General features: G+C 41.8%; 1 protein-coding gene across 1 annotated transcript; it reads left to right on the top strand.

The window, feature by feature from the left end:
• Nucleotides 1-51,610: 51,610 nt before the first annotated feature.
• Nucleotides 51,611-112,490, top strand: CD36 (CD36 molecule (CD36 blood group); the record flags this gene model as incomplete). The annotated part of the gene is made up of 13 exons (XM_082256603.1): nucleotides 51,611-51,730; nucleotides 60,022-60,179; nucleotides 66,634-66,778; nucleotides 69,383-69,556; nucleotides 73,242-73,333; nucleotides 74,573-74,622; nucleotides 76,761-76,830; nucleotides 102,690-102,877; nucleotides 104,412-104,530; nucleotides 108,248-108,321; nucleotides 109,764-109,818; nucleotides 110,656-110,810; nucleotides 112,402-112,490. 13 exons carry the CDS (start codon nucleotides 51,611-51,613, stop codon nucleotides 112,406-112,408), a joined length of 1,407 nt encoding a protein of 468 aa, XP_082112729.1. The 3' UTR covers nucleotides 112,409-112,490.
• Nucleotides 112,491-144,179: the final 31,689 nt, after the last annotated feature.

Raw genomic sequence — 144,179 nt, 5'->3', positions numbered from 1 at the left:
GCATCCGCCTATAAGGCTGGGGAACCAGCAACTGCTCGACAGTTTCCCCTCGGCTTTCAGCCACTCGATAAACCAAGTTATCTTTCAATGCAAAATGAGGAAACCTCTGGTCTGCACCTGGTATTTGTGGGATCCCATCAATAACAGAAACCTGCTCTCTAGCATTGACCAAGGTAAGATCCTGCAATTGAGCGGTGCCAAACGCACCCCTGGATACGTCCAGGTCTGGATGCACTGGCCTTGAGGAGGTTTCCCCTTCACTCTCCTCAACCTGGGACTGTGGTGGGGAGAGTTCCTCATCATCCTCTCCCAGCATAACCTGTAACGGGGAGACTTCCCCCCCCTCAGAGGTCAGCTCGGTCTTGCGACCTGAAACAGAAACAATATCGTCCACTTTAACATTTTCTGCAATGTCATTGTTAGTGACAGGTACCTCCCCATCAGGGGTTGTGTTGTGGGGATTTCAGGCCCGGACCCCTCAGACTCTGTTCCTTCGAGGCCGAGGGTCCCCAGTCCCCTTGGTTGTCCAGGCTGTTCACACTGTACCTGGTTCCATAGTTCAAAAAACAGTGGGCAGTCCCGCCCCACTATGACATCATGTATCAAATTTCTTACCACCCCGACTTCTTGTGTCACAGAGGTACCACCATAGGCAACAGTCACTGGCACCAGGGGGTACTCTCTGGTGTCCCCATGGATACATACTACCCGTAGAGTCTTACTTACTGGGCCGAGTCTTCCGATCACTATGGTATGTACCAGCGTTACCATGCTACCAGAGTCCAGCAGAGCCTTGGCAGGAAGGTGGTTCACCCATAGTTCACATTCAAACTGTCCGGTCGCTATATCAAGATGGGTGACACATGCTCTTTGCACATAAAAAGAGCTTCTCCGAACAGTCCCACACTCCATAGGCTCCTCCTGAAGTGGGCATTGTGCCCGGGTATGCCCCCAGGACCGACATCGCCAGCACTGTATGTCTCCCATCCTTGGGACAGGAACCAACCTCCGTGGTTCTGCTGTAGAAGATACCGGTTTGTGGGTGACAACGTCTGGCGGAGCTTCTCTCCTAGGTGCTGTGGCTGGCCTGGTTGCCCTATGTGTGGGTTCCCGATGCTTGGCAGGCCCGAGCAGGTCTTCCACCACAGTGTATCTTTCGACCAACTCTACCAGCTGGTCAGCGGTTGCAGGGTCACCATGGCTTACCCAGCGCTGTAGGTCATCTGGTAGGGACCGCAGGTACCAGTCCATCACTACCCGTTCCACCATTTGCGGGCCTGTCAGCTTCTCTGGTTGCAGCCATTTTTTCACCAGCTGTACCAGTTCGTGCATCTGGGACCTGGGTGGCCGATTAGGTTTGTACCTCCAGCGGTGCACCCTCTGAGCCCGGACAGCTGTGGTCACCCCCAGGCGGGCCAAGATCTCTGCCTTCAGACGCTCATAGTCGCTGATGTGCTCAGTTGGAAGGTCAAAGTAGGCTTTTTGCGGGTCACCAGTAAGGAAAGGGGAGATAATGCCAGCCCATTGGTCACGGGGCCACCCCTCTCTCTCCGCTATCCTCTCAAAAGTTGTGAGAAAAGCCTCCACATCATCACTGGGGGTCAGTTTTTGCAAGTAATGACTGGCTCTCACAGATACTGGGTTGCCATCGGCAATGACTGCTTGCTCTCGTCCCTGAGCCAAACGCTGTACTGCCTCCTGCAAGGCAGCCACCTGTGCTTGAGTGGACTCCTGCTGGGCAGTAAACTGAGCAGCTAGCAACCGTGTGCTTTCCTGTTGTGCCTTTACAGCCTGTGCCAGGGCTTGCTGCTGCTGAGCCATTGCTTCCTCATGGCGACGGTTTGCCTCTACTGAGGCTTGCTGCTGGGTCACAGTGGCTTGCACCAGTGCTTTAATAACTTCCTCCATGCCTGCTGTTTGCAGTGTCTGAGCTGTTTTCACCCAAGACATGCCATAGGTATACTGTCTCTTTAAATGTCAATTTTTGGTTTTAAACGGCTTTTGCGGCTGCAAAATGCACTCTGCCCGCATCCGAGACACCAGTTGTAAAGTTTGGGGGTTCTAGCTCCACCGGATTGAGTGCACAACCGTTTAAAACATAAACAAAATGGCTTTATTTCAGCAAACTTAAACAGGCTTCTAGCAGTGCATAAATCAAACACAAAATAAAGTCCGCTTTTCTTCAGCACAAAGGAATAAAGCAAGAAAAAGGCACATACGGTTTTGTGGATGGGTCTTCACCCCAAGGTTTGAAACAGTCCTTAATAGACCTCTCAGCAGCTTCCAGCAAACTTGCAGCTCCTTCAGACAGGTGCAACCACCAAACTACTCCTCCCCCCCCCTCACCTATTGCTGCTTCCTGTCTCTTAAGGACTGCTTCTCATGGGTCTTAACCCTGTATGTGCTGGAATCCCTTATGGTCAGGGGTGGGGGCTCTTTCCCACCCGAATATCACTACAGAGCCCCCCAAATTCCGGGTCCCAAATATCGCTCTATTCAACACAGAGAGCACTGCGATTCAGTCCTCCTGATTTTAGCTATTTCCAGGAATTTCTCACCCGTCTTGGGTGACCCCCTGAACATTTCCCAACTTCCCTTAAAGAGACCACAACCCAAACACAGGAGATATATAGCGATTGTCCAGGACCCAACCTTGGCGTCCTGTACAATATATATATATATAATGATATCAGTGTATGGTCTATACTGAACTGACCGATAGATACTGAATGGCCTAGAGATGTCACAGCTCACGAGGTGGATTATTCTCATTAGAATACACGGTGTTGGAGATGTTGGAGACATGCACTTGGAATTACCACTCTGCATTAATTTACATTATAGTATATTATATTTTTATTCATTTATGTCTTAGGGTTTTACATATCGATTTGATTTCACTCAATATTTTGCTGAGTATATCCCCTATGTGTTTCAATTTTTTATGACACAATATTTTTTGTTTTAAGTGCATCCCACTTAGGAATTGTCTGAGCACTTCAGTTAGTACTTGTACTGTTTCATTATCACAATATTGATCAATTGTTGGAGCACTAGTACCAGCGCTTACTTATTATTTTTTTCTATGTATATATATATCAATGTATGGTCTATACTGAACTGACGGATAAATACTGAATGGCCTAATATATACTCAAGTGCCATATATAATATATATATATATATATATATATATATATACATATATATATATATATATATATATATATATATATATATATATATCAATGTATGGTCTATACTGAACTGACTGATAGATTCTGAATGGCCTAATATATACTCAAGTGCCATATGTGTGTATATATAAACATACATATATATCAATGTATGGTCTATACTGAACTGACCGATAGATACTGAATGGCTTGATATATGCTCAAGTGGCCTATATATATATGTAGATATCAATATACGTCTATACTGAAACGACTGATAGATACTGAATGGCCTAATATATACTCAAATTCCATATATATATATATATATATATCTCAATCAATGTATGGTCTATACTGAACTGACCAATAGATACTGAATGGCCTAATATTTATTCAAGTAATATATATATAGATAGATAGATAGATAGATAGATAGATAGATAGATAGATAGATAGATAGATAGATAGATAGATAGATAGATAGATAGATAGATAGATAGATAGATAGATAGATAGATAGATAGATAGATAGATAGATAGATAGATAGATAGATAGATAGATAGATAGATAGATAGATAGATAGATATCAATGTATGGTCTATACTGAACTGACCGATAGATACTGAATGGCCGAATATATACTCGAGTTTCGGTTCGCACAGTGACTGACGCCGCTTTCATGACATTGTTGAAAAGGGGCAGAGCATGGGGGACCTTAAAATAATGCCCCCCTGAAAAAAGTTCTGTGGACGCCCATGCCACCATCGCTGATTGTTTTTTTACTAGTGACTTGTGTTATGAATGGAACTAAGCTTCTCTGCTATGCTGAAGGATAGCGTCTGTCTCCAGCATGTGCCTGCTGGTAGAGATAAGCATTGTCAAACAGCCTTGTGGTCAGACAGCAGTGTGTGTGGAGGGGGGGGGGCAGTTTAGCTGTAAACCATGATAGCTTGAGAACACCTATTATACATGTTTGCAATTTTTTAATAAAATACCTCTGAATATTAATCCAATAAAGTAGGGTCCTTGTGCCTGCTTTCAAAAGGTAAAGACAGTTATTTTTTTGGATTAATAAATAATGCTAATTTTTTTTCTGTTGTTCTCCTTAAAGTGGTTGTGAACCTCATGAAATCTGAACAAAGCACATATACTGTATTTGTAGTGTTTACTTGTCTATCTCCAAAGCTCTAAGTGTTGTTTCTCTCTGGTGCTTCGTTCCTCTGTTATCAGCATGAATCAGCATGAAGTTTTCCCAGCACATGAGATATATTTGTGACGGGGAAGCAACTCGGCACACACGATTTTTCTATTCAGAACACAGCTCTGTATCCTTCCTTTGTTCCTGTGCAGTATGTGGATGGGGAGGGGGTATCCCTTTCTTCTAATCAGCTATCACACACTGGAACTTCAGCTCTCCACCCTCTCCTCTCTATTCCTTACAGATGCAGAGGTATTTTATCACATATCTGCACTTTTGAAGGGATGTAGGGAAGAGAAGACTGCTCATAAACAAGTAAAACTTATGTTGGAGGATTTGTTGAATCTCTGTGTATAACTGGAAGCCCTTCACTTCACTGGGTATATGAGAAGGTTTACAACCACATTAAAGTATTTACTCATGTGGTCCGAGCGTATTGACTTAGAGTTTGTTTCTTTGTTTTTTTTTCTATGGTGTTTTTTTTTTTTTGGCTTTTGTTTCCTGTTTTGTGTATGAACCTGGGTATGCCCAATAAGCTCTGTTCTGTATTTCACTTTGAAAAACAACAATAAAAACAATTTAAAAAAAAAAGTATTAACAAAATATTCTTTGTAAGAAAATACATACCAGACATGGACCATGAGTTTTGGTAGGAATGGCCTATCAATCTCCCAAACATTTGGTGCCCAGATGAACTTACTGAGTGTCCTTTCTCCAGCAGGAGGGCCTTTTTTCATTTATTTTTTTTTTCAGTTTTCTGTTTTTTTTTTTTTTTATGCAGTACGCAAGAGCTATACTTGGACAAAATACATATTTGGTTTGTTAGATTTATTCATGCTTAATAATTCTTCTCAACCCATTATCTCCCCATTATGTCTAGTATAGCAACCCTATATTTGGGGAAGCAAAAGACTGTCTTGTATGTTATATTTGGAATAGTAAACTGGTAAAATCTTCTGAGGCAGCTCCAAGCAGATAGTGGGAAACTCCATGCTCCAAAAGAAAATGGACAGATGCACTTCTATGAGCATCACTCAAATCATACTAAAGATGTAAGCAAACACTATGGACTCATTTCCTCTAGTGGCTGGGGACACACAATCTGTACACCACAGCAAACGCATCTGTATCAGGATAAATTTCCCAGTGAGAATGGGCAACTCTCAGTTGGCTCTAGACAGAGGTTCTATTGCCGGGAGAGAGGAAGGAATGACAGCTCACTCACAAGGAAAGGCTCATCTTATAGTAATGCCACAGCAATTAGTGCACAAAACACATGCAGAGAGAGGGCTCTTCTAAGGAATTCCAAAATTCTAAAGAGATTATTTAAAAAGTAGGCACAGTGGGCACAGTGGTTTTGTTTACATTTTCTTTATTTTGTTAAGATTAAGGCAAGTAATACATAATTCAATTAGTCAGTTAAATACAGTATATAGTCAGCTAAATATGAAATATTACATATTTAAAACATATTTTCTTTTGCTACCAGGCTGCACCCTGTGCACATTTTCATATGTCTAGATGTAAGCTCAGTGTTAGAAATAAAGCCAGTTTGCAGAGATCAGTAGCTCAAGCTGCTATTTTACAGTACTGAACAAGGCATCACAATGAGTTATTCCTTACCAGATAGCTCAGTCCGAGGTTTCAGTTAACCAAAAGCTACATCAAGGCAGGCTGCTACTGTTGTGGTCTCACTTTGGCTATTCATACTACCCTGACATTCCATTGTTATGTATTAACCACTTCTGGACCGGAAGGATTTACCCTTAATGACCAGGCCATTTTTCATGATTTGGTACTGCGGTACTTCAACAGACACTCTGTGATCATTCCAGAGAGAAGAACGGTCAGCTGTGTTTACAACAGCTGACCGTTCTTCTCTCTCAGTGGAGAACAATTGCGGGTGTCAGGCGGCAATCGGAGCCGCCTGCCCCATGCATCCAAGTCCCCGCCCCCTAGCTGCAGGGATGTGGCCGACGTATACCTATGTCGGTTCACGCAGGAGGGGCTGCCTGCCGCAGTATAACTGTGGCAGGCGGTCCTTAAGTGGTTAAATATCTATCTATACTATATATAATATTGTACATCTAAGGTTTCTTTAACCTTAGATGGAGGTAGCTGATAAGCCACTCTGTATGAGACAAAACCCTATGATGTACCCTCATCAGTGCAGAATTGTGTGACAAAGCTATGGCTGATCGGTGACAGTATCTGACAGATTCACAGAGAACATGTTAGTGAAGTCCTGAGAGTGTGTTCTGCTGTCAGCATCAGCTAAAGATAATGAAATTGTGTTTGTTAAAAAATGGGTCCACAACTATTCTTTTACATAAAGATTTGAATGCATAGTTATATCTCTTTGTGAACATAATTTTTAAAATGTATTAATACTACTTTCACAGAACGCCAGGGATGGGTCCTGGAAGGAAGATTCTTGTCCTCATTATTTGGGCTGTGGTCCATTTAAGGTGGACGTCTTGAATGCAGTTTGGAGTACTCAGGGGTTCTTACCCATGCAGGGTTGGAGAGGGGTAAACTGACTTTTGGTTTGCCCAGGAATTATAGGTCCATTTATGGGACCCAGAATTCGAAAGTTTGGAGAGACTTTGGGTGGGAATGAGCCTCCAAAATTGAGTACAGGGACTTTGGTCCTCAAAGGGTTAACATACCTGCAGGAAAGACCTGAAAAGGAGCAAGAGGAAGACAAGTCACAGCTGCAAGAGAGAGTGGACTGCCTGGCAACTTAGACAGTGTTTGCTGAGCTCCTGTGGTCTTTGCACCACCCTGAAGCAGATGGGGACCCTAAACCTTGGTTTGGGATAGGCATATTGGTGGTGAGCCATTGTGCTGTTTTTCATGATGCCAGAATTATGGACTGTTTATTTTTACTGTTGCTGAAGAAAGCTGTTCGTTTGCTAAATTTTTGAAAAACAATAAAGACTGTTTTTACTTTTATAAGCAGCTAGCTGATGATCCCGGGCTCCCCACTTTACATATTAGTCTAAAGCATAGTAAGCATAGTGGCACCACTTTGATGGTATTTGTTGTGTATTTGTTAAACTTTAAAAAACAACAATGTACCTTCTGATCTCAAATTCAGTAATACACTATCCTTGTATCTAACCATGCCCCGGTTACCTTGATTTTGACACCATTTTACTCTAAACCACCCTCATGGAAACTCAGTGAGTCTTTATTACAAGATCCTATAGTCATGGCTGATGTCTCTTCTGCACTTGATTTTTTCTTCTCCTGAAACTTTGGAAAAGTAACAGCTCCTCTCACCATATGGGAGACTAATAAATGTTTGTGTTTTTTTAAGACTCGCTCTGATGATGCTTCTCTCCACTAATGCAAAGGAGGCCTTTGATAGGGTGGATATAAATTCTTGTGATCCACCTTATCTCATACATGTCTTAGACAGAATATGCTTTTGTGGCTCAATGCCCTATAACTATTACCAGTAGCAGTAGTTTATGTCAATGAGATGCACTCAGCTTATTACCCAAAATCTATTGCTAACGTTGACCACTCTCCCCATTAATCTTTTCCTCACATTAGAACCCCTGCTATATTTGTTTCAAACAAATAAAAAAATAAAGGGCTTGCATAAACTGTCTGTCCATCTCAATAGCTGCCTACACAGGCTACTTATTGATCGATTGATCTACATAACTGACCTAGAGAAATCCCTTCTAGCACCAACAACAACTCAACATAGGTTGAACTGGATGGACTTGTGTCTTTTTTCAGCCTCACTAACTATGTAACTATGTAACTCTTAATGTGTATGGTTCCTTATCCAGTTTTAAAATAAACTATACTAAAACTGAGGCTCTTAATATTTCTAAACCCTACTAACCTTCTTAAACCTGACTTTGCTTTCCATTGGGCTTCAGACCACATCAAATTCAGTATTTAGGAGGTAAAATGACTATTGTATGTATGGGTTTACAAACCCCATGTATAAGAAATGTTGTCCTTACTTTACCTAAGAATTAGGGAGATGTGAGCCTTCCCAACATCTTACCATTTTTGTCTCAAACAACCCAGACAAAAGGTTTTGTATGAAGCAAGATAACATGGCTATCCTATTGCAAAGCTTACCTTGGACATCCTCCCAACAAGTATCATCTCTCAAAATTCACCCAACTATTGACGCAACTCTTAATATTGTAAAACAAATCTTCCCTTCTAATATTTTTCCCTGATTGGTGACCCAGACTTTTCAACTGGTTTAGAAAACAAACATTTTAACATTCTTCTTTATCTCAGTACATTTATACTAGCATCCTTTCATTTCTCAATGGGTTAACTCTCTCAATCAGAAATCCAAAACATAATAACCCCCCCCCTTAGAAAACTGAATCTCTCTCTAAATTAAACATTTTCTAAAATCTATCCCAGCTACAGTACCTCCTCCCTCTGCCACTCCCTAACTCAATTTGAGGTTCTTTGCAATCATTAGATTCCGACAAATTATTTTTCTTGTACCCAGGGCCTCTAAAAAGGGATCCATCACTTCAGCAGGGGGGCCCAGGCAGCAGGGGAGTTGGATCATGAACATGGATCAGGAAATCAATTCCTCTAATTGCCCACCACCCGCCACACCAATCACCCTGTCCTGTGCATGGTCCGATTCCTCCTGCCCCTGCTGTCCAAGCCCTTCTTCCCTCCTACCCCCCCCCCCCACCCAGCAGCACTGCCAGCTTTGTCCCTTCTCCCTCCTGACGACTTTCAGCTGTTGTAGACAGGGTCACTGATAAGGAGGTTCCACTAGTCCTCCTGTATGGTGCCCAGACAGCAAGAGGAATTGGATCATGCACATTGATCAGGGGATTGATTCTTGTAATTTCCCACCACCCTGCTGTACCGATCATCCCCTCCTGTCGACGATCTGATTACCCATGCCCCTGCTGCCTAAGCCCACTCCTCGGGCAGCACTGCCACACTGCCAGCGTTCTCTCTACTCCCTCCTGCTGACTTTCAGGTGCTGCAGGGGGTAAAATCCGGGGGATCTGTTCTGGTAAATGCTCCCCTTGCTGCACCAATTGTTCCCTCCTGTAGATGAGCAGCTTCCCCCTGCTGCCGGGGCCCTCTGTGTGCCCCTCCAGCAGCTCTGCCAGCTTCCTCTCCCTTCCACTGGCCACTAGGGGGCACAGGGAATTATTTCAGGATGGAGAGTGGGGGAAGGGGCCTATAAATATGTAATATTTACCAACCCCTTCCTTTTCTGATGAACACAGTGAGTGATGGAAACTATTCACTCACTGTGTTCATTTATAACCAAAGAATAGTAAACTGTGTTTACTGTGCTTTGGTTTATGAATTAAGAGGAGCCTCTGTACAGAATGCAACCCAAAGAACATTGTGAAAAAAGTACTAAATAATCGAAACATTTGTAAAAAAAATATTCAAACAATTGCAATTCACCCTCACCATTCGTAACCTTATATATGGAGCCACCATATACTGTAAAACATATTACCTTCACCACTCTTACCCTTAGTAATGGTACCAACATATAACCCATATCACCTTCACTACTCTTACCCTTAACAATAGATTCCACCACCAATACTACAACATCTTATACTCTTTTTTACACAATGTTAGATTATGTATTATTTTTTCATACAAGCAATATACTGTATGTCCTTTAATATTTATTTAATTTTAAAATGTAAACTGTAGTAATATGGAACTCGTTCTTTCAGATGTTTGTGGAATAGAAAATAAACAGATTTAAAAAAAACCCCAAAAATATTTTATGCAAGACCTAAGAAAGCTTCCGAACCATGGAGATGAAATTTAGTAAATAATTTATATAAGCAAAGAAGACTCTTGGCTCCCATCTAGTGGTTTGTAATGGAAAAAACTGTTTCCTCAAAATAATGTTTGTTGAGATCAGACAACCTGAAGATTATTTAGTATAAGATTATGTTTTCCAACTAAACATAGCTGCACTTGTTTCAAACACCCAGTTAACACGCACTTCTGTTTTTTTTTTTTTTTTTTTTTATACGTTTTGAAATGGGGTTTAAACCTCTGGTGTACTTTTTTTTAACAATGTAGTGTCCCTTTCTTGAATGGCACACAGAACAGAAATTGAGCTGGAATTCCTCCAAGGATAATACAGATAGCAATACAAAAAACGTTTTAACAGAGTAGCAAAGGGACCGAACTCAAGTGTTAAAAAGGAAGTGAGAGGAAATGTGTCTGACAGTTTTAAAGACAGTATTAAAAACTTGGATAAGAGTTGGACTCTTCTTCTTAAATTATCCTGAAGTTTGGCATTAAATATATAGATATTTTTTTACATTTAGAACTTTCCGATTTGTCTGACTGTATACTTGATCCAGAAAAAGGTTAATGGAGCCAGTGTTAAAATGTTCCCTTTAGTATATCACCCCCTTTGCTCTTGGGTCTTACCAAAAAAAATTCCCCTTTTAGGTACACGCATATATATTTCAATGATTTCGCTTTTTATACATCTTCTTTCGCTAAACCAAAAAAAAAATGATAAAAGTACAGCACCAGTTTTACAATGTAGTACTTGTTTAATATCGTCATTTTTTTAGGGGTACTGTAAATACAGTTTGATGACTGAAAATTAACGGAATTAGAGTGGTAGAGCACAAGACTCCAAGTTTGGTGGAAGTACCGACTACATCAACTGATTTTTATTGTCTGGCAGCTTTCTAGTACCACAATGTGCTTCCTTTGAGAATTTGTTGTAAATAGTAAAAGGATGAGAGGGCCTAGCCTCAGGGATTGGTCCACATATACATTTTTAAAGACCCTTTATTGTGACAAACACATATTCATTTCTGGACCAAACCGTACAGCTTGGCACCCTTATTCTTTTACTTTATACAAAACCATGCAATTAAAGAGTATCTAAATCTAAAAAAACATACAATCGCTATACTGCTTACCAGTCCATAGATGTGGTGGCTGTATTATTTTTTCTTTTACATTTTTTTCTTTTATTTTCACCTTGATCCTGACAGTAGAACTCTTCCAGTGCTAGGACCGCGGTAGAGAAAATGACTGATGAATCTATGTCCTCATTCCATTTCTCTGTCTCTCTGTTTAAACTCCTTATATTTCACAAAGCCCCCCTCCGAACAGGTCAGTTAAAAAAAAACATAAAATAAATAATAGTGAATAAAAAAAAATAAAAAAAAATGTAAAAAATAAAATTCTAAAAATTATTAAAAAAAAAAAAGAGCTTGTTCACGTGTACCTTGCTCTCTGAGGAGTGGTCAGTGTTTTGATCACTCTTCAGAGAGGATTAAGCAGGTATTGAGGAGGCATATTGCCTCCTCACCACTTGCTCTAACCCCCCACTAGTGCTCCACAGCCGGATCCTTTACCTGTGTGGACAGGGATCCTTGTACTGGCCATGATTCTAGATCTTAATAGATGCCCATGTACAGTAACAAGTACAGCGCGTGTGATTTTTTTAAAATTAATGCAAAATGTTCTCTGATTGGACCAAGTGGACATTGTAGAACCTTTCCACCCCAACTAAGCAGGGAACACTTTGCGCTCAGTGAGAAAAGTATTCTCTGAATGGTGGCTATGCTGAGCCCCTTGTGTTCACAATGCAGCAGGGCAGAACTGAAAGCCAACAGCAACCACTGTAGTAGCAGTGCTCACTACAGTGATTTCCAGCTTACACGGGGGTCCCCACAGGTATAGCAGACGCATACTTACATTGGCCCAAGCTTTGTATTGCTATACGTCAGGAGTGTCAAACTCAATTTCATTGTGGGCCATATCAGCATTAGGGTTGTCCTCAAAGGGCCTGTTGTATCTGTAAGACTATCTATCTACTCAGATACCTATGAGTATGCAGATTGCAATGTTCAGGGTTGCGCTGTGTACAGACTGCAGGGTTGAAGAGTGTATGACATACAGAGCACAGGTTTTATGTGTGCGCTACGTACAGAATGCAGAGATAAAAATTATGGGGCATGCAGAGTTCAGGAGTGTGCAGAGTACAGAGTTCCCCCCCACCCCCCAAAAAAGCTTCCTCACATCTCATCTGCCTGTCTCTAGTACCTCCCAGCAGTGTAGGTGACTCTGCATGTGAGTGCATGCAGGGTAGGCAGGAATCTGCAAGAGCCGAAGGTGGTGGAACTCTGTTCCACCACATTCCAGCTGAAAAAAGCCCTGGGTGCGAGGGCCACATTAAATGGCCTGGCGGGCCGGATTCGGCCTTGTGTTTGACACCTGTGCTATACGTAGAAACACTACCACCTATTGGTCGAACTACTAATTGGCGTATATTATATGAGAATACTGTAGTTGTTGCACATTTGTCTGTTTAACCGTTATATCTGTAACACCCCCACTCAACAACTACCTCTCAAATGAATCCCATTTTCTTTTAGAGTTCTTTAAACATTGTCTTTGGTAGTAGTTTTGCCATAGCATATTCTATCATTTTAATAGTTTTACAATATTCAATACAATCACATTTTGTTCCACAAAGTCTCAGACTCAGAGACATCAATGTGCTTGGTTTTAGCGTTGAACAGGTAGGTTATTCATTTCTTCCCATGATGTTGGCCCAGGTTGTGCCACTGCATGAACCATATGTGAAAAGCCTCTAGCTGAGGTGCCCTTATTGGATCTATTAGATTTTCTGACTAAGGTCGATGATTAGCACCTTCCTTTACATATGATACATCAGTGACACCATACAATTTCATAGTATTGATTGACAGTTTATTCTACTTTCTGCAGTACTAGTGGTGCTTCCTGCTCAGATTGCTGTGCATGGGATTCTGACTATGTCACTTAATGAGACTTTTAACATAGGTGCTTCATTAACACTTACATTTTTGCTGATTGTTACCTTTCTGGTGTCAGGATGCCTTTTCTATAACCATTTTGAGACTCACTATAGCCTAAAAATATATATCTTCCTTTGCACAAGCTTCCCATTTTGTTGCTTTTATTTCTTTAGAAATGTGTATGTATGCTTTGCTTCCAAAGGTTTTAATTTGTTTTCAGGTTTTAGGTCAGACATCTCTCTATTCCATTGCTTAAAGTGGTTAGGCTATTTATTTATTTTTACTAACAAAAGGGTATAGTATTGCACAGAGCAGTTTCTTACCTCCTCTTTTGGGGGTCATTGTCTCTCTCTCTCTGCTAATCCTCTTCTGCAAGTGCCTCATAGCAAGCCAGCTGCCATGAGGAACAAGTGTGGGTGCACTCCTGAGTGGGGGTGTGTGCAGCCATAGACACACACAGGGTGTCTCGATCCCCCCCCCCCCGCTCCATCCTCACAGGATTTGTTAGACAACAGCAGGAGCCAATGGCTTCCACTGCTGCCACTGTCCTGTGAGAAGAGGAAGAGGGGAGAACATGGCTGCAGATGGGCATAGCGCTGGATCGGGATAGGACTCAGGTAAGTGTTTGGGTGGGGGGGTATACAACTGGGACAGTTTTTATTTTAAATTGGTTCTGCAGTCCCCTACAAAAAAAATGAAAAGTCTGACTTTTAAAAAGGGCAGTTACCTAACCAGGGATCTAGGGCTGTACTCACCTAAGCCCAGTCTTCACCAGTCTTTGGGTCCCTTCTGCTGCCATGCTAACTGTGGATAGCCGGCTGTAACTCCTTGTGGCTTTACATTCACCTTCTCATTGTGTATGCATATGCTGAGCTGTGTAAATGGTCCCATAGCCTCCTGGAACCTGTGAGTGTCCAAAGAGGCTATTGGCAGAGAGGGGGAGGGGCAATTTCCGCTTGGATAGCCTTGGTAATCTAGGTGGAAAAGGGAGTGGGTCAAAACTCACCCCCCCAAAAAAAAAAAAAACAATATCCAAGAGTTGAAGAGGAGGGGGAGGATGCAGAAAAGTGGAACTTCCCCTTTTGGGCAAAGTTCCACTTTAATGTAAGGTAAAGAATATCTTTATATTAGAACCACTTTAAATGGAGTTTCCTCTGTTGTTTTTCCAGGTAAATGGTTTTGGAGATAGCAGGCTGGCACAAATGCCTCTCCCCAATATGTTATTGGCAAATCTGCATCAAAAAGCATGCTTCTATCACATTCACATGCAGTTCGTTCTCTCTGTAACACTGTTTTGTTTTAAACTGTATGGTACAGTAGTGTGGAACATAATTCCATGCTTCCTGTGAACAGCTTTTGTTTTACCATTTCTGTACTCTGCCATTGTTTATGTTTATTTGGAAAGCCATCTTTGCTGTGCAACAGGTAAAGCACATTATACATTGTGTAATCATGAATGAATGAGAGAAGGGCCTTTTCTTTTCTGAAGTGTGAGCTTTCATAGGACCACATAAATCTGAGTGAATTAAAGTGATAGTAAAGGTTGAGATTTTTTTGTCTAAAAATGCCAAACATGTTACACTTAACCTTTTCCCGCCAACATGGTGCAAATAGGTGGCCTCTCGGTGGGTGGGCTTTAAGGCATATATGCAGCCCTATGTAAACACTTTCTCTGTGCTGAGAGCGTGCACCCTGCGCACTCCCAGCACAGACATATGCAGGGACTGGAAAGCTCCTGACGCAAAGTAGCAATCGAGGGCTTTCCAAGCATGTGACCGCTGTGACAGCCAGTCACAACGGTCACATAACCCGAATGCCCACCTCCACCTCCCGGTATTTAGAAGCTCTTAAAGGGCCGGGAGGAGGCAGCAGGAAAGGGTTAAATAAAAAAAGAAAAACTGTTGTTGGCGTTAATTCCCAATTCAAATCATTAGGGGGTTGAAATATAGCAAGAGATCAGTGGACATTATGACACAGTTGATAGCTACAATATAAGCTGTCTACTAGCTGAAATAGATAACCTGGAATAGTGTTAAGATAAAAAGTAGTAACCCATGACAATATTTAAAATGTAATGATACAAAGAGTGACAATACAAGTAAAGATATTCCTGAAGGACATTTAAAAAAAAAAAGACATTTTCCCTGCAAGCCTATTTTATTTTGTAAACAACGACTTGGGGGGCCAAGGCCATCATTTAATGCACTAGGAACAAGATCAGAGATTTTGTGGATAAATTCTGAAGTCTCTTTCACAGACTTTGGATAGAAGTAACAGGTGCTGAAAAATTGGGCTTTGGGTGTTAGTCGTGCCTTCACACTGTAACCCTATAGAGGTACTGTTGATGAAAGCAAGAAATGGCCTTGCTGAAAAAAAATTAAAATTATATGCACCTGTCAAAATGTATTCCCGATAAAATCAACACCTACAAAGCTAGGCAGCCTAGACAGATTTCACGTCCCAAAAGCACTTAATCATTGGCATCAGGGACTTGATAGCTGTTGCTAATCCAGGAATGATTCATTTTGATAAATGCCCGCCGGTCAATGGAGTCTGTTGACAGATGCGCACTTTTATCTGTCACAAAACCTCCGGCAGCACTGAATGCCCTTTTGGAAAGCATGCTTGATGCAGGGCAGCCCACCAGCTCAATTGCATACTGGGAAAGTTCTGGCCAGTGGTCTATTCTTATGACCCAGTAACTCAGTGGATCATCAACTTAAAAGCTCTCCATGTCGGTTTTCACCCCTAGAAAAATGTCCACTATATGATGCAGGCGTTGCATCAGGGATGTGAAAGCTAACAGCCCTGGGTGTCTGGGACCAAAACATTTTTTAAGACATCAGTGAGACTGTCCCCTTCTCCACCGCTCCTCCTTTTTCCAACAGAAGCCTCAAAACTAGCTTTTCCATGAGACTATAATCTAGCAAATTTTGAAAAGGTGTTGCATAAACAACTCTTTAAGGTGTCCTCAAGTGATTTCATCCTCTGCTCCCTCTGTGGGGAAAGGATGAGTTCCAAGACTTTCTCCTTGTAACGGTGGTCAGGAAGGATTGCCAGCTAATATTGATCCTTTTCCTTGATGCCACAAATTCTCGGGTCATTTCTCAGGCTTTTAAGCAAAGGGAGGTCATGCACCGCTAATTTAAAGAAGGCATGAGAAACAGAGTCCTCGGGATCACTGAGGATTACAATATCTGAAACTGCCTCCTCCCAGCCACGTACTACTCCCAAGGCTTCTGGGGATGGAAAAAAACATCTCTTAAGGTTTGACGTATGTCTTCCTCTGCTTCAGTGCCTCCAAAACTGCCAGAATCCTCCTCCTCATCCCTCTCCTCTTGTGTGTTCTTTGGTGACACAAGAATGGTGTCTTCATAAGGTGGGCCTTGAGAGGAAAGGAAGTCCTCCTCCTCCTCCTCCTGCCTTGCCTCGATTGCCCTGCCAATAATGCCACGCAGAGTATTCTCTAGAAGGAACACAACAGGGATTGTGTCACTGATGTATGCATTGTCCCGACTCACCAACCTTGTTGGCTCCTCAAATAGTGCAAACAGTGCATGCATCCTGTATCAGCCGTCATTGGAGTGGGGAAAAAAAAGCAGAGTTGCCCTGAGTCTGTTGTTGTGCCATACTCACACAGGTGCTCATTGATGGCCCTCTGATACATGTACAGATGCTGCAGCATTGCTGAAAATGAGTTCCACTTGGTGGGCATGTCACAAATAAGGTCGTTTATGGGGAGGTGGAATTCCCATTGAATTTCAGCCAACCAAACACTGGCTGTGTATTACCACCTGAAATAGCTACAGACTCTTCTGGCCTGTTTTAGGAGATCTTCCAACCCTGGGTACCTGTTTAAGAAACACTGCACCACCAAATTAGGGACATGTGCAAGGCATGGCACATGTGTCAAATTTCCCTGTCAAAGGGCTGAGAGGAGGTTAGTGTCCTTATCGCACACGGGACCATTCCTGGTTCCAGCTGGCATGTCATGAACCACCTCTGGGCCTGCCCCTGCAGAGCTGAAAGAATCTCTGCTCTGGTGTGGCTCCTGTCCCCTAGACAGACCAGCTGAAGCAATGTATGGCATATTTTTGCCTGACTCGTTGAAAAGCCCCTTGAACGCTTAGGGGGTACTGGTGGTTCATAGGACAATTCAGCAGAGGAAGGCATGGAGAAGGGGGGGTGGAGCTGACTAATCTTGCATCCTCACCACCAACTGTATGGAGATGTGGCAGCAAAACAAGCTACAGCACTGAGCCCTTTCCTGCATCCTTCCTAGTTGCAAGCAGAGTTATCCAGTGTGCTGTGAATGAAATATAGCATCCCTGGCCATGCTTGCTGGGCCATGTGTCAGCAGTAACCTGGACCTTGCTTCTGACTGCCTTGTCCAATGGTACCAGAACATTGCCTTTCAAGTGATGGTGCAGAGCTGGAATGGCTTTACGTGCAAAGATATAACGACTGGGAACCTGCCTTTGTGGTCCAGCACATTCTGCAAATTCACGGAAAGGGGGCAGAATCCACCAGAAGGAAAGGCAGGAGTTCTAAAGCCAGATATTTTCAGAAACTGGAGTTTAGATGCTGGGCAGGTAGGTGGCAGGAATTGTATTTTTTTTTTCATTACAGCAGCTGGGACAGAGAAATTTGCCTGATATACTCTACAGCTGGTGGTGTGCTACTTGCAGAGGTGCTGTAAGGACCTGTGACACCCTTTGCTATACTATCATCCCTGTCAGTGGAGTCTGCTGAGATAAAGCTGGGGTAGACGTTAAAGGAGAAGAGTGAGGAGGAGAAGAATCGTGACCCTTTTGTGTGGCTTTCAGGTGCTATTGCCAATGGGCTAAGTTGTGGGAGGTTAAATGCCTTGTCATGCATGTGGTACCCAAATGGCTGGTGTTTTGGCACTCTTCATTTGTCTGAGGCTAAGTTGGAAAATTGCAACAGTGTGATCGCTGCACATGTGCTAAAAAATACCCAGACAGCTGAGCTGTGGGAAGTGGGCTGGGAGATAAAAGTTCCACAATCTGATGGAATAGCGTGGCTGCCCTCTACTCTTCCATGATGGCTGCCTCTTGAGGACATCCTGCCTCGTTGGGGTTCTGCCTCACCCTCAATTTCCTCCTTAGCTCTATCCAACACCCAAGTCGCATCAGTGTTCTTCCATCTCTGTAGGCTCATGTTCCTTTCTTCCTCAACCTCAGAGTCAGAACCAACATCTAAATCATGTAATACCTGTGCATCGTCAAGGAGCAAGTGGCTGATGCTGTGTTCAAATATCTCAGCAGACTCCTCAATGCATGATGCTGGGGCTATGGCAGGAGAAGCTGTGGACAAGGAACCAGAATAAGCTGCTCTGGCAGTAGGGATGATCGAACTTTTCAAAATAAATGCCCCTAAAAAGTGCCTATGGTTCTGGGTCATACCCCAGGGACTATTAATCACACAAAAAAAGTTCTTAAAAATTGTCATTTTTGATAGAGCCAATTATTGAAAAAAATTAAAAAAAAAATTTAGTATCTGGGGGGGTCTAAAAAGTGTTAATTATCTCATTAGCGCAAGCATATATTTCTGCTACTATCACACCTATATATGTCTAGGTGTATATATACATATACGTATGTGTGTATATATACCCATATACACAAGTTCAGATGTTTTGCCTGCCTTCAAAAACCCCCCAAAAAATGCCTGCAACAACACACCTGGACGTTTTTTTTTTTTTTGGCGCTAGCGTTTTTTTGGGCATTTTTTTGGGTTCTTTGGAGGCAGGCAAAACATCTGAACTTCTGTATACGGGTATATATACACACATACTTATATGTATATATACACCTAGACATATATAGGTGTGATAGTAGCAGAAATATATGCTTGCGCTAATGAAATAATTAACACTAATATGGCTCCGCTCCTATAACACCTATATATGTGTAAGTGTAAAATACATATAAGTATGTGTGTATATATACCACTATACACAAGTTCAGATGTTTTGCCTGCAACAACACACCTGGGCGTTTTTTTTTTGGCGCTAGCGTTTTTTTGGGCATTTTTTTGGGTTCTTTGGAGGCAGGCAAAACATCTGAACTTCTGTATAGGGGTATATATATACAAACACACTTATATGTATTTTGCACATACACATATATAGGTGTGATAGGAGCGTAACTATATTGGGGTTAATTATTTCATTAGCGCAAGTAGTGTTTTCCTTTCACACCTATATATATATATGTGCAGGTGTATATATACATACATGGGTGTGTATATATACCCCCTATACACATGTTCAGATGTCATGCCTGACTCCAAACATGTGCTCAAAAAATCCCTATAAACGCCTGCAGCCAAAAAGTAGGCTGACCGGCGAGAAGCCATATTAGTGCACCGAATGTGACATAAGAGAAACTATCTTTTCTCTATAGCGGTCACCCTGATATGGAAGGGTTTGGTCACCCTGCCATAGCAGTCAGTGTCAGTTCACCCTACACTACACTTCGGTCACCCTGGCACTTAACACTTTCCCTACAGAAACTAAATTTTTGCATCTAACTAAAGTGTAAAAGAGCACCCTAACTATACTAGATATCCCTTTCCTCACACTAATAAATGCTAAATTACACTTTTAAAGTAAAATTAACAGAACTGCTTCAACTCTCTTCCATGTCCCTGTATTACAATGCTAGGAATTTGGCGGGGGCTATCTTATATACTGGGGGGCATATTCACTAATGATTGGCCTAGGGACCCCCTAGTCACTCCAATCACATTCCTAGCATTCTCCTGCCCCCTCAATTGGCTTTTGCTAATGGTTCTGGTCCAGTCATGGGCTTTTAAAGCCCATTTCCTGTCCCATTGCATTTTGGTCGGTTCTGGTTGCCGAATTCCGAACTTTTTCAGCAAAAAGTTCTAAATTTGGCCGAACCTCAAACAGTCAATGTTCGACCCGAACCGTTCGATCATCCCTATCTGGCAGTTGTATTGGACTTCACACTAGTCTCTGCTTGGGGGATGGAGGATGACGGGAATGAGGATGGTTTAGTAAGCCAGGCCACCACCTCCTCTGCATGCTGTTGCTGGATAGCACAGACAACATCACTAAACAGAGAAAATGGTGCCCTGCCTGATAACGGATCACATCCACCTTTGCCTGTGGACACAGATACTGCTAGCCCCCTCACAGTGGCATTGGAACTTTTGCCTCTCCTTGTTGGCCTCCCAGACATGATGGGGGGGCTTACATACTGCCTCACTGCGACTGAGCCTGGCCTAAGAGGAAGGGTGTTTACTCCAGACTGGTGAGGGAGAAGACTCCTTTACTCACTCCCCCCTTTCAACTCCAAATCCCCCCCCTATTTTTTTTATTTTTTTGCTCTCCTCTTTCTCTTCTCTCTCACCTCCTTTATCTTTCTCTCCTCCTCCTCATTCTCCTCTTGTTATCTTTTCCTACTCTTCCTTTTCTATTCCATCAAACCTACTTTATTATCAGTACCCCGGGATAGGACCTCAATGATGTTCCTGTAGATAATCCCAGCCCTGGGGCCAAGTTTATCCTATGTTGGTGGACTACTATGCTCTATCTAGAAGTTTCTATTAGTTTACTGGTTCATTATTAAATGAAATGTTTCAATATTATACTTGCAATAAAGCTACATGTTTCAGAATGCCGTACATGGTTCTCATGACCCATGACCTAGTTGACAGTTATTGCTTGTCGAATTTGTATTTGACATGAGTTTTCTACTTTCCTGTATGCATACTTCTTGAAGGAGATTATGTACTTCCTGTTTGAACTGTACCATCCTTTTTATGTTCAATAAAATTATTTGTGGGGAAAAAAAGTGCACTGACGCACTACAATATACTGCAGTAAAAGTGCACTCATGCACTACAGTATAATGCAGTAAAAGTGCACTGATGCTCTACAATATACTGCAGTAAAAGTGCACTGATGCACTGCAATTTACTGCTGTAAAACTGCACTGATGCATTACAATATATTACTGTAAAACTGCCCTGACACGCTACAATATATTGCTGTAAAACTGCGCTGACATACTACATTGACACACTTCAATAAACTGCAGTAAAACAGCCGTGACACACTACACTGACACACTTCAATATACTGCCCTGAATGTGTAATTGGATGTACTATATTCAATGGAAAGTGGTGTTTTGTGCACTTCAACTTTAGGACTGCTGCTGAAAGATAACACGCAGCAACCACAAAAAAAAAAAAAAAAGGGGGTGGGGGGGAGGGGTGTACGGCACTGTATACAGCACTAAATGTTATTTAATGTGGTGTAAAACACTGCCCTATTTCAGATACACTCCACTGACACACTACAATTTACTGCTGTAAAACTTCACTGATGCATTACAATATATTACTGTAAAACTGCCCTGACACGCTACAATATATTGCTGTAAAACTGCGCTGACATACTACATTGACACACTTCAATAAACTGCAGTAAAACAGCCGTGACACACTACACTGACACACTTCAATATACTGCCCTGAATGTGTAATTGGATGTACTTTATTCAATGGAAAGTGGTGTTTTGTGCACTTCAACTTTAGGACTGCTGCTGAAAGATAACACGCAGCAACCAAAAAAAAAAAAAAAAGTGGGGGGGGAGGGGGTGTACGGCACTGTATACAGCACTAAATGTTATTTAATGTGGTGTAAAACACTGCCCTATTTCAGATACACTCCACTGACACACTACAATATACTGCAGTAAAACTGCACTGACGCACTACAATATATTGCAGTTAAACTGCACTGACACACTGCAATATACTGCTGTAAAAGTGCATTGGCACATTACAATATAATGCAGTAAAAGTGCACTGACACACTACAATATACTGCAGTAAAAGTGCACTTACACACTACAATATACTGATGTAAAACTGCACTGACACACTACAATATATTGCTGTATAACTGCCCTGACACACTAAAACTGACACACTTCAATATACTGCAGTAAAACTGCCCTGACTCACTCCACTGACACTAAAGTAAAAAAGGAAGGTCACGTTACACTGACGCTGCACTATCACTGTATTTACACTAACACTCTACACTCACAATAGAATCACACTAGCACACCAACTTGCTTGTAGCAATGAACAGAGCCATGTTATATTTATCTCCACTCCAACATCACACTGCAAATGGCTCCTCTGGGAAGAAACCTTTAGTAGTGTTGGGTGGGTCTATGAGCCATAATTGGGCACAGTCATCATTACTTTCTCCAATCATGGCTCTGACAGTGCTCTGTGCCCTTCATGGCTTCAGCTAATCAGGGCTTAGAATGCACTGTGTGGTGTGCAGTGCATTGTGGGGCGTTCTGCGGGCCAAACAAATGGTTGAATGCCCTGACAATTCAGGTAATCACCGAACAGACGAACAGCCAATGTTTGGGCTAAACTGTTCACCCAACACTTCTCCCAAACAGGCTTGAGAAACCAAAATCTGAAGAACACGCAAACACAGCAGAAAGGTGCCAACGAGCCTAATAAATTGATTTTAATACAGACTTACCTATAAAATTAATTTCTTGAAGTACATCACAGGACACAGAGACATAAATCATAACATATGGGCTATATAACCACCTACAGGTGAAGGACACTGGCAACCAATCAGAAAGGATGCCCCCTATATAACCCCTCCCACACAGGAAGTACCTCTGTTTTGTAGCAAGCAATAAAGGCCCCATAGAAGAGGAGAGGGACCTCTTTGTCCCTGTGATGTACTTCAAGAAATGGATTTTACAGGTAAGTCTGTATAAAAAAATTCAATTTTTATTTTCGTACATCACAGGACACAAAGCCATAAATCATAACATGGGATGTTCCAAAGCAATACATCTGAGGGGAGGGGGACACCAAAATATACCGCCATCCAATCACAAAAAGGATTACACCACTGCCTGTAGAACACTGTGGCCAAATGCAGATTCCTCCTGGGTTCCAACAGCCACTCGATAAAAATGAGTGAATGTATGCACCGACGACCAGGTCACAGCCTTGCAAATCTGAGCCATAGAGGCTTGATGGCTGTGTGCCCAAGAGGCACCTACTCCTCTGGTAAAATGTGCCTTTACAGAAAAAGGTGGAACCTTCACTTCTAAATCATACGCCTGGGTAATAACTTGGCGAATCTAATGAGAAATCGAAGACTTAGATGCTGCCAACCCCTTCCTGAGCCCTTCTGAAAGCACAAACAAACTCTCGGTTTTACGAATCCAAGCTGATTTCCCTAAGTAAAATGTAAATGCATGCTCTACATCAAGAGAATGCAATAACTTGAGAGAGGATCTGGAAAAAAGGAAGGTAGTATAATGTCCTGATAATGTCCTGATTCAAATGAAAGGCGGACACCATCTTGGGCAAAAGAGGGTGGAGACATAGACTCACCCTATCTTGATGAAAAATCAAGAATGGCTCTTTACAAGATAGAGCTTCTAGCTGAAGTTATCACAATCAAAAAGACCAGTTTTCTGGTCAAAAGAACCAGGGGAACCTGCCCCAGAGGTTCAAAAGGCTGTTTTTGTAAAACTGCCAGCACCAAATTTAAGTCCCAAGGACACAATGGTGGCTTCACAGGCGAAGCAAACGTAACATTCCCTGGACGAAGGTCTGAGCCAACCAATGGGAAGCGATCGGTTCTTGGAAGAAAACCTCACAGACATCACATGTCATTTTAGGAGCAGTGTGCTCCGAACTACATGTGATCTCTGTGCCGGTTCACACTGATGGGATCACAGAGATTGCATGTAATTCGGAGCCCACTGCTCCTAAAATTACATGCAATGTCTGTGCGGTTAAAATTCAGCCATACAGTTTGTATAGCTGAATTTGCACCGCAATCACAGTGAACATGCACAGGACCCTTTTTTTGGTCCGCAGCAGAATCGGATCCCATGGTGGTTCACACCAGTGCGATCCAATTCTGTGCGAACTGTCAGATCGCACTGCGATATGCGGTCTGAGCTGGGGGTGTCGTTAACTTTGAATTGACACCCCCAGCGTATCGCATATGGCAGTGCTGCGGATGCGATGCGGGAACAGATATATTTGCAGTGTTCCCGCATCAAATCAGTGTGAACCAGCACTGAAAGGACTGGTATAGGTGTACTATTGTTTGGTGTGCAGTATATAGGGGTGTAATACACTTATAATATACTTTCTAATATAGAAAGCATATTATAGTGTATTGGGGTACTGCAGAAATTTTGCCTCTTTCGCTGCATTTACTCTGCTACACACAGTGGCAAAAGTTACTAGAAAATATTTTTCATAACTGGTGTGATAAACCAGTGGCCCCCCAAAACGACAGATTGAATTCGGGTGTTATGCTTTCATAATAGTGTATTTGGGCACTGCAGACATTTTGCCTCTTTCACTGCGTTTACTCTGATACACACAGTTACAAAAGTTACTAGTAAATATTTTTCATAACTGGTGTGATAAACCTGTGGCCCCCCAAAACAACAAATTGAAGCGGGGTGTTATACTTTCATAATAGTGTATTTGGTGACTGCAGAAATTTTGCCTCTTTCGCTGTGTTAACTCTGCTACACACAGTGACAAAAATTACTGGGAAAAAAAGTATTATAACTGGTGTGATATACCAGTGGCCCCCCAAAACGACAGATTGAAGCGGGGTGTTATATACCTTCTTCCACATATACTGCGCTTCTCTAGAGACTTTTGTCACAGGGTCATTTAAAAAATGACAGGCAGAGGAAGAGGCAGGCCTTTCCGCAGGGGTGGTAGGGGTAGGGCAGGAGCACCAGGCCGAAGCCAAAGTGGGAAGTTGCAGAAGGTACGTTTGATTACGTCAAAGGACTCACCAGACTTGGTTGAGTGGCTCACTCAGCCTTCCTCTTCTGCACCTCCCTCATCCTCTCTATCTGCACCCTCTTCACTCTCTGCTGTGTGCACCCCCAAAGACACCACCACCAACACCACCACAATATACCCTCCGTTTGAGGCACAGGAATTATTTTCCCATCCATCACAAGACATTGACGATGTGCAGACATCCTTGGCATCGGATCAGGAAGAGGAGGTAGCAACAGCCACCACTCAGCAGTCTGATGACAGTACCTAGATCAGCCAAAGGAGGTTGGTCCCCGCTGTTGCTGCCTACTCCGAGATCTCTAATGTTAGTGGTAGGGAAGGTGACGTCGATGATGCAGAGGCAAAATTTATGCAGTACCCAAATGCACTATTATGAAAGTATATTGTTATATAACACCCCCGCTTCAATCTGTCGTTTTGGGGGGCCACTGGTCTATCACACCAGTTATAATACTTTTTTCTAATTGCGTTTGTCACTCTTTGTAGTTGTAGTATCGCTGCAGAACCGCTCACCAGTCACAAAGCTGCACAATCCAAAAGCACTATAATATGCTTTCTATATTCATCCAGCATTGCGACTTCCTCATCTTCCTGCTCCTGCTTCTCGATGGCTTGATTAAGGACACGACGCAATGCACGCTCCAGAAAGAAGGCGTAAGGTACGATGTCACTGATGGCACCCTGGCTGCGACTGACCGGATCGGTGATCTCATTAAATGGCCGCAGAAGACTGCATGGGACGCGCATGAGCAGCCACTGGCGCAGTGAAAAAAATCCAAGCTCCCAAGAACCTGTCCTGCCGCAGAGTTCACACGGTAGTCGTTAACTGCACGTTTCTGCTGGAGCAGCCTATCAAGCATATACAAGGTTGAGTTCCATCGTGTCGGGCAGTCACAAATAAGACGTCTGACGGGCAGGTTGTGTCGCCGGTGAATGTCAGCAAGGTGAGCCATGGCTGTGTAAGATCTTCTGAAATGGCCCGAGATTTTCCTGGCCTGCCGCAAGACGTCCTAGACCCCAGGGTATTTGGCAACGAATCGATGCACGACCAAGTTCAGGATCTGTGCCATGCATGGCACGTGTGTAATTTTGCCCTGTTTCAGCGCGCTAAGCAGATTGGCACCGTTGTCGCACACCACTTTACCAACTGTCAAATTGAGCGGTGTTAGCCACTGATCTGCCTGTGAACGCAAAGCTGAAAGGAGTGCAGGACCAGTGTGGCTCTTGGCTTCCAGGCACAACTGACACAGCACAGCATGGCAACGTCTCACCTGGCATGTGGAATAGGTTCTGGGGATCTTGGGCGGCGCAGCAGAAGAGACGGTAGCAGCGGAAAAGGAGGAGTCAGCCGAGGAGGAAAGGGAGGATGGAGTAGGAGGAGGAGAAGAAGAGGCAGGCCTGAAAGCAATCTGTGACGGTAAAACCAAATCTACACGGGTGCCACGGGTTACATGCTTGACGGCCATCAGAAGGTTCACCCAGTGGGCAGTAAAAGTGATATACCTTCCCTGCCCGTGTTTGCCAGACCACATGTCTGTGAGAAATATTTCCTTCCTGGGACCTTCCATAGTGGTGTTCCAATGGCCACAAATTTTCGAAAGGCCTCCAAGTCCACCGGTTTATATGGCAGTCAGTACTTGGCGGGCTATCAGTTCCGACAAGCCAACGGTCAACCCTTGGATAAGAGGGTTATCCGGCGTCATCATTTTTTTTTATGCTCAAACATTTGGGCCACGGAAGCCTGCCTTTTTCTAGAAAAACGTGAGGACGGCATGATGGAAGGTGGAGTGGAGGACGATTGGGAGGAGAGAAGAGAAGAGGCTAGATGATGGGAGCCTGGAGTGTGGCTTTGTGGGTTCTGTCAGCGTTTCTCCCATTGGGCTCAGTGATGGAAGTCCAGGTGCCTTATTAGGCCCCTTTCACACAGGCGGACCGTTCAGATCCGCCTGTCCGATTTTTTGGCGGATCTGAACGGTCCCCCCCATGCATGTCTATGGGGTATCCAATGTCAGCGGAGACATGTCCGCTGACATCCGATCCAATCCGATCCATCAAATATGGATGGATGGAAACCCTATTTTCCATCCATCCAGTGGCTCTTCCCTAGGTGAGTGTTGGGCTTACCGCGACTTATGCGTTGACTGCAAAGGCTCCAGCATCAGGGAACGCATGGACCGACAGTTGTCCGACTACATCGGGTTAACAGCCAATGTGGATGCTCTGAGAAGTGATGAACCCCTGGACTACTGGGCAGGCAGGCTTGACCGCTGGCCAGAGCTTGCACAATTTGCAATGGAACTGTTGGCTTGCCCCTCGTCTAGTGTCCTGTCCGAAAGGACGTTCAGGGGGGATTGTGACTGATAAGCTCACTCGTCTAGTTTACGACAGAGTTGACTACCTCACATTTCTAAAAATTAATGCGACATGGATCTCGGAGGAAATCAACACATGTGACCAGTAGACCATGTTTGATTCAAATTCCTCATGACAGGCCACAAATATCCGCCACCACCCATAACAATTCATGGTCCTTGTCTTAGGTAAATACAGTGGCATAAAAGGCCTTTTATGTCCGTTGAATGCCTACAGTCTATCCCAGCTCCACACAGCAACCTCTCCCTACACTGACAAAATACTTTTGTGGACCTATTAGCTAGCGACTTGTGTCACTATACAGTCTGTACCTGCTCCACACAGCAACCTCCAGCCACAGAATACAAAGTTCTTTGGTGTCAGGTGAATGCCTGTTGGCTAATTTTTGGGGCCTATACTGGCCGACACTTCTGTATCCGGGGAATGCCTAATGTACTTCCAGCCACAGAATACCAAGTTCTTTGCTGTCAGGTGAATGCCTGTTGGCTAATTTTTGGGGCATGTACTGGCCGTCACTTACTTCTGTATCCTGTGTATGCCTAATGTACCTCCAGCCACAGAAAACCAAGTTCTTTGCTGTCAGGTGAATGCCTGTGGGCTAATTTTTGGGGCCTGTACTGGCCGACACCTACTTCTGTATCCTGTGTATCCCTAATGTACCTCCAGCCACAGAAAACCAAGTTCTTTGCTGTCAGGTGAACGCCTGTTGGCTAATTTTTGGGGCCTGTACTGGCCGACACTTACTTCTGTATCCTGTGTATGCCTAATGTACCTCCAGCCACAGTATACAAAGTTCTTTGCTGTCAGGTGATTGCCTGTTGGCTAATTTTTGGGGCCTGTACTGGCCGACACTTACTTCTTTATCCTGTGAATGCTTAATTTTTCAGACTGGCATTGAAAATCAATGGGTCAGTAAACATTCTGCTAAATTGTGGAATGGATGCGGACCCATTTTACAGACATGTGAATGGACCCTATATGTATTTGACATGTATTTACCGGCTGCTGTCAGTTCTGGCAGATTTAGAAAAAAAAAATGTTTTGGCTGAAAAAAAAAGAAAATTTCATGGCAACTTTCCCAATAGCAATACTTCTGGTATGTCAGTGTCCATGTTGTGGGACTATGTGTGCACAGCTAGTAAGTATTTTGTGGCTGCAAATATGACCTGGAGGTTTTTAATGTTCGCCTGCCCTTAAAGTGAATGGGGTCCGCCGCAAACTTGCGGTTCGCGAACATTTGAGAAAGTTTGCAGATGGCGTTCACGAACCGCCCCGTCCGATGTTCGTCCATCACTACGAGTAGATCCCTGGTCCTGGACACAAATTTGTTGTTTAACCTGGATGCCAAAAGATCTACGTCGTAGACCCCCCAGTGTAGGCAGATTGATTGAAAAATCTTGGGATGCAAGGACCATTCCCCCGAAAACATCTGTTGATGGCTTAAAAAATCTGCCTGCCAGTTCTCTATTCCTGGAATAAAAACTGCTGTCAGGCATGGCACAACCTTATCTGCCCAGGATAGGATGATATCCACCTCTTTATGGGCTGACTGACTCTTTGTGCCTCCTTGATGGTTGATATAAGCCACGGCTTTGTGGCATTGTCGGATTGCACCCTGACAGGGTGACACCGAAATCTGGGCATCCAGTATTTCAAAGCCCGACTGAGTGGTCAGAATTCCAGAATGTTGATGGGGAGACCTCGCTCTACCCAAGACCATTTCCTCTGGATAGTGGCTTCTTCCAGAATTGCTCCCCAGCTGGAGAGACTGGCATCTGTAGTCACCACTTTCCAGGTCACTGAAAGAAAGGATTTCCCCTTCTCCAGATTTCTGGTCAACAACCACCAATTTAGACTCTGACGTGCTCTTGGTACTAGGGACTAGTGATGTACCGAACTGTTCACCGGCGGACAGTTCCCGGCGAACTTAGCATGTTCGCGTTCGCCGCTGCGGGCGAACATATGCGATGTTCGGTCCGCCTCCTATACATCATCATTGAGGCAAACTTTGACCCTGAACCTCACAGTCAGCAGACACATTCCAGGCCAATCAGCATACCTCCCTCCCACACCCTCCCACCTCCAGCAAGGGCAAGGGCAGCATCCATCTTAGATCATTTCTGAAGCAGTGTGTAGTGAGAGCAGGGAAAGTTCTGCTGCTGCTGTTATAGCTAGGGACAGTTAGTCAGTGTTCCCGGTCTTGTTGTTAGCCAGTGTTCTTGGTACACTCCTGCTGTAAGGACAGCACCCCAAAAAGCCCTTCCTAGGGCTGGTATTTGAGGTTTTTATATATATATATATATATATATATATATATATATATATATATATATATATATATATCTATTGTCCCCAAAAAGCCCTGTTTAGGGCTGGTATTTGTGTAATTTTTTTTGTTCTGTGATATATATATATATATATCTATTGTCCCCAAAATCCCTTTTGAGGGCTGGTATTTGAGTATTTTATATATATATATATATATATATATATATATATCTATTGTGCACTGCAGTTACCTGTTCGCTGTGTGTGAGAGGCCACAGACTCACCACAGACTGTACTGTGTGCACACCACACTCATTTCGGGTGGCACAGGCACAGTACCTTGCATTTTAAAAAATATTTTTTTTTTCCTCTGTCATAATTGCAGTGAGTGCTGTGTTAGGTCCACAGAGTGTACTGTACCCACTGCAGTGCACTGCCCACCACTGATATATATACGGTGGCACAGCATCTTGTTGCAAATTGGAAAAAAAATATTTATATATTTTTTATTATTGCAGTTGCCTGGGCTGCCAGTGACTGTCAGGTCCACAGAGTGTACTGTGCCCACTGCAGTGCCACTGCGTGCCCACCCATCACTGATATATATACGGTGGCACAGCAGCTTGCAAATTAAAAATATACATATTTTTTTTATAATTGCAGTTGCCTGGGTGCCAGTGACTGTCAGGTCCACAGAGTGTACTGTGCCCACTGCAGTGCCACTGCGTGCCCACCCACCACTGATATATACGGTGGCACAGCAGCTTGCAAATTAAAAATATATATATATTTTTTATAATTGCAGTTGCCTGGGTGCCAGTGACTGTCAGGTCCACAGAGTGTACTTTGCCCACTGCAGTGCCACTGCGTGCCCACCCACCACTGATATATATACAGTGGCACAGCAGCTTGCAAATTAAAAAAAAATATATTTTTTTTTATAATTGCAGTTGCCTGGGGGCCAGTGACTGTCAGGTCCACAGAGTGTACTGTGCCCACTGCAGTGCCACTGCGTGCCCACCCACCACTGATATTTACGGTGGCACAGCAGCTTGCAAATTAAAAATATATATATTTTTTTTATAATTGCAGTTGCCTGGGTGCCAGTGACTGTCAGGTCCACAGAGTGTACTGTGCCCACTGCCCAACACTCCTATAGGGTGGCACAGCACCTTGCACTCATAGTACAACACATAAAAAAAAAATGACAGGCAAAGGCAGGCCACCCGCAAGGGCCGTCGTGGTCGTGGTGCTGTGATTTCCTTTGGCCCTAGAATAATGCCCAGTGTTCAGAGGCCACAGACCCTGAACTCAAAAAATTCTGAGGACATAGTTGACTGGCTTACACAGGACACCCAATCGTCTACAGCTTCCGCTCGGAACCTTAATGCCCCATCCTCCTCCAGCTCAGCTTCGGGCACCTCTCAAGTTACCTCTCGCCCGCCCGCCGGGACCACCACCAACACTAGCACCACAGCCGCTTCACTTGATCTGTCAGAGGAGTTATTTACACATCAGTTGGAAGAAATAAGTGATGCGCAACCATTAGTGCCAGAGGATGTAGATAACGGGGATATGTCTCAGTCAGGCAGCATTATACACATGGACGTACATTGTGATGATGATGATGATGATGTTGTACCTGCTGCTGCTGCCTTCGCTGAGTTGTCAAGTGAAGCGGCTGATGATGACGATGTGTCCGTGGATGTCACCTGGGTGCCTGCTCGAAGAAGAGCAGAAGAAGAGGGGGAAAGTTCAGATGGGGAGACAGAGAGGAGGAGGAGACAACGAGTTGGAAGCAGGGGGAGGTCATCGCAAGGAGCTAGTGGCACAGTCAGACAGCATGTAGATTCGGCACCCGGGGTCAGCCAGACAGCACGCCATTCAACGCAAACTGTTGCCACCACCAGAATGCCGTCATTGCAAAGCTCAGCAGTGTGGCATTTTTTTTGTGTGTCTGCCTCTGATATCAGCGATTCCATTTGTAACCTGTGCCAAAAGAAACTGAGTCGTGGGAAGTCCAACACCCACCTAGGTACAACTGCTTTGCGAAGGCACATGATCTCACATCACAAACGCCTATGGGATCAACACATGAGTAAAAGCAGCACACAAACTCAAAGCCACCATCCTCTTCCTGGTCCAGCATCTTCAGCCACGTCAACCACTGCTGTCCTCCTTGCCCCCTGTCAACAACCCGTCCCTCCGCCTCTCACCTTCAGCAGTTCCTGCTCGTCACCTGCCCACAGTCAGGTGTCTGTCAAGGAAATGTTTGAGCGTAAGAAGCCAATCTCACAGAGTCACCCCCTTGCCCGGCGTCTGACAGCTGGCTTGTCGGAACTCTTAGCCCGCCAGCTTTTACCATACAAGCTGGTGGAGTCTGAGGCCTTCAAAAAATTTGTGGCTATTGGGACACCGCAGTGGAAGGTACCCGGCCGAAATTATTTTTCACAAAAGGCAATCCCCAACCTGTACTCTATTGTGGAAAAGGAAGTAATGTCATGTCTGGCACACAGTGTTGGGGCAAGGGTCCATCTGACCACTGATAGCTGGTCTGCAAAGCACGGTCAGGGCAGGTATATCACTTACACTGCGCATTGGGTAAACCTGCTGGCGGCTGCCAAGCATGGAATGCGTGGCTCTGCTGCAGAGGAGTTGGTGACACCGCCACGACTTGCAGGCAGGCCTGCTGCCACCTCCTCTACTCCTCCTACTCCATCCTCTTTGCTAACCTCCTTGGCTGAGTCCTCTTCTGCTGTTGCGCCTTGCTCCACACCAACTGCACCCCCCCCAGCTCCCCAGGGGCTATTCCACATGCCATATACGACAGTGTCACGCTGTCTTGGGGTTGACTTGCCTGAAAGCAGAGAGTCACACCGGACCAGCACTACTGTCCGCCCTGAACGCACAGGTGGATCAGTGGCTGACCCCGCACCAACTGGAGATCGGCAAAGTGGTGTGTGACAACGGAAGCAATTTGTTGGCGCCATTGAATTTGGACAAGTTGACACATGTGCCGTGCATCGCACATGTGTTGAATCTGATTGTACAACGCTTTGTGCAGAAGTACCCAGGTTTACAGGACGTCCTCAAGCAGGCCAGGAAGGTGTGTGGCCATTTCAGGCGTTCCTACACGGCCATGGCGCACTTTTCACATATTCAGCGGCGAAACAACATGCCTGTGAGGCGCTTGATTTGCGACAGCCCGACACGTTGGAATTCAACGCTGCTAATGTTCGACCGCCTGCTCCAACAAGAAAAAGCGGTCAACGAGTATTTGTATGACCGGGGTGCTAGGACAGCCTCTGCGGAGCTGGGTATTTTTTTGCCACATTACTGGACGCTCATGCGCAATGCCTGTAGGCTCATGCGTCCTTTTGAGGAGGTGACAAAGCTAGTCAGTCGCACCGAAGGCACCATCAGCGACATCATCCCATATGTTTTCTTCCTGGAGCGTGCCCTGCGAAGAGTGCTGGATCAGGCCGTAGATGAGCGTGAAGAGGAAGAGTTGTGGTCACCATCACCACCACCAGAAACAGCCTTACCATCGCTTGCTGGACCTGCGGCAACACTGGAAGAGGAGTCTGAAGAAGAGGAGTCAGAGGAGGAATGTGGCTTTGAGGAGGAGGAACACCAACCAAAGCAGGCATCCCAGGGTGCTCGTTGTCACCTATCTGGTACCCGTGGTGTTGTACGTGGCTGGGGGGAAGAACACACCTTCAATGACATCAGTGAGGACGAGGAATTGGACATGAGTAGCTCGGCATCCAACCTTGTGCAAATGGGGTCTTTCATGCTTTCATGCCTGTTGAGGGACCCTCATATAAAAAGGCTGAAGGAGAATGACCTGTACTGGGTGGCCCCGCTACTAGACCCCCGGTATAAGCAGAAAGTCTCTGATATGTTACCTAATTACCGGCAGTCGCAAAGGATGCAGCAGCTACAAAATAAGTTGAAAAGTATGCTTTACACAGCATATAAGGGTGATGTCACAGCACAACGGGAATCCAACAGGGGAAGAGGTGAAAGTAATCCTCCTCCTACCACCACAACCGAGCCGGCAAGGACAGGACGCTTTACAGACGTCTTGTTGATGGAGGACATGTGGAGCTTTTTTAGTCCTACGCATCGCCACAGCCCTTCGGGGTCCACCCTCAGAGAACGACTCGACCGACAGGTAGCAGACTACCTTGCCTTAACTGCAGATATCGACACTCTGAGGAGCGATGAACCCCTTGACTACTGGGTGTGCAGGCTTGACCTGTGGCCTGAGCTATCCCAATTTGCCATTGAACTTCTGGCCTGCCCCGCTTCAAGTGTCCTGTCAGAAAGGACCTTCAGCGCAGCAGGAGGTATTGTCACTGAGAAGAGAAGTCGCCTAGGTCAAAAAAGTCTCGATTACCTCACCTTTATTAAGATGAATGAGGCATGGATCCCGAAGGGACTGACAGTGGGGGATGCATTTGACTAAAAAAGGCCTGATGAGATGCCTTGGGCTAAAAATGGTCCACACGCTGCTGTATTTAATCTCTGCATGTCGGATGACTTACGTGACGTCTCCGCCACCAACTACGGTTCAAGCCGCAATGTTTTAGTGCACTTTCTACCTTGAAAACCTCAATTTTTCTGGCCGCTGCAACAATACCTGTTTTTCATGCATGTGTACATGCCTAATTTTTCTGGCCTCTGGTGCTACACTGTGGTTGCAAAAAAACAAAAAAAAAAAAAGGCACATACATGTGTCAATTCCCCTTCGTGATTGTTACCTTGTTGTGGTGAAGGGGCTTGCGTATCACAATGAAGCAATCACCTCTAGGAGTGTGTTAGCAATGTTGGCACAGATGTTGGCCCCAGATGATAAGGTCGTTGCTTCATTGTGAACAGACCAAAAGCGATCAGCGTAATAATTTTTCATAGAAAAAACATTAATTTTCTTTAATTTAAAAAAAAGAGGACAGCCTCTGCGGAGCTGGGTATTTTTTGGCCGTGTTACTGAATGCTCATGCACAATGGCTGTAGGCTCATGCGTCCTTTTGCGGAGGTGACAAACCTGGTCGGTCGAACCCAAGGCAACAGTGAGGACAAGGAACGGGACATGGCTAGCTTGGTATCCAACCTTGTGCAAATGGGGAGTTTGCGGTTGTGCAAATGGACGGACTGACTGACTGACCGTTAAACGGGGAGTTTGGTCTGTCAGAGTTTGGTCTGTCACTGAAGCGGGCGTAACCCTTACACTACTTGATCGATACAACATCATACCTGATCGTATTCACACACTGGATGTTTTAAAGCACATTATTCCAAACAATTTAGGAATGTTAGGTGATTTATGCCCTTTATGGATTAAAACCTGACTCTGCGTCAACTACGTAATTTCCCATGGGAGTTTTGCCATGGATCCCCCTCCGGCATGCCACAGTCCAGGTGTTAGTCCCCTTGAAACAACTTTTCCATCACTATTGTGGCCAGAAAGAGTCCCTGTGGGTTTTAAAATTCGCCTGCCTATTAAAGTCTATGGCGGTTCGCCCGGTTCGCGAACATTTGCCGATGTTCGCGTTCGCCGTTCGCGAACGGCAAATTTTAGGTTCGCGATATCACTACTAGGGACATGGACCAGTCCAGAGACTGAACCCTTCCAGTCCATAGTGTAATCTTAAGGACTTGTTCAATGCTCTCTGAAGAGCCAATCATGTTCACATGGTTCTTAATTGAGCATTTGACAGGCAGTGAGGAGGCATTATATCACCTACTCACCACCTGCCTTAACTGACCCCACACAAGCCCTCCATTCAATTGAATGGGTCATGATCAGCAGGCGTACAGCTTCAAAACAAGGCATCATAGATGTGACATGTGTACATCCCCGGCCATTGCCTCTGCAGCTAAAGGGGGTAAAAATGTGGCTCAACCATGAGGTTTTACTACCCCCAACCTCTGATTGTACTAACCCTGTCCTGTTTATTGACCACCTTTTTGCCTGTTGCCTGGACCAAGCCTTTGCTAGATAGCTAGCTATGTCTCTTCCTGACCCATTCAGATGTCTGACTGACAATGTTCCTGTGAGATATCAGCCATCCCCTGCAGACAACTGCACTCCTGGAACAACAGGAACTTTTGTTCCTCCTTTCTTTAGTCAAAACCACTTGACACAGCAGGTACGTATAACATGTTTGTTATTTTATTTTTATTTTTTTAAATGAGTCTTTAAATTCACTTTAATGTGCAGTATGTGTCGTTTTGAAAAATTATTCTGCAAAATACCCTGTTGCTCACGCGCCCTGCCAGCATTCTCCTTCCTGATCTGAGCACTACAGAGTTAGGGGCTGTGTTTCCCTGCTGACATCAGCCAGGAGGAGAGGAGGAGCAAGGTGGGAGGTCACGTAAGCACCCAGTGGCGCTGTAAAAATGTATTTTGTGGAATCATTTTTAAAAACCATTGCTACTGCACATTAAATCTTCATGTAAGAGAGGGGATTACATGTTTTATCAGTAGTAATATTACAGCTATAGCGGCAAGAGGAGAGGGGAGGGGCGGGGAGGAGATAGCTAACACAGACTGAGTAAACAGGCAGGGAGGGGAAGAGAGGGGGAGAGACTGTGGGATGATGGAGGCACATAAACTGACTACAGTATCGTGGATCAGCAGCTATGATTACCATGGTCAGCTTACATAGGGGGACACTGGAATCGGCAGGATCAGCCAGGTTTTTTTGAACACAGAGAGGGACAAATGACACAATCACTATTCTGTGTATCATGCTTTAAAGGAGGGGTGTCAAACTCCATTTCATCGCGGGCTGCATCACCATTATGGTCACCCTCAGAGGGCCAGTTCTATCTGTAGCCCACCACTCAGAAGACAAGAGGCCCCGCCCTCCCTTACATCACAGTGATCCCCCTTTTTCCATGTGCTGGTGCTGGGAAGAAGCTGGAGGCAGAGCTGTGATGCAGCAACTGCAGGGTCTGGAGGAGAGCTGAAGTCAGCTTCCAGAGTCTGCTGAATGCTGACACCAGTGGAGACAGAGAGGAGGGGGTGCTGTGGCTGCACAGAGAGGTGCAGGATCTGTAGGAGGAGTCGTAGCGTCCTCTCTGCTGCCAACTGCTGAGTTTGAGGGGGGGGGTTGGTCCTCTCTGCAGCTGCAGGGGGAAGTACAGGATCTGGCAGAGGAGTTCTGTCCTCTCTGCTGCTGTCTGCTGAGACAAGGTGGGGGCAGAGATGAGGGAGATGCAGCAGCTGCAGGAGAGGTGCAAGGGCCACATGAAATGGCCTGGAGGGCCTGATTCGGCCCGCGGGCCTTGTATTTGACACCTGTGCTTTAAAGGATCAGGATTTTTTTTTAGGGTTACAACCACTTTAACCTTAAAAAATGTGACATTTATTTTTACACCAATAAATTAAATGTCCATGCAACAGTCCAGTACAGTTTGAATCGGGGTGAGTTTAAAACTCGAATCGTGCTCCAATCATGCAATAAACTGTGCTGTAAAATGTGGCCTTTGTGATTCCATGTCACAATCTTAGCACACTGACACTTACTAGACGCTTTGACCCAATATTGTGAGGGTCATTTTGCTCTCTAATGTAACCATCCCAACCTCCGTATCTCTGCTCTCCTCCTTACGGTCTGACCTCTGGTTAGTCACTTAGGGACAAAAGATCATACATGCTCTTATAGCATAACCAAAATTGCGCATTTAGGTGGGATTACGTAGCTCCTGATGTCACTTCTGGGTCATGGAACTTCCAGCCGGTGGAACGTATGCCAAGTCTCCATGCTGGGAGAAGGCGGCCATTGTAGGAGAAACTGATACACTGCTGAAATCGCCAGGTGCCAGCTCAGGCACAGGCAAATGTGAGTTTTATCTTAGCACCTTGTATTTTATATATTTAAGCAATAAAACCTGGTTGCGCTGTGAGAGCATGTCTGATCTTTTGTCCCTGAGTGACTAACTGGAGTTTAGACTGTAAGGAGGAGAACGGAGATACAGAGGTTGAGTTTGTTACATTAGAGCGCAAGCTGACTGGTACATTTCCCCCATAAGTGGTTCCCTTTTTTGACAATCTTTTGCCTAATAGCCTTGAAAATGGCCAGAATTGATTATCTGAATATAAAAAAGTTCAATTTTAAGTTTGGAGGTTTCCGACTTTTTGCGCAGGACTTAACAAACCCCCTGTGAACAAACAAGGAATATTTTTAAAATAAATGTTCCTGTAAAGTTACAGACCTAATGCTAAATGCAAATGATGCTGAACGTTTTCTTTTGCTTTCCTAAATGCTTAAAAAGTGTATGAATAAGTAGTTTTAAGAGAAGCATTTCATGTCTACTCCTAACCTCACTCCTTCAGTCTCCACTCGCATTGCTAACTTACTTACTGACATATCAACATGGATGTCGCACCACTTCCTCAAACAAAATCTCTCTAAATCTGAGCTGGTAATATTCCCTCCCGCGCGTGCTCCCCTCCATGACTTTTCTATCAAAATTAGTTATGCAACCATCAATCCCTCCCCTCATGCCAGGGTACTAGGTGTATTCCTGGACTCTGACCTGTCCTTTCAGCCCCAAATCCAATCATTGTCAAAAGCTTGTAGACTTCACCTCCGCAACATCTCTAAAATTCGCCCCTTTTTAACAACTGAAACCACCAAGCTACTCATTCACTCCCTAGTTATTTCTCGCCTCGACTATTGCAACTCCCTTCTCGTAGGCCTACCACTTCATAGGCTATCCCCTCTTCAGTCTATCATGAACGCTGCTGATAGGCTTATCCACCTTACCAACCGCTCAGCGTCTACCTACCCTCTCTGCCAATCCCTACACTGACTCCCGATTGCCCAGCGAATTAAATTCAAAATACTAACCACAACATACAAAGCCATTCACAACTCTGCCCCGAGCTACATCACCAATCTTGTCTCCAAATATCACCCAAATCGTCCTCTCCGCTCCTCTCAAGACCTCCTACTCTCAAGCTCCCTTGTCTCCTCCTCCCATGCTCGTCTCCAGGATTTCTCCAGGGCCTCTCCCATCCTCTGGAACGCTCTACCTCAACCTGTACGGCTATCTCCTACTCTAGCTGCTTTCAGGTGATCCCTGAAAACTCATCTCTTCAGGGAAGCCTATCACACCGCCAACTAATCTTCCATCAGCTCATTCCCTACTCTTTCAACCTCTTGTAACACCTGCCCCACCCCATTAGATGGTAAGCTTTTCTGAGCAGGGCCCTCTTAATCCTCTTGTATTTTATTGTATTGTATATGTACTGTCTCCCTCTAATATTGTAAAGTGCTGCGTAATTTGCTGGCGCTATAGAAATCCTTAATAATAGTAATAATGATAACATGCAAGTGAAATTATTATTATTATTATTATTTTTATTATTATTAATAATGTTATTAAAAAGAAACCCACCTCTGTATCTGCTGAAAGTTCCACTTTATTTTACACTGCATTTCTGTATCATTGATTTGTTACTACTTTTTAATGTATTAAGCCCTAAATGACTTCGTGAAATACTGACATATAGCCACCAGATGTCACTATTATATTATACTGTACTTTATAGTCTATCAGCAAATGTACTGAGCAGCAATCAGTATAGAAGATATAGGTCACGCATAAGTGATCAGGAAATGCTTAAGGAAGAGTTTACAAAATTATTCAAAATTTGACATTCTTTTATCCAGAGTCTAAATGAATAATGCTTTTCAATCACTGGTTTACATCACTTAGAAATTTGTCATATGAAGGCTTGCAATTGCAACTACCATAACTAGCTAAACAGTTTCATATCTAAAGAACAAAAAAATGTTTAGCATATTAAGAAAAGGAAATTCAGGGTGTTGCAGCCATCTATTGTATATACCATTTATATTTCCATTATAGCCCAGCTGACATTTACTTACTATGTAAACAGCTGTTACAGAAAATAGTAAGGATTTAAAAAGTATAAAAAATGAAGGTGCCCAAAGTTGGGCTTTAAAGACTCTACAAATAGAAAATAATAACATGTGATCTGCTAAAAATGCACTCAGTTTTTAATTTCCTTCTATGGAATGACACCACGTGCCTTTTTGTGGCTTGAAATTGCGAGACTTAATTTTAGCATAGTGAACTACTGAATCTAGTCCATTCTTGTAATCTTCACAACATTGAGTGTCTCTACATCAAGACTCACCAAGAGAATATAATAAGAGACCTCCCTTCCATCCACTTTTTTTGATCACATGAGGTGTATCCTTAACAAATTATGTTTTTTCATCTATTCAGCTGGGGAAGCTGACCCCTGATGTCCCACCTGCCCTCCATTGTAGTATATAAATAAAGTGCAGCGCTAAAGAAGCAAACAAACAGTCCAAATAAAGGTAATAGAAATTAAATTGATGAATATTGGTGAGTCCCAAGTGAAGAGGTGAAGTTGATGATCCAAAATGATATAAGTGATCAAAGACACAGATAGATCCCCACACCATCAGGATATAGATTAAATGCACTCACTATAAGTTGTAGACCCAAAATACCATACAGCAAATGGGCAAATGGGTCATAAAAGCTTAGATTTTAACCATAGGTCACCCCGGCAAAGGCTGCGTCACTGGATGTTCCAATAAATGACCGTGTAGTCTTGACCAAGGATGGCTGGATCTCCCAATCAGACACTCACATGTGGGGATAAGCCAAAAGTCACAGACATAGTGTAAAACCGCTAACGGACAATTTATTAAAAGATGGTATATACACTTGCAGACATCCGATGACAACAGCACAGACAATGGGAATGAAATTAGGTAGCATGTGGCATGTGGCATTTTTGTTTCACTTGCCCTCCATTGTAGCCTGGGTGGGAAAAGTGACAGCAGAACCAAGAAGTGATGTAATGCATGTTGCTCCTGGATTGCTACTAGGTAGGGGAGATCAATGAACAGACATTTACTGGTGTACTTCCCCTTCACCTGGTAGACCAGCCAAGGGGTTCTCTGCCTGCAGGTAGGAAATAGGAGCCTGTGAGGCATAATGAGGGGGTCACTTGTAGGGGGACACATGTCATGGGGGGGGGGGCATAGAAGTGATCCCACAGCTGTACTGCTGATGGATCACTTTCACCTGACATTCAACTTATCAAATTTACATGCATTCTTGGCTGCTGTAGCAACCAGGAGTGTGTTTAATACCCAATAAAAATACACCAAAACACAAGTACTTCACTCTAAACTGGTAAGAAAACAAAACAGTAATCAGATGTAAATGAATACCATCTATACAAAATACCAGCTAAAGATCTAGAAACTGTCAGTGACCACTCAGCAGAATAAGGGCTCTTTCTTAAGGCTGGGTAGCTGTGGCTGCCAAATTCCTATGGCAAGAATCGGTGGATTCTTGCTGTTCGAATGAGCAGGTTATGTGATCAGCAGTGACCGGTCAGCCTATTTAAATGAATCGTTTTCTGAAAACAGCTGCTTTTTCGCATGAAGCCGCGGTTAAAAAGTTTAAAAGTTTATGAAAACTCATCCAGTAGACCATTTATTGCAATGTTTCCACAAAACCCAAAATTGGGGTTTGGATTTGTAATGATCACAGTCAGCCCTTTGCCTTGGTAGAGACTCCATCATCATTGCAACCATCACCGCCAGCACCACCACCTGTAGCTATTGTGTTGCCAAGCCATAGCCATTACATCCTCAGGCTGCTATGTCCCACCTTTCCCCACTAATTTAATCATGTTCACTCAGCACCCTTTGCTGGGCATGTTTCCAAGAACAGAAAGAGGGACAATGAAAGAAAACCCTTAGCTTACCTTACAGTCTAATTGTACAATCCTCATTTTGCAGCGACTGCCCCTACAATTTTGTTACAGGGATTTGTCACTAAGAAACTCATAATATGAGGAGGAGAGTGCAGGTGTACCTTCCCCCACAGCACAGCGCTTGCTATAATATATATGTGCTGTTAATTGAACATGTGCAAGATTAAAAAACAACAACAACCAAGCCAGTGACATTGATTAAATACTATCCTATAAATAACCCTAGGTAGGGGAATTGTAAAAAGAACTATACCAATAAATATAATAAATATAAATAAATAAATGAATATACATCTATGTGAAATATAATAACGCCAACATGAGTAAGTAAAGTGTAATAGCAGAAAAAATGCAATGGCAAAAAACACAATTTTAGCAATAAAAGTTCATATTAAAAATGTCCATTGTCTTAACATAGTCCAAATGGATTGATGGAATAAAGAAGGGGGGAAAGGAAGTAGTGTTGGTCCCAGAGAAGATGCTGAACACTATGTCATGCAGGGATTGGAGGCCAGGATCACCACGAGTGCACGGGGGATGTAAGTCAAACTCACCAGACAGAATGGATCCTCTCTTGCCTTACGACAGGGGGATCACACAGGATCAGGTGGTCTCCGTGACCAATGTATCAGTGGCGCCTGGATACATCCTCCCTCTGCTCCTTCCTCTTGTATATTGAATATCTCAGTGGATTAGGATGTAGGCATAAATAAAAAAAGGGGTCCTCATAGTGAATTCCGTAAAAACTGCTTTATTAAAAAAATTTCGGGAACAAACTTTGGCGATTCAATTGGATTCCATATGCATTCCCTTTTCTGAAGACGTAACACCTTGTGATGAAACACGTCAATTTGGAATGCACATTGATCACGTGGTTACGAGGTGGAAGTAGCAGGTGGAACGCATGCTGTTAGTTCGTGCAGCGTCCTCTCTGCTCATACCCTCGGGACACCATTGTAACGAAGTGTGCGGCTTTTTGCTTATACTCCGCCAGGGAGTTTTTACAGACACACGGGATACTTTTATATAATTATATTTATTTATCTGTACCAAAGTTTGTTCCGGAATTTTTTAAATAAAGTCAGCCTTCCTGCCGCTGCATCAGAGGGACATCGGTCCGAAGAGGAGAGGTATTATTTATGCCCCCAGTGCAACCTACTAGTGCCCACCAGTGCCCACCAGTGCCAACTACCAGTGCCCACCAGCGCCACCTACCAGTGCCCACCAGTGCCACCTGCCAGTGCCCACTAATTCCTCCTACCAGTGCCCACCAGTGCCACCTACCAGTGTCACCTATCAGTGCTCACCAGTGCCACCTATCAGTGCCCCATCATGTGTCCCCTACCAGTGCCTATCATTGCCCATCAGTGCCACCTATTAGTGCCAATCAGTGCCCATGAGTGCCCCCTATTAGTGCCCGTCAGCACCACCTACCAGTGCCCTTCAGTGCCGCCCATCAGTGCCACCTATCAGTACTACCTTATCAGTGCCACCTTATCATTGCCCATTAGTGCCGCCTGATCAGTGCCCATCAGTGTCGTCCCTTAAGTGCCCATCAGTGCAGCTTATCAGTGCCCATCAGTGCAACTTATCAATGTCCAACAGTGCAACCTATCAGTGCCCAACAGTGCAGCCTATCAGGGCCCATCAGTGCTGCCTCATCAGCGCACATCAATGAAGGAGAAAAATTACCTGTTTGCAAAATTTTATAACAAACTATAAAAACTGTTTTTTGTTTTTTTCAAAATTTTCGGTCCTTTTTTGTTTGTTCAGCAAAAAATAAAAACCCCAGGAGTGATTAAATACCACCAAAAGAAAACTCTGTTTGTTTGAAAAAAATGATAAAAATTTCATTTGGGTACAGTGTTGCATGACCGCGCAATTGTCATTCAAATTGCAACAGCGCTGAAAGCTGAAAATTGGCCTAGGCAGAAGAGGGGGTTTAAGTGCCCTGTAGGCAAGTGGTTAAAAAGGCTTGCTTGAATAATGGCCTCAGCTCCATTTTAAAAAGTCGTGAGGAAAGGGGAGTGGTTGAGGGGCTGTCAAAATGCAGCTTAGCTTTGCTTGTTTACTGCCCCCCCCCCCCCCCCCCACATACAAGTGTATAGTAGCATCTCACAGTGCCTTGTGACTAGGGATGATCGAACGGTTCGGGTTGACCATCGGCATTGGGTGTTCGAGGTTCGGCCGAATTTAGAACTTTTTGCTGAAAAAGTTCAGAATTCGGCAACCAGAACCGACCAAAATGCAATGGGCCAGGAAATGGGCTTTAAAAGCCTGTGATTGGAATGCTAGGAATGTGATTGGAGTGACTAGGGGGGTCCCTAGGCCAATCATTAGTGAATACGCCCCCCAGTATATAAGATAGCCCCGCCAAATTCTTAGCATTGTTATACAGGGACATGGAAGCAGTTCTGTTAATTTTACTTTAAAAGTGTCATTTAGCATTTATTAGTGTGAGGAAAGGGATATCTAGTGTAGTTAGGGTGCTCTTTTACACTTTAGTTAGATGCAAAAATTTAGTTTCTGTAGGGAAAGTGTTAAGTGTCAGGGTAACCGTAGTGTAGTGTAGGGTGAACTGACACTGACTGCTATGGCAGGGTGACCAAACCCTTCCATTTCAGGGTGACCGTAGTGTAGTGTAGGGTGAACTGACAGTGACTGCTATGGCAGGGTGACCAAACCCTTCCATATCAGGGTGACCGCTATAGAGAAAAGATATTTTCTCTTAAGTCACATTCGGTGCACTAATATGGCTTCTCGCCGGTCAGCCTGCTTTTTGGCTGCAGGCGTTTATAGGGATTTTTTGAGGACATGTTTGGAGTCAGGCATGACATCTGAACATGTGTATAGGGGGTATATATACACACCCATGTATGTATATATACACCTGCACATATATAGATGTGAAAGGAGCAGAAAACACTACTTGCGCTAATGAAATAATTAACACCAATATAGTTACGCTCCTATCACACCTATATATGTGTATGTGTAAAATACATATAAGTGTGTGTGTATATATATATACCCCTATACAGAAGTTCAGATGTTTTGCCTGCCTCCAAAGCACCCAAAAAAATGCCCAAAAATACGCTAGCGTCAAAAAAATAGAAAATGCCCAGGTGTGTTGTTGCAGGCATTTTTTGGGGGTTTTTGGAGGCAGGCAAAACATCTGAACTTGAGTATAGTGGTATATATACACACATACTTATATGTATTTTACACTTACACATATATAGGTGTTATAGGAGCGGAGCCATATTAGTGTAAATGATTTCATTAGCGCAAGCATATATTTCTGCTACTATCACACCTATATATATTTCTAGGTGTATATATACATATAAGTATGTGTGTATATATACCCGTATACATAAGTTCAGATGTTTTGCCTGCCTCAAAAGACCCCAAAAAATGCCCAAAAAAATGCCTGCTACTAAACCGGCAAGGTGTGAAAATAGCGAAGCCATATCCCTGTTCTATAAGTGACATAATACAAACAATCTTTTTTTTATGGTTCTGGACATGCTACAGAGCTGAAACTTCACAGGTACACTTTTTAGACCCCCCCAGATACTAAATCCAAAGAAATTTTTTTTTTTTTTTTTTAATTTTTTCAATAATTGTCTCTCTATCAAAAATGGCAAGAACTTTTTTTTGTGTGATTAATAGTCCCTGGAGTATGACCCAGAACCCTAGGCACTTTTTAGGGGCATTTATTGGGTTTTAGGGCTTCAAAATGGTGTTTTTTGATTACCGAATTTCGGGTCCCATTGATTTCAATGGGGTTCTGAAATCCGGGCCGAACTTTCGGGAAATTTGGATGTTCTGGCTGAACCAAACTTTTGAAAAGTTCGATCATCCCTACTTGTGACCTCACTGAGCGGACAAAAGGTAGAAGATAAAACTCACGTTTGGTAAGTGTTTACCTGACACTAAGGGTTCCAGCGTGTATAATTATTACAATTATGCTCTTCGCCTCCGGCTGTCAGGAACATTAATCTGTGCAAAATGTGTAATAATAAAGATAATTAAAAAAAAAATTGTCATATAAAAAAACAACAACAATTCATATACGTGCAAAAATCCAGTGAAATGAATAAGTGTTTAAAAAGTCCACAAAATTCATAAGTGATATTACCTTTTAATAAATGATTGAATGATTTTATGGAATCACGCTATGTGGACTCATCTTTCCTCCCAATACATGATGTATCCCTACCTGCTCCCATGGGAGTGTCTGTATGAGGGTGACCATGTAGAGTGGATTGTAGACCTGCACGCCGGATATACTATACATATAACAAAGGCATAGTAGCCTCTTTATAATTTGACCAGCCACTCCATCTGGTGAGTCAGTTTGGGGTGATTGGTGGAAGCAGCACACAGGGTATTTTTTTGACACGCACCTTTCACAGAAGATTTGTCGCACCAAATTTGTTGCACTTTTTTGGACTTTCTTTGCGACTTTCAGGAACAATAATGAAGGGATATCACTTTTTGTGGACTTTTTTTTAACACCTATTCATTTCACTGGATTTTTGCACATATATGAATTGTTGTTTTTTAATATATGTGTTTTATATATGACATTTGTTATAATTATCTTTATTATTACAAATTTTGCACAGATTTTTAGATAATTTTCGATAGGTTTTATTGTTCAACATGATTATTGCACTTTTCATTTTTGGGTGAGAGTTTTTGGGATACTATAATATTGAAGGGTAGTTTTGTGCTGATTTTACATTTTTTTTATTCACCTTATGCTGCATACCCTTGTTATTCAACTACACATTATAGTATTGCTTAATAACATCCCAGAGCCATTGATTATTTTTGGCGCCAGATCATTTTTTTATTATATAAAGTTTGAATTCATGTAGCAGTATTGTTATGCATTTTTGATGTAATAAAAAAAAATACTTGTGTACTTGGGGTGTATAATGCCACATTTTTCTGTGTCAACTGTTAGTGAAATAGTGAGCACTGAGCACTGTCTGTGGGTCCTTTGTGGGTTGAATTTGGCCCCTCTCTGAGGGTAGTATTGCACCCCTTTCAGTAGGCGAATGAGTTCCCCGCACTTTGGGTGCAAGTAGGCCCCTCTATGTGGGTCTTCTGTGAGTTGAAATAGGCCTTCTTCATGAGGATTCTCTGTGGGTTGAATCAGGCTCTCTGTGGGTTGAATCAGGGTCTTCTGTGGGGTGGATCAGGGTCCTCTGTGGGTTGGATCAAGGTCCTCTGTGGGTTGTATCAGGGTCCTCTGTGGGTTAAATCAGAGTCTTCTGTGGGTTAAATCAGGGTCTTCTATGGGTTGAATTAGGGTCTTCTGTGGGTTAATTCAGGGTTTTCTGTGGGTTGAATCAGGGTCTTCTGTGGGTTGAATTAGGCTCTCTGTGTGTTGAATTAGGCCCTGTGTGGGTGGAATTGATAACCCTTCCTGTGGGTTGATTTAGGGCTCTCTGTGGGTTTAATCAGAGTCTTCTGTGGGTTGATTCAGGGTCTTCTGTGGGTTGAATTAGGCCCTCTGGGGGTGAAATTGATCCTCCTTCCTGTGGGTTCTCTGTCGGTTGATTTGGGCTCTCTGTGGGTCATCTGTGGGTTTGAGTTGGGCTCTCTCTTGATTAAATTAGGCCCCTCTGTGAGGGTAGTATTGTGCAACTTTCTGTTGGTGGAATAGTACCCCTTCCTGTGGCCCCTTTCTGTGGGTGGAATTAGGCCTCTTTTTGACAGTATAAATGCACCCCTTTCTGTGGGTGGAATAGTACCCCTTCTTGTGGGTCCTCTGTGGGTGCAATTAGGCCCCCTTTATGTGGGTGGAATCTGTGGGTAGTATTGTGCCCTTTTCTGTGAATAGATTACTGTCCCATTTTTGTTCTATTTGTGAGATACATGTATTAAACTGATGTAGCGGTACCCCATAGGGGGTGCTGGTGAATGTGGTCGTCTTCCACCCTGCACAGCCAGGCACATGAATTTCCAGTCATTTAGAGACAAGAAGTAGTCCTTGCAGCTTTGTTTTTTTTTTTTTAATATAGGGAATTTAACTTGGATGGGGAGGGGTGCATATGGAATGCCCATTTGATCGATGAAACTCTGTAGGGACTTTGAACTATATACACTCTAGTACATGCACTCTCTCCTCTTCTACCTCCAGCACACACTTGCTTGCAGATTTTTACTCCCAGGGCCAGCTAGCACAGATTTCAGACTCAGCGTGCTCCTTTGGTGTAGCAAAAATGGAAGTCTTTAGTGCTAGCTGTCCTATCTGTGGCTACAGCTCCCAGTACCACTTTTTGTCAGGCACCGCCAGCCCTCCTGGCTGGAGCTGCTCCTGTGGTGCCACCACAGTCCTCCTGACTGGCTCTGCACCAAACCCAGACTGCTCCATCCTAGCCCTCTCAGGCATGCCTCTCAGTCCTCCTGACTGTGTGTCACTCACCAGCCCTCTTGGCTGTTCCTTGTTCCTCCTGGAGATTTGCCTTGCAGTGTTCTCCCGCTGTCCTCACCTTGCTCCCATGCTTCCTGGCCAGGACACCTCCATTGTCTTTAGAGGGTCCCGTCCGCACCTGAGCCCAGGCACAAGGTCAGCCCCTCAGACTAGGAAGCTCCCTCAAAGGCCACAGACAGCCTAACACTACATCTCCAGCTTCCACCCAAACAACTCCTCCTCAGCTGGGCTGACCCAGAGTATTCGAGGGGGCCTGCCTCCTGCCAACCCAGGTTGGAAAATGGTCAGGGCCTTCAAAACACTCCAGGCAGCTCCACCTTGCCTCCCCCCATGCTTCTGGAAGTTTCCAGTAAGTTCGAGAAGTAAGGGGGAGGTCTCAGTAATGCTGCCTCTCATCCAGCTCTCCTTGGATCTCTGCCCAACCCAGGAAAAACCCTGACAGGCTTGGCTGCCAAAAATGTACCTACACTAAACAAAAAAAAAATCTATCTATACTTTTAGCACACTAGAGTGTGCGACACTGAATAGTGCCCGTTTGTGTGGGTGAATGGTGTAATGCCCATTTGTGTGGGTTTACCGGGGAAGAATATTGCCCATTTGGATGGGTGTCCAGGGGTAACAGAGTGCCCCTTTTTGAATGTTACATGTAAATTGTTCTTTATTTATGCATGTCATGGTACTACTGCTATGTAAAGACTACATGTGTCCATATTTGTTTTGGTTGTATTTTTCTTGCATGCTGTGCTGGTGCAATTTGGCTGAAAATGAATAATCATCTTCAATTTGTTTTAAGCGTACTTTGCTATTAAAATTTGTTGTGTATATAAATTGGTGTTGGCATCACGTAAGTAGGGCCAGGGTTCTAATACTCACCTAGCCCCACCCCACCCCTAGCAATCCCCATAAAATACAGAAGGGCATGTGCCCATGTGCATTCTATGAAAAGATGCACAGGTTACATTTTTACATTGGGCAAATCACATTTTGCAAGACATGTAATATTTAAATTGTAATTCACCAGATAAAGTACTGATTGGTCAGCTGCTGCCGACAGGCATTCCCATGAGGATTTCCTGATATTTCTGCCACAGAGATGTCCTCCTCCATCATCTCCACATATATATCCTACAGCAGTCCTGCAGGATGCAGCAGGCAAGGAACATGTCTCCCACTTTCCCTGGAGCATACTTCAGGAACCCACCCGATAAAGAGATACAGCAGAACCGACTTTTCAGGATACCAAAGGTCCCCTCTATCATGATACGGGTCCTAGAGTGGGCTTTGTTGTAATGTGCCTGGACTCCAGACTTACAGTAGGTGATAAGTGTGAGCAGCCAGGGGAGGCATGTATATCCGGAATCACCTAAATGTTAAAAAAAAATGAAAGTTGCATTTTAGTTTGGCAAAACAATAGCATAGGAGGGAATACATTGAAAAGAGGGGCACATTACTGAGGAGTAACAGGTTAAGAGCTTTCAGAGGTTAAGCGTGAATTGGAAAGATGGGCACATTACTGAACTCGCAGAGGTGATACATGAAAAGATCTTACAGGTATGTAAACAAACATACATGCAAGAAAACATATACTGTATGAGGATTTTCCACCACTTATTGAGTAGCCAGCCATGAGGGAATGAGCCCTTTTCAAAATTCTCAAACAGCCACGACTGTCTGAGAATGTGGGCATCATGGAATGATCCCAGGAATCTGGTCACCAAATCCCTGATAAGCATCTGGCTGCCGCACACCACCTGAATGTTCATGGAGTGGTAGCCCTTCCGGTTACAGTAAATTTATTCCTTCTTGCTTGCAAAAAGAGGGGCACATGGGTGCAATCTATAGCCCCCATTACATTGGGTGTCAAAGCCATGCCACAGAAGCCCCCTTTGACCCGATCCCACACCTTGTGAGATGCAGGCATATAGATGAAGGTGGGCGCAATCTCACCAAATCCTTCCAACAGTCTTCCAAGAACCCATAAAAAGGATGCCTGTGAAACGCCAAAGGCATTGTCAGCCACCATCTGATAAGACACCCCCAGGAAGTGCAGCACAGCCAGCAATTTGGTCATGCTCGAGATTGCATGACTCCTCTGGGTGGGGGTCTCCAGGTAAATCTGCAGCCTTACATCCAGCACAACCCTCCTCATCCTCCTCTGACACATCCTCAGCAGATTCAACTGGAAAAGGTTGCTCTCAAATGGCTCCATTTGGGACAAAAAAAAAAATCAGCAACTTGCTTTCTCCACCACCTCTCACTCTAACAGGAATTACCGTACTGGTTACTTACCACTAGCAAAAGTAAGGTGTTAAATTTTGCACCTTTTTTTAGTTCCTGCTTCATTTGTAAAGTGGACCTAACCGACTACTGTACAATTTTTTGCGTTATTTAGTGCAAAATGTATCTTTTTTTTTTTTGCAAATTGTACTTAAAGTGGAGTTCCACCCATTTTTAATAAATTGGATTACATAGATGTATGTAATCCCCTTTAAAACGACTTTTACCAATGGAAATTTTTTTTTTTGTTGCTAGTAAATACCTTATTTTCTGCTTTATTTATCCTCTTCTCACTTCCGGGTCCGGTCGGCAATTACGTCATTTGGCGATTCGCAGTATGTGCTGGGATGTATTTCAGGGCATGAAATCTCGCATTATTACACAGGAGATGAGCTGTACTGCATGCTCTGCCCCGCCTCCGCCCCTCCTCCTCTCTGTGAGCCGTACTGTATGTAGTGTATTGAGGCCGTGCTCCGCCCCCTCTCAGTGAGCTCAGTGAGGATATAATGCTTTCAGTCCTCGCTCACTGAGAGGAGGTGGGGCGGAGGCGGGGCGGAGCACGGCGGAGCACTGCCTCAATACACTACATACATACAGCTCACTGAGAGGAGGCGGGGCAGAGCACGCAGTACAGCTCATCTCCTGTGTAATAATGCGAGATTTCATGCCCTGAAATACATCCCAGCACACACTGCGAATCGCCGAATGACGTAATCGCCGACCGGACCCGGAAGTGAGAAGAGGATAAATAAAGCAGAAAATAAGGTATTTACTAGCAACAAAAAAAAAAAAACTTTCCATTGGTAAAAGTCCTTTTAAAGGGGATTACATTCATCTAAAGTGACTAAAATGGGTGGAACTCCACTTTAACTTACTGCATGCAATAAGTTATGCAAATGAGTAACATGATACCCTTATCGCATGCGGTAAACGTTAGTGAATCTACCCCATTGTAACACATATGGCTAGCTTTAAACAGCATGCCAACCCCTCCCCCAAAAACACAAAATTCTTTTTACATTTTATGCAAAGTTGTAGTCTTTTCTACACACTGATATTTTACCCACAAACGAGATACTGTTTTAAACCACATATTCTATCAATGTATACTACTAACTATACCTTTAAAAATCAATATAACAAAGCAAACTATATTGTTTGCAATACTTACTATCTTATCATAGACTTGTAGTTTCTTGAACTTTGGTCGATAATGACAGACTTATTATTCTTTATCACTGTAGTTACTGGTAATGGGGGAGTCATCTATCACGGTACAAAAACTCACTATATAAAGGACTGATGCCTTTCAGTCTGCCTCTCTACCCTGTTTGGATACCCTTTAACAACAAACAACATGTGCTGCAATAAAACATGCTGGCTAATAGTGGGATCTGTGGTAGGAGGACTGCTGACTATTCTTGGAGGAGTCTTGTTTCCTGCGGGAGATTTAATCATTAGCAATACAATAGACAAGGTACAGTATGCCTATTATTTCTTCCTATTCCATTACTTGGTGATATAGCAAAGATCCTGCATGATTCAAATATTAACTGCTTGCTGCCAACTTGTACCTTCAAATACGCACAACCTCTGATAACTATTTGTATTAACTTGGCAGAATCCAGGGGTTACAATATAATCTGTCTTAATTTGAAATCATCATTTATGATGTGATCATTTAAAGTATTTAAAGAGTAGCTGGTATTTTATGATGGGGAGGACTTACTAAAACTGGAGCATGCAAAATCTGGTGCAGGTGTGCACAGAAACCAATCAGCGTCCAGGTTTTATTGTCATAGCTTTAATGAAAACGCTTGAGTTAGAAGCTGATTGGCTACCATGCACAGCTGCACCAGATTGTGAGTGCTCCAGTTTTAGTAAATCTCCCCCGATTTGTACTTGCTGCCTAATACAATGAGGACAATTTATGCTTCCTTCCTAACCCACAGCTGGGTTAGGTTGGTCCAGGTGGAGGAGGCAGGTCAGGGACTGAGATCTCTGGTGAGTGTGTAAATTGGTGAAGGCTCGCTGAAGTTGATTTTGTCTACACGACACTTGATGGAATATAATGGCGGTGAAAGGCTGTTCATTTATACTGTACATCTCTGGTGAGTGCATGATTGAACTGTGTTGAACAACTGGAGGATCATTTATGCACAAAACTATTTTATGTCAAGGACGGTGTTCACATCACATTCTGGGACTGTATCATACATTTTTTGATTTCTTGCAATGACATAATGGATTAATCACTTTATAGCGCTGCTCTTGTGTATGTTTTTGTTTGTTGTAGAGGGAGTTGTATAGTCACTCGTTTTGTGCTAGCAGCTGTATTTCTTTTAGCGCTCACTTATATATATATATATATATATATATATGTGTTTCTGCAGTTATTGCTATGCATGGCTGTGTTACAGTAATATACTTTAAATAGCATCAATGCAATTAAATAAATTACAACATACCCCAACCCTTAAGCATCTATGTATTATTTCAGTGTTAACTGAATATTTAATTTTTAATTTTCATATCTATTATTTAACTTTCAACGGACTCAGTACCTAATAGCACTATTTAGTCTTCTTTTTTCATGTTTAAACAATTTATTTAGCGAGAAAATAAATGCATAACTTATACAGCAGGTTATGTAACCATGTACAACAATCGTCTCTGCACAGTGTATGATATATAATGGTACTTGGTTTTTGATTGCCTCATAAAATACATAACAAGTCGTAGCGTTAACATGAACTCTTAGTAAATAACATGGAAAATGTACATATATTCTCACATATAAAAGACATTGAGACTAACAAGAAAGGTGGTGGTATCCACCCCTCCCGAGCCATAGCTCAGGGTTGTGATGGGACAAATACCCCCCTTAAAGATAACAGTGTAGTAGATGGGGGAAGGGAAGAGGGGGTTAGAGTAGGTAGGTTCTCTGGACATAACTTTTAGCACTCAGGAATGTCATATAGAGAGGTCAGGGTGCAAAGTGAACGTCAAGGCTCCAATAAGGTTGTGTCAAAATCAGGAGGTAAGTAAACATAGATCCAAGGCTGCCATACTCTCTGGCAGTTACAGACTCTGTCATGTTGAGTTGTCTCAATCATAGCATGGACCATTGCCTGTCTAATCTTATGTTTGGTTGCCGAGACACAAGTCTTAAGTTTGGTTGCCAAGACTATTTAGTCTTCTTAATACATAGAATATAATTACTACTAACTTGGAGTAGCCATAATAGTAACAGCAGAGGCAACAGCAGTAGCAGCTAATAGCAGCAATAGTAGTTGTAGTAGTAAAAGTAATTACACTAACAGCAGTAAAAATGAATATCTAGAAATTCCAGCTCAGTTTTACCTTTTACTCAATCCATTCCTTCAAGTGATGCACCCTATTGTTTCTTTACTTTATTAAATAAAAAAAAATTAAATGCACATGGGGTGGTTTACATAAAATTGTTTGACAGCGGTCACGCACAAAATTAGTGAGGATTACACCTACCATACACATGAATAGACCTGGGCAGACTGTGAAGGAAAAAAATCCAACACAGTGGGGTTGATTTAAAAAAGGGAAAAACTGTTCAATTAGCAAGGGAAGTTGCATTATGCAAGGGCATTTTCCTCAGAGCTTAGTGAATGTGGTGTAGTTTCACTTTGCAAAAAATATCCAATCAGGTGCAAGTAACATCAAAAAGCATTTTTACATTCCACCTGAATGGATATTGGAAGTCAGCAGAGCCCCACCTCATTCACTCCAGGGATAATTCCCTTGGAAAGTGCAATTTCCTTTGTAAAGAAAACAGCCTATTTGCCTTAGTAAATAACTTTATTTTGTTTCATTGGCAGTTATGGGGATGCAGTAGGTACTTCCTTCAAACTGACTTTCTCTGACAGCTATGCTGTTATCACTTAGAGTCACATGCAAATAGCTGAAATGCTAAAAAAAAATTAAAAAAGAAAGCATCTTTAAAAGATCACTAAGATAGCTATTTTAATCTTTTACTGTATAGTAAATATAATGTTTTCTGCAGAGCTCTAAGCCGGTTATATTAGGGGACATTTATTAAAGCAGCTGTGTGTTATTTATGGTGCAAGTTGTGTGCTAAAATGTTAGCATGAATCTTTCAGTCTGTTTTGCATCTGAAGGGACAGATTTAGTTCTGTGAGGTTATGTTACATTCCTTCTTGTCTTTGTAGTAACCCACCTGAACCCTCTTTACAAACACCCCTGAAGAAACCATAAGGCGAAACGCGGCGGGAAGAGTTTTCCGTCCTCTTGACATTGTTTAGTTCTATCCCCCACCCAACATACCATGTCTACCAACATATCATCTTACCACAAAGAATTTGCTATGCTTTTGTTTGATGCCCACCCCCCCCCCCCCCAATGGATCCCATTCCTCTATTTGCACCACAACTGCTTGAACTCGTTGACCTTGATTTACTAAAAAATTTAGAACGTTGAGAAGATTGTTAAACAGTTATCCAGTCATTTAAAAAGCATCTGCAGATGTTTGCTTATTCGAAGTGAAGTGGAATTTGCTTTTCACATGATTGGATAATTTAAGTAAATATTTACACTATTTTTTTCAATGAAGATTCTAAACCTCATTAGTAAATCAGCCTCAAAATGTTAGGTCATTTAGCCTCTCATCTGTCACAGAACTAAGAAGAGCTAAGGAGCACTTTTTAAACATATTATTATTGTTATTATTATTATAATACAGGATTTATAGCACCAACAGGGTACGCAACATTTATTTAAGAAATAGCTTACAAAAAGTAAATAGTCCAGAACTTGGAATACAAAATAGAAGAAGCAGCAGATTAGAAACTGCAAACAATAGGATAACATTAAACTCATTTTATTTTGCTAAACTTTTTATTTTGCTTTCCACAACATGTAAGCAGTTTGGACATTTTCTATTGTATCAGAAGCTGTTTGAACATTTATTATTTAAAGTGGAAATTGATAAGGGATAGAAACTTTGTACGTTGTTGGGAGCTGTACTGGTCATTACTGAAAAAAAAAAAAAAATGTTACAACTATCACTTGAATAGGAGGTCACTGGAAATCTCCCAAGTGGAATACCTGATCAACAAATAAGCTGAAACTGATCATTTAATTCAACCATTTGCCAGATTGGCCAGTTCTGGACAAATTAGCAGTAATTTCAACATACATTTCAGTCGAAGTTAAAATAACTGCTAAATTGTCCAGAAATGGCCAACCTGGCAAATTTATCCAAAGAACTAATGATTTGGAGTTAGAAAAAATTCTCCACAAACCCACAACTTCATTGTGGGATCTTACAACAGTTGGTGGTATAGCATCTGCAATCAGAAAGAGGTAGCACCAAATTAAACTGCATGGGTTATGTGCAAGGAAAAAACATTGTTGTTCAAAAAGCCAGTCAGCCAATCAGGAGAGAGAGAGACCCGGACAGCTGAGGCATTCGGGGACATCGCTGGATAGAGAGGGGGCTCAGGTAAGTATTAGGGTGGCTGGGGGGGCAGTTGCACACAGAAGGCTTTTTATCTTAATATTTGAAAAATAGAGAGGATGGGATTTTATCGGTGGAAAGAAAACCAAAATTGTATAAAAAGTATAACAAAAATTTATTGAGACAGTTAAATTAAAAACTATTTTGCATGCAATGAAAACATAGCACAATGGTCATGCGATTGGTGTATGCATGCAGTGACTCCTGCTCAACATGTTTCGCCAACCAATGGCTTCTTCAGGAGACTTTAATGAGTCCCGCATACAAAATCGCTATGAAATGGAAGAACAACATAATAGTCATTGTAAACACAATACCATAGATACAGGTGGATTTCTACAACAGTACAAATTATTGTTTTCTCAGCAGTGCATGTAAATAAATCGATAACCATCATTATGAAGCGCTCTTACCTAACTGTGCATATAATAATGACGTGCTGCATATCAGGAGAGTGGACAGGAGAAGATATCAGTAAAACCATAGGGAGGGATATGGAATCCACAGTAAAATCTATACACAAAAAAAGGGGAAGCACTGTAGTGCAAGTAAAAAGCAAAAAAATTAAAAATGTATATTCACTCTGATGTATGTAAAGCCAGGACATTGAAAAAACAACCCACCAGAAATGCCTGGTCTAAACCAGGAAAAGTGCAACCAGACCACACAATCAAAAAAGGGAGGATTGCCAAAGAGTATGCAGATCAGGTAAATTCTAAGAATATATGCCGGATTGAAGTCTTCAGTAAATGACTTTAAGGCAAATATATCTCCACCTAAATTTGGAGATAATGCATAAACAGTACTGGTATAAAGGAATCCTCCCGACAAGTTGGTCAGAGAGTAAGCAACTAATAGTTAAAAAATTCCCCCACCAAGCTGGTCAGAGCATAAAGTTATACTAATGTTGGTCTAACATAACTTGCAGAACTAATTACCTCTGGTTAGTACTCTGGCATTCATAGGTCTCTCCTGGACAGGTCATTGTCTTGGGAGGTCTTTTTATACCCCTCCCCACCTTCATCTGCGTCTAATGCATCAAAAAAGGCCACCGCGCATGCGCTATGGCGAACGGATATGACGTCACGTGCATGTTGGAATGCTCATAATTGCTCATAGGTAGGCCAGACATGGGCATGCTAGGACACCTCATACTAACCAGAGGTAATTAGTTATGCAAGTTATGTTAGATCAACATTAGTATAACTTTATGCTCTGAGCAGCTTGGTGGCGGAATTTTTTAACTATTAGTTGCTTACTCTCTGACCAACTTGTCGGGAGGATTCCTTTATACCAGTACTGTTTATGCTTTATCTCTAAACTTAGGTGGAGAGGTATTTGCCTTAAAGTCATTTACTGAAAACTTCAATCCGGGATACATCCTTAGAATTGACCTGATCTGCATACTCTTTGGCAATCCTCCCTTTTTTGGCCATCTGGTCTGGTTTGGTTGCATATTTCCTGGTTTAAACCTGGCATTTCTGGTGAGTTGGTTTATTCAATGTCCTAGCCTTACATACATCAGAGTGAATATACATTTTTTTTTTTTTACTTGCACTACAGTGATTCCCCTTTTTTTGTGTATAGATTTTACTGTGGATTCCATATCCCTCCCTACGGTTTCACTGATATCTCCTCACCACTGAGATGCAGCATGTCATTATCATATGCACAGTTGGGTAAGAGGGCTTCATAATGATGGTCATAGATTCACATGCATTATTGAGAAAACAATAATTTGTACTGTTGTAGAAATCCACCTGTAGCTATGGTAATGTGTTTACTATGACTAATATGTTGTTCTTCAATTTCATAGCGATTTTGTATGCAGGTTTTATTAAAGTCTCCTGAAGGAGCCATTGGTTGGCGAAACATGTTGAGCGGGAGTCATTGCATGCATACACCATTCGTATGATCATTGTGCCATGTTTTTAATACATGCAAAATTATTTTTAATTTAACTGTCTCAATAACATTTTGTTATACATTTTAAACAATTTTGGTTTTCTTTGCACCGATAATATTCCATTCTCTGTATTTTTCAAATATTTTTGACTATCAAGGGATGTGGTGCGTTTAAATTCTTTGACACCTGGCAACATGTTCTTTGTACTTTTTATCTTAATGCAGAGAATGCAATAAAATGAAAAACCTTCTGACTTTACGACTCCTTTAAACCTATGAAAATTAACCCAAAAGATAAAACGCCTGTGCCAGAATTAACTATAATGTATCAATACTATAGATACTATGTAGAAAATGCTAAGGCACCTGATCACAAAAGGAGAGCAAAGGTGTCTTTCACCTAAATACAATTGCAAAAAAGAACTGTGACCAGGTGCCTGGCTTATGCCTCCATACCCATATGTAACATACACACGGCCAATATTCACCCATGGGAGTTTAAATGAGGCATACAAAAAGTCATAAAATATTCATTTATTGTACAAGGATTGGACACAAATGTATAAAACACACAAAAAAATGTTTGGCATGTCAAGCCAATGGGTTACACACAATATATACTGTACATCAAGCTGGTATTGAGGGGGCCAGTTGAGGGATTTTCTTTTCATTTTTGATCATGATCTGTTTGGTTGGATAATCATTAGTTACCCTCTGCAAATACTAGGTAACTTTTTATCCCTGGTGGCAAATTTCTTGGGTCTATTTTGTTGTGTCCAATCAGTACTCATATTGGGCTTCAGATATTGTTTCGCCTGCTACTGCATATTTTTTACATTTTTCGTTTCTATTTTCTATACCCATTTAGTCTAGTACCTCCTTAACATACACATTAACCTCATTTGTGACACATTAACGTTGTCAGTTTTCATTTTCAACCTCACTTGTAACACATCGAGATAATTTTCTTGTTTATATTAACAGTACCTGGAGGTACTTCATACACTTTTTATTTCTTTTCACTCTCTCCCCTTTATTTTTGTACAAGGGAGATCATGGCTGTGGTAATAAATATGTACCATTGGTTTTCCCATTGGGTGTCTTGGTCCTCTTCCACTACTCCTGTGTCAGATACTGAGCAGTTGTCACTGTTTGGAGATGCTACGTATTATCAAGTTCCAAGCTGGTTTGTAAGTACCTTTTTTAGAACATCCGTTTGTAGGGTGGTGGCACCCCTCTGCCCCTCTAGGGAGTGCTCTAATATAATTAATGTATTTGTTTTTTAGTATAGGGTTCTGTTGTTGGAGACATCTGCTTCTGAAAAAGTGAAAGTATTCATGAAACACATTGAGTTACAAGATGCATTCCTCTCTCATATTGCAATCATCTTGGTTTTGTAAAGCATGTATTTGTAAATATACCAGCTTGATGTGCAGTATATATTGTGTGTAACCCATTGGCTTGACATGCCAAACATGCTTTTGTGTACTTTATACATTTATGTGCCCAATCCTTGTACAATAAATGTATATTTAATGACTTTTGTATTATGCCTCATTTAAACTCTCATGGACGAATATTGGTTGTGTGTATGTTACATATGGGGATGGAGGCATGATACACTAGGCACCTGGTCACAGTTCTTTTTTACAATAATTTGGGGTTGATTTGCTTCTCTAGGGCCTAAGCAGCTTGCAGTTCACTATTCTGCATCATATCAGATTGCCTCATCTGCATGAAAGTTTAAATTGACTTGGAAATGGAACTTTAAACACTAAAATAATCTGAAGCGCACTAACAATTCCACCAAGGAATGGCTCAAACAGAAGAAATGGCGGGTTATGGATTGACCAAGCCCAAGCTCTAATTTTAATTATATTAAGATGTCATGGGGTACAAATATCTTGCAACTGAATTAACATTACATGGTGGAGTGGTAAATGCACAGCTATGCAAAACAACTATCAAAAGTAATTTCTGCTAATGGAAATACTGCCTTCTTTCACAGATTTTTTTGTTGAATGAATGGCTGAAAATAAAACTTGTTCTTTGTATTTTTAGTCAATTATATTGCATAAATCTTTAGAAAAAAATGATATAGTGTTTGCTTTTTCAAATATCTGTAAAAAGTAAACAACTTCCATGGAGTGTACTTACTTTTTACATGACTGTAAATCAGGTACTTCTTTGTAACATAAAAAGTTTAGAAAGTGGTGTGGTGTGTTTCAGTTAAAGTACCCCCAAGGTCAATAGGTTGAGAACTGGAGATCTGTTATCAGAAGTAATTTATCCTTATCTTGATTTATCAAACATCTCATCTCAGTATTTTTTTTTTTTTTTTTTTGTATTAGGAAGCTGTCATTGAGGAAGGAACTATCGCTTATGACAACTGGATCGTGCCTGGAAGTTCCGTCTATAGATATTTTTGGATTTTCCATGTTACAAATCCAGATGAAATTTTAAAAGGAGGAAAACCAAATTTAGAACAAAAAGGACCTTATGCATATTTGTAAGAATATATATTTTTATGTTGTACTTTATATTTGGGCAAGCTGACAGTGTCACTGTAAGGATGCAATGGGCTGCTGCTTTCATCTATTCAGGAATTATTATTGTGCCCAAAAACAGCCACGCATTGGCCTCATTATTTTACCTTTTTTTTTTCCTTTTTTGTCAAACAAATTTTTCTAAACTGCTCTTGTAGAGAAATTGAGATTTCTCAACTTTGCAGTCAAAAAGATTTTGCTGAAATACTTGTACTCATCCCTAAAATTTAGCATGTCAAAATGGGAGTAGGATTGCTCCAGGAGGATTTTTAGATTTTTTTTAATGCACCTATTCCGTAAAAATTAAGAAGAATACCAACTCTATCCAGGATTTAAAGGCTTTTATTTTAGAGAGGTTATGTAATTAAACATGCTCCATGTTTACCTTGTCTATGCAAGTTGGGAAGTTCTATGTTGGATCCACTTACAGCAAAAAGTGGGCGCTAGTCCCTCTCTATAAATAGACAGTTACCATAGTTGCTCACTAAACACAACCAATTAATACATCTATATTGTGGAAGGATCAACTTAATGCAAGTCAATATATGATATAACAAATCACTAAAGATAGTCCCAATCCACTGTGTGAAATCATGTGTGATGGCTATTTCTTCTCAATGGGTAAATAAGTGCTCTCTCCACACACCCAGAAGTATGTGGCTGAAAAATGAGAATGTAATGAGAGTTCCTACTACAAGGATTTCCAGTCTGGGACATAACAGAACCTTGCTTGAGAGGAGTGGATAAGGACAAGAGAACACAGAGACCTTGCTCATAGCTTATAGGCTGCTTTGTCAGCCACATACTTCTTGTAAGTGCACACTTCACCTGGGAGTGTGGAGAGAGCAATTATTCACCCATTGAGAAGAAACAGCCACCCCACACGGTTTCACGGGGTGGATTGAATGGTGGATTGGGACTATCTTTAGTGATATGTTATATAATATATGGAATTGCATTAACTTGATTATTCTACAATATAGATGTATTATTGGTTGTGTTTAGTGAGCAACTAAGGTAACTGTCTATATATAGAGAGGGACTAGTGCCCACTTTTTGCTATTTTTGGAATATTGGTGTTTGTACACTTTAAGGGGGCAGCTGGTTCTATCAGACTATGCATTCTAAATGGATGATAGAAGAATAGCCTAGGCTATATACAGCGCTTGCCGCAGAAAAACAATTAACTTAATGTATGTGAACAATGTTGAAAACTTATCTTTACAGTATAAGTGAAAATACAAATCAATTAAACACATAAAAATTAATAAAAAGTTCCAAGGAATTGATAAATAGATAAATAAGTCTTTTCCAGTGGTGATCAATATATGTGAATAAAATAAATGTAAAATTCAATATATAAAGTCTTTTCAAGTGGTGATCATGTGCTGAGTAGCGTGCTGACGTGCGTTCCACAACCTTGACGCGTTTCGTCACTTCCTATGACGTTTTCAAAAGGTAACAGGTAGCAGGAAGTGACAAAACGTGTCAAGGTTATGGAACGCACGTCAGCACACTACTCACCACGTGGAACGCAAGCCGGAACACTCCGCTCGCCACTCTGCTAGGAGGTGTTTGTAAGCGGTTTCTTTGCCTGCAAACTTGGAGTTTGAGTCTTTCTTCGCTCCGATTTTTATGAATATTTGATGAATAAACTTTAAAAAAGATAATACACTATCTGGAGCCTTTCTTTTAACCCCATACCCTGAGGATCGAGATCGGGTAAGGAGGAACCTAACCTGTATCCCACCAGGATCATCCACAAAGGGGATCCCCAATCCGGCCTGAACGGCCTCCAAGCGCTGTAGGTCCTACTGCTATACAGCACATAGGACCCAACAATTGTGGTAAGTCATTTATTTCTACCACAAGCCACAGGAAAAGAAGAAACCACGTCACGAAAGTCACAAACTTTTATTTATTGAGCACGAAGCACTTTGCACCTGATCACCACTTGAAAAGACTTTATATATTGAATTTTACATTTATTTTATTCACATATATCGATCACCACTGGAAAAGACTTATTTATCTATTTATCAATTCCTTGGAACTTTTTATTAATTTTTATGTGTTTAATTGATTTGTATTTTCACTTATACTGTAAAGATAAGTTTTCAACATTGTAAATTATAAAAGGCTAGCGCTGAGGATTAAAATTATTCTTATAATACAATAGGGTGAGCTGCTGCTTGGTATAAGAAAGGGACGTGCCTTAAAAAGTGTAAAATATGAAACTACCTGCTCTGCTCCACAGACCAAATAAGTATATATATATATATATATATGCTAATAAATATTGTGCTTAAAGTGCTAGTGCTTAACTAAATATGCGTAAAAATTACCAATCAATATGCATAAATAACAAACATGAATAAAATTCAATAATGTGAACTGTTGTCTTCTTCTTGTGCTCAAAAAAACTATAAACAGTGACAGTCTTTGTGCATAAACATAAGTCCAAAGTGCTGCGTGCTCATATAAAAAGTGCTGGTGCTCTCTGTACACGAGTAGGTGCTCCCCTCTTGGTTCCCTACTCACCAGAAGCCAAATAATTTCCTTTGGAGATAAATGCCTTATTGGACCAACAATTCAGCAGCTTTAAAGATGTATTGTAGATCACAACATCCAGGTGATGCTCAAAAAAGAAAGAGATGCTGGCATCGTGAAGTATGTAAAAACTTTATTCGATGGACACAATACAGGTTACACTTACAATTTAGCAGAGATTCAAACGCCTGAAAACCATCCCACGGGTCGCCACTGAGATGGCTGTACTCACTCCCGTGTCCCCGTAATCCGGAAGTTGGATGCAGTCGGGCGTAGTATATACTCGGACGAACAGCTTGACGCGTTTCGCTCCTCACACAGAGCGTTATCAAAAGCCTCCTCACTCCTTTGCTCCTCACACAGAGCGTTATCAAAAGGCTTTTGATAACGCTCTTTGTGAGGAGCGAAACGCGTCAAGCTGTTCGTCCGAGTATATACTACGCCTGACTGCATCCAACTTCCGGATTACGGGGACACGGGGAGTGAGTACAGCCATCTCAGTGGCGACCCGTGGGATGGTTTTCAGGCGTTTGAATCTCTGCTAAATTGTAAGTGTAACCTGTATTGTGTGCATCGAATAAAGTTTTTACATACTTCACGATGCCAGCATCTCTTTCTTTTTTGAGCATCACCTGGATGTTGTGATCTACAATACATCTTTAAAGCTGCTGAATTGTTGGTCCAATAAGGCATTTATCTCCAAAGGAAATTCTGAAAGCGCTTTATTATTTGGCTTCTGGTGAGTAGTGGACCAAGAGGGGAGCACCTACTCGTGTACAGAGAGCACCAGCACTTTTTATATGAGCACGCAGCACTTTGGACTTATGTTTATGCACAAAGACTGTCACTGTTTATAGTTTTTTTGAGCACAAGAAGAAGACAACAGTTCACATTATTGAATTTTATTCACGTTTGTTATTTATGCATATTGATTGGTAATTTTTACGCATATTTAGTTAAGCACTAGCACTTTAAGCACAATATTTATTAGCATATATATATATATATATATACTTATTTGGTCTGTGGAGCAGCGCAGGTAGTTTCATATTTTACAAGTTTTCAACATTGTTCACATACATTAAGTTAATTGTTTTTCTGCGGCAAGCGCTGTATATAGCCTAGGCTATTCTTCTATCATCCATTTTAAATCTACAGCTGCTGCCACACACTATATATTTTTATATTTATATCTCACTAATTACACACATTTTTATATTTTTATCTTATATTCAACAAAACCTTTTCCGAGGCGCGGGGAGATACACTAGTATAGTGTTATCTTTTTTTCTATATACATTCTAAATACTAGTAGCACCCAAGCACCTTTGCTGTGTTTATTATAGGATCCACGGATAACACTTCCCTTTAGGGAAAGAATCAAAAGTTGCCATGAAGTAAAAGTTGCCGTTGAAATGAACAGGGACCCAATCTAGCTGTATAATGCATCTATTTTTCATGTTTACTTTGGTGGCACCAGGTGTACCAACCTATTAAATATATGAGCTTGTTCATTTTGGAGGCTAGATTCTCTGGTTATCAACTTTTCCCCAGGTAAAAGATATTAATGAAAGATTTCATCAGGCCTTCAAAAGATAAAATGTAATAGTAAAAGGCCCCTTTCACATGCTTGTCCATTTTTCATCCACCCGTTGACGGATATAAAACAGACATCAATGCATCTCTATGGAAAAACGGATGTAAATGGATGATCATCCATTTACATTCGTGTACATCCGTTTATGTCAACATCCTTTTTTGGAACGGATCAAAGCCCTATATTTCTTCTGTTAAAAAGTTGAAAAACTTCGGATGAAAAACGGTCAGTTTTTGCATGATAAAATGGCTCCAGGACTCCAAGTGGTTGAGGACTCTAGCTGGAGGTTGTAAAAAACGGATGATAAACTGATGAAAACTTCATTTGTTTTTCTTTAAAAAAACGTGACTGAATTGATCAAACGAACAGTCTGCATGTGTGAAAGGGGTCTAAGACTGTTGGGTCTTCTTTGTAGGCACAAACATGTGGTACCTTCACTCATTGGATCATCTTGTTTTTACAGTTATACCTAAAGTGTATGTAAACACAAATTATAAATCTGTGTAAATAGCTCATATTTTGCCTTGTGAATGTAGTTGTACAAATTTTTGTGTTTGTGTAAGTAAATGTTCAATGAATACTTGTTGTCCCTGCCAGCTGCTGCTCTCTCTAAAGCATTCTTTAAAGTGTTTGCAAACCTCAGACATGAAATATGAACAAAGCATATCCCTCTATAATGTGTACTTGTCTCTATTAAGAGCACTAAGTCTCATTAATTTCTGTCTGCTGCTTCGTTTCTTTGCCAACAGCATGAATCACTTCTGACAAGCTTTCCTCACACCAAGATTTAAAATGGTGACAGGAGAGGGAGCTCTAGCTAATTGACAGCCTCAGCTCTGTTCCTGTGTGCTGTGTGAAAGGGGGTGTGTTCCTTCCCTCCAATCAGCTCTCAGAGCTCTCCAAACTGAGCTCTGCAGAGTGTAGTTTTAGCTCTCTGCCCCCCTCTTTTCTGACAGCTCAGACAATCTTAATAAATTCTGGACTTTGAACAGCTGTAAAGAAGAGAAGGCTGCAGATAGGTAGGTACAACTTATGCAGGAGGATTTGTGTCATCTCTGTGTATCACCTGACACCACTCACTTCACTAATTATATGTAACGCTTACAACTTTAATAGGATGGCCACAAACCCCCAATGCTGCAAGAACTTTGTCATCCTCCATATATGAACTACTTTCTTCCAATCCACTGCAGCGAATGCCCCGGCTGGATGATTGACAACTGCTCTGGACATTTAGCAGACTTCCTGTTACTGCCACATTTAAAGGACAGTTTGGCCTGTTACAGGAAGTACAAAAATAACAGATCTACTGTCCAATAATAAGAGGGGAACATTCGTATTTGGGAAAAAAATCTCACAATCTATTTTGATTAAATCGAAAGATTTAGCTGGAGTTGGATCATTTGGGGTGTTGGGGCACAATTTCTTATTTAGTGTTTTTTTTTTCTTTTTGCCACAACCTAACCTTCCTAATTCTCTAAAAGAGACCACAGGTTGAAAAAACATAACATTTCTACATAACATAGAAAAATAGCTGGGTAACATTTGTAATTCAGTAATACTTTGGGAAGACAACTCATTCTGACAGAAAATGTTGTAGTTCCATTTCAGCTTTGTTATGTATACAGTACAATGGCAGATCATCAATGTGTGCAGAGTGTTCACTGCAAACGGGCCCCCGAGTGCATTGAAAATTAATGAACAGGAGACAGAGGCTCCTGTTCATTCATAAACTGAAGTGGCGGGAGAGACAGCTGACAGCAGCTTCTCCTCCTCTATCTCCCATGGCTGTCAGCTGAAAAGTCATGCAGGGAGATTGGTGCTCACAGCTGTCTCTCCCGCCACTTCAGTTTATGAATGAACAGGAGCCTCTGTCTCCTGTTCATTCATTTTCAATGCTGAGGCTGCTGAGAAAGGAACTGGGGAATGCCTGTTTTCAGTCTCTTTCACTGTCCCCTTGACCTCCCCCGGTCAAGGGTCAGTTTGAATAACCCCCCTCCACCCAATGATTTGGAGGGGTGGCCCAATACTTTTGGCAATATAGTGTGGATCAGCACGTTTGGGGTGGAGGAACTTAACTGGCCTGCACAGAGTCCTAACCTCAACCCGATAGAACCAGAACCTTTAAAAAAATGTTGGCAATGACAGCTTCTGTATTTCTAACCTGAGATCCCATTTAATTTAATTAATTTAATTTAAATTTACAGAGAAAAGCACAGTACTTCTTTTAACTTCTCACCACACTTATAAAGACATTCTTTCTTTTAAAGGGTCAGGCATGTACCAAAGAGTAATGTGACACAGAACCAAAATGATACAGTGTCCTTTTATCAGCCAAATGAAGCCATCTTTCAACGGCATTTGTCTACTGGGCCTGAAGAAGATGAATACACAGTTCTTAATCTGGCTGTGGCTGTAAGTAAAAACAATTAAAGGAGAGCAATAGGCAAAACTTTTTTTTTCCATTTTGGACAGAGTAAACGAGGGTTATAACTTTTGACAATTATTTGCCATCTGTGTCCAATTGGGGAGATTTACCTTCACTTCCTATCCCATAGCCCAAAAAATCCCTTGGGGCCCCTTGGTCATCAGAACTATTGTCCCCATTGTAAGATTTCCCCTTTATTACTTTTCTGGGGGCAACACAAAATTTGGGATTTTCTTTAACTTTCGCTTTCAATGATAATGCTAATGCTAAACAGGACAATATAGATGATGAATCTCCCTAACGTGATGGAGATTCATCTCATCTCCCAACCTGACAGGTGTTCTAATTCGTCTCCACTCTGTCCAAAACTAACAAAAAAAAAAAAAAAATGTTTTACCTTTAGTTATACTTTAGGTTACCAATGTAAGATGTCATATACAACAAATTTAGGAGTTGTTCAACAATTCAGATAGAGGTAATACTACAAGCAGTACAGGCATAATCCTATGGAAAAAACACTCATTTTAACATTAACTTTAGAAAACAACTTTCTTCTCTTGTGAAGTTAGCTCAAACACAAGGAATTATGGGGTTGATTTACTAAAACTGGAGAGTGCAAAATCTGGTGCAGCTGTGCATAGTAGCCAGTCAATTTTTAACTTTAGCTTGTTCAATTAAGTTTTGACAAAAAAAAAAACATGGAATCTGATTGGTTTCTATGCAGAGCTGCCCTAGATTTTGTACTCTCCAATTTTAGTAAACTAACTCCTTTGTTATGGTGGTTTTTCGGTGAGCTTCATTCAACTAGAATAATATTTACTGTATATTCAGTAATGAGTTCATCATTCAGAGTTCTTCATGGCACCCAGTCAGAATCTTGAATTCTCATTTGTGCTGCACCAATTAACACTTGAAAATTAAAAAAAAAAAAAATTTGATAAATAAGACTAATTCCCGGTTCACACATATGCGTTCACAGACAGTTTGTATGGCTGAATTCGCACCGCAATCGAAGTGAACACGCACAGGACCCTTTTTTTGGTCCGCAGCAGAATCGTATCGCATGGTGGTTCACACCAGTGTGATCCGACTCCTGTGCGAACTTTCAGATCGCACTGCAACATGCGATCTGATCTGGGGGTGTTGTTAACTTTGAATTGACACCCCTAATGTATCGCATACGTGTGAACTGCCTGTGCTGCCGATGCGATGTGGGAACACGCAGTAGATTCGCAGTGTTCCCGCATCGCACTAATGTGAACCGGGACTAATAGTAAAACATTTTTTGCATAAGTATACTTAGAATTTGGCCATTTGTGCTCACTACCATTATTGCATTTAAAATGTTAAAGTTATTTTTGAATAAGTAAAATGAAACATCAAGTATATAAAAGGTAACGCAGAAAATTTTACAACATGTAACAAGTTAGGTATGGATATGCAACGTACATAGAGTCCTAACCTGAAACAAAGTATCACCTGATACCTGATACACGCTCATCAGGCCACATGTGTGGCTATCTCTCATCGGTTTCTCGAATCACTGAACCTGGGAGTGGAAGGGTCCTGAACGGGACCACTCAGACTGATGCGTTTCGAAGGACTGGCCTACTTCTTCATATTTTGAAATAAATCTGTTGGATAATGCTCTAGGCCAGTGCGCCGTCTTTTATTTTTCTATTCTCACAGCACTGTCAGGATGACACCAGTCCTAGAGGGCAGCAAGGCATCTATGAGATTATTCACGATTTGAGCAGGCACCTGTGACACTACACAGTCGGCTGACTCTAGCGCAGGAATGTGTTGTTCTTTTCTGTTGGTGTTGTGCCTCAAGACAGCCCGTCATCCCCTCCAGTGCATCTTTACTCCCCCTCTACCCTTCCCACAGGCCCCCTGCTATATTAATTGTATCTTTTAAATATACTTACCTTTCAGGCCATTTGCGTAACACTCAGGGTTCTCTTCCTTTTTTCCTGATGGTGGGTGGTCCTTGACAATAAATAGAATGGAGCTGACATGATTACATCAATGCCACTCACCTAATAAATATTGTGAATGTAAGCTGAGGTTATGGCTCCTCAGAGGGCAGGTCCATGACACCCTGCATTCACAGTATATCCCAAGTCAGAATCATTCAACCCAGAAGACTGAGGGCATCTAGTAGTAGAATGGAATTACTGTGGGGACAGCACTGGATTGGTGGTGAGTACTGCAGTCAGAGCTTCTTTTTTATGTGACCCCTGGTGGGGGACTATGGCAGGGTTTTTTTTTTTTTTAAACTTCCACAGAGTAAGGCTTTAAATTAAGTCCGTTTGGTAAATCAACCCTAGCCATACTTTATTTAGACTAAATTCACACTTGCAAATGTGCCCAACAACAATTACATGTGAGAACCCCATACAGGGTTCCCAATGATAAGCTGTGGGAGGCAGCCCGACTGAAGTAAAATGTAATATTTTCCATTTTTTTTGTTTGAATTTCTACACCTAACGCATACATCCATTTCTACTATAAAATTATTCAATAAATGAATTACCTTTTACTGATCATTATCTTTTTACTGACCACCTACTATTATTTGTGTACACCAGGCTGCCCCAGACATGTTTAAAGGAATAGAGGGATTAATAAACACTTTCATAAAGTCTTCCAATTCATCATTGTTTCAAGTCAGAAGTGTGAAAGAGTTACTGTGGGGCTACAAAGATCCATTCTTGGACAAAATACCATTCCTACAAGATAAAACTACTGGAGTATTTTATCCGGTAAGTATAGAACTACTATATCACTGGGCATCAAAAATTATGATAAAGCTGTACAAGGCTCTTGATGCAAGTTTAACCTTTATAACATATTTATTTGTGGTTCCACAGACCATTGATTCTATGTTCACTTCATATTTCCTCTTTTGTAAAACCAAGCAGATTCAAGTAATTTATAAAACAAACACAGGTCAATTTTTAAAGCTTACATATTACTGTTTCTATCAAAACTGTTATCACCTTTGCCCTGAGCTCTGTTTACACCTATGAAGGTGTGATGGTGCATGTGTTTTTGTGCTTTTTTGAGAGTCACATTTAGCACAGCCTATTCATTTTAGTGGGCTGCCCTATGCAAGAAAACTGATTTTGGTAGGATCATCATATTAGCAATGTTTGTTGGGGTGCCATTAGGAATTCTTGACTCCACTACACCTGCAAAAACAATGCTTTATAACACTGCAGAAAAATGCACAGTTTCGTGTGCGTTCCTGCATTGCGCACATGAACCTAGCCTAAGGCTGGGTTTACACTATCTATGGTGCGGCTCACAGCAGGGGATCCAGGGTGTCCCCATTCACCGTTTCAGGTCTGAATTAGGTCCGAATTTTTGCCTGAATTCAGACCTGAAATGGAGCCAAAGACTGCAGTGCGCCCTGTGGCAGCCCCAGAGATGTGTGAACCATCTCCATTGAGAGCCGGTCACACTCTCCTGTCATGCGATTTGGATTTGAATTCACATAAGTGTGAACCCAGCTCTAGACACCAGTCTAACATCATTCTTTAGCTGAATGCATTAAATACCATGCTAGTTGGACTTCACAAAAAAATATGTAATACATCATTTGTGCAACAGAACGGCAAAAAGTAATGACTGTAATGCTGGGTGTGATAGTCTTATACAGTTTTTTTTAGGTCTGCTCTAAGAACGTGGGCAGCTCCAAAGCAAGTATATACTTCCTATTAGCTTACTCTTCTTATCTTCTATGTAACTCAGGTTCAGAGCAAGTCCCTTCCTAAACAATAGTGCCACAAAACTTCAAATCCACTCCCTGGTCATCTCTCGCCTCGACTACTGCAACTCCCTTCTCATTGGCTTACCTTTAAATAGGCTATCCCCCCTTCAGTCTGTCGTAAATGCTGCTGCCAGACTCATCCATCTAACAAACCACTCACTGTCTGCTACCCCTCTCTACCAATTCTTCCACTGGCTTCTGTTCACCCAACTAATTAAATGCAAGATACTAACAATAACTTACAAAGCCATCCACATCTCTGCCCCCAGCTACATCAATAACTTAGTCTCAAAATACCAAACCAAACCATTCTCTTCATTTCCTCCAAAGACCTCTTGCTCTCTAGCTTCCTTGTCACTTCCTCCCACGCTCACCTCCAGGACTTCGCCAGAGCTTCCCCCATCCTCTGGAACTCTCTACCCCAGTGTGTCTGACTATCTCTACTCTGTCCACTTTCAGACGATCCCTGAAAACTAATCTCTCCAGAGAAGCCTATCTGGCCCCCACATTTTTTTCTCCATCAGCCTTTCCCCCACAGTTATTACCTCTTGTATCTCTTGACCCTTCTCCTTAGATTGTAAGCTCTAACGAGCAGGGCTCTGATTCCAACTGTTTTCAATTTTATTGTAATTGTACCGTCTGCCGTTATGTTGTAAAGCGATGTGTAAACTATATTGGCGCTATATAAATCCTGTATAATCCTAAAAATAATATTTTGACAAGCAGTGTGACAAAGCAGGGATGGGTTTTGTATTGGAATTTAACGTTTTTTTGATTTTTATTGTGTGCTAAGTACCTTACTTAACAAATGTATTGTTATTTAGCTTCAGATTGACAGAGATGTAATCAATGGTCCACTGAAACCTATTGTTATTTATCTTCAGATTGACAGAGCTGTAATCAATGGTCCACTGTAAAGCTAATTAGAGGTGCTTGTCTATTATAGTAATTTAAGTTTATTGTAAACCCTTACAATTAACTTATTTTATTTGCTCCCTTTTAGACTGTTAGATATACCATTTAAAGTGTTTCGTTATATTTATCTGATGCACGCAAAAAAAAAATACCCGTTGATTCTACCGGAAATTCTGCATCATTATCAATTAGCATTGTTTCCATTTCTTTCTAAGGATTACAGAACACCTTCTCCTATGGTATGGGAAAAATTAGATGGGGAGGTGCTCTGTAGTCCTAAACCCCTTCCTGTTCTAGAGTAACAACATTGCTCAAAATTTTTGTTTCTGGGTGTATCTACACTTTAAGCTGACCGGCCAAACTGTACTGAGTGCGTGGCTGTTTGAGATTAATCTGGCCATGAACAGATCGAATGTTCCATAGAAAACTTCTTTATTACTTCCTGCTCCATCCTGAAATTTAGTATTTTAGAGGAAAAACCATTACAGGAAAGTACTTCACCAGCTGACCTCGTTACCACACACCCAACACCTGCCCTCCCCCTCCAGGAAATTACTCCCACCCACCTCATCAGTTACATGTTTTTCCAATATAGACATTGTCAGCGAGCTTCTCCCTTCATACACAGCCATAGATAGTTTTGTACTTTCTTATTGCATAAGATCCTGTGCAGGAGCTTAGTGATCACATAACTGTGTGCCTATGTGGAGCACAGCTGCATTATTGAAAACAGGAAAAATGTCTCCCTGGAAGCCTGTAAAGCTATACTCTATACAACCTGATTATGCAATCTCATTTTGATCTACCCTTAACTATGCAGTGCAAAGGCCTGCCTGATTGAATAGATAGGTGTGTCTTCCTATTATATCGTTTTGGCAAATCTAAAGGCAGCTCCACCAAACACAGAACCAAATACACATTTTTCCACGTGAAAAAATGCGTTTCAAACACAGCAAAATGCGCAGTATAAAAAGTGCAAACGGCAACATGTCAAAATGTACCATGAGCTACTTTGCCCCATGTAAACCAGCCCAATGAAATCAATGGGCTGCCCTGTGTGTTGCGGGAAACATGGGCCAAAAAATGAGTGCTCCCACTACGCTAGGTGCGAATAGGGTCTGCATGTGAAATTGGGGTGTTTACCAAGAACACTGAGACTCCTTTGAGACTCCTTTGGAATAGGATGATACACTTGAACAATCCATTCAATTCGTATCAAATCAGGCAGGCCCTTGCACTACATAGCTGATGGTAGATCCAAAAGAGATTACACAATCAGATTGTAATGTGTATGGTCACCTTAAGAGAAGAAGTAGGAAAGTGGGTGGAAATAAAACAAGAGGTGATGTAGTAAAGAGGGAGGTGTGGTGCAGGGTGGTAATACATGCCTATTCTGTGATGCACTAAGGCAGTGCAAGATGGGATATGATCTACAGGAAGTGATGGAAGCAGAAAGCATTTTTTAAAATTTCAAACAAAAACTTGAAAATTCAAAGAGTCTATGAATGAGGTAAGTGAGAGATAAACACATTGGGAGGCTTGGGCAGAGAGGACATTAGAAAAGGCTTCTATTTATTATGAAAAGTGAAATTCTGCCTGAAAAGGTGAAGTATTCCTATTATTAAATAGGTGGTGTATAGGCTTGTAATGCAAATTGTAATTTACAATGGAAAATAATTTTTTAGTGTGTTAGTTTTTGTCTTCTAAAAATGGCAACGATTGCTTTTATATTTGAACTAACTATAATTCCTTACCTGCAGTACAATGGAACAATGGACGGGCCTTACACAGTATATAATGGCAAGGGAGATATCAAGAGAGTATCCCTAATTACCAAATATAAAGGAGAAAGGTAAATATTGTAATATTCTTCGCAAGATCTGTAACATTTTGTGAAGTCTAATGAACAACTACATTGTAGACTGTTACAAGACTCAAAAAGAAAGGCATCTAAAGTTATTATAAACTTTTTTTTTTTTTGTAATAATAAACATGTTATACTCACCTCCTCTGTGCAATGGTTTTGCACAGAGGACCCCCGATCCTCTTATTCTGGTTTCCCTTGCTAATGCTCTTGTCTCCTCCTCTTTGGCGAGTGTCCACCACAGTAAGCCGCTTCTTACAGGGGCACTTGTGTGGGCTCAATCCCAAGCCTCGTTTCCTGCATCTATAGACACATACAGTGGGGTTCGACACAGACATTGGGGTTCAGCCCCCCGGTACCTCATCATAAAGATTTAATTGATAGCAGCAGGAGCCGCTGCTCTTGGGCACAGTGCTGGATCGAGATCTGGCTCAGGTAAGTGCAGGGGAGGGGTGGGATCTGGCTCCCGCTGCTATCAATCTATCCAATGAAGACGCAAGACAGCAGCTCAAACTGCTGGGCTCGTGCTCGTTGCTGGAACGTTTGGGTTCAGGTAAGAATAATCGGGGGTTTGGGGGGCAGCTGCAACCATAGAATGCATTAGGGTGAAAAACCTTGAGACTTTACAACTCCTTTAAAGCCGTAAGGTTTTTTTTTTTAATCTTAATGCATTCTCTGCAGTAAGGTAAAAAAGGGAAATGGCTCGATTTCCTCATTCACACACTCAATGTGGATGGTCAAATCATTCCGCTGAGTTATTGTATTCTGACAGTCGGGGGGGCTTTCCCGCAGTCAAAACACAATGATCAGTGTTGCTGACTAAAGTGGTGACACTGATCATTTGGGAAAAACCTGACAAAAGACCTAACAGGTTGGTTGTATAGAAGTCAATCGGATATCTGTACAACCAGCCTGCTCATACATGGATCGAAATTTGGCAAGTTAAGCATGGACCGGAAGAATTTTAATAGATGTATAGGCAGGCTGGATGTATGGTTGCCCTTAGTCTGTTCATCTTGTAGACAGACAGCAGCCTCTTTCCTGGAGAAATTTTGTTTTTATATACAAACCATACATATATACAGTGTAAATACATAATAATTTTAACCATGCCAATGTAATGCACATAATGTTAACTAACAAGGTTTGCTTACATAGACTTTATTTACATTTTCCCCATATTTGTTCAAGTTGCAAATCACACTAAAATGAATGTTTCTCTTTCAGTACTCTCTCATACTGGGGGGATGACTACTGTGACATGATAAATGGTACAGGTGTGTATATGTTGAATGCTGGCTGTAATGTGAATAACAAAATAGAATCTAATGTAAAATATGGGTCCGATATGTTTTAAAGTTTTTTTGGAGCAGAAGGGAAAAGGTGTAGATATACAGTAAATAAAGGGAAACAGGCATATAGTATAGTAAAACTTTTAGAGAAGGGTGGAAGAGAGTACTAGCAGCACTATTACAGCAGAAGGAAACTGTGGTACTAACCAAGCCATGTACATGTTAGCAATTTGCCAACATTAAACACTTTTGAACATTGTAGCTCCAGCCAAAAGAAAATGAATATCCTCTGATAAAATAACAAAATCAACCTTAGCTGCAATGTTTAGCTTAAACTGAACATTGCAAAGATTTACCCAGTACAACTTTTTTCTGCCATTAAGTGGCCTCAGTTTGATGGCATTATTGAACCCCCTAGTCTAAACCCAGGCCATCCTGCACCTACCCCAGCTTGCTAACAAGCAGTGAAAGGAAAAACAGCGCAGTGATAAGATCACATCTCTGTTACACTGCTCTCTCTACATTTCATACATGTTTCTTATAATTTTGAGAGTATAGGTAATCTGACAAATGATTAACCACTTTACGACCGCTCACTGTGCCTCTACTGCGGCACAGTGGCTCGTTATCGTCCAGCGACGTAGACCTACGTCGCTGGACTCCTCCCCCTGTCGGCGGCGCTCGCGCGCCGCCGGAGGCGCGCTCCCGCTGTTTTCAGTCACAGCGGGAGTCGAGCCAGGGGAGGAGCGGCGGCGATCGCCGCTGCTCTTCCCCGATCGTCGGGGAATCTAGTTTGGAGATCCGCCCGCTTGTGTAAACAGTGACAGGGAGTGACAGATCGGAGTGTTCAGCATAGCTGGACATCCGATCTGTCCCTGACTCACTCAGTCACCTCCCCCCCCACATGTCAGTAAGCACCAGGCATACATTAACCCCTCCCTCTCCAATAAAATTAACCCCTTCCCTGCCAGTGTCATTTTTACAGTAACAGTGCATATATATAGCACTGATTACTGCAGTAATGTCACTGGTAACCCCAAAAGTGTCAAAAATGTCAGTCAAGGGTCCGATCTGTCCGCCGCAATGTTGCAGTCCCGCAAAAAAATCGCAGATCGCCGCCATTACTCGTTAAAAAAAAAACAGGTTAATGTGTTTCTCGGCTGACCTGTTTGCACTAGGTATATGTGACAGACTGAATTCATTTATGTCCATTGAGCAATTTATCGCTCGAAATTCGATCATTACATGATGGCACGATCGTCTGCTCTCAGGGCCGATTTTTCATTTTTCTAAATTGAGTTTGCCCGATATTTCGGCTAGTGTATGGCCAGTATAACTGTGCCTTCTGGAGGAGCTAGATGCAATTCATCTCACTTGGCTTCAGATCACTTGCCCACATTCCAGGTGTAGCCTTTCTGAGTTGCACAGCAAGGGAAGCTAAAAAACATATCTTCCCTGGATGTGTTCAGGAACCCAGGGAGTTGTGGGAAATGGAAATAAAGGGGCCTGCACCTGTATCTGAACATAGTGAGTATATAAGCACTCAATTACAGCACATGAACAGATTGGATTCTTGAAGTGCTACTTGCTTTCAAACTCCAGCCCTGCTATACAGGGACTGCGAGAGTATAACAGCTCAAATTAAGATACCTACTTATACAGATACAGCAGATAAATACTTACACTGCCTGCATTGAAAGGATACAAATAATGATGCGTTAACAATTGCAGAGCTGTACTGTATGTATTTGTGCCTATAATTTAGCCTTAATTCATGCAGAGATCTTCTGATAGGCTGGGAAATCTTTGCGATCATTTAAAGATTGTTCACTTTTCTCCATAAGATAAATGAAAAGTCTTTTACACAACAAGTATTGTACCATACAAATCAGCTTACTGATTGTTCAGTAAAAAAGTATTCTGGCTGGTTTGGTTGGCATATAGTTTGAGTAAAGGTGTGCAGAACTCTTACCTCTCATTGTTGTTAATTAGAGAACTGCCTGTTTATGGCCACAGCCCTGAAGCTTTGAAACAGAACAAAATGAATCCCACCTAGTTACGTAACTGTAGGCTATTAAATAGTTTTGACCGCAAATTGAACATGATAATTTTTTGTATAACAGATGCAGCTTCATTTCCTCCATTCGTCGACAAAAAAGAAATGTTATATTTCTTTTCCTCTGAAATCTGCAGGTAAGTTTAAAAATAAAAAAAATGTATATATATAAACAGTATATATATATATATATATATATATATATATATATATAAGGATTAGCTGTTCTGAAATATATCTCCTTCATTTTAGCCATCATTTAGGTAAAGAACAAAATGCTAATTTAAAAATTTGTATTAATGTGCATAAAGAAGCCAAGGAAAGATGGAAAAATCTCCAAAAGGCATCAAATTACAGATTCAACATTATTATAATATGTCAACAAAAGTTCGATTTTATTTCCATCATTTACACTTTCAAAATAACAGAAAACAAAAAAAATGGTGTCTGCAAAAGTTTGGGCACCCTGCAGAGTTAATATCTTGTACTGCCCCCTTTGGCAAGTATCACAGCTTGTAAACGCTTTTTGTAGCCAGCCAAGAGTCTTTCAATTCTTGTTTGAGGTATCTTTGCCCATTCTTCCTTACAAAAGTCTTCCAGTTCTTTAAGATTTCTGGTCTGTCTGTCACGTACTGCTCTTTTAAGGTCTATCCATAGATTTTCAATTATGTTGAGGTCAGGAGATTGTGAAGGCCATGGCAAAACTTTCAGTTTATGCCTCTTGATGTAATCCCCCGTGGATTTTGAGGTGTGTTTAGGATCATTATCCATTTGTAGAAGCCATCCTCTCTTTAACTTCAGCTTTTTCACAGATGGCATCAAGTTACCATCCAAAATTTGCTTAAATTTTATTGAATCAATTTTTCCTTCTACTCATGAGATGTTCCCTGTGCCACTGGCTGCAATACAACCCCAAAGCATGATTGATCCACCCCTATGCTTAACAGTTGGACAGAGGTTCTTTTCATTAAATTCTGTGCCCCTTCTTCTCCAAACGTACCTTTGCTCATTCCGGCCAAAAAGTGCAAAAGTGCATCAGGCTTGTCTATATGTTAATTTGCAAAGGTCAAACGCTGATTTTTGTGGTGAGGACATAGAAGAGGTTTTCTTCTTCTGTCTGATATTTTTGTTGGTCTTCCAGATCTTGCTTTAACTTCCACTGTTCCTGATGACTGCCATTTCTTAATTACATTCCAAACAGAGGATATTGACATCTGAAAACGCTTTGCTATCTTCTTATAGCCTTCTCCAGCTTTGTAAGCGTCAACTATTTTCAGTTTTCTAGACCAGTGGTTCTCAAATCCGGTCCTCGGGACCCACCAACAGGCCAGGTTTGCAAGATAACTAAATTACATCACAGGTGATCTCATTTGCTTCTCAGTGATTGCAGTATTCTAGTCTGCATCCCCCAAGGTAATACTTAAAATCTGGCCTGTTAGTGGGTCCCGAGGACCGGATTTGAGAACCACTGTTCTAGACAACTGCTTAGAAAATCCCATGGTGCTGATTGTTGGGGCAAGGTCAGATGAGTCTGGGCATTTAAAACCTTTGAGATTGACATCACCTGGTCTTCCCAGATGATGATAGAGAACAATCCATGACACTGGCAGGTCTCAGCCTTGCAAAGGGGGCAGTGCATGCTATAAATTCTGCAGGGTGCCCAAACTTTTGCAGACGCCATTTTTTTGTTTTCTGTAATTTTGAAAGTGTCAATGATGGAAATAAAATCTAACTTTTGTTGACATATTATAAGAATTTCTAATCTGTAATTTGATGCCTTTTGGAGATTTTTCCATTTTTCCTTCCTTGGCTTCTTTATGCACATTAATACAAATTTTTACCTGGGGTGCCCATACTTCCGATCTCCACTGTAAACTTTCTCAAATCTATAGTAAATCAACCCCTTTAAAGTATATTACCAAGGATAATACCAATAAAGTTGTTCTAGTTGCCAAATAAAAGTTGAATAGAGAGAATCTGGAGAAGACGGTGTAATGTGTTTGTTTTGCTTCGTACCCTTTTTTTATTTATTTCACCTTTGTCCAGATGTCTGTCTTATTTTGAACTTCCTATTTTAAACTGTTATAAACTGGAGAAAAGTGTAGAGGCAAAATGTAGTTGGGTCCAGCACAATAAAACCAATTAATAAAACAAGTGACTAAATGGGTCACGTGACCGCGCCTAGGTAAATAAGTGCAAATTATATTAAGTTAATTAAAAAATATATATTATACTTAAATTCTAATTATTTTCGAGCTGCTAGTCTTAAAACAACATGTGTTAGTGAATATTTAAACAAAGGAAGACAGCGCTCATGTAACTGACTTGCCTGAGTCGGTAGGAAAGATGTGTAGGAGCATATTTGGGGCCTGTGCTGACAGGCTTTTATTAGTGTCAAAACTACTTCTCTCCCCATGCAAATCAATAAAGCCACAAAAGCAGCTTGGAGCAGGTAGATACAGCTTAGAAGAAGGTCAACTACGGGTCAAATGCACCTATCAATGAACCCTGAATGTTCTCAGAAGCATTTCAAACTGATGTCAACTGCTACAGAAATGCACCAAAAACCAAGCTGTATTTGCCTGTAGGCTTTTTCTCAAAGCTTGTCGACATAGACCTTTAAATGAATTATTTCACTAGGTAATTGGTTTTATTGTATTTAAACAAAGGAAGACAGCGCTCAAAATTTGTGCTCAAAAACAGTGACTAATAGTCAAAAATCTATGCATATATAAATAACAGTGCAAATATTGATGAATACCACATTCAAATAAAGTGACAGTGCACAGTGCAATACCGCAATTCAAATAAAGTGACAGTGCATGAACACTCTGTATATAATTAATAAAAATGCAAATGCAATATATGCAGCAAAAACAGTTCGGTGACTTTAAAGTGCTCAGTGTTCAAAAAGGAGTGCTTCCTATTGCCGAGACGGAAAGGAGGAAAGGTAAATCCATCACCAGATGCTCTACACACTTACCGGATGGCCCCTTGGGGTCTAGCATTGGTAAGTGGTATGCTGTATGCAGGATCCCAGTATGGATGGAATGCCGTCCCCAGCTCGTGTATTAATCTGTCCGCTTAAAAGGACTGGTAGACTCTTCCTCCAATGCCTCTCCTCAGACCACACTGTTGTTGTAGGGTTCACACTATGAGCAGAACACATATGACGGTTGCCGGCGCACAGACTGTAGGGGGGCCCTCCAATTCTAGAGATCATGCTGTTGCAGGGTTCACTTCACATGATGAGCAGAACATATATGACGGTTGCAGGCAGACAGACTGTAGGTGGGCCTCCAATTATAAAGATCCTGGAAGAGAACATGGAGTTGAATGGGGCCAAAAGGAGCTCATTTTGGTCCCATTCAACTCCATGTTCTCTTCCAGGATCTTTATAATTGGAGGCCCACCTACAGTCTGTCCGCCTGCAACTGTCATATATGTTCTGCTCATCATGTGAAGTGAACCCTGCAACAACAGGATCTATAGAATTGGAGGGCCCCCCTACAGTCTGTTCGCCGGCAACCGTCATATGTGTTCTGCTCATAGTGTGAACCCTACAACAACAGTGTGGTCTGAGGAGAGGCATTGGAGGAAGAGTCTACCAGTCCTTTTAAGCAGACAGATTAATTCACGAGCTGGGGCCGGCATTCCATCCATACTGGGATCCTGCATACAGCATACCACTTACCAATGCTAGACCCCAAGGGGCCATCCGATAAGTCTGTAGAGCATCTGGTGGTGGATTTCCCTTTCCTCCTTTCCATCTTGGCATAAGGAAGCACTCCTTTTTGAACACTGAGCACTTTAAAGTCACCAAACTGTTTTTGCTGCATATATTGCATTTGCATTTTTGCACATAAGGACTATCATTTTTGTCATATATGCAATTTTATTAATTATATACAGAGTGTTCATGCACTGTCACTTTATTTGAATTGCGGTATTGCACTGTGCACTGTCACTTTATTTGAATGTGGTATTCATCAATATTTACACTGTTATTTATATATGCATAGATTTTTGACTATTAGTCACTGTTTTTGAGCACAAATTTTGAGCGCTGTCTTCCTTTGTTTAAATACAATAAAACCAATTACCTAGTGAAATAATTCATTTAAAGGTCTATGTCGACAAGCTTTGAGAAAAAGCCTACAGGCAAATACAGCTTGGTTTTTGGTGCATTTCTGTAGCAGTTGACATCAGTTTGAAATGCTTCTGAGAACATTCAGGGTTCATTCATAGGTGCATTTGACCCGTAGTTGACCTCCTTCTAAGCTGTATCTACCTGCTCCAAGCTGCTTTTGTGGCTTTATTGATTTGCATGGGGAGAGAAGTAGTTTTGACACTAATAAAAGCCTGTCAGCACAGGCCCCAAATATGCTCCTACACATCTTTCCTACCGACTCAGGCAAGTCAGTTACATGAGTGAAAACAAAGGCCATGCTCCACTCCAAATAAATTATCCCCACAGCTGTTCAATCATGGGTGCTCCCAGTCCACCTCTATTGCACACCAATGTTACACAATAAAATAAAGAGCCATAATCTTCTTCGATGATTATTTAGTATAATAAAAAATATCCTGATATACAGGTAGTAGAGTTGGGCTCAGGCGTGTTCAAGTTCCCACGTGCCCAATCTCGGCAGGAAGCAGACACTGCCCTCCGCTAATTACAGGCAGTGAGACATTTCCCAATCTGTGCAACCGGGAAATGTCTCACTGCCTATGATTAGCTGAGTGCAGGGTCGGCTTCCTGGTGGGATCAGGCACGTGGGAACTCGAAAACGCCCAAGCCCGTCTGCCTGGGCGTTGTTTTCTACAAACCCGATTTCAAAAAAGTTGGGACACCATACAAATTGTGAATAAAAACAGAATGCAATGATGTGGAAGTTTCAAATTTCAATATTTTATTCAGAATACAACATAGATGACATATCAAATGTTTAAACTGAGAAAATGTATCATTTTAAGGGAAAAATATGTTGATTTTAAATTTCATGGCATCAACACATCTCAAAAAAGTTGTGACAAGGCCATGTTTACCACTGTGTGACATCCCGTCTTCTTTTTATAACAGTCTGCAAACGTCTTGGGACTGAGGAGACAAGTTGCTCAAGTTAATGAATAGGAATGTTGTCCCATTCTTGTCTAATACAGGCTTCTAGTTGCTCAACTGTCTTAGGTCTTCTTTGTTGCATCTTCCTTTTTATGATGTGCCAAATGTTTTCTATGGGTGAAAGATCTGGACTGAAGGCTGGCCATTTCAGTACACGGATCCTTCTTCTACGCAGCCATGATGTTGTAATTGATGCGGTATGTGGTCTGGCATTGTCATGTTGGAAAATGCAAGGTCTTCTCTTAAAGAGACGACGTCTGGATGGGAACATATGTTGTTCTAGAACTTGGATATATCTTTTAGCATTGATGGTGCCTTTCCAGATGTGTAAGCTGCCCATGCCACATGCACTAATGCAACCCCATACAATCAGAGATGCAGGCTTCTGAACTGAGCGCTGATAACAACTTGGGTTGTCCTTGTCCTCTTTAGTCCGGATGACATGGCGTCCCAGTTTTCCAAAAAGAATTTCAAATTTTGATTCGTCTGACCACAGAACAGTTTTCCACTTTGCCACAGACTATTTTAAATGAGCCTTGGCCCAGAGAAAACTCCTGTGCTTCTGGATCATGTTTAGATATGGCTTCTTTTTTGGCCTATGTAGTTTTAGCCGGCAACGGCAAATGACGCGGTGGATTGTGTTCACCGACAATGTTTTCTGGAATAAAATAAACAGGGGTGACCAGCGCTATGGAATTTTTAAATATGTATATTATGCTTATCACAGAGGTGTCAGCTGCCAACAACCTACCCCGAAGGGTTAAGAAGTGAAATATGTGCAAAGGATTGGTACGGCGCTACCTCATAGGTGATAAAGTGCTCAAAGTGCAATAAAGATAAATATAAATAAATATTTTCTAAAAGGTGTACTGGTAGTGAAATTAATATTGTGACCAGATATCAGCTACCAAAAGAGTGTGCATAAACAAATAAAAGTGCTAGTGTGAAATAAATTCAATTGAGAAGTACCCCGATATAAGTAGTGAATTTTATTGTTAAACAGACATAAACGGTGGATTTTGTTTCTTTGAAAAAAATAATAATAAGTCTGTGCTGTAATATCCTCAGGTGTAGCAACACCAGTGAAAAAAGAAAATAGGTAATTCTTTGGTGCAAGAAATATAAACTCCCACCAAATTAATGAGCAAGTGAATCATTCAGTGAAGAAAATAAAATGAAATGTTCTTAGGTTGCAACCATCCGTGCGCCCACTAGATGTCGCACCTCTCATACAACCTGTAACAGATGAATCCCATGGGACAAATATACCATGGGTCTCTCCGGTGGTTTTTTCTCCCTTAAAGTCTCGAAGACAAAAGGGGGAGAAGGAGGACCTCTTGGTGTAGTACAAACGGCATTTGCAGGAAAGGATAGTAGTAACTTACAGTTGAAGCTGTCTACGATCAGCGCGAAAGGAGACCGGGAAGCTTCCGCGTTCCACGACCCTGTCTCCGACAACCGGAAGTGACGCAATGACGTAGAGACTCCACCCTACGCATTTCGTCAGAGGACGTTTTGGCCACTCCAGCAGACGTCCTCTGATGAAACGCGTAGGGTGGAGTCTCTACGTCATTGCGTCACTTCCGGTTGTCAGAGACAGGGCCGTGGAACGCGAAAGCTTCCCGGTCTCCTTTCGCGCTGATCGTAGACAGCTTTAACTATAAGTTACTACTATCCTTTCCTGCAAATGCCGTTTGTACTACACCAAGAGGTCCTCCTTCTCCCCCTTTTATCTTCGAGACTTTAAGGGAGAAAAAACCACCGGAGAGACCCACGGTATATTTGTCCCACGGGATTCATCTGTTACAGGTTGTATGAGAGGTGCGACATCTAGTGGGCGCACGGATGGTTGCAACCTAAGAACATTTCATTTTATTTTCTTCACTGAATGATTCACTTGCTCATTAATTTGGTGGGAGTTTATATTTCTTGCACCAAAGAATTACCTATTTTCTTTTTTCACTGGTGTTGCTACACCTGAGGATATTACAGCACAGACTTATTATTATTTTTTTCAAAGAAACAAAATCCACCGTTTATGTCTGTTTAACAATAAAATTCACTACTTATATCGGGGTACTTCTCAATTGAATTTATTTCACACTAGCACTTTTATTTGTTTATGCACACTCTTTTGGTAGCTGATATCTGGTCACAATATTAATTTCACTACCAGTACACCTTTTAGAAAATATTTATTTATATTTATCTTTATTGCACTTTGAGCACTTTATCACCTATGAGGTAGCGCCGTACCAATCCTTTGCACATATTTCAATGTTTTCTGGAAGTATTCCTGAGCCATTCCATGTTGTGATTTTCATTACAGTAGCATTCCTGTATGTGATGCAGTGCCGTCTAAGGGCTCGAAGATCATGGGCATCCAGTATGGTTTTCCGGCCTTGACCCTTACGCACAGAGATTGTTCCAGATTCTCTGAATCTTTGGATGATATTATGCACTGTAGATGATGATAACTTCAAACTCTTTGCAATTTTTCTCTGAGAAACTCCTTTCTGATATTGCTCCACTATTTTTTGCCGCAGCATTGGGGGAATTGGTGATCCTCTGCCCATCTTGACTTCTGAGAGACACTGCCACTCTTATGCCTCGTACACACGTTCAGATAATCGGACGACTTATCGTTCGTATTTTGTTGCATGATACTAACATCGAATTCAACAATGCGTACAAACCGTATGATTTTTGTCGTACGATTCGGGAAAAGCTTCCTGGTTTCTTAGCTACTTATCAGATGGCAGCCAGGCTTTTTCCGTGCTATTTTAGTGTTTCTGATCATGCGCGGTCTTTGTCGATCGATTTTTAGCGGACGCATAGTGTACTGATGAAACGATTGTCGTTCGCTAGGCTATCGTACGACAGAAGTTTTCCTGTTTGTCCCTTCGGATTTTGTTGGACCAACTGTTGTGATCGGCTGTCGAAAGCTGTGTACTAACGATCAGATTATCGTGCGATCAGGTCGAAAGCGAGTTTTATCGTACGATTATCGGAACGTGTGTACGGGGCATTAGAGGCTCTTTTTATACCCAATCATGTTGCCAATTGACCTAATAAGTTGCAAATTGGTCCTCCAGCTGTTCCTTATATGTACATTTAACTTTTCCGGCCTCTTATTGCTACCTGTCCCAACTTTTTCGGAATGTGTAGCTCTCATGAAATCCAAAATGAGCCAATATTTGGAATGACATTTCAAAATGTCTCACTTTCAACATTTAATGTGTTATCTATATTATATTGTGAATAAAATACAAGTTTATGAGATTTGTAAATTAGTCCATTCCTTTTTTACGCAAAATTTGTACAGTGTCCGAACTTTTTTGGAATCAGGTTTGTAAGTGTTTTGTTTTGATAGGAAGAAGAAATCAATTTTATGAAATATGAATCAATCACTCATATTAATCAGGATTTTTATTTCTTGGTTACAATGGTTTTGACTTACAAAAGCCAATTAGATTGTTTAATTGCAAGGGAATTTCCCCAGAGTCTATGAATGTGGGAAAAATTTGCTTTGCTAAGAATACCCAATCACATGGAAGGAAAATAAAACACATTTTTTCTTGCACATGATTGGATGATGGCAGAGCTTCACCTCATTCACTAAGATCTGGGAAAAATTCCCTTGGAAAGTGTAACTTCCCTTGCAAAGTGAACAGTATATTTGCCTTTAGTAAATCAACCCCAAATGTCTCCAGTATTTGCACTTGTCCTAAAAAAAAGATGCATAGTAGCCACAAAGGGTCACATTACAACTTATGCATGCTCCTTATCACCTCTTCACCGCCTGTCAAATGCCTATGAAAAGTGATCTCAGCTTGGATCGCTTTTCAGTGGAGCAGCAGTCCTTTCAGTTCTTATCATACAAGATTAGGGTTCAAGATTAAAAGTAACGTACGTACAGGGCCGGACTGGGGATAAAATTCAGCCCTGGAAATAATTTCATACCAGCCCCATAGCATTATTATACTGACCCAACAGCATAACGCCATTATTCTTTTGTTCATAAAAGTGAAAACCATGCATTTTTTTAGCACATTTGAAGAGTGTATTATAGATAGATAAGACAGATATGAAAGCATATAGGGCTTATATATATATATATATATATATATATATATATATATATATCAGGAAATTCCAGGTAAAAGTGGCTGCAGAGGCTGCAGACATGGTACAGAAGATGTCAGAGGCTGTGGACATGGTACAGGAGGACAAGTCAGAGGCTGCTGGAATGGTACAGTAGATGCAGGGGCTGCAGGCATGGTACAGGAGATGCAGGGGCTGTGGACATGGTACAGGAGGACAAGTCAGAGGCTGCTGGAATGGTACAGTAGATGTAGGGGCTGCGGACATGGTTCAGGAGATGCAGGGGCAGCAGAAACGTTGCAGGAGATGCAGGGGCTTCGGACATGGTGCAGGAGATTCAGGGGCTTCGGGCATGGTGCAGAAGATGCAGGGGCTGCAGACATGGTGCAGCAGATGCAGGGGCTGCGGACATGGTGCAGCAGATGCAGGGGCTGCGGACATGGTGCAGCAGATGCAGGGGCTGCGGACATGGTGCAGCAGATGCAGGGGCTGCGGACATGGTGCAGGACATGTAGGGGCTGCGGACATGGTGCAGGAGATGCAGGGGCTGCGGACATGGTGCAGGATATGCAAGAGTTGTGGGCATAGTGCAGGAGATGCAGGGGCTGCGGGCATGGTGCAGGAGCTGCGAACATGGTACAGGAGATGCAGGGGCTGCGGGCATGGTCCAGGAGATGCAGGGGCTACAGGCATGGTGCAGGAGATGCAGCGGTTGCGGGCATTGTGCATGAAATTCAGGGGCTGCGGGCAAGGTGCAAGGGCTGCGGACATGGTACAGGAGATGCAGGGGTTGCGGGCATGGTGCAGGGGCTGTGGGCATGGTGCAGGAGAAGCAGGGGTTGCAGGCATGTTTCAGGAGATGCAGGGGCTGCGGGCATGGTACAGGAGATGCAGGGGTTTGCGGGCATGGTGCAGGAGATGCAGGGCTGTGGACATGGTACAGGAGATGCAGGGCTGAAGGTATGGTTCAGGCGATGTGGGGCTGCGGGCAAGGTGCAGGAGATGCAGGGGTTGTGGGCATGGTGCAGGAGATGCAGGGCTGTGGACATGGTGCAGGAGATCCAGGGCTTTGGACATGATACAGGAGATGCAGGGCTGTGGACATGGTAAAGGAGATGCAGGGCTGTGGGTATAGTTCAGGCGATGTGGGGCTGCGGGCATGGTGCAGGATTTGCAGTGCTGCAGGCATGGTATAGGAGAATCTCCTGTACCATGCCCGCAGCACTGCATCTCCTGATAAGAGGCAGGGACTGCGGAGGAGTCTTACTTACCTTTTGGTGAGGCGCCGCACATTTAACAATGGCGCCGCCCAGCGCCAACATGTCACTGCGCATGCGCCACCTGCCCGGGAATAGCCGAACGTGTACGGGCTTTCCCAAGCAGTGCGCATGTCGGGCCAGCCGTGGACATTTTTTTAACAGGTTTTTTTCCAGCCTCAGGGCAGGGAGACTTGCTGGCCTATTGGGAAATTTCCCGGTATCCCGGTAGGCCAGTCCGGCCCTGCGTACATACATACATGCAAAAATAAATACACACATATATAAAAACATACACACATACACAAAGCAAAAGATTCAGTGCTTCTACTCATACACCAAAATATCATCTCACAGGTTCATGGGTGCTTGATCCACAGTTGTTTGTCTATCAAAAGTAATCCATTAGGATGATCCGCACAAACAGCTGCTGCTTATACAAATCTTAATTTTTATTGAAAAACCACAGTGTACAAAACACCTAGTCTTTTCTCCTCCACCAGTAAATGCCAACCCATCTGGCTGTCATACCCTGGGAGTCTTCCCTGCAATAATAAAACGTGTAGGTACTGGTCCAAATACGGAAAGGTTTCTTCACCGTAAGAGCTGTAAAAATGTGTAATAGACTCCCTTCAGAGGTGGTTCTGGCTAGCTCACTAGATTGCTTTAAAAAAGGCCTGGATTCTTTCCTGGGTGTAAATAATATAACTAGGTACTAATAATTATAGGTAAAGTTGATCCAGGGAATATCACATTGCCTCTCAGGGAGAGGCAAGGAATTGTTTTCCCCTGCTGTAGCAAATTGGATCATGCTTTGCTGGGGTTTTTTCACCTTCCTCTGGATCAACTGCGGGTATAGGATTGTGTATATGGGATTGTATGGTTGGTTTTTCATTACTGTTTTTTTTATTGGTTGAGCCAGATGGTCTTTTTTTACCTGACTAACTATGTAACTATTTAACTATTTAAGTTTATTACAGCTACAGGAGAAGAATTTACCATGAAACAATATATTAATTGTGGTGCAAGTTTTGCAGTTTATCTAAATACTTGCACTTTGTACAGCCTACAGTATGTGGGTTGCACCACACACACACCTTTTGAACCCGAATAGGGGAACACTAATGTGACACTAATAATCCTAATGTTAGGCTTTTTCCAATGCAACTTTATGGCTTGCCATCAAGGCGATCTTCCACTTTCAGGTTTAAGGGAATATAAAGGTTGACTTGTACACCCAGGGGTGGTGACAGAGAGAGAAGGCTTTTGGGGAAAGAGGCATGGTGGATCTTCAGATTGAATAGGAGATCACCTCATGAGTTAAACCTGAGGTGGGATTTGGATTTACATTTGCATTTGTTTCCTTCTCCCCCTAGCTTTCTCTCTCTTTGTGATGGTATGATATTCTTATACATCTGCTTCACTTTCCCTAAATTGGGGTACAAACTATAAGAAAATCGGGGGAACAATTGTGAGATTCTCCTCATTGTTTCACAGCAAATCGGAACCAATTAAAGAATTTTCTTACGAAAATTCGTACGAACATTCTTGTACGACAAAGTCTTTTTTGTTGTTTATTGTTTCTGATCATGCGCAGTCTTTATTTTCTGATTTTTCTTTCAAAAATCGTACGAAAACGGTACACATTAAACGAAAATTGTTTTTTTTTTTCCCATACAAGAAAAATTTTGGAGTTTGTCCCTTCGAGAATTTTGGTATGAAAATTCTGAATCGTCTGCAGAAAGTTCTGTACACACTATATGAAAATCGTACAAAAATGCTTTGGACGAAAATGTTCGCCTGATTTTCTTATAGTGTGTACGAGCCTTAACCACTTAAGCCCTGGAAGATTTTACCCCCTTCCTGACCAGGCCCTATTTTGCGATTTGGCACTGCGTGACTTAAACGGACAATTGCGCAGTCGTGCGATGCTGTACCTAAACAAAATTGACGTCCTTTTTTTCCCACAAACAGAGCTTTCTTTTGGTGGTATTTGATCACCTGTGCAATTTTTACTTTTTGCGCTATAAACAAAAAAAGAGCGTAAATTTTGCAAAAATAACAATATTTTTCACATTTTTTTACATGAAATTCCACAAAAAAATGTAAAAATCAAAATTTTTTAACATTTTAGGCCAATTTGTTTTCTGCTACATATGTTTGGTAAAAAAAAATCGCAATAAGCGTATTTTGATTGGTTTGCGCAAAAGGGAAAGATTTTTGTCATTTTTGTTGTTTTTTTTTAACGAGTAATGGCGGCGATCTGCGATTTTTTTTGCGGGACTGCGACATTGACGGCGGACAGATCGGACCATTGACTGACATTTTTGACACTTTTGGGGGTATCAGTGACATTACTACAGTAATCAGTGCTATACACATGCACTGTTACTGTAAAAATGACACTGGCAGGGAAGGGGTTAACTTTATTGGTGATGCAGGGGTTAAGTGTGTCCCTAGGGGTGTGCTTCTAACTGTAAAGGGATGTGGCTAGTGGTATAACAACAGAGACATACGATCCTACATAGCAGGACCATATGATCTCTGTTCTTACACAGGGGAGAATGACAGGCGGCTTTGTTTACATCAGCCGCCTGCCTTTCTCCCTCTCCACCGGGAGATCGCGGGTGGCCAGCGGACATCAGGTCCATCGGTCACACGCGCGGGATGTGCAGGAACGAGCAGGGGCGGGAGCGCGCCTCCGGCGGCGCGCACTCACCCCCTAGAGCCTCACAGGCTAGCCACAGTCACTTTGCCTGTGAGGGGCTGACTGCCGCAGTAAATATACTGTGGGCGGTCGGCAAGTGGTTAACATACACCTGGGACCACCCTGCAGTAATTACAGCTGCTCTCTCTCCTCTTGATCATTTTCAATTTATTAGGGTTACTGATGGTGGAGTCTATGGCATTAAGGCCCCTTTCATACTTGTATGACATGAAAGTGATGTGACTTTGACATGACTTTGACACAATTTGAAGCAATACCTGTGTAACCTTGAGGTCTATGGACCTTGAGTCGCATCAAAATCAGACCAAAGTAGTGCAGGGACTACTTTGAAGTCACTGCGACTTGAAGTCGCACAGATATGAATGGTACTCATTGGAAATTATGGGGTACAATTTCTCATGCGACTTTACAGTCCCAAGTTGCAGGACCAGTCGCACAAGTGTGAAAGGGGCCTTGGTGATACTATTTATTCTGTGTTTTTGATGTAGTTATGACTAAGGCCTTGTAGGCTGAAATGTGTGTGGATCATCTTAATGACATACACATACACACACACACAGATAGCCTTATCTGATCAAGCTCCCATTGTGCTGATGTGCACTTCGGAGGAGCGGGAGCTCATTCTAACCTAAATGACTCTCTCTACCAGCATGCTTACCGACCGCCCGTCGTCGATTTACGTTGGTTCTTTGATGCTAAATACTGGGGTTATGGCAGAAGATACCTGCCATAACCCCAGTATTTTTTCAACGGCGGGCAATTGGCTTTCAGATAAGGGTGGTCCCAGCAGCGGATTCGCCACGGGATCACACTTCCGGTGCGGCGGAAGAGGTGCCCCCCCTCCCACCACGTCCCGGTCCTTTTCCCTGCTTACTAGACCCGCCAGCAGTGGGGAAAACGATCTGGTCCCAGATCCTCTTAGACCAGGGGTGTCCAAACTACGGCTCTCCAGCTGTTACGGTACTACACGTCCCAAGAGGCATTGTAAATCTCCGACATTTACAGACATAACTAGGCATTATGGGAATTGTAGTTCCTGAACAGCTGGAGGGCAATAGTTTGGACACCCCTGTCTTAGACAGTAAGTCGAGTGAGGGCAAGATGGCCCTCACTCGACTCTATGGTCTTGGAGGACCGGAGCGACGTCAAACATCATTGCCTAGCAACCGGCTTAAACAGCCAATTTTTTTTTCCTTTTTTAGTGTACTTGTGAGATCTGAGGACTTTTTGACCCCAGATCTCACAATAAAGAGGTCCTGTCATGGCTATTCCTATTACAAGGAATGTTTACATTCCTTGTAATAGGAATAAAAACGATCACATTTTTTTGTTTTTAAAACTGTGTAAAAATAAAAAATAATAAATAAAATAAATAGGAGAAAAAATTAAAGTGCCCTGTCCCCGTTAGCTTGCGCGCAGAAGCGAACGCATACGGAAGCCCCGCCCACGTATGTAAACTGTGTTCAAACCACACGATCGTTAGAGGGAGAGCAATAATTTGAGCCCTAGAACCCCTCTTTAACTCTAAGCTTGTAACCTGTAGAAATTTTTAAATTGTCGCCTATTGGATTTTTAAGCACCAAAGTTTGTCGCCATTCCGCGAGCGTGCGCAATTTTGAAACATGACATGTTTGGTATCTATTTACTCGACATAACATTATCTTTCACATTATGGAACATTGGGCTACATTTACTGTTTTCTTATTTTTTAATTCAAAAAAGTGATTTTTTTTCCAAAAAAACTGCGTTTGGAAGACCGCTGCGCAAATACGGTGTGATAAAAAATATTGTAACAATCTCCATTTTATTCTCTAGGGTCTCTGCTAAAAAAAATTATATATCATGTTTTGGGGTTTTAAGTAGTTTTCTACCAAAAAAAAACTGATTTTAGCTTGTAAACATCGAGTGTCAAAAATAGGCTTGGTCTTAAAGTGGTTAAAACCCACTAAAATGACCAAATATCTACGAATACATGTAAGTACAACATACTGAAATTTAAACAATCTAGCAGAGATGCTCATTTTAACTTCAATATTAGAGACTACACATAACATGATCAAAAAAAATAATAATAATAATAGTGGTACACATCCCGTTTCTATTTTAAGCCTATCAGTAACTGTGTATTTAATGCAAATATCCAAAATACCTCTTGGGGACACAGAAAAGCAAACTTATCACCACCTCTTACTAGTGTCTAAATTCTCTTGATAAGCCATATATCTACCACTTGTACTTTTAAAGTGTTACTAAACCCATAACAGTACAATCAGTGTGTATATGCAGTAAAGCATGCTTGTTATACTCACTGTGGAACCTAAGGGGTTAATCCTCTGCATTGTGTAAAAAGGCTGTTTGATCCTGGCTTCTCTGATCCTCCCCTTCTTCCACTGTCCCATGATAATTTTTTGATAACACGGAGTCTATGGAGGTAGGCTGCAAATGCTCAGTTTGGAGTGTATAAATAGAGAGGTATTTTTTTCTTGGGAGAGTACATGTGATCCACACAGGGCCAATCAGTACTGTCCTGACAGAGGGTCAGATGTCCTGCAGTCTCATAGGACATTTAGAAAACTCCTCTTACAAGCTTTAACCAGTAGTGAAGGACGAACATCGGCCGGGTGGTTCACGAATGTTATCCGCAAACTTTCTCAAATGTTCGTGAACCGCAAGTTAGCGCCGGGCCCCATTGACTTTAATGGCAGGCGAACTTTAAAAACCTTCAGGTCATATTTGCAGCCACAAAATACTTACTAGCTGTGCACAATTAGTCCCACAACATGGACACTGTCATAACAGAAGTATTGCTATTGGAAAAGATGCCCTAAAAATGTTTTTTTTTTTCCTAAATCAGCCAGAACTGGCAGCAGCCGGTAAATACATGTCAAACACATATAGGGTCCATTCGCACGTCTGTAAAATGGGTCCGAATCCGTTCCACAATTTGGTGGAACGTTTACAGACCCATTGATTTTCAATTCCAGTCTGAAAAATGAGGCATTCACAGGATAAAGAAGTAAGTGTCGTCCATTCCAGGCCCCAAAATGAGCCCACATGCGTTTACCTGACAGCAAAGAACGTTGTATTCTGTGGCTGGAGGTACATTAGGCATTCACAGGATAAATAAGTAAGTGTCACCCATTCCAGGCCCCAAAAATTAGCCCACATGCATTTACCTGACAGCAAAGAATGTTGTATTCTGTGGCTGGAGGTACATTAGGCATTCACAGGATAACTACGTAAGTGTCACCCATTTCAGGCCCCAAAAATTAGCCCACATGCATTTACCTGACAGCTAAGAACATTATATTCTGTGGCTGGAGGTACATTAGGCATTGACAGGATAAATAATTGTCGACCATGAAAGGCCCCAAAAATTAGGCATTCAATGGACATAAAATGCCTTTTATGCCGCTGTATTTACAGAAGACAAGGATCATGAATTGTTATGGGTGGATGGCGGTTTGGCGGATATTTGTGGCCTGTCATGAGGAATTTTAATCAAACATGGTCTACTGGTCACATGTGTTGAATTCCTCTGAGATTCATGCCTCATTCATTTTAAAAATGTGAGGTAGTCAACACTGTCATGAGCTAGGCGAGTGCGCTTATCAGTCACGATCCCCCCTGCTGTGCTGAACGTCCTTTCGGACAGGACACTAGACGGGGAGCAAGCCAACAATTCCATTGCAAATTGTGCAAACTCTGGCCAGAGGTCAAGCCTGCCCACCCAGTAGTCCAGGGGTTCATCACTCCTCAGAGCATCCACATCGGCCATTAACCTGATGTAGTCAGACACCTGTCGATCTAGGCGTTCCCTGATGCTGGATCCGGAGTACGGCTGTCGATGGGTCGGCTGAAAGAATGATCTCATATCAGAAGTGACCAACACTTCTTCAAAACGCCCTTGCAGGCGCTGTTGGATTGGTACCCGCAACTTTTTCTCTGTGAGTGGAAATTCCTCTGCCAGCGCACGCAAAAGCAGAATGCAGCATTTCTCGAAGCAAGGCCTAGAAGTGCTACATTCTGACCGCCCTCTGTGATGGTGGTAACATTTCCTCCATTTTTTGTTTGTACCGGGGGTCTAAGTACATTGCCACCCAGTTCTGGTCCTTGCCCTTTATGCTTTTTATACGGGGGTCCCCCTTAAAACACTGGAGCATGAAGGGCCCCATTAGCACTAAACTGGAAGTGGTGTAGTGGCCTGGCTCCAGCTCATCCTCCAGGATAATGTCATCTTCGTTCTCCTCCCCCATCCACGGACAACACCAGGGATCCCAGAAAGGTTTAAAGCATGCTCTTCTTGCTCCTCCTCATCCGCCCCGGCACCATCCTCTTCTCACACTCCTCTTCAGACTCCTGATGTTGACTTGTCTCAGATGGAGTAGCACCCCCTGGGAATTCATCCAACATCCGATTTCCTCATCTTCCTGCTCCTGCTCCTCAATGGCTTGATCAATGACACAACGCAATGCACGCCCTAGAAAGAAGGCGTAAGGTACGATGTCACTGATGGCGCCCTGGCCGTGACTGATCAGTTTGGTGATCTCATCAAATGGCCGCAGAAGTCTGCATGTGTCGCGCACGAGCAGCTATTGGCGCGGTAAAAAAAACCAAGCTCCCCAGAACCTGTCCTGCCGCAGAGTTCGTACAGGTAGTCGTTAGCTGCACGTTTCTGCTGGAGCAGCCTATCAAGCATATACAAGGTTGAGTTCCATCGCGTCGGGTAGTCACAAATAAGACACCTGACGGGCAGGTTGTGTCGCCGCTGAATGTCAGCAAGGCGAGCCATGGCTGTGTAAGATCTTCTGAAATGGGCCAAGATTTTCCTGGCCTGCCGCAAGACGTCCTGGACCCCAGGGTATTTGGCAACGAATCGCTGCACGACCAAGTTCAGGACGTGTGCCATGCAATTTTGCCCTGTTTCAGCGTGCTCAGCAGATTGGCACCGTTGTCGCACACCACTTTACCAATGGTGTCAGCCACTGATCTGCCTGTGAACGCAAAGCTGAAAGGAGTGCAGGATCAGTGTGGCTCTTGGCTTCCAGGCACAACAGATGCAGCACAGCATGGCAACATCTAACCTGGCATGTGGAATAGGTTCTGGGGATCTTGGGCAGCGAAGCGGAAGAGACGGTAGCAGCGGAAAAGGAGAAGTCAGCTGAGGAGGAAAGGGAGTAGGAAGAGGATAGGAAGAGGCAGGCCTGCATGCAATCCGTGGCGGTAAAACCAAATCTACACGGGTGCCACAGGTTACATGCTTGACAGCCGTCAGAAGATTCACCCAGTGGGCAGTAAAAGTTATATACCTTCCCTGCCCGTGTTTGCTAGACCACGTGTCTGTGGTCAGATGTATCTTGGCACCGACACCGTGTGCCAGAGATACACTCACTTGCTGCTGAACATGGCCATATAGCTCTGGAATGCCCTTCTGCGAGAAATATTTCCTTCCTGGGACCCTCCATTGTGGTGTTCCAATGGCCACAAATTTCCGAAAGGCCTCCGAGTCCACCAGTTGATATGGCAGTAGTTGGCGGGCTATCAGTTCCGACAAGACAGCAGTCAACCATTGGGCAAGAGGGTTATCCGGCGTCATCATTTTTTTACGCTCCAACATTTGGGCCATGGAAGCCTGCCTTTTTCCACAAAAACGTGAGGACGGCATGATGGGAGGTGGAGTGGAGGACAATTGTGAGAAGAGAGGAGAAGGAAAATACGCTGGACGGTGAGAGCCTGGAGTGTGGCTTTGTGGGTTCTGATGGCGTTGCTCCCACTGGGCTCGGTGATGGGAGTCCAGGTGCCTTCTTAAGGCGGTCGTCCCTAGGTGAGTGTTGGGCTTACCGCGACGTATGCGTTGACTGCAAAGGCTGCAGATGGCAACACTATTGTCAGCAGCGGACACATTAAAAAAAGCCCACACTGCAGAGCCGTGTGCTGGCATCTTGAGAGCGCCAGATGTGACTGTATATGGTTGATGGCTCGCTCCTGATACATTAGCAGTCTGCTTTGTCCCTCCTGTGCAATGTAAGTTCTGCTTGCTTCTCCTCCCTATCTGCTGGTCCATCTCTCCCTCTGAACTCCCCTCCTCTTCCTCTCTTGTGGGCGTCCACATGACTCCATAGACACGTCATCATCGACATCACCTTCCCCACCACTATCATTCGAGATCACGGAGTAGGCAGCAACAGCGGGGACCAACCTCCTTTTGCTGATCTGGGTATTTTCATCAGACTGCTGGGTGACGGCTGTTGCTACCTCCTCTTCCTGATCCGATGCCAAGAATGGCTGCGCATCGCAAATGTCTTGTGATTGATTGGAAAATAATTCCAGTGACTCAAGCAGAGGGTATATGGTAGTGGTGGTGTTGGTGGTGGTGTCTTTGGGGGTGCACACAGCAGAGAGTGAAGAGGGTGCAAATAGAGAGGATGAGGAGGGTGCAGAAGAGGAAGGCTGAGTGAGTCCTTTGACGTAATCGAACGCACCTTCTGAAACTTCACACTTTGGCTCCGGCCTACTGCTCCTGCCCTACCCCTACCACCCCTGCATAAGGGCCTGCCTCCTTCCTGTCATTTTTTTAAATTACCCTGTGACAAAAGTCTCTAGAGAAGCGCAGTATATGTGGAAGAAGGTATATAACACCCTGCTTCAATCTGTGGTTTTGGGGGGCCCCTGGTCTATCACACCAGTTCTACAAAAAAATGGCCAGTAACTGTTGTCACTGTGTGTAGAACAGTTAACGCAGCAAAAGAGGCAAAATTTTTGCAGGACAAAAATACACTGTTATAAAAGTATACTGTTAGATAATACCCCACTTCAATCTGTGGTATTGGGGGGCCAATGGTCTATCACAGCCTTTTTCAACCAGGGTGCCCAGGCACCCTGGGGTACCTTGAGGTTTCCTCAGGGGTGCCTTGGCAAAATGCCTAAAAATTGAACCCCAAAATTGTATACAAGGCGGCTTGTGGATAAAGCTGCCTTTTAGTTACACAAAGCCACAGGTTTTCATTGGACACCATTACAAACTTCTTGAGAGCACCTTAGCTGAGTGATGGAGAAAAATTCAGGGAGAAGGGAAACATTGGAATACTAGTCAGAACCAGTTTTCACAAGTGTATTTGCTATGGAAGAATAAACACTGGGTGTCCTACTTGTGTGGATGTTGTTGTGTTAGGCAAAACTAATAGAATAGTTTTTACATTTTAGAATGGGGTGCCTCAAGACTGTCCATCATTTTTAAAGGGTGCCTTGAGACTGTCCATCATTTTTAAAGGGTGCCTTGACTGAAAAAAGGTTGAGAAACACTGGTCTATCACACCAGTTATACAAAAAATTGGTCAGTAAGTTTGGCACTGTGTGTAGCAGAGTTAACACAGCACATGCAAAATTATTCAGCTCCCTTAAGTTAATACTTTGTAGCGCCACCTTTTGCTGCGATTACAGCTGTAAGTCGCTTGGGGTATGTCTCTATCAGTTTTGCACATCGAGAGACTGAAATTTTTGCCCATTACTCCTTGCAAAACAGCTCGAGCTCAGTGAGGTTGGATGGAGAGTGTTTGTGAACAGCAGTTTTCAGTTCTTTCCACAGATTCTCGATTGGATTCAGGTCTGGACTTTGACTTGGCCATTCTAACACCTGGATATGTTTATTTGTGAACCATTCCATTGTAGATTTTGCTTTATGTTTTGGATCATTGTCTTGTTGGAAGACAAATCTCCGTCCCAGTCTCAGGTCTTTTGCAGATTCCATCAGGTTTTCTTCCAGAATGGTCCTGTATTTGGCTCCATCCATCTTCCCATCTATTTTAACCATCTTCCCTGTCCCTGCTGAAGAAAAGCAGGCCCAAACCATGATGCTGCCACCACCATGTTTGACAGTGAGGATGGTGTGTTCAGGGTGATGAGCTGTGTTGCTTTTACGCCAAACATAACGTTTTGCATTTTTGACAAAAAGTTCGATTTTGGTTTCATCTGACCAGAGCACCTTCTTCCACATGTTTGGTGTGTCTCCCAGGTGGCTTGTTGCAAACTTTAAACAACACTTTTTATGGATATCTTTAAGAAATGGCTTTCTTCTTGCTACTCTTCCATAAAGGCCAGATTTGTGCAGTATACAACTAATTGTTGTCCTATGGACAGAGTCTCCCACCTCAACTGTAGATCTCTGCAGTTCATCCAGAGTGATCATGGGCCTCTTGGCTGCATCTCTGATCAGTCTTCTCCTTGTATGAGCTGAAAGTTTAGAGGGACGGCCAGGTCTTCGTAGATTTGCAGTGGTCTGATACTCCTTCCATTTCAATATTATCGCTTGCACAGTGCTACTTGGGATGTTTAAAGCTTGGGAAATCTTTTTGTATCCAAATCCAGCTTTAAACTTCTCCACAACAGTATCTCGGACCTGCCTGGTGTGTTCCTTGTTCCTCATGATGCTCTCTGCGCTGTAAACAGACCTCTGAGACTATCACAGTGCAGGTGCATTTATACGGAGACTTGATTACACACAGGTGGATTCTATTTATCATCATTAGTCATTTAGGTCAACATTGGATCATTCAGAGATCCTCACTGAACTTCTGGATTGAGTTTGCTGCACTAAAAGTAAAGGAGTTGAATAATTTTGCACGCCCAATTTTTCAGTTTTTTATTTGTTAATATCCAATAAATTTCGTTCCACTTCATGATTGTGTCCCACTTGTTGTTGATCTTCACAAAAAATTACAGTTTTATATCTTTATGTTTGAAGCCTGAAATGTGGCAAAAGGTCGCAAAGTTCAAGGGGGCCGAATACTTTTGCAAGGCACTGTATATATATATATATATATATATATATATATATATATATATATACTGTATATATATATATCAATATCATCTCTCAGCTGCCTTATCTCCTCTTCATAATTTTTCTGTGCATCTAACACAACTACACCATTTTTCTTTATCAGTTTTTTTTTTTTTTTTTAATAGTTATAACTTGATGCCCTTTAGGGCTTCCTTTCACCTCCTGTCAGATTATCCACTTTTAAAGAGAAAAGTCTCTCTTACTCATAAGCTAAATTTAATAGTTCTCTTTATATGTGATTGATTTACTAAAACTGGAGAGTGCAAAATCTGGTGCAGCTGTGCATGGTAGCCAGTCAGCTTCTAACTTCAGCTTGTTTATTTAAGCTTTGAGAAAAAAATGAAAGCTGATTGGTTTCTATGCAGAGCTGCGCCAGATTTTGCACTTGCAAGCTTTAGTAAATTAACCCTATGTGTCTCTGAATCTCATCCAAGACTTTTCATCTCTTGTGTATGGAGTAAAAATCAAAATTCTTAGCCACTTGGATCTTAAAGTGGTTGTAAAGCCATTTTCTTTCTTGCTATAATCCTGTGTTAGATTACATTATGTGCCCCATTGTATGTTCTATATAAAAAATATGTAGCCGTATACCGTATTTCAGAGCACTGCTCAGCGCTCTCATGACTGCCTGCTACTGTCTTCCCCAATCCAACAATTTCAGCGGGAGAGGCTGAGAATCCCCTGCTGACATCCACCGGGTAGGAGTGCGGCGGGCGGTCACTTGAGCGCACATCATGTAATCTAACACTGGGGATTCTAATAACAAAACACAGGGTTTCTTTTGCAGCAGGAAGAGAGGGATAGGGCATGGAGCAGATTGGCCCTGGCACCGCTGACAGGCAGGGAGGGGGAGAGACAGCGGGATAATGGAAGCACGTAAAATGATCCAGGTATCAGGGCTTAGCAGAGGGGAGGGCAGCAGCAGGCAGGATCAGCCAGGTATTTTAGGTTATAGAAAGGGTCAAATTACACAGCCCAAGCACTGTGCTGTTATCCATGCTTTAAAGGAACATGATCTATTTTTTTTCTAGGGTTACAAGGGCTTTGACTTTCAGGGGTTCATTTATTAAAGGCAAATCCACTGTGCACTGCAGGTGCACTTGGAAGTGCAGTTGTTGTAGATCTGAGGGGGACATGCAAGGATAAAAAAACAGGATTTTTTCTTGCACATGATTGGATGATAGAAATCAGCAGAGCTTCCCCTGAGATCTACAGTGACTGAACTTCCAAGTCCACTTGCAGTGCACTTGCAGTGCACAGTATATTTACCTTAGTAAATCAACTTCATTGTATATTCAAACTTTTGGACTCTTCCTGCATCAACCATGTGAAAGTGTGACACATCCACAAATAATGTCTCAAATTCAGAAAATTAAGTTTCACCAAAACCAAGTGCATCCAACCCAGTCTCAGTTCCTAAACAACTGTAGTGTTTCCGCAATGTTAATTTCAGTGCAAAATACTGTTCATCACATTGTAGATGTGGAAAATCCTCATAAAATAAGTTCCACCTTTCCAATGGGAAAGTACAGTATATTCCATCAAAGAACAGTAAAACTAAATTTGTAGTGTATATTATTAGGTCTAAACACTTTGTTGATTTTCATAAATTTTATATGAGATCTTTTGAATTACAAGTGATTGAAAAACTTGAGAATGCAGTGAAGGATGGAGATATGTTTGCCATTCTGTGTCATTTAGAGCTATTTTGGATACTTAAAGCGGAGTTCCACACTCTTTTTCTTCTTTCTGGATTCCTGTGGGGAAAAGCATGTTACAAAAGAATTGGACATTTTTTTGGGGGGGGGGGGGTCACTTACCTTATTTTATGGGCATCTCTGTCCGACTTCCTCCTTCTGCAGCCGCTGCTCCGGAGATCACTTCCGGTTTCGCATTGCATCCTGGGAGTCATCATTCCCGGGATGCAATGGGAATGGCCAGCCACTACTCTCATTGCCGATCGCAATCTACAGCGCATGCGCAAGATTGCGATCAGCATTCTGAGAGCCAGAAACCAGGAAGAAGATCACAGCGGGGGACACAGCAGATTCAGATGCCCACACCGGAGATGGCTGCGCTCTGCAATCAATTTTAAAGGTAAGATTTTATCTTAATTCAGTTACTGTCCTGTACTGTAATGTGGGGTTAGTGTAATTGGTGTTAGCTTAGGATTAGGGGGGTATTTTTATCTAAAAAAATGTCTTTGTGGCCGGAACTCCGCTTTAAAATAGAACTGTGGGCAAAACTTTTTTTTCATTTTGGACAGAGTAAGTGAGGGTTATAACCTCTGTAAGGTTTATGTTTGCCACCTTTGTCACATTGGAGAGATTTCTCCTCACTTCCTGTCCCATAGCCAAACAGGAAATGACAGGAAATCCCTGCAAATTAAGAGAATCTCTTGGGGACACTCAGGTCCACAGATCTATGGTCCCCATGGGAAGATTTCCCCTCTATTGCTTTTCTGGGGACAACCCAAAGTTTGGGATTTTCTTTTACTTTTACTTTCAATGATAACGGTAAACAGGGCAAATAGAGAGGGGGAATCTCCCTAACATGGGCACAGACAGCAATAAAAACCCGACAGGTTTTTTAATCCATCCCCCCTCTATCCAAAACTAAAAAAATGTTTTGACTTTAGTAATACTTTAAACACACGTAAACCGATAGGCTTAAAATAGAAATGGGATGTGTTACACTGCGATTATGTAATTCTTTGATCATCTAATGTGTAGACTCTAATATTGAAGAGAAAATGACAATCTTTTTCAATATTTCTGCTAGATAGTTTAAGTAGTGATATGGTGTATTTATGTATATTTAGTGATTTTATTTGGTTTTTAAAGTTTAGTTTTAAAAAATGTAATGAATCTAATATGGTAGGGAAGAGGAGATATTTATTTTGTACAGTCTTATAACACACATTAGTAAATATATAACTATGATAATAGTATTTTAATATATTGTTTTTTTTTTTAAGGACAAACAGGGCTTTCTTTTCCTAAATATTGTCTTGCAACACTGATTTTTTATTTTTGTTCAATTCTTAGACAATTTAATGTAGTACAACTAAACAAAACGCACTTTTTCTTTTTTTTGTGCAGTGTTAGTTTCAAAATAAATAGTGTTACTGTACATAAAAGAGTGCATTATATTCTGCAATTTGTCCTATTTTAAACAGCAAAATTATGATTCTGGTACAAAGCATTGCAAAGTTATTTACAAATTAGGTAAAGTATTTTTTTTTTAACTTTTGCTCTTTTTTCAATGTGATACGTGTAAATATATATAAAAGGTGTAAAAATATTAATGAGCAAAGTAAACAAAACCAGAAGAAAAAGTTTAAGTATTATCATTTAATAAATTAGAAAAAGAAAAAAAGACAACAAGAAAATTAGAATTGAACGGAGAAGGAGATTAAGGAGTTAATTAGGGCTGATTAGAGTAAACTAAGGGTTGATAAGGGGTTACACAGTGGAACGTTTAAGAAAAAAAAACATTTTTTGTCAGGTTGATTTAACTAACTTCATCTGCAGATCGAACACTTTGATCTGTAGATGAATAAACAGAAGAATACAAAATGTAACCATGTTTCTTTGTATCTTTCTGTATTTGCAGCTGAGCAATGTTGTTGAAAACATTGTCAGACTGCTTTTTTTTTTTTTTGACAGCTCCAGCTGCCTGGTCCTTCTCTGTGTACTCAGCAATGCAGCTTTGATTCACAAGAACTGAATTGCTGTGTACTGGGACAGGGAATCCTGGCAGCAGGACAAAAGGACTGGATGTACTAGACATGCCCTGTGTACACTGATAACATTGTTGGGACGCCCAGAGTCTGCAACTGGTTAAAATACCCATTAAAGTAACCCATCTATTTAGCTGCTCCTCTGAAGTTCAAGAGTAACTATTATAAATATTATTCATACATTATTTATTTACCCCCTCTATAGATCCATATATGGATTATTTGAAACTGAATATATGCTGAAGGGAATTAAACTGTATCGATTTGTAGTGCCGAGCGCGGCTCTTGCCTCACCTGTCACCAATCCAGACAATCATTGCTTTTGCACTGATCAAGTGCTATCCAGAAACTGTACAGGTGCTGGTGTGTTGGACCTTCGTGCTTGCCAAGGAAGTAAGTTTGGCATGTTCATTTCATATTGAGGGGCCCCAAACTCTGTTTCTGAATGTGCATGTGTAAAAATTTGTATTTAAAAATAGCACTGGATCAACTGTTTATTAAGTAATCCAATGTATTGCTATAATTTTCTACAATTTCTTTCAAGCCCAACATCAAATTCCAACTTAGGCACAATAACCTTACCAGCATTAAATTAGTCACACATCCCTTTGCCACAAAAGCAATCCTTCATCATGCAGGCTTTTTTATACATCTGGCAAATCTGCTTATTTACATGCCAAGATTAGTACAGCTCCCGCTGTACTTCAGGCAACTCAGATGTTCTTCTAGGCCATTCAGATATAAGTGCTGCAGGTCTCATAGACCCAAGTGCTAAGGTACTGTCTCTGCTGTCCTCTTCTTCTGGCTTTTCACAAAATGAAGCCTGGGTCTGTGTCTTGTGAGTGGTCTGGAGTAGAGAGATGTGAACATGTGAACACATGACCTCAAAACCTGCATGATGGGGGTTGCTTTTAAAATAAACCGTAATGTATAACTTTTTTTAAACCTGGTAACGCTATTGTGCCCAGAGTTTGGCTTTAACCAAAAATAATAAAATAAATGAGGTTGACATCTGGCATGGGCATTGTATTAATATTTTTTTTTAAATCAAATACTGTGTGATTTAGTTTAATGGGTGCATAGACAAGTAGCTGACTAGCAATCTTCCAAAACACAGCAACACCGGCCTAGGTCGGTGGGTCTGCGCTCACTGCGGCATATCACATGCATACAATACCATAAGTGTGACAGGACAATACAAATGAATGGCAGTAAAAAACATTTAAAATGGTAATAAATCTAAAACCCTAAATCTGTGCATAAACGTAGTGCCAAGGTAAGCAATCGTCCAGGGCAAGATGAGATGTGAAGTCTCTAGTAGAGATGATGGGAAGTAATGTCCACAAGAAGAATAGGGTGGGCGACCAGCAGCTCCTATGCGAGGTGTGGGATCCCTCCAAACAGATATGCAAAAAGAAACAAGGGTGCCAGGTCATAACAGGAAGTGATAAAACTAATACTTTATTACTGAACACTTACATAGAAAGAGGCAAAGATCGATGTGATGACAAGCAACATCAAGAGGCGTGGAATCCCCAAAGGTTGGGGGACTGGAGGGTGACACAGGACCCGTGGTGTCAGCACCGACTGTGATGCCGGAGACCAGAAGCGGAGAACAGTGACACACAAAGGGCAGTGTCCGTCCGCACCTCTCCCAAAGGCATTAGCAACGCGGTGCCGGAAGCCGTTTGTGACGTCACCTTCCACTGCCAATTCCTCCACAGATACTGGCGAGGGACAAAAAGCGAACAGTGGAGAGAGCCTCTTGATGTTGTATTGGTATTGTATTGGTTTTAGCACTTCCTGTTATGACCTGGCGCCCTTGTTACTTTTAGCAAATTTATCTTAGTTTGCTTGGTCAATGGGAGATGTCATGATTCAATGTTGACATTTTCATTGTGCATAATATATATTTATTTTCCTCTAGAAAAACCGATATTCCTATCTCTGCCTCACTTCTTGTATGGAAGTGACTTCCTGTTGGAACAAGTGTCTGGTCTGAATCCTAGTAAAGAAGAACATGAAACTTTTGTAGATGTTGAGCCTGTGAGTAAAACAAACAGATAAATGACTGTCTGCATTTCACTACAGGAATTTTTGTTTCTTGTTAAATTTGTTTATTGAGAAAAGGCATTAAGAATATAACAGACTAGTTAAAGTAAGTTCAGATGCAATGTCCAAAATGGAAATAATAAAATAAGCCAATGCCTGACAATCAAAACATTTCTGTAAATTATGGGAATTGAATACAGTTGTATAAGGGTAGGTCTGCACTTGCGTAGAGGTAGAGGCAGAGGCAGAGGCAAAGGCAGAGGCATAGTCTTGAGGAGAACCAACGATGCTACATAGTGAGTAATAGGAAATCGTAGCAAACCTCAATATATAAGGGCAAGCAATGTAAGGTCTAAGGAGCTCTAAGAGCACCATGTTACCAATACATGGTAAAATTGTTTATTTTGTGGCTGTAGTGTTCTGGAGAATTATTTTGAATTGTCGGTGGCTGAGCACCACAGGAGTTCTTGTTATACACAATTTTATTTATCCTAGATAAAAATACCACAAATACCTGGAGATGTTTTTTCTATATACATACAATGCTGTATTCTTATTTTAGGTTAGATACCCAACAGAGATTCACTGAAATCTGACCTGTGATTTAGATCTGTACTGCGAGACACATTGCAAATAACCTCATTGCAATATGATCAGCGGTGGAAGACATACTGTAACCTCTTAGTGTATAGCAAGTCTTTATATTCACTTCTTTATCCTGTCAGTTGGCTCTGAATTACATGTTCTAATTATAAAAGTTTTCATTAAACTTGCTCTTCCAAAAAAACTTGCTCTTAACCTCTGCAAAGACAGTATGCAGCAACAAGTAAGTTGGGCTTTAATGCATACACATTCATAGTGGGAGGATGGCAGGATGTTGTGCTCACAGTGTGCTCCAAGCATGCTGACTCGAGCAGTCACTGCCATTGGGAAGAGTTCCAAATCATGTAACTGAGAGCCAGTAACATGTTAAAGAAACCACACAGCCTCCCAGGCAATAAAGTCCACCGGAAGAGCCGCTGAGAGGTTGCATTAATGGAATAATTATGCAGAACCTAAAATGCAGCTGTGCTTTCAGAATGCAGTCCTGCATATAATGTAACCTGCTGTATAGATATTAACTGAGGTTAGTATACCTTTCATGACTAAGTATGCAGGTCAGGAGTTCTGACTGCACTTTCAACATACTTGTTGCAGGCCAGAAAGTGTTAGAAAGAAAAAAGATCACCAGGATAACCAGGCAACTACTAATTTTTAGAAGGCAGTCCACATACTTGAGAAATTTTCTGTAAGGAAAGAGAGTTTGTAAAACAGTGTTTTTTTGCCAGCTCAGTGAAACATAAAGTACAAAGTTAGGCACTATCACTCATAACTTTACAATGCTGCAGCTCTCAATGCCTCACATCTCGCTCCACAAGGAAGCACAAATTGCAATGTAAATATCTTTTTTTGCTTAGTTTTCTTTGTTTGATGCACGGTTGGTGGAAGGAGACCCCCCTCCGACCTGAAGCAGTGGATGCTGGTGGGTGACATCACTACTTTAGGGAATTCAGTCCTATTGTCAGCCCCACACATTTTGCAGAAGGACTCAGGCTTTGCAGTGACATGACTGCATCGAAAATAAGGGGAAAAAAGATATTTGCAATGTGATTTGTGGTTCATTGTATGTGATACGGTCAGTAGAGGCAGTAGCATTAAAAAAAGGTAAGAGTTACGGTGCCTAAATTTCTACTTTAAGTCTAATGCATCGTCTTCTATTCAACAAGGTTCAGACAAACGTTCTGTTTCTGTTTTTAAAATTCCCTTTCACAATAAATGTCTGGATCTAACATCGATTCACTGGGCTAGTGTAAAAAAAAACTCCTTCAGTTATTCTACCCCTCACCACAAACTATGTATTAGAAGGTAATTAGCAATGTACTAAATGTTTTTATTGCTCAGTTGTAGAATAGTGTGACTTTCAAAAAGGATAGGTACAGGTACTCCTAACCCTTACTCCCCCCCTTGTCTCTGTGTCCCCACACCCCCCCCCCCCTCCCGTGAATCTGTGAACAATGAATTTGTTCTTGAGGTGGGTGGCCTCAGTGGGTGTCCCTGTCAACATCTCTAAACTGAAAAATCAAAGGAGCTAGGCGGAAAATTATCAGATGAAAAATGGCTGCATCCAGTCAGATGAAGCTGCTGTTTGAGGGGGCCAGCTCTCAAGAATTGTGATAACGTGGTGACAGAGTGACCCTCCCTTGCCCAATGATGTTGACCCACTGCTAGTCCCATCGCAAATGACAGATCCCATCTGGCTGCTGTATGCCGACAAACCAGCTTGGAATGATGATACTCATGAATATATTTGGTCAAAGACATATTTCAGGATCCCCACTAGTTAGTTTGTTTAAAAACAGAAGCTGTAAGAGATCTGTCATTTTGCAGTACAAGTGCTGCAAGCAACAGCTGGGTGATCAGTTAGTTGAACTGGCCAGTGGCCAATATGACCAGCTTGTTTGCCCATTTTCTGAAATGCAAACAAACTAGGTTCAGGTTGAACCTGAAGCTCATATCCAATCCTAATAAACCCTCCCCTCACAAGCACTTCAATAAAGTAAACTGTGCATTATACACTTCAGTATAATTTTCACAGTTTGCAGCTCAGGACACTTTGTATCAAATATATAGTATCTAATAGATCATCTCATTTAAATTATCTGTTCAGAAGAATTCCTGGACTGAAACAGGGAATTCTCATTACAGAGGCTTCCAAGGAATAGCGGCATGCTACACACATCAGTAAGATAAGATAACAGCAGTCTGTAGTCCATGGCTTCCCTGCTGCAAGCCTCATTCTCACCACCATACATCATTGTCCAAAACAAGGCTTCAGCACTCCATGTCTTGTTCTCATGTCTTGTTCTCACTCTATTCAGCAACCAATCTCTCACATGCCCTTTTCTGCTAGTTTCTGTGTTTACAAGAGGCATTGGCAAGTCAGTAAGCTGTTACAGTGGTGTCCTAACCACAGGACCAGTACTGGGGAGGGGGAGCTGGTTCACAGTTCTATCCCATTACAGCACAAGAAAAGCTTGGTGATTACAATAGGTGGGAGACACCTCAAGCACCTATATGATAATGACCTTCTGAAAACTGATATTTTTAATCATAGGCAGCATTCAACTGTAAATAGGTCCCTTAGATACCAAGTGCTAATTTGTGTGGATGAAGGAGGGATATGCCCTATATTAGAAAGAGGTGACATTATTTGGATGGTTCACTGACAGTGCTGTAAGACGTTGTACTAGAAATTATAGAGGTATAATCTAGTACATTATCCAACATATGGAAGTTTAGAAAGTTTGAAGCCCAACTAAAGTTTCACACCTTTTTTTACCCCATCATAGTCTTCTTTTTTTTTTCTTGGAAATGATGTAAGAAAGATAACAGGAAAATGTGGGTAAGACTATGAGGATGGGGGTTGCTAGTACACTGTCTATCAGACAGCATGTAAATGTCTGTGACTTCAAGTGGCCTTTACATACAAGACATGCTTTGATCTATGTATTAAATAAAGTTATGCAATAAAAGAATGGTTATTTGACTTTCAAGAAACAAGAAAAGACTTGATATTTCCCATAGCAATCAACCGTAACAAAGTCTTGTTATTTTACAGTCTTTTCTGTGCTGATATGCCAGCTTCATGCACAAACTATGTTTCTTTTTCAGATAACTGGGTTTACAATGCACTTTGCTAAAAGATTACAGGTCAATGTAATGTTTCAGCCAACAAGCAAAATAGAGTAAGTATGCAACAAGTAATATATCTCATCTGTAATAGTCCTGTCATTTGCTTCAGCTGTGGTCTGTAAGATTATGGCAGCTTGAAAGTGAGAAAAATTTGTTGTAGTTGAAGCCAGTCATAGTATAAATTCTATATATTTTGTGTGCACTCCATCAGTTCTACAAGTATTTTCCAAGCATTTTCTACTATACATTTCCTCCTTCCCCTAGCTTAAACATGTAAACAATCATACAAAAGTTATTGGTTCCTAAAGAAGAAATTAAGAAATCCGGTCTATATAATAAGCAACATTTTCTCAAGTTATAACCCATCAGACCATATCCAGTTTATCCCATTTGGGGAGGTTTTCATTTTCTGCAGAGTACTTGAAAGCATTAAAATGTATATGTGTATTGATCTCCATCAACTGCATTAACTTGCATCTTGATGTACATTTTTAAACTCATATTAAATCATAAAGGCTGTTTAGACTGTTTCAGAGTGCTCACATATAGGAATATACAGTAATTTCAAATACCTCTATGTTTCCTGAGAAATAATCAAAATGGATTTTGTTTTTTCTTAAATTGTAATGAGTGATGTGATATGACAATTTTAGATTCTGCTTTTAGAAATAAGAGTTCTATTTAAAAAGGTAACCTGTTACCAAGAAACAATTATTTTCAGTGCAGTACATTTGAAATGAGAAATAATAACGTGTTTTCACTGAGGCTGTCGGATTAGGCTTTCTGGCCTGTTTTGATTTTTATTACAATGCAATGCACTCAGTATAGCATATTCAGAATATATGCAAAGCCCAAGCCAAGACAGATGCCAGCTTTCTTTTATAGCTTTCCAGATTTGAAAAAGTGGCATAAAATTGTTAATGTTTCCACTATTGATTGCCTAAAAAAAACAATCGACAAACAGTGTGACCATGGCTTACATCTAAGAGGTTTGCTTTAGAGTAAAGGGTGCTCAACTGTACCTACTCCTGTTCCACCACCCCTCAAATCTTCTTCTGATATCCCCTGAGATTTCTGTGCAAGATCAGTTTCCAGAATGCTGAAACCTACACAGAACAACAAAAACCCTTGCCTCCGTGAGACAGTGCTCAGGCATCAACTGCAAAATTGAAGGGGGGGGGGGGGTTGTTAGCTCTTGTGTCCGAAAATTTGGGTTTATCTTAGACCATAGATCTGTAGCTCTGATGGCAGGAGAGTTTGGGGTAGGTAGCCTGTTGGTGAAGGCACCCTATGGTTCCTGCTATAATGTATGCATGCCACTTTGATAAACCTGTACTAGGTGAATGCCAGCTTTAAGAAAACGAAATCTTACTATGTTCTACACCTACTTCTGTATGGTATGGCTGGCTGTTTCCTACATATAGTACAATCTGTATTATATACAGGTGTGAGTAATACAAGCTGTATTTATTTCTTTTTGAACTTTACTTTTCAGTATTTTGGCAAATCTCCAGTCAGAATTTGTGTTTCCTGTGTTGTGGCTGAATGAAGTAAGCAATATATATTTTACTTGTTATAATGCATTTATACAGTGTCTTTTGATAATATTAGTTATAAATGTCTGTCCCTTTCTATACATTCAACATGTCAATACAGGCACAGCTGCCCACAGTAAACTAACATGATTTTCCCGTCAGAACCATTCTCATTGTACTTACAATAGTTACACTGATATCCACATACACATTCATGCTTTCCTTGATTAATGCACAATCATGAATGCTGAAATATTTAAATCCAATAAGCAAATTGTGTAGTGGTTTAGAACATCGTGTTTAATATGGACATGACAACAGCAATACAATATAATTTCACTATTAAAATATTGTTTTCTTTTTAAAGTCAGGAAAACATTCTAAATGAACATTTTGCATTCTCCTTCTCATATTTACGATCACGATTTACAGTATGCTGAAAAGTAGTGTTCATATAACAGACACTATAGCTCAAGCTGCAATTTAAATACAGAAGTTGTTGACTTGTTGATGACTTAAGCTCAAGGCAGACAGTGTCTGTTGTGCTGAGGTTTAGCAACATTATACTATATTATACTTATGTATAATATATATTACCGTTTATTTATATATATATATATATATAAAGTTGTAAGGCTAATCTCTTACACAATATTGTTTTCCTGTATGTTATAACATATGTTCCCATATGTAAAAATCTTAATTCCAGCAAACAGGTTTTGTCCTGAATTCTAATTTTAGTTATGTTATTTTTAAAGATCCAATAGCTACAGTTTGTAGTCATTGTGATTTATTATACTAGACTACTACAAAACAGTTACCAATACTAATGTTTTGCTTTGTTTCTTTTAGACAGCTCTTATTGGTGATGACTCAGCAAATACATTTAAATCAAGTGTGACTGTGCCAATGAAGGTGTTGGAAATTTTGCGGATCGTACTAATATGTCTTGGCAGTGTTCTCTTCCTTGCCTGTTCTATAACACTTTGTGTTAGAAGCTCAAAGAAGTAAGTATACTAATTGTATGCAAAAGTTTTTTCCCACTCTAATTCTTTTCATTCATTTAATGCTGAAGCCAAATGTAAAAACATAGCACTGAATCAGTACTGCATTTCAGTCCATTGTTCACATACAGCAACTTGGAGAACAATGGACAGCACTCTGGGACAATCAATAGAAAGGGAGAGCAGAGGGATGACTTCATCGGAGTGCTGCTGGACCTTGTTTTATCATAGGCAGGGACAGTCTTGGACTGGGCTGCATTGGGTCCAGGGCCTACATTTGCTCTCTGGCAGGTGTTCCTGGACCACACATTGGCTAAACAGAATAAAAAATCCCTTTGGAATCTGTATTTTGGGGGTGTAAAATATAACATGGCTCCACCTACACAGCCATGTAATTTGTTCTGTGAATGAATGAACTACCACCATGGCAGATGGCTTGTAGATACATTTGTGATTTTCCTAATGCATTTGTTGGTCATTTATTCTTTTTGCCTAAAGTTTAGCCTTATAGTATATTATTTAAATACTGTAGAATCTGCTACAGAGTCTTTTACCTAGAGATCCTGAAGTACCAAAATTTCTTTTTGTAGGCTGATAACACTAAGCCGCTGCCTCACAGTTATAAGCAGCATTGCCAGCTATGTGTGCTTCTTTAATTGGCCTCTGGACTGATTAGGCTTGCACAGCAGGCTGACAACATTGCTGCTAATTGTGAGGCAGTGGGTTAGAGTTGTCAGCCTACAACAGGAAGTGTAAGTGGCATGATCAAAACATGATTTGCTTAAGGAAAATGTTTGCATTAAGGCATACTGGTATAAAACCAAAAAATCTTCCACTTATAAGACATTTAGAAAAAAAGTAAAAGGTTGGGACTTTACATGATAGAAATGACAGTGACAAGGCTGGTAGGGCAAAAATATCACATTTATTATTGTATACAAGAAACATATAGTCATAATGTACAGGATAAAACATAGTGTATGGTATATATAAAACTAAAGTAGTAAAAAGGATAAATAGTCCCCAAGCCAGTTTCAAAAGAACCAGCATAGCAATAGACAATCATAGAGGTAGTTGAGTAAAATTATATCATCCATAGACTGACGCGTTTCGTGGACTAGTATTGTCACTTCTTCAAGAGTAGGTGTATGATCCATATCTATAGACAAAAAGTGCGTATAAAAACATTGCATAAAATGATGGTTGCTAGAAGCTGAGAGGGGAAGGGAGAGGGAGGAAAAAACTCCCACAGTCCCACAACTTACATGGTAGCCCCGGCAATGACTAGTAATGGAGGTGAGACATAAAATCAGATGCCTCCCACTCACCTTTTTCTTTTTTTATAAATGAAATTAGGGATGGAGACGCATGGTCAATCCCACCATGCGCCTCAATTAAAGTCCCGCCCTTCCCCCCTCTTCCACTTATAAGACAGGCATTTATATGCTTTAGTTAACCTTGAGGTTTTTCAGTGGCAATATTTTGGATTAGGGTATGGTGCCAGACATAATAAAAATAGATTGAGGTTTACATATATACTGTTCAACACTGCTAGAAATAATTGTTAAAGTAATTTTTTGCATTTCTTTTTTAGGAAATAAGTGCAATTACGGACGCAAACTGACTTACTAAAGAATATTGTGAAGATAACAATGAGATTAAATGTAAACTACTTCATCAACACACAAAAAGAGCTCTATTGCATCATCATGAATCTTAAATGATAGACAGTGATTTTGTTTTAATACAGATCAAAAAATAAATGGCTTTTTCAAACATTTAGGAAAAAAAATGGTTTGTTAAGTTAGTCATACACATTTTACTGTAAATGTATGTATTATTTAACTAAATTTGTATAGTGGAGCATTTTAGCTTCGTATTGTTGTATGATTAGGTAACATACTCACAGCCATTAAATGTTTAGTATAAGACAAACTATTGTTGACTAGAGGTTAGGTAACCCCTTTACACAACAAATACATTTTCAAAAAGTATAAGACTTGTAAAATCTTTCACAGGAGGTGGCTTATAAAAAAATCTACCACACATCCAATATTAGACATTGCATTTTGGAATGCATGTTTTTCTTATTCCATTAAAAGAAGTGTTGAAACGCTCTACACATTTCATGAACAACATTTACTTCTTCAGGAGAGTTGCTGCCCTCCCATTAATGGAATACGCAAAGTGGAAACCTATACCTACAGCAGCTTTGTGTACAATAATCCATAGCAGCCAATCTGCAATTTTCTATGATTGGTCTAATTCATTGTAGACTAATGAAAACAAATGAATGATTGGTTGCAATCTTAGTTTTGTACTTTGTTGGAAAATGAGCCCCATTAAAGGCAAGTGTATAATAATTTTCACTAACCTATACATTTAATATATATTGTCATCCATTATTGGAGAGTCAAGAACTGTGCTTTAAGGAGAATCTGTCAACTATTTTGCACGTTTATTGTAAAAGCCTTATCTAAGAGCAGAGCACTAAAAGGCACCTGCTATTATTTGTAGAAACCAAAATAACTTTGCCATGTGTTTCACTTTTATGTGTGCCAGTTTTACTTTGTTAGTAAGGCACTGACTACTCCCCCAGACATCCTTTGTCTAATAAAAGCACTCATACTAACAATTGAGGCACTCTCGCTAAATAAAGGGATTGATAATGGGAAAAGCTTTTCTGTAAAAGCCGGGTCATTCAGACCTTTCGTAACAAAGTTCAATGAGGGTCAGAGGTAAGCACAGACAAGGTTTTTTTCTGGCTAGCAAAGGCAAGAGGCACCGTTTGCTTTGGTAGTTGAGACATTTAAATGCTTCAAATGGCTGACAGGTTCATTTGCCCCATGAAGGATTGTACAAAAAAAAAAAAAAAAAAAAAAAGCTAAGTTCTAGTTATACCCATCATTTACTTTTAACAGAGAACATCATGTTGACTTGTATGAGTACAACACTACCATCATTGTATGTTTTTGTTTCATGTTTTATAAATCCATCATTTATCATTTAGATCTAAATGTACTGATTTGTGATCAGGTTGTAACATAGATGTAAATATGTATCATTCATAAATATATTATTTTGAATCCACCTGGACATTGATGACTAAAGGAAAGTTATTATTAAACTGTTAAATGCAGTTGGATTCTGTAATATTAATATGGATGAGAGGTAAAATCTTCAGACAAACGTAGGTGTAATTTGTTTAGACAATCTATTTGGGGAATCTGGGGAGATAGTTTCTAATCTGTGTATTGAAACAAGAATAATAATTCTGTGTTCTTCATTTTCCCAGTACTATGTGTACCATGTAAAAATGTGAAAGTTCAACAAGCATTATAAAAAGCTATCTAGCTACTACAGAACATTATGTACAAAGCTGAATGACCCTACTTTAGATTCCTCATGAGTGAGATTGTTTACTTAGTTCCTGGAACTGTTTGACTAGCACTTTAGGCAGACCTGATCAGATACAATAAGCCCATATTATTGAGTTAGAATGCAGTTCTCCTATAAAGCTGCTGAACAAATACAGTCTGTTTTAGCATGAAAAAAAAAAGGCTCCCGATCTGAACACTGCTAATTATGAACCGCTAGCGTAGTTATATACTGTGTAAAGATCAATGCCCTAAACCATATAAAAACCCATACAAAATGTAAGTATTGCCAAGGATGATCAATTAGAATAGATAATATAGAAAACATCCTGCCCCATCCACAGATTTTCTATTTATCATGAATTTGCACAACAGAATAATTTGGAATATTATTCTAATGTTTACCTGAAAGCAGTTTGGGGTTCATTTTCACAATTTGTGCTTGCTTGATCTGTGTATAAAGAATTTTTTAGTTGGTCCTTGAATGGCCAATAATTCTCAGACAATGAAGTCAGCACCCTTACTGAATGTCGGGCACATAAAAACCAATGCAGGATATATTCATGTGAGAATATTGTTCAATGTGAGAGTATTAATCAGGTCTCATGAGTAAAGTTCTGTCCTTGAACTTACACTGAAGTAAAAGAGGCTCTAGGTACTGTAATAAATTTGGAGTAAAAAAAGTAAAATAAAGTACAGGATAAACATGAAAAGTATAGACGCATCCATGTACTTGTGTAGTAATTTATACGGTGACAAGGAGATCCTAAATCTTTAACTAAAGTTGATCCAACCAGTTCCAGTCATGCTGTACAGCGAAGGGGTAGATTGGTTGGATTGGTACCATTCCTTTTGGTACACAAGCTTTCATTGACTAAATGTGAACTTACAGCACTTGAAATCACTTGTGAACATCATGATTTGTTTTTGTTTTATTAATATAATATGTATTTCATTTTTCATATCAGAAGCTAGAGTTCCCAAAGAATTTTGTGTAAATCCCCTTAAATATTCTAAATAATTTGTATCAGACTTTGTTTTTGTTGTTACCCTAAGGCTCCATTCACACTGCCGCGACTTGTCAGGCGACTTGTCAGCCTGACAAGTCGCGGTCCGTCGCAGTCCATGCACTGCTACAGGACCTATTCTAATAGGAGTGACACAAGTCGCTCCGACTTAGAAAAAGGGTCCTGTACTACTTCGGGGTGACCTTGGAGCGACTTGCATTGACTTCAATTATGTGAAGTCCGTGCAAGTTGCGGTGCATGGGAATTCACAGGTCGCCCCGAAGTCGTGCAGGAGTCGTGCCGCTTCAGTGTGAATGTGGTCTTAAAAAGAAAAAGAATGTTTACCAACACATTGTACACAAAATATTGTATTTTTATGTGTCACTAAAACAAGTGTCCTACTAATATGATGTAAAATGAATAAATAAATAATATATTTTGTTATTTGTTGTTGAATGTGTTTTTCTAATACTTTAGGTAGATAAATCTGATTGTTTAACAAAAAAAAATATTTATCAACTAGAAAGTATTTTTTTATCCTTGTTTTTTTTTTTTATTGAAAATGAATTTAATTCCTGACAAACACATATATCATAGAAAAGTATCTAAATACAAACAAATCACATCCAAAAATAGAAAACCCGAAAAATATAAGATCAGCACCATCAGTAGCTATTTTTTTAAACATTTTAGAAAGGATTTTACAAAGAAAAAAAGGTCACATTTTAGTCTAAGAGTCGATTCACACTGGGGCGGCACGACTCTGTACTACTTCGGGGGCAACTTGTGCATTCCCATGCACCACGACTTCGGAGCGACTTGCATGGACTTCACATAATGGAAGTCAATGCAAGTCACTCCGAGGTCGCCCCAAAGTAGTACAGGACCCTTTTTCTAAGTCGGAGCGACTTGTGTTGCTCCTATTAGAACGGGTCCTGTAGCAGTCAATGGACTGCGAGAGACCGCGACTTGTCAGGCTGACAAGTCGCCTGACAAGTCGCGCTAGTGTGAATCGACTCTAATAAGAAACACTGTTGTTGAACATTCTCAAACGACACATTAAACAATTACATAGGACAGTTCTGTGGTCCAGTAATAAAAATGACACTAGGCAGGGAAGGTGCTATTCACAGGGAAAGGTATTTAGAATGTAACTCTCTGTGACAACCTAGCCCAGGAAGTGAGGGGTAATCGCCAGCTGAAAACAGACTGAAGTTCTGAGCTTTCCTCACCCTATTCATAATGTAATTATGTGATTCATCTGAATATTGTTATGTAGATCTTTCTAACCTTCGTAAAGTCCACATAACTAAATCCAGATGACAGAAAATTGTTCAGATTGAACTTAAAAAAAAAAAAAAAAGTATAATGTGTTAACTACATGTCACTGTGCAAACCCCTTTAGTGGTACCATTATCAATTACACAACCACTTTCAGTCATTTTGCAATATTTCACATGAACTTGAAGTAGCCTATCCTACCTACTTATTTCTATTGCGATGATAACAGGACCGAAAGTGGGCAGTTAACTGTCTTTTGCAGTGTTTATGTGAAAGAACAGCACAAAAGTAAGTGTGTTTGCATTTTACTATGCACACAGGGCTGTTTTCTTTACTCTGCATTGGCATTGAAATTTGTGTCACATCAACAATTTTATGTGAATTCATCATTCTGATTTAATTCAGTGTGTCTACATGCCACTGTACACACATGACTTGTGTTTTAATTCATCAATAGTCCATGTTTTATGCAGTATGATCAATGTGTAGGGATTTCTTCTATTCAGTTTACATTTGAATCCTGTTGTGGTTTCCGTTAGTAATGACACTTTGTAACTGAGCACTACCAGGGCACAGACATACAAAATAAAAATACCCTCATATAAAAGTAACATATGACATTTTTGTTTTGTTTTGCTTTCCTCATACCGCTATCATATACTTACATGCATATTGCCACATCCCCTGCAGCTTGCCTAAAGTAAGGTGGATATTAACCAGTTGCCGCCCAGCCAATATCAGATTGACAGCCAGGCGGGTGCATTCCCCTCCTGACTGGATGTTATATGACGTCCCATCAGGAAGCGCCGTACTGGCTCAATGTCGTTACAGAGTACTGGTTCAATGTTGTTACCATGTGACCACCATGACCAATCACAGCAGGTCGCATGACAGTTGTAAACGAGTACATTAATTAAACATTTTTGATTAATGTACTTTATTAATAGGTAGCGCTTTACTAGTTTTAGGTTTATTGGGGTTTTTTTGCATTAGTAAATGCTTTTTGGTAAGAGCTGCTATCTGTACATATTGCTTGAGGATTTGGGTAACATTAGTGAGGTGGATTAGAGCAGGAAGTCACCCATTTTTTTTTCAATGTGTACAATTGTGTTGCTAGCTGTGATTGGTCAATTTGATATCATGGTACAGACAGGGCCAATCACAACCCATCTGTACCATGTGATTAGCTTTGACTAATCTCAGTCTGTTTTGTTGTAATTAGCTGCATGATTGAGTTCCATTTCAAATAAACACTACAACATAATGGCCATCATCCAGTGGCGGCTGGTGCTCAAAATTTTTGGGTGGAGCGCAAACAGAAAAAATCTAATAGGCATTGCTTTGCAGCAAAAAATGCGGCAAAAAATTGCATGACTTTGAGGTCACAAAAGTGTGAAAGGGGCCTTCAGTAATCAAAGTATAGTGTGCCCCCATCAATGCATAGTTACTACAGCGTGCCCCCATTCAATGCAGAGTTACTACAGCGTGCCCCCATTCAGTGCACAGTTACTACAGCGTGCCCCCATTCAATGCAGAGTTACTACAGCATGCCCCCATTCAATGCAGAGTTACTACAGCGTGCCCCCATTCAATGCAGAGTTACCACAGCATGCCCCCATTTAATGCAGAGTTACCACAGCATGCCCCCATTCAATGCAGTGACCAGTATGCCCCCCATCAATGCAGTGGCCAGCGTGCCGTGCCCCCATCAATGTAGTGACCAGCGTGCCGTGCCCCCATCAATGCAGTGACCAGCATGCCGTGCCCCCATCAATGCAGTGACCAGCATGCCGTGCCCCCATCAATGCAGTGACCAGCTTGCCGTGCCCCCTTCAATGCAGTGACCACCTTGCTGTGCCCCCTTCAATGCAGTGACCAGCTTGCTGTGCCCCCTTCAATGCAGTGACCAGCTTGCCGTGCCCCTATCAATGCAGTGACCAGCTTGCCGTGCCCCCTTCAATGCAGTGACCAGCTTGCCATGCCCCCTTCAATGCAGTGACCAGCTTGCCGTGCCCCCTTCAATGCAGTGACCAGCTTGCCGTGCCCCCATCAATGCAGTGACCATCTTGCAGTGCCCCCATCAATGCAGTGATCAGCTTGCCGTGCCCCATTCAATGCAATGACCAGCTTGCCATGCCCCCTTCAATGCAGTGACCAGCATGCCGTGCCCCCATCAATGCAGTGACCATCTTGCAGTGCCCCTTCACTGCAGTGACCAGCGTGCCGTGCCCCCTTCAATGCAGTGACCAGCTTGCCGTGCCCCCATCAATGCAGAGACCAGCTTGCTGTGCCCCCTTCAATGTAGTGACCAGCTTGCCGTGCCCCCATCAATGCAGTGACCAGCTTGCCATGCCCCCTTCAATGCAGTGACCAGCTTGCCGTGCCCCCTTTAATGCAGTGACCAGCTTGCCGTGCCCCCATCAATGCAGTGACCAGCATGCCGTGCCCCCATCAATGCAGAGACCAGCGTGCGTGCCCCCTTCAATGCAGTGTGGGCCCCCCCCCCCCGAGACCAGTGCACTTACCTGGAGCAGCCACGGCGGCGGCTTCTCTTCAGTCCCGGCGGCGGCTTCTCTTCAGTCCCGATGGCGGCTTCTCCTCACTGTGTCCCCCGGCGACGTGTCTCCTCCATTCCTCCCGCTCCCGCCTCCTCCTCGGCCAATGGCATGGGGTTTGCCTTGCGGCCAATCAGGAAGCGCGTATCGGACGTGCTTCCTGATTGGCCAGGAGGAGGATCGGTGTGACAATAGCAAATTTTCATACGCTATTGTCACACAATGGGTGGGCTCGGGACGCACAGCTCTGTGCCCCGGCCTCTGGCTCTAATCAGGTGATTTAACCACTTAAGCCCCGGAAGATTTTACCCCCTTCCTGACCAGGGGGTATTTTGCGATTCGGCACTGCGTGACTTTAACGGAGAATTGCGCGGTCGCGAGATGCTGTACCTAAACGAATTTGACGTTCTTTTTTTCCCACAAACAGAGCTTTCTTTTGGTGGTATTTGATCACCTGTGCGATTTTTTGATCATGCGCTATAAACAAAAAAAGAGCGTCAATTTTGCAAAAATAGCAATATTTTTCAAATTTTTTTATGTGAAATTTCCAAAAAAAAAAAATGTAAAAATCAAAATTTTTTAACATTTTCGGGCAATTTGTTTTATGCTACATATGTTTGGTAAAAAAAATCGCAAAAAGCGTATTTTGATTGGTTTGCGCAAAAGTTATCGCGTTTACTAACAAAGGGAAAGATTTTTGTCATTTTTTTTAACGCATAATGACGGCGATCTGCGATTTTTTTGCGGTACTGTGACATTGCGGCGGACAGATCGGACCCTTGACTGACATTTTTGACACTTTTGGGGTTACCAGTGACATTACTGCAGTAATCAGTGCTGTACATATTCACTGTTACTGCAAAATGACACTGGTACTGAAGGGGTTAACTTTATTTGAGAGGGAGGGGCTGTGTGTGTCCCTAGGGGCGTGATTCTAACTGTGATTGGCTGTGGCTTGGGCTGTAGAAACAATGATCAATGGTCCTACATAGTAGAACCGTGTGATCGTTGTTTCTACACAGGGGAGAATGACAGGCGGCTTGTTTACACTAGCCGCCTGACTTTCTCCCTCTGCAGCGGCGATCGCAGAGTGACCGGCGGACATCGGGTCCGCTGGTCACACGCGCGGGGGGGTCTGTGACCACGCGGGAGTGGGAGCGCGCCTCCGGGGGCGCGCGCTCGCTCCCTAAACCCTCACAGGCTAGCGACGTAGATCTACGTCACTTTGCCTGTGAGGGGCTGACTGCCGACGTAAATCGTCGTTAGGCAGTCGGCAAGTGGTTAAAAAAAAAAAAAACATTAAGCTCCATGCGTCTGGCGCCCTGTAGATTAGGGGGCCGGACGCATGGATGGGGGGGCAGCGCCCCTGCGCCCTTAATACACCGGCCGCCACTGCCATCATCTGTATGTGTATAAAAAAAGGAAAACGGGGAAATCCCCTTAAAGGATATCTAGATTGTATAGGCCAGTAAAAGGAGCGTACACAGTTAGATAATGAAAAATATAACAAAGTTTATTTAGACAAAAATTGACACTGCAATGTGGAGCGGAGCCCTATGCCTGCAAATAATTTCAGCAAAAAGTTCGGAATTCAGCCGAATTTCGAACAGTCAATGTTCGGGTCGAACCGATGGTCGACCCGAACCGTTCGATCATCCCTATTGGGTATTGACTATTGCACCCCACATAAATAAAGAGTGAAAAAGTCTTGACTGTCTGTCACATAAGAGACCTACTTATATTTCTGAAGTTCTGACTGTTTATTCACCTGAAGGATAAGGGTGTCCTTACTAAAATATTTTTTGAAACAGCCTTATTACTATCATTTAATGGTAAGTTCCAAAGATGTCTTATTTTCTCTTCTTACTTTCTATAATATCAAGTTTAGCATTTCTCTTCAAATGTAAGGTTTGAATGTATTTAGGTTTTACAGATTAATTACAATCAGAAATCAAGTTAACAATAATGTGCACTTATATGTATGACTAGCTATTTCCACAACATCGTAGACCCCTGACAAGTCGCTCATGCTGAGACCATGGGTAAAGTGTTTTTTTTAAACAACTCCCTATCTCCTCTCTTTTAAATATATTAAGCTATCAAATATAGCAAACTCATTAAGTAGCAGCCGGACAAGTTTTAGGGAAACAACTTAATCTATTAACAGAAACGTAACTTGAGTGGAAGAGATTCTTAATCATTTTGAGAAAAAATATTCCCTAGAAAAAAAATATGAGCAGAGACATTGACACTGGTGAATGGAGGTCAATCTTGAAAACTAGGCAGAGAGGTCAGGTAATATGAAAGGGAAGAAGAAATATATACCAGACAAAAAATATCTGATAGGGAATGGTCACAGAAAAGAAAAGCACCTACATTTTCTTTCTATGTAAACTTTCTCTCTACTTTGTGGTTATTGCACAGCATGTGGTAATCATAAACATGCACATAGGGTTGTCCATGTTGTGCTTTGAGACATCATCAACTCAGCATGAAAAGAGGGCAAATTCTGGATTTTTCATCTAATTTAAGGTTTGAAGGTATTTAGGCTTTAAAGATAAATTACATTAAGAAAAGCTAACAATAAAAGAAGAAAGGGAGCTTTCGTGAGCGTGCCAACATCCTATCTAGTCAAAGAAACAATGGACAGATGTTTACATGAAACCCCTGTATCTGTGTGGACTTTAAGGACACAACATGATACATGACATCATCAGTAATTTTTCCATAAAATGTAGTTTATTAAACTATAATTTAAAACATATCATTAAAAAAAAGAGAAGACAGGCCCCAATTGGGGATAAACTCACACAAAAAAGAACACACAGGAGATAAAAATCTTCTTACACTATATATTCTCTTAAAATAAACAAATTTGATATTAGAATCTCATTCCATATAATACAGTTAATAATACTGTTAAACAACAAAGTGTAAATCAAAATGACTCAACATGGCTTACTGAGAATGGCATCCTTCCAATCCCCAAGCATACCAGTCTGGGGGGCGGACACAGGGGAGCAAATAGGGCAAATCAGCAGTGTATGTCTGGGTACACAGCCCATTAATCCTGAACATAGAATAAAGCATATATACATAAATGTTTGAGGAAAGATCCTTATTTGCCCTTAACTTTTTGTTTTTCAAGTGGGGGGTAATGGACTTAGTAAGAATTGATCGTTTGAGTATATCTCAATGAGGACGGATACAGGATCCACGTAGTATACTGGGGTATGTTGTCTTTGGAAACTCACGGTAGCATTCTAGATATGTAAAAAAGGAAGAGGTATATTTTTTTATGCATATTTATTAGTTACCTTTATCCCTCTATATTCTATAGAGTTTCCATAGACAACACACCCCGGTATACTACGTGTGAGCTGAGCCCCAAATGGGGCTTTTCTCCTCTTTTTATAAAGATATGTTTTAAATGATTGTTTAATAAACTACCTTTAATGGGAAAAACTAATGTTGATACGTGTCTCATGTTGTGCCCTTAAAGTCCACACAGATACAGGGGTTTCATGTGAACACCCGTCCATTGTTTTTTTGAAGTTAACAGCAAACATATTTCATATTATGGCAAGTGCAGTTTTAGAAAATTATCTTTATTCTTTAGTTCTTAAACTTAACAAATACCTGCTCACAAGCCTACAAATAAGCTTGCAATGTGTTTGCTCTGGAATAAAATTGGAATGTGGGCCCTGTTGGATTTATGTAAGAAGGAAGGTAAGGGAAGCTCAACCATCTAAGTGCAGTAATAGTTAAATGGTGGTGCTTCCCATACCTTCCTTTTTACGTAGCTCCTGAGGCCTTCCAGTCCTTCTTGGAGCAGCTGCAGCTAGAACTTTAGTGCTCAATATACTGACCCTGAAACAACTTCTTTCCCAGGTAATAAGTCCATACCCCCCACCTCACCTTACTTTGTGCCATAATTGACTTGTTTTTTACCTGTTGGATCTATGAGCTATGACTAGCTGTTTCCACCAAATCACTAGACCCCTGAAGTCGCTCATGCCATTGCTGAGACCATGGGTAAATTGCTTTTTTTAAATAGCTCCCTATCTCTTCTCTTTTAAATGTATTAGTCTATTAAAAATAGCAAATTTATTAGACAGCAAACCAAACAAGCTTCAGGGAAATAACTTAAACTATTGGAACCCAATTTGTGTAGTGCTTTATGTCTTCTCTGTTTTAATAGATCATTGCGAGTTACAATAAACTAAATATGTTAGTCATTATGGAGGAGTGTATTGCATGTGCTACTAGATTTTGCTAGGATCATCATTATCCGCAGAACATAGATAGGCAATAATCTGCAATAAACGTTGTTGAAACACTTGTAAACTACATAATTGGTGAGAAGAGGATAGTTTTTATTTTCTCAAAAACCCTCCTTATTTTTGTTCCAGAATATTTTTTATTAGAAAGTGAGTACAAAAAACAAAAACAAAAGGACAAACAGAACAAAATGTCCCAGCAGGATTCCTTTGAGGTACTGGAACAAGTATGAAAGTCCACAGGACAACCTGTGGACCGTCATCTGTCTAGTAAAATCAACCAGAATAATAGGGAGTCTTATTTTAAAACAATGCTGGTGGCATAACAAACATGTCCACATGCAAGTGTAATTGAACTAGCTATTCCTTGCAAACTAACTTCCCACAATGTCATCTGTAGTGGTGTGTTGTCAATCTTACATGTCCTGAAGAAACAGGATCTGGAGGAGTATGGCTTTAGGCAGCTTAGAATAGTGTGGTAAAGCCCAGTCATGTTCCACTGAGCAGACAATGATGGCATTATCAGGCTGGGTATGCAATGTGGCAAGGTTGTGAGATGAACAAGAGGGGCTCAAAAGAATTACAGATATTTTCACTGTTGAAACAATTCATCAATATGTATTCCTATGGTGCCTTTAGCTATCTATATTGCTGGAATACCTATTTAAATAGATACAAATGTAAAGGGATACTACATTTTGGGATGTATCAATATATCTTTACAATGTCACACTGGTACCTAAATATATTATCTTTCCGTGTTAGTGCAAAAGGTATCTTCCTGATATTTTAAATCAAAAATAGAAATACATGAGTCTTTTTTTGGCAAACACAAATGAGGAAGTTATAGAGTATATTAAAGTATCTGTAAACCCAAACATGATAGGGTTTGGGCCAAATGGCTACCTGATCCCTCTACCACTATGGTTGTCTAGATCCTGACCTCACTCTCCTGCTCTGAGTCCATCGGGCCCGAGGTGCCTACTGTGTGGGTCCTACCGTTGTACTACCTCTGACACTGTTTCTTGATGTCTGATTCCCCCCAATGAGTGGTTTTACCAACCTCAGGTTTCCGTTGTTCTTCATGCTGTGCTGTGGTTTTTGTTTCTGACCCCGGCGTGGGCGACACATTTTCATTCCTGCGTTCATATGGGTGATTGCAATGTGAACCGAATGCACCTGTTTTGTTGTTTGTTTTGAAAAAAAAACAAAAAAAAGATTAACAAAAAAAAAAAAAAAAGTATCTGTAAACCCAAAATGAATAACATTTTGTATGCTAAATCACCATGGTAATAAATTATTGCTATTAATTTAAAATGAAATATTTGTTTTCACCTTTTTTGCAATGTGTGTTAAATTGGACACTTGTGGTCTCTGCTGGAAGTCTGCAGAAGTACAATTAGGAGACAGGTACAGAACTAGATGGACTTGTGTCTTTTTTCAGCCAGGCTAAATATGTAACAGAGCAATGTAACTCTACAACATAAAGTGCCTGAAGAAGGGTCTTTGTGGCAGAAATACTAGGTGACTTTTTAATGAAAGCTGCAAATTGAAATATATTGAAAAGTCTCTTGAAACTACAAAAACATTTTAAGACTTACATCAGATTGTAGTGATTAGATTTACATACACTAAAATGAATGCACGCATTGTATGCAGATTATTCTAAAAATTGGTGCTAATTTGCATGGTGAATCGTAGGCTTGCTTCCTAAGTTACAGTATGCATGTTTTCTTTTTTTTTTTTTTTTTTTTCGTTTTATCAATTTATTGCATGCAAAGCAAAATACAGGTTGCATCTGGAAGAGTTGTTGATACAATGCCAGTGTCACAGTACCTATAAAATAATTGATTGTGCATCTTATCATTAGAGTCAAAGGCTGAGCTGTTATCTAGAGATTGTCTGGTTTAGAGTCACATCATACTAACCTTGAATTCCTCTGAAATCTTAGATAAGTATATTTGAATTGAGTTTCAAAACATGCAATTTATTTCAATAGCAACTAAAGAGATAACAGAACTCCTGAAACATTTAAGGTGAAAAACATGAAGACATATTCTTTGCAGTTTCCTGTTCTGAGCAACTAATCCAGTTTTCATTAAAATACTTAATTGATCTGAAGTTAGGGAAATCCAAAATGTTGGTTGTCACTAGAGGAGGAATAGAGAGGAAATATTCCTGTAGGGACAATTTTTTGGGGGACAACCCTCACTTTGGAATGATTTCCTGTTATGTCTATAGGATAGAAGATGAGGGAAAATGTGAAAGAAAAATCTACTAAGGATTAGTCATTCCCAAAATAAAAAGCTATAGATTTGGATATAATACTATGATATCTCACATCCCTCCTTGCCTTTCCTGATCCTTTCTTGCCTTATCCACAGGTCACCCAGGTGGGTTAGGGTCATTACACATAGCCCCCTATATAAAAGCATTGTCGTGGGACATGATTTTCAGTGTTTGGATTAGTCATATTTATCCCACCCTTGCTCATCTATCCTTTCTTGCCTTATCCACAGGTCACCCAGGTGGGTTAGGGTCATTACACATAGCCCCCTATATAAAAGCATTGTCGTGGGACATGATTTTCAGTGTTTGGATTAGTCATATTTATCCCACCCTTGCTCATCTCATACTGACTGCTAAACCAGTTCTCACCAGGCCTAAAACAAAATAATGGCTGAAGGACTTTCATCGATCCAGGTGGATGTCGAATGATGTCCTCCTGAATCACGCCTCGTGTGGCCCTAGGGCCACGCTATGGCATGATCTGTCACTGGCTGTGTCCAACACACACAGCCGACGACCGATCAGTGTAGCGGCTCATCATGTGACCGCTGTGACCAAATAACAGCAGGTCACATGACAGATGTAAAGAATAGATTTCTTCCTTTCATGCCATCCATTGTGTACAATTGTGTTGTTAGCTGTGATTGGTTTATGTGATCAAATGGTACAGACAGGGCCAATAACAGCCCCTGTGTACCATGTGGTTAGCTCTGGCCAATCACAGCTAATCACAACAAAACAAGTTTTATTCAGTAAAATGCTTGCTCACAGCAATGAAATTCACTGCTATTAGCAATCATGTGTAAAATAATAATAATAATAATAATAATAATAATAATTCTGATCACTTCCCCAGAGTAGTACAATGTTACTATGGCAATATTATATTGCTCTGGTCACAGTGTGTTAAAAAAATAAATAAAAAAAAAATGTAATAAAACATTAACATTTGAAAAAAAAAAGGATTATTATTAATTTTTTTTTCGTACTGTCACCAGTTAGTGTCCCTGATCACTGCCACACCAGTTATATCATGATGCTGTACTGCACTGGTGATAGTACGTAAAAAATAAATAAAATTGTGAAAATGTTTATTTTAATTAATTTTCCCAAAAATTATGACAAACAAATTACAACTTCATAAAACCTGTCATGCCTCTTAGTAATTACCTTGGACTGTCTACTTGCCAAAAAGGACTCATTTTTGGGGGATATTTGTACTGTCCTGACATTTTTGGGCCTCAAGAAATGAGATAGGCTGTCAATACATCAGGATTGATCAATTTTCAGATATATACCATAGTTTTTTCCTACAGAGTAAATAAAATACACAAATTTTGGTTATTTTCACCAAAGAAATGTAGCAGAACACATTTTGGCCTAAATTTTTTTTTCAACATTTTCAGTCTTTATTTTGTTTATTTATCAAAAAAAAAAAAATAACAGCGGTGATTAAATACCACCAAAAGAAAGCTCTAGTTGTGTAAACAAAATTATATAAATTTCATTTGGGTACAGTAATGCATGACTGCGCAACTGTCATTCAAAGTGCGACAGCACTGAAATTGAAGATTGGCTTGCACAGGAAGGGGGTAAAAGTGACCTGTATGGAAGTGATTAAGAAAAAAGATGATAATGGAGATGAAGCTGAATACAGTATTGCTGCTAGTGCTAAGCATATAGAAGAAATGACTTATGGGACATGTTTTAATGTTTATAACTAACATATGCTGTGCAATAACCACAAGGTATAGAGAAATTCTACACAGAAGGACATGTTGATGGTTAACTTTTCTGTCACCACATCCTATCAGATATTTTTGCGCTAGCACATTTTTTTATTACCTGGCCTCTCTGTCTTGTTTACAAGGTTGAACTCCATTCACTTGTGGCAATGTCTCTATTCAGAATTTTATTTCTAGAATAAATACCTTTTTTAAAATATATAATGTTCTCTTACACTCTTGAAGATTGAATTCCAGTATTGCTGAACCCAGAAAACATGCTTGGCCTCTCTGCTCAGTCTCTAAGGGTATATTACAAAATTTCTTTTTACCCATGTCAATATTAGCATGTTACATCCCGATCCTTTTCAGGATATTTTTCATGTATCAATACTGTGATAGTTTGACTGGTATTTACTCATTCATGCAACGATGTAACCAAACACATTTTATATCATCTTTCTTTTTACTTTTACTAAATAAAGAAAAAAAACCTAAACATTTATAAAAAAAAATGTTTTCCTTTCTTTTGGCTTTAAAACATATAGAAATGCCAGGACATTATAAACACTCCCAAAATGGCCCTTTTGGAAAAAGGATACCTAAAGGTAATCCTTTTTTTTGGAAATGAATAAACATTCTATTATTGAGGCCGTTAAGGTGCGCATAGCCAATAAATGTTGTCCACTAAAGCCAACTATTCCTTTATTAGTGGAAGAAAGTTCCCTGGAGGATGAAACTGCATCACACTGAAACTACATTGTGGGCAAGGGCTAGATATCATGAATAAACACAAACCATTCTAAGGGAGGAGTTTAGGGTACATAAAAAACAAACCTTCATACTCGCCTCTATGCTGAAGCATCTGTGTGATACAGCAGCTGTCCCACATAAAAATGAGAACAGAGCAATTACACAACCACTGATCCTTCTGCCCCTCCATCGCTGTCAATAAGGCAGCTGGGTGGATCCTGACAATAGGATAGGGATCCTTCGCTAGCCTGGAACAGTTCTGTGACTTCAGCTGATAGCAATAGCCCATTATAAGCTTTGACCATACTTCTCCTTTACACTTCCAAACAATCCTACTATTATTGATCAGTGGCATTTTATCCCCCACCACTCCCTTCCCCTTTCATCAGTGGTCATTGGCATTTTAACCACTTTCCGCCCGCCACAGTACATTTACTGTGCCAGGGCAGCAACTGCAGACCCAGTCATCTATATATATACATGATTCTGCTTCTTCCGGATTTTGACACAGCAGGTTACTGTTACTGGTAACTGGGTATCATGTGATCGCTTTAATTGGTTATAGCAATTACATAACAATGTAAAAACCCTATCATTAATGGCTTTCTATTCATTACCAGCTTGCTTACTGTATTGATCTGTGATTGGCCCACAGCAATCACATGATACCTGGCTACCTGTACCATGTAAATAGTTGAAGCCAATCACAGATCACAACGGTAAGCAAGCAGTTCATGAATGGGAAACCCATTCATAACAGGTAAAATGATTGCTTATGCAGTGATCATTACTGTACAAGAAATAACAGTGTAAAAAGAAAAAAAAATCTTGATCACCCCCCTTACAGTAGTACGGTATCACTAAGGTGACACTAAGCTACTATGATGACAGGATGTAAAATAAAAATAGTAAAAAAAAATAAAGAAAACAAAATTTTTAAACATTTTATTTATTTATTTTACACTACTGTTTTTTTTTTTTGTTTTTTTTTTTACATTTTTTTTTGTTTTTTTACACACTGTTACCAGTCAGCATCTTCTTCATCACCAAACCAGTCATATGATGACGCTGTACAATTCCCTATCAGAATAACCTCTCCCCCTTATTAAGGAGCTTGTCTGTTGGTTTCTATGGTGGCTTCCTGTTTCCCATGTTGACTGCAACACAGCATAGTATTTTTTTCCACTCAGACATCACTCTCTGGGCTAGGCTGTATATTATATTGCTGACCAGTAAAAAATTTTAAATTATATTTTTGCACTCTTTAGTAGTTTAATCTGCATATTTTTTAGATGCGTGTTCAAGTCAAACAGAGTGAGGTGCTAATAGGAACTCCAAAGTCAATAAAGTCGAGGCAATTTTTAGCCAACGTTCTGTGAAAAAATATATATAACTCAGTGAAGATTTCTCCCACTTTAACAAAGATTATGGGAATGACTGACTGAGCAAACTAATTATAGAATATTTTAAAAATATCATAACAATGTAGAGCATTAACATTTTGAATAGACATTAAGTGAATTGCTTTACAGCATCTTTATCAATTTATGTTATCTTTGGCCTCATTTATTACATATAACATAAGAGAGGCAAAAGAGAGGTGTGTTTCAGAGGCAGCAAATCACAGGTGGAATTCAAGTTCTACAATATGACTAATAAACAACAGTGAAAACCAAAGACTGTTACAAGACAAAAGATAAAACATAACCCATATGTTTTTTTCTGTGTAAAATAAATGCAACTATATATATATATATATATATATATATATATATATATATATATATATATATTATATATATATATATATATATATATATATACATTATCTCACAAAAGTGAGAAAAAACCCTCACATTTTTGTAAATATTTTATTCTATCTTTTCATGTGACAACACTGAAGAAATAACACGTTGCTACAATGTAAAGTAGTGAGTATACAGCTTGTATTACAGTGTAAATTTTCCTTCCCCCTCAAAATAACTCAACACACAGCCATTAATGTCTAAACCACTGGCATCAAAAGTGAGTACACCCCTAAGTGAAAATGTCCAAATTGGGCCCAATTAGCCATTTTCCCTCCCCGGTGTCATGTAACTCGTTAGTATTACAAGGTCTTAGATGTGAATGGGGAGCAGGTGTATTCAATTTGGTGTTATCGCTCTCACTCACTCATACTGGTCACTGGAAGTTAAACATGGCACCTCATGGCAAAGAACTCTCTGAGGATCTGAAAAAAAAAGAATTGTTGCTCCACATAAAGATGGTCTAGGCTATAAGAAGATTGCCATGACCCTGAAACTGAGCTGCAGCACAGTAGCCAAGACCATACAGCAGTTTAACAGGACAGGTTCCACTCAGAACAGGCCCCGCCATGGTCAACCAAATAAGTTGAGTGCATGTGCTCAGTGTCATATCCAGAGGATGTCTTTGAGAAATAGACGTATGAGTGCTGCCAGCATTGCTGCAGAGGTTGAAGAGGGTAGGGTGGGGAGGGTCAAACCCTCAGCCTGTCAGTGCTCACACCATACGCCACACACTGCATCAAATTGGTCTGCATGGCTGTCATCCCAGAAGGAAGCCTCTTCTAAAGATGATGCACAAGAAAGCCACCAAACAGTTTGCTGAAGACAAGTAGACTAAGGACATGGATGTCTTGTGGTCTTATGAGACCAAGATAAATGTATTTGGTTCAGATGGCGTCAAGCGTGTGTGGTGGCAACCAAGTGAGGAGTACAAAGACAAGTGTGTCTTGCCTACATTCAAGCATGGTGGTGGGAGTGTCATGATCTGGGGCTGCACAAGTGCTGCTGGCACTGGGGAGCTACAGCTCATTGAGGGAACCATGAATGCCTACATGTACTGAAGCAGAGCATGATCCCCTCCCTTCGGAGACTGGGCCACAGGGCAGTATTCCAACATGATAAAAACCCCAAACACACCCCCAAAATGACCACCGCCTTGCTAAAGAAGCTGAGGGTAAAGGTGATGGACTGGCCAAGCATGTCTCCAGACCTAAACGCTATTGAGCATCTGTGGGGCATTCTCAAACAGAAGGTGGAGGAGCGCAAGGTCTCCAACATCCATCAGCTCCGTGATGTCATCAGGGAGGAGTGGAAGAGGACTTCAGTGGCAATCTGTAAAGCTCTGGTGAACTCCATGCCCAAGAGGGTTAAGGCAGTGCTGGAAAATAATGGTGGCCACACAAAATATTGACACTTTGGGCCCATTTTGGACATTTCCACTTAGAGGTGTACTCACTTTTGTTTCCAGTAGTTTAGACATTAATGGCTGTGTGTTGAGTTTTTCTGAGGGGACAGCAAATTTACACTGTTATACAAGCTGTACACTCACTACTTTACATTGTTGCAAAGTGTCATTTCTTCAGTGTTGTCACATGAAAAGATAGAATAAAATATTTACAAAAGTGTGAGGGGTGTACTCACTTTTGTGAGATAGTGTATATATATATATATATATATATATATATTTAACAATCAGGATTGCTTTATTAAAGAAATAATAATACAGCATATATGAAGAGACAGAAAACATAAAAACTGTTTACCTTGGTATGACACAGCATAGTCAGTGTAAAGAAAAATGTAGACATAATCCAAACAATTATCTAGCAACAGCTCAAATGGACAGATATGTTTTAAAAAACAAAAATACAAATATTTTCATAATACCAATAACATCCCAAGGAAGAATGAACAGGAACTGAGGGGGAAAAGACATAGGAGAAAAGGGAGGAGGAAGAGCCACAAAACACTGTGGCCTACTTCTAATCAAAGGGTGAGGGATCACATCGAATACACTCTATTGGGAGGTCCATGACAGGCAGACATTATCGAACTTCCACGGCAGCCCCGACTAATGTACGTCAACTTGTAAAGAGGCAGTGCCGCATCAATCATGGCTTCCCAGGACGACAGAGTATGAAGAGTAGGGGAGTACTATCTACAGAGAATTTCTTTTTCGGCATAAAATAGCCAATCTGAAATCAATAATTTACTATGATGGGACCTTTGAGCATCATCATGGATCCCTAGCAGGGCCAGTTCCGGGAGACATAGGGACTGACAACTCAAGCCTAAGGTTAATGAATTCAAACACTTCAGACCAGAAGGTAAACATCCTAGGGCACTCCCAGAACACGTGAAATAGGTACCCAGCAATGTCTGGCAGCTGTGACAGTGAGGGTCTTTATCTGGGTATATGCTTTGCAGTCTGATTGGAGTATTGTATACCAGATGTTAAAAACTGAATTTGTATTCATTTGTCTCTAGTGCAAATTACCAATTTGGGGCATTGCGCAAGACAATCCTCCCAGTTCTCTCCATCTACAGAGGGAATGTCCTGTTTAAATTAAGCTCAATTTTGGGGAGTCAGTAACAAGCAGGGTCCAATATAGGGCAGATAAAGGTTTCTCAAGAACCTTTTGAGGCAGCAGATCCTCAACACGAAACAAAATATATTTACTTGTGATCATAAATAAAGTGGAGGTGCTCAGGACAAAAGCTAGCTCTAAACAGGTAACTTTCTTGAGTTCTGAATGATAGAAATCACTTGACCTCCCCTTTACACACTAAACAGTGTCAGTGGAGGAATCTTACCTGATGGCTATTGTTTTTTTTATTTGGGTTCTTTCTCTTTTTATGCCTGGATATTCCTGTCTAAATTCAGAGAATTAACTATAGGTGGAAAAGTGCACAGAAACTGTTAAGAGGAGTCACAACACTATATTTCAATAGAGCACAAGCCAACTCTTTTCTTCCTTCTTCTTTAACTGCTTGCCGCCCACCCACAATACATTTACTGCCGACGGGCGGCACAGCCAGGCTAGGTGACATACTGGTTTGTTCCCTAGCATATGCAAACTAGCATGCCCCCTACGGGGCCGCTGTGAGTGGCCAGGGTATTATAGCGGTCACATCATTGCAATGTCAGCAAAACAGTCAAGAATAGCTTCCATTCATGACTGCATTGTGATGCTGTGATTGGTCCACAGCTATCTAATGGTATCTGGGCCAATAGCAGCACCCTGTCCCATTATATTAGCTGTAGCCAATCACAGCATGTCAACAGTAAGCAACAGTAAGCCATTAATGACAGTTACCTATTACTTATAAATACCCTACTCAGTATAGGGACACTAAACTACTGTGATGAAAATATGGGAAAAAATAGTAAAAAAAAAATAAAGAAAATGTAATCAAAAATGTAATAAAATATAAATTTTTTTTTACATACATCACCAGTCAGTATCCCTGATCACCACCACACCAACTGGTGACAGTGTGTAAAGAAAAACAGTTGTTCGTTTTCCTAAATATTAGGACAAAAACTAAAATTTCAAAAAGCCTGCTATGCCTCTTACTAAATACCTTGGACTGTCTCTACTTTCCAAAAAGGGTCGCTTGGGGGTATTTGTACTATCCTGGCCTTTTAGGGCCTCAAGAAATGAGATAGGCCGTCAGTACATCAGGATTGATCAATTTTCAAATATGCTATATATATATATATATATACCATAGATTGTAGACTCTTTACCTTCAGGAAGACTAAGCAATATACCCTAATTTGGGTTATTTCCACCAAAGAAATGTAGCAGAGTATCATTTGGCTTGAATTTAGGAAGAAGGAATATCTGTTCGCAAAATTTTATAACAGAAAGTAAGAAAAGTGTTTTTTTTTTTAATTTTTGGTAACAAATAAAAAAGTCAATGTGTCACTGTAAAACAGGGGTCTAAAACTGGTGGCACTGGTGGTGTTGCAGAACTACAATTCCCATGAGGCATTGCAAGGCTGACAAATACAAGCATGACTCCAATAGGCAGAGGCATGATAGGACTTGTAGATGTGCAACAGCCAAATTTTCTTTTTGTTTTTAAAAAAACCCCTGCAAAGTAAAGGCATAATGTGCTAGTATACATTGCATAATCGCACGTTATGAAATACTTACCTTAGAAGGAAGCCCTGCACCGCCATGCTGTGAGCTCTGAAAGACGCTTCCATCTTCACCCAGTCTTCCTTTCGGGTTTGCATCCTCCGGCTGTCTGATTGGCCACGCTGTGATGCCGTCACTCCTGCGTATGCGCACGGGAGACACAGGCCATGGCACGGAGCTCTGAAGGGACAACACAGGTATACCGTCCCCTCAGAGCGTATGTGCCGGTGACATCACTGGCTGCATGAAGTGTGAATATCCTCTAAACCGTGAAGGTTTAGGAGACATTCATAGTACCTACAGGCAGAAAACAAAAGAAAGAGAGCGCACACCGCCCTAGTGTAACACCATTTAATGAAAATAATTAAAGTCATAAAATCAGGTACTCACAAACAAGTATAGTGTCATGCATGGAAATGATATCCCCCGATCTGATGTGTGTAGGGTACTCTCCTCCTTACCGGTGGCTCAGCTGTTCGTTCCCGCAGTAGTACGTGGATAACGTCCAGCTAAGGCTCCGAAATGTTGTCTTTAGCAACCCCATGTATGTCATGTTCTGGGTCCTGATCGGGGATCTGCCCTCTGTTTAACCGCACTGTCGGCTATAGTATCCGGCTCTTGCAGAGTGTGCAGCGAGCGGCTGCACCGCATTGAGCTACCTTGAGTAATCCGAGGTGGTTGCCTTAGCTGGACGTTATCCACGTACTACTGCGGGAACGAACAGCTGAGCCACCGGTAAGGAGGAGAGTACCCTACACACATCAGATCGGGGGATATCATTTCCATGCATGACACTCTACTTGTTTGTGAGTACCTGATTTTATGGCTTTAATTATTTTAATTAAATGGTGTTACACTAGGGCGGTGTGCGCTCTCTTTCTTTGTTTTCTGCCTAGTTTCTCTGCCTCATATCCCATGGAGGGTTAAGAGAGCTGCCACGCTTTTTTCTCATGTGTTTCACCACTGGCCATACTACAAGGTTTCCCAGCTTGAGAATCAATCTCCAGGATCTGCGCAGGGACTGGTTATGTGTTTCTTTTTTGTGTTTTTTCATTATAGTACCTACAGGTAAGCCTTACAGAATAGGTTTATATCCACTTTAATTAAACAAAAACATTTAACAAACATGGTGAATTCATTTACATTTTAAAATTGTTACTTTCTCTTACGTCCTCCGACAGTCGCCGCCACCTCTAAGTCATCACTGTTGGGTATTGACTTCCCATCCGCAGGAATAGCTAGGCATATAGACTTAGTCCAAAGACAAAAGGCATTAGCATATACACACCCATGGGGGCTGTCCCATCTGGTCAATACCCCCCCTGCATCACCACCCCCAACTCAGTTTTAATCTGCCTAGCGTCAGGAATAGAGTTGAGCGGACACCTGGATATCCGTGTTCGGCGGGTTCGGCCGAACTTGAAAAAAAAGTCCGGGTCCGGGTCCGTGTCCCGGACTTTTTCCGAACTTTACCCGGACCCGAACTTTCAGGCACTAAAATGGCTCTAAAACACCAATGGAAAGGGCTAGAGTGCTGCAAATGGCAGCAAAACGTAGTTAAGAGCATGACAAGTGTTCTGCAAACAAATGTGGATAGGGAAATAACTTAAAACAACAAAAAAAAAACAGAAAAATAAAACAATGTTCTTCATCTGTGAAGGACGAGGCCCATATGGAGAAGGAGGGAGGTTGAGGTGGCGGTTGAGGTGGCGGTGGATGTGGCGGTGTAGGTGAAAGCGGCGGTGGAGGGGGACGAGGTAGCCAACACTGCTTTTTTTCAGTCATTTTAAATTAGGGTACACCCCAAAAGAGTGAGAAAGATCAAAAATATAACAATGGCTGGGTAAGGTCGGTATCCATCTCTATTCTGCACAAGGTACGGAAAAGTCCTGTGGGATCCATGCCTGGTTCATTTTAATGAACGTGAGCTTGTCCACATTGTCTCTGGACAGGCGGCTGCGCTTGTCTGTGATAACGCCCCCAGCCGTGCTAAATACACGTTCAGATAATACACTGGCTGCAGGGCAGGCCAGCACCTCCAAGGCGTAAAGGGCAAGCTCAGGCCATGTGCCCAATTTGGAGACCTAGAAGTTGAAGGGTTCTTCTGAGGGGCTGGCGGTGCCCTGGCTACGTTGGCGACCTCTTCCTCCTCCTCCTCCTCCTCTGCCTTGGCCTTGTGCTTCCACTGTGGCCCCGCTGTCAGGTGGGAATGCCAGCAGCATCGAGTCTACCAGCATGCGATCACGCTCCTGTGAGTGAATTAAGGACGGTACATTGTCCTTATAACGGGGATCCAGCAGCGTGGCCACCCAGTAATCAGCACAAGTTAGAATGTGGGCGACTCGGCGGTCATTGTGGAGACACTGCAGCATGTAATCGCTCACGTGTGCCAGGCTGCCCAGAGGCAACGAAAGGCTGTCCTCTGTGGGAGGTGTATCGTCTGTGTCTTCTGTATCCCCCCCAGCCACACACCAGTGATGGCCATGAGCTGGCCTGGGTACCACACTGCTGTGAACATGGTTCCATCTCCTCCTCCTCCTCCTCCTCATCCTCCAGAACTGTGCCCCTGCTGGACAATTGTGTACCTGGCGTTTGTGGGTGCAGGAACCCACCCTCGGAGCCACTTGTGAATGACTGCCCTAAAAGCCATGGAAATGATCCCTCTTCCTCCTCTTCCTCCTCCTCCTCCTCCTGTGCCACATCCTCTTCCATCATCGCCCGATGCGTTTTTTCAAGGAGGCCTAGAAGTGGGATAGTTAAGCTGACAACGGCGTCATCGGCACTGGCCATGTTGGTGGAGTACTCAAAACAGCGCAACAAAGCACACAGGTCTCGCATGGAGGCCCAGTTATTGGTGGTGAAGCGGTGCTCACGCGTGCGTGCTGCAGCTGAAACTCCACTATGGCCTGCTGCTGCTCGCACAGTCTTTCCAGCATGTGCAAGGTGGAGTTCCACCTTGTGGGCATATCACATATGAGGCGGTGAGCGGGAAGGCCGAAGTTACGCTGCAACGCTGACAGGCGAGCAGCAGCAGGGTGAGAACGCCGAAAGTGCGCATAGACGGCCTGCACTTTCTGCAGCAGCTCTGACATATCGGGGTAATTTTGAAGGAACCTCTGCACCACCAAATTCAGCACATGCTGCAGGCAAGGGATGTGCGTCAAATCGGCTAGGCCCAGAGCTGCTATGAGATTTCGCCCGTTATTGCACACCACCATGCCGGGCTTGAGGCTCGCTGGCACCAACAACTCATCGGTCTGCTGTTCCATGCTCCTCCACAACTCATGCGCGGTGTGGGATTTTTCCCCCAAACATGCAAGTTTTAAAACTGCCTGCTGTCGTTTACCCCTGGCTTTGCTGAATTTGGTGGTGAAGGTGTTACGCTGACCGGATGAGGAGGCGGTAGAGGATGAGAAAGCGGAGTAGGAGGAGTTAGGAACAGGAGGAAAACTGAAGCGCCCTGCAATCCTCGGTGGTGGAAGGAGATGCGCCAAACAAATTGAAAGGGTGTATCTCACACGTACACATACAGACTATGCCGCAACTTAATTTTTTTCACCTGCATGGGTGTATATTGAATAGCGGAATAGAACAAAAGTATATAAATGGGTGTATCTCACACGTACAGACTAGGCCGCAATTGAATTATTTTCACCCGCATGGGTGTATATTGAATAGCAGAATAGAACAATAGTATCTAAAAGGGTGCATCTCACACGTACAGACTATGCCGCAATTTAATATTTGTCACCCGCATGGGTGTATATTGAATAGTGGAATAGAAAAATAGTATCCAAAAGGGTGCATCTCACACATATAGACTATGCCTCAATTTAATTTTTGTTACCTGCATGGGTGTATATTGAATAGCGGAATAGAACAAAAGTATATAAAAGGGTATATCTCACGCGTACAGACTAGGCCGCAATTGAATTATTTTCACCCGCATGGGTGTATATTGAATAGAGGAATAGTTCATCCAGGAGGAAACTGCTTTGCAGGTTTTCTGGGAGTGCCCCTTTGCACAGAGCCTGTTTAGGGCCTTGGAACCTGAACTTAAGGACTTTGTACCACAGACTGCCATCACACACTTTGGTGTGCTAAATGGATTATTTGGTGGAACTTTTTCCCAAGAGGACATTGACAATGCCTGGCAGGTTCTGTGTTCCTTTAAGGACGCTTTATGGTGCGCCAAAAAGTGCCTTATCTACCAGCGAGAGAGGATGCCCATTGAGGACTGTCGCAGACTGGTCCATAGTCTGCTCAGAGACTATAACCTAATGGATCTCATGGAGGAAGAGGAGGTCTAGCGATTTCCCCTTCCCCAACTCTCCCTTGTGTGTTTTTGTCCTTTCATTACAGCTTCGGGCTTGCACTTCTCTACCTCCCTTTCCCATACTCTTTATTGTTTGTGTGTTTCACGTTTGTCTTTTTGTAATGTGGCGGTACACTTTATTTGCACACATAATCTGATTAGTAGGGTGTAGGTCCTTGGGACTGTCCCTGAACGTCTTGGGGGGGGGGGGTATGGATATGGCCTTTTGGCTTGGTTCACCCACCTAGTACTTTGCCAGTGTAAGTACACCAGTCCCTGTCAGCAGCCTTGCGCCCCGGGAGATCAGGGTCAGGGCCCTTCCTCTTTTGGGAGGAGGACCATGTGTACACCCTGTGTACTTTTTTATGCACCCGCCGGGTGATAGTCTGAGTGTGTTCACACACCACGGGCTTATAAACAAAAAACGGCTGGTGGTCCTGGTTTTTGTGGCGTGCCGACAAACCTTTTCCACATTTCATACATGCTAACCCTGCTCTCTGAGGTGCCGGCGGTGCCCTGGGTGCGTTGGTGACCTACTCCTCCTCTGCCTTTGCCTTGTGCTTTCAATGTGCCCCTGCGGTCATATGGGAATTCCACCAGCATCGCTTCTCGACCTTGTGGCTAAGATCAAGTGTAGTATCAGTTGTTATAAGTTATGCAGTGGGGGCGCTGTGATGTCATTCTGCCTGACCAAGATTGGGTGGTGGCTATGGAAACCTGCTGGAGTGATGGGGGCTTGAAAGGTTTGATGTGTGGCCCCCAGGTTCCTTCCTCCTGGGGGGTGGGGGGGGGATCTCTCTTCAGGAGAGCACCCCTGACCTAGTATTTGAGGTGGCTTCGGCTACCATGAAGACCGGGGTTCTGCCAGGCCTTCTGGCTAGGCAGATCATGGAAACCCTATGTCCCCGTCAGGAGACTTGCCAACCAGTAATCAGCACAAGTTAGAATGTGGGCAACTTGGCGGTCGTTGCGCAGACATTGCAGCATGTAATCACTCATGTGTGCCAGGCTGTCCAGAGGCAACGAAAGGCTGCCCTCTGTGGAAGGTGTATCGTTTGTGTCCTCTGTATACCCCCAGCCACACACCAGTGATGGCCACGAGCTGGCCTGGGTGCCACCCTGCTGTGAACATGGTTCCTCCTCCTCCTCATCCTCATCCATCATCCAGCAACTTTTCAAAAAGGTATACAAGTGGGATAGTAACGCTGAGAACGGCGCCATAGGCACTGTCCATGTTGGCGGAGTACTCGAAACAGCGCAACAAGGCACACAGGTCTCGCATGGAAGCCCAGTTATTGGTGAAGTGGTGCTGTTCTGCAGAGCGACTCACGCGTGTGTGCTGCAGCTGAACCTCCGCTATGGCCTGCTGCTGCTCGCACAGTCTTGCCAGCATGTGCAGGGTGGAGTTCCACCCTGTGGGCATGTCACATATGAGGCGGTGAGCGGGAAAGCCAAAGTTACGCTGCAACGCTGACAGGCGAGCAGAAGCAGGGTGAGAACGCCAAAAGTGCGCACAGACGGCCCGCACTTTCTGCAGCAGCTCTGACATATCGGGGTAATTTTGAAGGACCCTCTGCACCACCAAATTCAGCACATGCGCCAGGCAAGGGATGTGCGTCAAACCAGCTAGGCCCAGAGCTGCTATGAGATTTCGCCCATTATCGCACACCACTAGGCCGGGCTTGAGGCTCGCTGGCACCAACAACTCATCGGTCTGCTGTTCCATGCTCCTCCACATCTCCTGCGCGGTGTGGGATTTTTCACCCAAACAGGCAAGTTTTAAAACTGCCTGCTGTCGTTTACCCCTGGCTGTGCTGAAGTTTGTGGTGAAGGTGTTACGCTGACCGGATGAGGAGGCGTTAGAGGAAGAGGAGTAGGAGGAGTTAGGAACAGGAGGCAAACTGAAGCGCCCTGCAAATTTTCTGCGGTGGAAGATGCACCAAACAAATTTAAAAGGTGTATCTCACACGTACCGATAAAGACTATGCCGCAAATTTCATTTTTTTCACCCCAAAAGGGTGTATATTGAATAGCGGAATAGAAAAAAGTTTATAAAAAGGTGTATCTCACACGTACCGATACAGACTATGCCGCAATTTAATTTTTTTCACCCCAAAAGGGTGTATATTGAATAGCGGAATAGAAAATATGATATAAAAAGGTGTATCTCACACGTACAAACCCAGACTAGGCCCTGATTACAATTTTTTGTACCATAAAGGCAGGATGAGGAGTAGGAGGAGTTCGGAACAGGAGGCAAACTGAAGCACCCTGCAATCCTCGGCGGTGGAAGATGCGCCCCAAAAATTTGGAAGGTGTATCTCACACGTACCGATACAGACTATGCCGCAATTTAATTCTTTTTACACCAAGGGTGTAGATTGAATAGCGGAATAGAAAAAATATTATAAAACGGTGTATCTAACTCACACGTACAAACACAGACTAGGCCCCGATTACAATTTTTTGTACCCTAAAGGCAGGATGAGGAGTAGGAGGAGTTCGGAACAGGAGGCAAACTGAAGCACCCTGCAATCCTCGGCAGTGGAAGATGCGCCCAAAAATTGGAAAGGTGTATCTCACACGTACCGATACAGACTATCCCGCAATTTAATTGTTTTTACCCCAAGGGTGTAGATTGAATAGCGGAATAGAAAATATGATATCAAAAGGTGTATATATCTCACACGTACAGACCCAGACTAGGCCCAAATTACTATTTTTTGTACCCCCAAAGGCAGGATGAGGAGTAGGAGGAGTTCGGAACAGGCAGGAGGCACACTGCAGCACCCTGCAATCCTCGGCGGTATGAGATGCGCCCCAAAAATTGGAAAGGTGTATCTCACACGTACTGATACAGACTATCCCGCAATTTAATTGTTTTTACCCCAAAGGTGTAGATTGAATAGCGGAATATAAAATATGATATCAAAAGGTGTATGTATCTCACACGTAGAGACCCAAACTAGGCCCAAATTACTATTTTTTGTACCCCCAAAGGCAGGATGAGGAGTAGGAGGAGTTCGGAACAGGCAGGAGGCACACTGAAGCACCCTCAAATCCTCGGCAGTATGAGATGCGCCCCAAAAATTGGAAAGGTGTATCTCACACGTACCGATACAGACTATCCCGCAATTGAATTGTTTTTAACCAAAGGTGTAGATTGAATAGCGGAATAGAAAATATGATATCAAAAGGTGTATGTGTCTCACACGTAGAGACCCAGACTAGGCCCAAATTACTATTTTTTGTAACCCCAAAGGCAGGATGAGGAGTAGGAGGAGTTCGGAACAGGCAGGAGGCACACTGAAGCACCCTCAAATCCTCGGCAGTATGAGATACGCCCCAAAAAATGGAAAGGTGTATCTCACACGTACCGATACAGACTATCCCGCAATTTAATTGTTTTTACCCAAAGGTGTAGATTGAATAGCGGAATAGAAAATATGATATCAAAAGGTGTATGTATCTCACACGTAGAGACCCAGACTAGGCCCAAATTACAATTTTTTGTACCCCCAAAGGCAGGATGAGGAGTAGAAGGAGTTCGGAACAGGCAGGAGGCACACTGAAGCACCCTCAAATCCTCGACAGTATGAGATGCGCCCCAAAAATTGGAAAGGTGTATCTCACACGTACCGATACAGACTATCCCGCAATTTAATTGTTTTTACCCAGTAGAGGTAGTGTAGATTGAATAGCGGAATAGAAAATATGATATAAATATGATATAAAATTGGCAATTTATCAATTGCACATGTGAACAGCAGTGTCTTATATCAGTCAGCTGTGCTGCAGGCTATGGAGGGAAAAAAAAAAGAAAATTCCCCTTTTAAGTTTGTAATTTTTAACTAGATTAGTACAGACTATGCCACAATTTAATTTTTTTAACCCAAGGGTGTATATTGAATAGTGGAATAGAAAAAAGTGTATAACTTTTGAAATCACTCAATAATAGCACATGTGAACACAGCAGTGTATTATCACAGTCAGCACAGCAGCACTGAAGGAAAAACGCTGCACACAACTGACTGATAAAAAATACTTTTTTCTCCCTCCTCCTCAGCGGGCAAAAAGATTGTGTTCACACCCCACACACAGCAAAATCGATGTGGACCACTGACCCTGCCTATCTCCAGACTCTCCCTAAAAGGATCGATAAGATCGGTCACTGCCGGCACTGCAAACCCCCCCCACACAGCAAAATCGATTGTAGAACACTGACCCTGCCTATCTCCAGCCTCTCCCTAAAAGGATCGATAAGATCGGTCACTGCCGGCACTGCAAACCCCCCCCCCCCCCCACACAGCAAAATCGATTGTAGAACACTGACCCTAAATATCTCCAGCCTCTCCCTAAAATGCCCTAATATCTCGCCCTGCCTGCAGCACTCCGACCTGTCCCTCAATTCTTTTCGGACACAATATGATTTTTGCCTGTCTGTCCCTAATCAGCAGCCAGCACGTATGATGTGTGCTCTCTCCCTAATCTACAGCAGAATGACGCAGCGGCGCTCCGTCTCGAACTTATAAAGACTTGGTCACATGCTTCAGATGGCCAATCACAGCTACTAATACATTTGTAGGCATGGCTGGGATGGCTTAAGGCACACCAGTTAAACGCTTGTTGATTGGCTGTTGAAAGCCCGCCATTAAAAGCGCGCCAATACATACAAACCCGGAAATAAAATGACTGAACACGGATTTTTACCCGAACATACAGTAAAGTTTTCGGGTCCGTGTTCGGGTAACAAAAATCCAATTATTCGGTACGAACACGAATAATACAGTCCGTGTTTGCTCAACACTAGTCAGGAATAGTCAGGCTTACCTTGTGCTGGGGCTTCAGTCTCAGCCTTCCTAATCTTTTATTTGATTTTCTTTGAAAATGTCAGTTTTTTTCTCTTACTTTACTAGCTGTTTATTTTTGTCAGCTTCTAGTGTTAGTCTTCTCTTCAGATGAAGATGGATCATGCGGTGCTGGGATTCGGACTGACCGCCCTGGTTCTCCAGAGCAAAAGGGTCAGATGGACCCCCAGCCCGCCATCGAGCATTCAGCTATGGTTCGCCCTGGCATTACGAACGACCCATCTCTGTTCGCTACAGGGATGCAGCCGTGAGGTGGCTACCTCACAGGACTCGTCTGCGGTGCTGCAGCGTCATGTCCCTGGCTCACGGCACTCCCTGTCAGATGAAGACAGAGGTTTTTCTGTGCATAGAGGCTCCCCACGCCATCTGGTACAGGTAAGTACTGCTGTGTGGGGCCTCTGTCTGGGGTGGCAGTCTGTGTTGCTGTGTGTTCCCCATGTCTGTGCCTGTGTGACTCCCTGTACGATCCCTGTGGGGATCGCTTGTGCAGATACTGTATGTTGCCCGGGGGTCCCTGTCCCTATGTCACTTAGGTGCTTTGTTGGGGGTGCAGACATTTCTGATGGTGTGGCGACAGCTGCGGCGAATTTTCGCGCGGTCCGCCATATTTACTATGGGCTAACATGTGTAGCTCCTCTGGGGCGAGCCTGCATGTTATTTTGGCGCCTTTCGCCGCCATTTTGTGGGCAGTGGAACGATCGGTCCGGCCGCATGTCGGCGGCCATTTTGGCATGGCCTCCAATGCATCCCTATGGGGCAGCCATTTTCCCAGGGTCTGGCATATAGTCCAGCCTACTCCAGTAGCGCTTCCTTTCCATCAGCAGCAGGACATCGGTAGCAACGCTCTGCGACCTCTGCAGGTTATCACTCTCAATTTCCCTCTGTGCTATCGCTTCTAGCTCAGTTTCTTTTCTCCTTTGGGGGTCTTTTATCACTGTTGCAGTAGCGGTGGGCTGCGCACACCGCAGCG

The sequence above is a fragment of the Pelophylax lessonae genome (assembly GCF_965119305.1).
Source record: "Pelophylax lessonae genome assembly, chromosome: 4".
Taxonomy (NCBI): Eukaryota; Metazoa; Chordata; class Amphibia; order Anura; family Ranidae; genus Pelophylax; species Pelophylax lessonae.
This window is presented reverse-complemented; position numbering and strand designations above follow the sequence as displayed.